Genomic DNA, 143,704 nt, shown 5'->3' on the forward strand with positions numbered 1-143,704 from the left:
CCGCTTTAACCCTCTCTGATTTTCGTATGCACAGTACAATAATCGCAAAATCCCAAGGGTTCAATGTAAATACTCGTTTAAAAACGTAGGTTAATTCAATAGAAAGGCTTAAATCACTGATGAAGCCTCGCATGGACGGTCAACTTAGAAAACAGCTGGCCTAAATCCAAGGCTTAGCCTATAGCCTGCCAACTCTTTTACTATAGTGCACTATGAAGAATGGCCCTTTCCAGTTGTTAAGTCAGGTGGGGAAAATCTTAATCATAATTGTGACCTATAGGCTACTAAAAGCAAATTGATTTACGAAAGACACCATGCAAATTGGACAGGTGCTGGACAATAGGTTACAAATATCTGCTTCTATCCTGATGGTCAGTAGGCTATCTTGTGTGGTGCATGTTTAGTGGCCCGCTATAATAGATGTCGCTGTTGATCAGTCCCTGCATAAATAGGCTCCGGTAAAGCTACTGACAAAGACTTCATGTTAGCCTGGGCGACGGAAAAAAATTAAATGGGAAATGTTTAACCCATTGTTGTAGCAGGCTATCCTTATGAGTATTTAGCCTAATATGAGTAGGTTATGGTAATACTTTGGCCTCAATAAAGTTATTGGTGTTTTTTTTTCTTTCTGAGCTGCGCAACGCTATTGCTCAAGTCTTTCCCAAGTTGTGTGACCATTATGGTCTACCGACAGTAAGAATATTCTTGTGAATGGAAGCTATAGCCTACTCAGTAGCCCAATAAAGCATTCTAAGAAGTTTTATCCTGATGACTCAGTGTGTGTGACATGTCCGTTCTCATAGTCGCTCATGATATTACAAGCAACGCGCATGCGCACACTGTGGTCATACAGTGTCTACCCAACCTTTCCATACTTTACAGTGAATGCCTCCGCAGGTTAAAGACTCTCCGCTACCTAACTAATCGCGTCTTCAAACTTTATGAAAGAGTATACATTTCTCAGTTTTATAGGACTTGATTGAGATTATCGAAATCCGGCAGGCTGCCATTTGGGATTGCTAACGCAGATAACAACTACATAGAAAACTTACACTTCATTGCATTACAATGTCATTTTCAATTTTTAAAATAGACTGAAGGGGACAACCCATATACACCTCGGCACTTATCATGATAAAAATGTACTCTTTTGGCGAGGGTCAGCCCATGGAAGGCAAGGGAAGAGGGCAAGTTTTCTTCTTTATGAAAGTGGACGTGCACCGAATTGTTACAAAGGAAGCATGCACATCCTGATTTTTCCTCTGGATTTATTTACTCATTCCCGGTCTGGAGTCCTACACCATGGAGACTGTTGGAAAGTTCGAGTTTAACAGGAAAGACTTGATCGGACATGGTGCCTTCGCAGTTGTGTTTAGAGGAAGACAAAAAGGTTTACCTCAGCTGGCGCAGATACATTGTCAGAGTTCAAGTACACACCTGATGCAACTACTTCCAAGATTACTTTCAAACACACTCGAGCATGGACAAGAGTGGACTGCCACCTGGCCTGTGCCTCCCTACCTCTCACATCTTTTGAGACATTATACGATGATCACTGGAATTAAAAGGGGTGTTAATGACAAAATAATAATTCCAGGCTCACTCTATTGTGTTACTTTTGTTGTTATCTATGCTTAGGTAGCCTACAAATAGAGTGCAACAAGTGCTGTGCACTTACTTGAACAAAACACATATCTGAGCATTTCTCCCCACCTTTAGTTCTATTCAAACAGCCCACATGAAAGGACATTTTGATGAAATTGTTTCCCCAGGGCCATGAAAGTAAATTTAAGTGCATTATTATATTATTGAGATACACTTTTTCTACTTTGTATAGATGAATTAAATAAAGTAACTGTTAAAAGGAAAAAAAAAAAAAAACCTCACTCATCTGCCTCCAAATGTTGAGTCCTCAAGAAAGGGGAAATCATACACTCATACTGTAAATGGGCCAGTATCGGTTCTTCAGAGCAGAAGAACCTTTTTCAGTGCTTGAAAGAACCATCGAGGCAGCCTTTCACCTGATGTAATGGTTCAACACAGAAGTTTTGACTCTCCGTGGAACCATCCAGAGATTTAAAGAACCATGTTACCAAGCATGTTAATGTCTGTATGCTACTATATGGTATGCGCCGCTGGTTGGGCAGGCAGCTCTGGGTTAGTGTGTGATTCACCTCACTGTGTGTGTGCTGTGTGTGTTCACTAATTCGGTTAAATTGGGTTAAATGCAGAGAAACTAATTTCCCTCACGGGATCAAAAAAGTATATATTCTATATGGTTCATGCCAGCACAATGGATTTTCAGACATGATCCTCAATTTCTTTTTAACCTAAACTAACGCCATGAGTCATGCTACTGTACCCAGCTCCAGCCAGTCACTGTTATCTACCGTGGCCTAATGGGCTCTCAAGTTATACCAGGCGGAAAGGAGGGAAAACAAACCAACCATATGCCTCAGGCTGAGCGTTGTGTCTTTGGAAACAGTTAGGGAACAAATGATGGAAAGATTTATAATGAATTGGCTGAACTGTTCTCTACATGGGTACAGCATGGTTGTAGGCCTACATGACTCGTCTGGTAAGTCAATAACATATAATTAGATTTTTATTTTAATTAAATTACCAATTATGTGATTACTGGTTCAGATTCCTCTACCAGAACAGCCATTGTTTTGGGTCTGTCTGTTCTGCACATGTATGAAACACGAGACCAAGGACACAGGCATTGCTCACACATTTAACATGCAGGTGTCAATTCCAGCAGTCTTTGTTTCTTTCATCATTGTCATCTAGAATACATTTGATAGATTATATTATGCATAAATGCTCTAAAATACTGTTCCAAGATGAATGAATTCTGTGTATTTGTCAGTCAGTCTGCCTGCCTGGATAATATTTGGGCTGGCTGTAGGCCTACACAAAGGCCAATTGTGCTGAAGGCCTTCCATTCATTTGTCCTTTTGAGGAACTTTTTTATAATAATCAGCATAATGCTATGAAGTATATTAACATGTACAAATCAAATGCTATTGATGAAAAGAAAACCAAATGGGTCTGTATTGTCATGGTCTTAGTAGTAATTCCATACCTACCAATATGCCGGTTAGCATCAATAATTCACATGTTTAAATGTGCATGAAAATAGAACCCATGAACCCATATTATGTCATAAGAACTGCTTATGTATAGATTATGTCACTTGATTTTGGGAGGGAAGACTGAGGGTGTGAATGTAACCTTTCATTGTGAAATGGCGCCCCTATGTGGTCATTTTCTATAATGCATCTGTGCTACATTTCATTAAAAAAAAAACAAAAAAAAACATCCAAAGCATATTATGGTTTATTTGTTTCATTAAATGTTAAAATAATAATGATAATAAAGTGAAATGAAATGTAATCAAATAAAATAGAAAATGAAAAATTAGGTTCTGCTGCACACACAGCATTTCCGCACAGACTTGGAGATGGATGAAAAGAATCTGGCAAAAATGTTCCGTTTCTTGGATTTCCCCTCAGAGCCCTTTTCTGTCTGGGATGTGGACGTTTGTGCCTCGCTGCTCTGACCTACAATGGAGCAGGAAGTGTTTCGAAATGAAAGCTTGTCAATGTTTATGGAAAATAATACACAACAGAGTTACAGTGACTATATACTTGAAACGCATTATCGGAATCTCAAGAGGCTGCTATCAGAGGTTTTCCTCTTTTCCTGAAAAGTGTGACACACCTGCAGGTGAAAAGATGTTTTTTTTCTTCATTTAAACTCGTGAGCTATTGGGGCATAGGTGTAAGCAATATTCTTAGTGGAAGACAACCCTATATGTTTATGGAAACCGATTGATATTTCTCTAAACTGGACACAATTAATCAATTCAATGAAATCATTTACAATTAATCACTGTCTCCATATAGACACACAACTTATTGAGCTGTCTCTGACATGAGCAAATATCTAATTTGTTTAATTTCAATATACAATCTATATTCCATATACAGTCTAGAATATTTGCAATGGAAATAGAGTGGCATCATACCAAGTACATACGGTGCCATACTGTATATCTGTCGGTATGGCACTGTGCATTCTCTGCTCCGTGGAACAAGCTATTTAGTTGACTGAGGCCTTACCTGCTGTCCCCTGCCGTATATCATTTCCTTGCAGCTTCCTTGCACTTGCATTGGCCTCAAACTTCACTGGACCCACTACATTTGTCTTAGATATATACTGAAATCACAAACAGATCATTTTGACTGGATTCATTCAAGACAGAACTTCCTTTTACACAATAGCAGCATAATGAAATGGCCAACAAAACAAATACACATTTCTTGTTATTTTTTCAGTAATGTTGAAAACAGTTTTGCAGTAACTTCACTGTACCTTCTTGTTGACCCTCAGAGTCTTTATTTTGGGTTTGATGCAGATCTTCACTTCTGTTTTTACTTTGCTCTTTGGCTCTCCTAGTCTATTTGCTGAATCAGTGTGTAAGCCAATGATCAACCCCAAAGAACTGGTGGAGCAGGCGACATCCTTGACAGAACGATTCGCACCATACTCTGAGGATCCACCAACGGCTTGGATGCTCTCGGCAGTTGAAGACCTTGTGGTCTTTACAACTTGGTTTTCACCATCTGCAACTGATGAAACTGCTTCCATCACCTGGTTCACCACTCGGTTTCTCAACAAGTCCACTGTTTCACTCAGAGTCTGAGACGAACAGGTAGAGTCTCCAGAGCAGCTTTCATATGCAGTCTTCGCCATACAGCCGCTGGAGCTTGGTGTTCCCTGGATGAAGTCCTCTGGTCAAACCGCTTTGCTTGGGCATGATGGAAACAGCAGCTGATGCAAGAAACACTTCACAGACTCCTCAACAAACGTGTAGGGATCCTTAAGAGACACACTTTTGTCTGTCTCATCATTTTCTCCACACAATAATGGAGGACCTAGATCAGTAGGCAGGCTTAGTCCCTGGCAAGTGTTCGTTTTCAGCAGATGGACCAACTTATATGCGAGGTCACATGCGAAGGTCTCTACTTCACCACTAGACATGAGCCTATCCAAACGTGTCACAGCTTGGACTTCATCTATCTGTTCTGTATCTGAGGCAGAGTCTAAGGTTGTGGCCTGACATAACTGACATGCTCTACCATCAGACATTGCATTTTTGCTGGAGGACCTCTGCTTTGATATGGATGTATCATATCCTGCTCCAGGCTCTGCTGTCCCAGTAATGGTAGATCCCCCATCCGCTTCTGATGTACTGGACACGGATATGAATGGTGACTTTTTGTATAGAGCGAAAAACTCCATTATCCTTCCTTGTACTTCCTTCAACAAAGATGGCACACAAGTTTGCTCATTTTCCGCATAATACCCAGAGAGGTCATCACTACCTGAGGTTTCACTCTGGTCCAAACTCACTCCTGACACGGTCCCAGTTCTTCTTAGAAATGGTGGTTTGCAACACAGGAGTGTCTTTAGTGTATCAATGACTGTTATTGTAACACTAGTGGTCTGGTCCATAGACGAGGTCAAAGATGAGGTCAAATGAGATGAGGTAGATGCAATGGAAGAATGTTCCAGTCTTTCATGAAGTACCTCATTCACCAGTTCATTGGCTTTCACTTGAAATTCCTCACTGGAGAGCTTCTTAATGCTCTCTGAGGGCAGACTAAAGGCCTCTGAAGAACTCCAGCTACTTTCACTACTCTGTTTAGAATGACAGTTGCGCCCACAAAGAATGTGTTCACACAGAGTTTTTTCAGGCACATAATATGATGAGGATGAGCTGGAGCTCAGTGTACTTTCCAGTTGGGAGTGGATACTGTTAACAAACTCAGCAATTAGGTCATCATCCACAGGCGGTACATCTTCCTTCTCCTTCTTCGTTGTCTCGTGTATGTACAAAGTCAGCACTTTCTTGAACACATCTTTCATACATGAACCAGCATCCTCATCCTCATCCATCTTGTTACCCTGAACTTCATCAGGAGGATTCTTCTCACTTAGACCTCTTGGTGGGGATGCAGGTCTACTTTCAAATTCATTGGTCAAATCAAGATCATCCGAGCTTTGGTGTGGTACTGGTTTGACAGAAAAGGAAGGCACCTCGGCTCGTTGTTCAACCTGATTTCCAAGCTTTGTGTGGCTTTCCTCTTTGGACACCTGTCCTTGTTTCAAGATGAAAAAATCTTTCACTTTATCTTGCACAGTTGGAAACATACGAGAATAACGTATAATATTCTTGGCATAGCCCCCTTGGTTTAGCTCCATTTTCTGCAGGAGACGGATTGCAGATTTTGCAATACCAGAGACATGGGTTTCAATAGTTGGTGGTAAATTAGAGGTTTGGCCAGATTCTGCAGAGACAGCCCTGTCTCTCTCACTAAGAACATCGCTCACGGCACGGATGGCTTTAAGTTCAAACTCCTCACTTGTAAGTATCTTCATACTCTTTGACAATGAAGCATCGCTCCTAATATAGCCCTGCATTCTGTTTACATCTTGTGGGCCTTCAATGTTGGAGAGAATTGTAGCTAGGGCCCCTTCAATCTCTGAAGGTGTGAAAGTTCGATCCACCCATGTTAATCTTAATCTTTTAATTTCCTCAACGACAAAGAGAGCTACCACCCCTCTTATGACCTCTTCTGTGTAAGAGATGACATCAGCCTCAGTAGCTTCACTGTTACATTCAAATGGGTGTAATTTTCCAACTGAAGCAAGTGATGAACAAGCAACTCCTTGTGGTGTATGTTCTTTGAGATGTAGATCAGGCGCTGTTGTTTTCTGGGCATATGCATCCTTTCCTTGTTTCAGAATGAAATCGCTGATCTTGCTCTCAATGTTCTGGTAGATGTGATGAGCATAGGCAGAATTCACAGTTTCAATAATATGTGAGAGATCTTGAAGACATCCCATCACTGTATCCACAATCTCCGCAGCAAAAGAATCAACATGACCTAAGGATGCCTCCTCTCTGAAGGTATCCAACTCAGACAACACTTCAGTCACCATTCTGTGAGCCATTCTCTGAAAATCTGGGCTCAACTCTTTCTTGGTGCTTTCATTAGAACCAGCAAGGTTAGGCAGAGCTAAACTTTGTGGAGACCACTGGAAGGGCTGTTGTGAAGATGATCTACCAGTGTCAGCAAGCTTATTGAGCTGGATCATCACATGGTCAATAACAGAAACCTCTGACTCCTTTCCTGGTGCAGTTTTGTGCTGTTCCACTTTCGACCAATTTGACCGGTATGCTTGGTAAATCTTGAGGACAACCTTTTTAGTGTACATAGTGGTGACATCATCTTCTGAAGAATGTTGGGATGACTGTGGACTTGCCATATCGGTTTTGCTTTTCCCTACCGAGGGCTTTGATAAAGTCATGAACCGCTTGACCTCATTTAGAATCTTATGGAACATGTCCGTGGCAGAAGACAAAATCATCTCTTCATTGAATCCAGGAATTAAAGCGAGGCTCGCAAGAATGGTAATGACTATGTTGAATACGATAGAATCAACAGTCACAATGTAGGATAAATCAGGTCGATGCTTTGGTGTAGTCGACGGCAAGGAGTTTGAGTGGCAGGTCCTGTCCTCCACTGCTTCTGAGTTGTTTTCACCTCTGAGAAGCATCGCAAGGACGGCCTGGGAAGCTTTAACAGGAAAGTCCGGGGAAAGCTTGAAGTACAGCTCCCTGTTTAAAGGGCAGCTGGCAGGAGAACCGGGTGAACAGTTTCAGTCTTTGGAGAGGCCAATATTTTGATCTTTGCACCAAAGTCATGAAAGACTTTGGATATCTCTCCTGCCTGCTCCTTGTTGAGATTGGAGCTCTCCATGAGATTTAAGACCGATATCACCGTCTGCATAGTCATGACTCTTGCGTCTGAATCTAGCATCACTTCCTCATGGTTTTGGACATTGCCTAAAATGTTCAATGTGTCTAACCTTTCATAGATTGCCTTTACCGTTTCCATTTCTAGCATCGTCCCTTTACTAGACTGAGTTGAATCTTTGCTTGAAGTGATCCTTTCAATAGCCACAAAAAGGGACAATTTCACCTCTTCAATAATTTGAGCAAGGATGAAGTGGTTATAGGGTGTGTCCAAAGGAGACCTGTAAAACCAGGGAAAGTTAATCATTTGAATAAAAAACAAATAGCAGTAAAGCACTTTGTTCTGTATTGTTGTATCGGTTCAAGAATTGTTCAAACTGCATCACTTACTTATTAGATGAGGCCTGAGGTGACACAGGAGCCTCTGGTGACTTCTGATCGAACATCTGAATGATCCCGAAGTACCTCTTGAATGTAGACTCTGACAAGTAACGAATCAGGCCTAAGCATGTTTCTACAAATGTCAGTCTTGTCATCTAATATGGACCAGAAAAATGATTTCAGTTAGAGCCGAGTTTATGCACTGCAGAGGGTAAATAAATGCATGTAAACAGCTACAACTTACATCTTGCATGCCCTCTGTCAAGACATCCCATTGTCTAGAACAACACATTGAATCGTTTAGTTAGAAAACAGACATGAAAGAATAAATGTGTCTTCTACAATTTTTTATGACACAAAAAAATTAAATTGGCTATGTTGTCAGTGGCTCCCAAGGTGTAGGACTATACAGTATACAACAAGGGTGTAGCAGATTCACGGGTGAAAACACAGAACAAGAAACAACCAACTACAGGTCAAATTTGGAAACCACTGGGTGATATGAAATTATTATTCTACCAGTTTAATTATTAATACCAGTTAGTAATTTTGACAAGAAAAGACATAACAAAAGGTGAACTATGCAGACAGACAAACAACGTAGCATAGGCCTACCCATCACTCAGGTTCTCAATGACAGCAATGACATCGCGATGAACCAAGTTGCTCCTCTTGATCTTCACTAGCCCTCTGTGCAGGGGCCGGGCAGCTGGACAATCCGGGGATAAGTTCTTGCCTTTCTGCATTTTCAAAGTAACCTAGTATAAGAAACGATCCGCTTTAACTCTCTCTACAAGTAAATGAATCATTCTAGCCCTGTCGAGCGCTCTGCATTTATGACGTATGCGCATCCTGACCTGACGACGGACGTCATGAATGGCGTCGCCATACCTACACGCGACATCAGCAGCACTGGGAAGCTCTCCCTGCAAGAAACATTTTAGCAAAGATCCTTCATTACTGAAGCTCCGCTTTAACCCTCTCTGATTTTCGTATGCACAGTACAATAATCGCAAAATCCCAAGGGTTCAATGTAAGTACTCGTTTAAAAACGTAGGTTAATTCAATAGAAAGGCTTAAATCACTGATGAAGCCTCGCATGGACGGTCAACTTAGAAAACAGCTGGCCTAAATCCAAGGCTTAGCCTATAGCCTGCCAACTCTTTTACTATAGTGCACTATGAAGAATGGCCCTTTCCAGTTGTTAAGTCAGGTGGGGAAAATCTTAATCATAATGGTGACCTATAGGCTACTAAAAGCAAATTGATTTACGAAAGACACCATGCAAATTGGACAGGTGCTGGACAATAGGTTACAAATATCTGCTTCTATCCTGATGGTCAGTAGGCTATCTTGTGTGGTGCATGTTTAGTGGCCCGCTGTAATAGATGTCGCTGTTGATCAGTCCCTGCATAAATAGGCTCCGGTAAAGCTACTGACAAAGACTTAATGTTAGCCTGGGCGACGGAAAAAAATTAAATGGGAAATGTTTAACCCATTGTTGTAGCAGGCTATCCTTATGAGTATTTAGCCTAATATGAGTAGGTTATGGTAATACTTTGGCCTCAATAAAGTTATTGGTGGTTTTTTTTTTTTTCTGAGCTGCGCAACGCTATTGCTCAAGTCTTTCCCAAGTTGTGTGACCATTATGGTCTACCGACAGTAAGAATATTCTTGTGAATGGAAGCTATAGCCTACTCAGTAGCCCAATAAAGCATTCTAAGAAGTTTTATCCTGATGACTCAGTGTGTGTGACATGTCCGTTCTCATAGTCGCTCATGATATTACAAGCAACGCGCATGCGCACACTGTGGTCATACAGTGTCTACCCAACCTTTCCATACTTTACAGTGAATGCCTCCGCAGGTTAAAGACTCTCCGCTACCTAACTAATCGCGTCTTCAAACTTTATGAAAGAGTATACATTTCTCAGTTTTATAGGACTTGATTGAGATTATCGAAATCCGGCAGGCTGCCATTTGGGATTGCTAACGCAGATAACAACTACATAGAAAACTTAAACTTCATTGCATTACAATGCCATTTTCAATTTTTAAAATAGACTGAAGGGGACAACCCCATATAGGCCTACACCTCGGCACTTATCATGATAAAAATGTACTCTTTTGGCGAGGGTCAGCCCATGGAACGCAAGGGAAGAGGGCAAGTTTTCTTCTTTATGAAAGTGGACGTGCACCGAATTGTTACAAAGGAAGCATGCACATCCTGATTTTTCCTCTGGATTTATTTACTCATTCCCGGTCTGGAGTCCTACACCATGGAGACTGTTGGAAAGTTCGAGTTTAACAGGAAAGACTTGATCGGACATGGTGCCTTCGCAGTTGTGTTTAGAGGAAGACAAAAAGGTTTACCTCAGCTGGCGCAGATACATTGTCAGAGTTCAAGTACACACCTGATGCAACTACTTCCAAGATTACTTTCAAACACACTCGAGCATGGACAAGAGTGGACTGCCACCTGGCCTGTGCCTCCCTACCTCTCACATCTTTTGAGACATTATACGATGATCACTGGAATTAAAAGGGGTGTTAATGACAAAATAATAATTCCAGGCTCACTCTATTGTGTTACTTTTGTTGTTATCTATGCTTAGGTAGCCTACAAATAGAGTGCAACAAGTGCTGTGCACTTACTTGAACAAAACACATATCTGAGCATTTCTCCCCACCTTTAGTTCTATTCAAACAGCCCACATGAAAGGACATTTTGATGAAATTGTTTCCCCAGGGCCATGAAAGTAAATTTAAGTGCATTATTATATTATTGAGATACACTTTTTCTACTTTGTATAGATGAATTAAATAAAGTAACTGTTAAAAGGAAAAAAAAAAACCTCACTCATCTGCCTCCAAATGTTGAGTCCTCAAGAAAGGGGAAATCATACACTCATACTGTAAATGGGCCAGTATCGGTTCTTCAGAGCAGAAGAACCTTTTTCAGTGCTTGAAAGAACCATCGAGGCAGCCTTTCACCTGATGTAATGGTTCAACACAGAAGTTTTGACTCTCCGTGGAACCATCCAGAGATTTAAAGAACCATGTTACCAAGCATGTTAATGTCTGTATGCTACTATATGGTATGCGCCGCTGGTTGGGCAGGCAGCTCTGGGTTAGTGTGTGATTCACCTCACTGTGTGTGTGCTGTGTGTGTTCACTAATTCGGTTAAATTGGGTTAAATGCAGAGAAACTAATTTCCCTCACGGGATCAAAAAAGTATATATTCTATATGGTTCATGCCAGCACAATGGATTTTCAGACATGATCCTCAATTTCTTTTTAACCTAAACTAACGCCATGAGTCATGCTACTGTACCCAGCTCCAGCCAGTCACTGTTATCTACCGTGGCCTAATGGGCTCTCAAGTTATACCAGGCGGAAAGGAGGGAAAACAAACCAACCATATGCCTCAGGCTGAGCGTTGTGTCTTTGGAAACAGTTAGGGAACAAATGATGGAAAGACTTATAATGAATTGGCTGAACTGTTCTCTACATGGGTACAGCATGGTTGTAGGCCTACATGACTCGTCTGGTAAGTCAATAACATATAATTAGATTTTTATTTTAATTAAATTACCAATTATGTGATTACTGGTTCAGATTCCTCTACCAGAACAGCCATTGTTTTGGGTCTGTCTGTTCTGCACATGTATGAAACACGAGACCAAGGACACAGGCATTGCTCACACATTTAACATGCAGGTGTCAATTCCAGCAGTCTTTGTTTCTTTCATCATTGTCATCTAGAATACATTTGATAGATTATATTATGCATAAATGCTCTAAAATACTGTTCCAGGATGAATGAATTCTGTGTATTTGTCAGTCAGTCTGCCTGCCTGGATAACATTTGGGCTGGCTGTAGGCCTACACAAAGGCCAATTGTGCTGAAGGCCTTCCATTCGTTTGTCCTTTTGAGGAACTTTTTTATAATAATCAGCATAATGCTATGAAGTATATTAACATGTACAAATCAAATGCTATTGATGAAAAGAAAACCAAATGGGTCTGTAATTGTCATGGTCTTAGTAGTAATTCCATACCTACCAATATGCCGGTTAGCATCAATAATTCACATGTTTAAATGTGCATGAAAATAGAACCCATGAACCCATATTATGTCATAAGAACTGCTTATGTATAGATTATGTCACTTGATTTTGGGAGGAAAGACTGAGGGTGTGAATGTAACCTTTCATTGTGAAATGGCGCCCCTATGTGGTCATTTTCTATAATGCATCTGTGCTACATTTCATTAAAAAAAAAAAAAAAAAAAACATCCAAAGCATATTATGGTTTATTTGTTTCATTAAATGTTAAAATAATAATGATAATAAAGTGAAATGAAATGTAATCAAATAAAATAGAAAATGAAAAATTAGGTTCTGCTGCACACACAGCATTTCCGCACAGACTTGGAGATGGATGAAAAGAATCTGGCAAAAATGTTCCGTTTCTTGGATTTCCCCTCAGAGCCCTTTTCTGTCTGGGATGTGGACGTTTGTGCCTCGCTGCTCTGACCTACAATGGAGCAGGAAGTGTTTCGAAATGAAAGCTTGTCAATGTTTATGGAAAATAATACACAACAGAGTTACAGTGACTATATACTTGAAACGCATTATCGGAATCTCAAGAGGCTGCTATCAGAGGTTTTCCTCTTTTCCTGAAAAGTGTGACACACCTGCAGGTGAAAAGATGTTTTTTTTCTTCATTTAAACTCGTGAGCTATTGGGGCATAGGTGTAAGCAATATTCTTAGTGGAAGACAACCCTATATGTTTATGGAAACCGATTGATATTTCTCTAAACTGGACACAATTAATCAATTCAATGAAATCATTTACAATTAATCACTGTCTCCATATAGACACACAACTTATTGAGCTGTCTCTGACATGAGCAAATATCTAATTTGTTTAATTTCAATATAATACAATCTATATTCCATATACAGTCTAGAATATTTGCAATGGAAATAGATTGGCATCATACCAAGTACATACGGTGCCATACTGTATATCTGTCGGTATGGCACTGTGCATTCTCTGCTCCGTGGAACAAGCTATTTAGTTGACTGAGGCCTTACCTGCTGTCCCCTGCCGTATATCATTTCCTTGCAGCTTCCTTGCACTTGCATTGGCCTCAAACTTCACTGGACCCACTACATTTGTCTTAGATATATACTGAAATCACAAACAGATCATTTTGACTGGATTCATTCAAGACAGAACTTCCTTTTACACAATAGCAGCATAATGAAATGGCCAACAAAACAAATACACATTTCTTGTTATTTTTTCAGTAATGTTGAAAACAGTTTTGCAGTAACTTCACTGTACCTTCTTGTTGACCCTCAGAGTCTTTATTTTGGGTTTGATGCAGATCTTCACTTCTGTTTTTACTTTGCTCTTTGGCTCTCCTAGTCTATTTGCTGAATCAGTGTGTAAGCCAATGATCAACCCCAAAGAACTGGTGGAGCAGGCGACATCCTTGACAGAACGATTCGCACCATACTCTGAGGATCCACCAACGGCTTGGATGCTCTCGGCAGTTGAAGACCTTGTGGTCTTTACAACTTGGTTTTCACCATCTGCAACTGATGAAACTGCTTCCATCACCTGGTTCACCACTCGGTTTCTCAACAAGTCCACTGTTTCACTCAGAGTCTGAGACGAACAGGTAGAGTCTCCAGAGCAGCTTTCATATGCAGTCTTCGCCATACAGCCGCTGGAGCTTGGTGTTCCCTGGATGAAGTCCTCTGGTCCAACCGCTTTGCTTGGGCATGATGGAAACAGCAGCTGATGCAAGAAACACTTCACAGACTCCTCAACAAACGTGTAGGGATCCTTAAGAGACACACTTTTGTCTGTCTCATCATTTTCTCGACACAATAATGGAGGACCTAGATCAGTAGGCAGGCTTAGTCCCTGGCAAGTGTTCGTTTTCAGCAGATGGACCAACTTATATGCGAGGTCACATGCGAAGGTCTCTACTTCACCACTAGACATGAGCCTATCCAAACGTGTCACAGCTTGGACTTCATCTATCTGTTCTGTATCTGAGGCAGAGTCTAAGGTTGTGGCCTGACATAACTGACATGCTCTACCATCAGACATTGCATTTTTGCTGGAGGACCTCTGCTTTGATATGGATGTATCATATCCTGCTCCAGGCTCTGCTGTCCCAGTAATGGTAGATCCCCCATCCGCTTCTGATGTACTGGACACGGATATGAATGGTGACTTTTTGTATAGAGCGAAAAACTCCATTATCCTTCCTTGTACTTCCTTCAACAAAGATGGCACACAAGTTTGCTCATTTTCCGCATAATACCCAGAGAGGTCATCACTACCTGAGGTTTCACTCTGGTCCAAACTCACTCCTGACACGGTCCCAGTTCTTCTTAGAAATGGTGGTTTGCAACACAGGAGTGTCTTTAGTGTATCAATGACTGTTATTGTAACACTAGTGGTCTGGTCCATAGACGAGGTCAAAGATGAGGTCAAATGAGATGAGGTAGATGCAATGGAAGAATGTTCCAGTCTTTCATGAAGTACCTCATTCACCAGTTCATTGGCTTTCACTTGAAATTCCTCACTGGAGAGCTTCTTAATGCTCTCTGAGGGCAGATTAAAGGCCTCTGAAGAACTCCAGCTACTTTCACTACTCTGTTTAGAATGACAGTTGCGCCCACAAAGAATGTGTTCACACAGAGTTTTTTCAGGCACATAATATGATGAGGATGAGCTGGAGCTCAGTGTACTTTCCAGTTGGGAGTGGATACTGTTAACAAACTCAGCAATTAGGTCATCATCCACAGGCGGTACATCTTCCTTCTCCTTCTTCGTTGTCTCGTGTATGTACAAAGTCAGCACTTTCTTGAACACATCTTTCATACATGAACCAGCATCCTCATCCTCATCCATCTTGTTACCCTGAACTTCATCAGGAGGATTCTTCTCACTTAGACCTCTTGGTGGGGATGCAGGTCTACTTTCAAATTCATTGGTCAAATCAAGATCATCCGAGCTTTGGTGTGGTACTGGTTTGACAGAAAAGGAAGGCACCTCGGCTCGTTGTTCAACCTGATTTCCAAGCTTTGTGTGGCTTTCCTCTTTGGACACCTGTCCTTGTTTCAAGATGAAAAAATCTTTCACTTTATCTTGCACAGTTGGAAACATACGAGAATAACGTATAATATTCTTGGCATAGCCCCCTTGGTTTAGCTCCATTTTCTGCAGGAGACGGATTGCAGATTTTGCAATACCAGAGACATGGGTTTCAATAGTTGGTGGTAAATTAGAGGTTTGGCCAGATTCTGCAGAGACAGCCCTGTCTCTCTCACTAAGAACATCGCTCACGGCACGGATGGCTTTAAGTTCAAACTCCTCACTTGTAAGTATCTTCATACTCTTTGACAATGAAGCATCGCTCCTAATATAGCCCTGCATTCTGTTTACATCTTGTGGGCCTTCAATGTTGGAGAGAATTGTAGCTAGGGCCCCTTCAATCTCTGAAGGTGTGAAAGTTCGATCCACCCATGTTAATCTTAATCTTTTAATTTCCTCAACGACAAAGAGAGCTACCACCCCTCTTATGACCTCTTCTGTGTAAGAGATGACATCAGCCTCAGTAGCTTCACTGTTACATTCAAATGGGTGTAATTTTCCAACTGAAGCAAGTGATGAACAAGCAACTCCTTGTGGTGTATGTTCTTTGAGATGTAGATCAGGCGCTGTTGTTTTCTGGGCATATGCATCCTTTCCTTGTTTCAGAATGAAATCGCTGATCTTGCTCTCAATGTTCTGGTAGATGTGATGAGCATAGGCAGAATTCACAGTTTCAATAATATGTGAGAGATCTTGAAGACATCCCATCACTGTATCCACAATCTCCGCAGCAAAAGAATCAACATGACCTAAGGATGCCTCCTCTCTGAAGGTATCCAACTCAGACAACACTTCAGTCACCATTCTGTGAGCCATTCTCTGAAAATCTGGGCTCAACTCTTTCTTGGTGCTTTCATTAGAACCAGCAAGGTTAGGCAGAGCTAAACTTTGTGGAGACCACTGGAAGGGCTGTTGTGAAGATGATCTACCAGTGTCAGCAAGCTTATTGAGCTGGATCATCACATGGTCAATAACAGAAACCTCTGACTCCTTTCCTGGTGCAGTTTTGTGCTGTTCCACTTTCGACCAATTTGACCGGTATGCTTGGTAAATCTTGAGGACAACCTTTTTAGTGTACATAGTGGTGACATCATCTTCTGAAGAATGTTGGGATGACTGTGGACTTGCCATATCGGTTTTGCTTTTCCCTACCGAGGGCTTTGATAAAGTCATGAACCGCTTGACCTCATTTAGAATCTTATGGAACATGTCCGTGGCAGAAGACAAAATCATCTCTTCATTGAATCCAGGAATTAAAGCGAGGCTCGCAAGAATGGTAATGACTATGTTGAATACGATAGAATCAACAGTCACAATGTAGGATAAATCAGGTCGATGCTTTGGTGTAGTCGACGGCAAGGAGTTTGAGTGGCAGGTCCTGTCCTCCACTGCTTCTGAGTTGTTTTCACCTCTGAGAAGCATCGCAAGGACGGCCTGGGAAGCTTTAACAGGAAAGTCCGGGGAAAGCTTGAAGTACAGCTCCCTGTTTAAAGGGCAGCTGGCAGGAGAACCGGGTGAACAGTTTTGTTTTGAGGTCTTTGGAGAGGCCAATATTTTGATCTTTGCACCAAAGTCATGAAAGACTTTGGATATCTCTCCTGCCTGCTCCTTGTTGAGATTGGAGCTCTCCATGAGATTTAAGACCGATATCACCGTCTGCATAGTCATGACTCTTGCGTCTGAATCTAGCATCACTTCCTCATGGTTTTGGACATTGCCTAAAATGTTCAATGTGTCTAACCTTTCATAGATTGCCTTTACCGTTTCCATTTCTAGCATCGTCCCTTTACTAGACTGAGTTGAATCTTTGCTTGAAGTGATCCTTTCAATAGCCACAAAAAGGGACAATTTCACCTCTTCAATAATTTGAGCAAGGATGAAGTGGTTATAGGGTGTGTCCAAAGGAGACCTGTAAAAGCAGGGAAAGTTAATCATTTGAATAAAAAACAAATAGCAGTAAAGCACTTTGTTCTGTATTGTTGTATCGGTTCAAGAATTGTTCAAACTGCATCACTTACTTATTAGATGAGGCCTGAGGTGACACAGGAGCCTCTGGTGACTTCTGATCGAACATCTGAACGATCCCGAAGTACCTCTTGAATGTAGACTCTGACAAGTAACGAATCAGGCCTAAGCATGTTTCTACAAATGTCAGTCTTGTCATCTAATATGGACCAGAAAAATGATTTCAGTTAGAGCCGAGTTTATGCACTGCAGAGGGTAAATAAATGCATGTAAACAGCTACAACTTACATCTTGCATGCCCTCTGTCAAGACATCCCATTGTCTAGAACAACACATTGAATCGTTTAGTTAGAAAACAGACATGAAAGAATAAATGTGTCTTCTACAATTTTTTATGAAACAAAAAAATTAAATTGGCTATGTTGTCAGTGGCTCCCAAGGTGTAGGACTATGTAAGTACAGTACATACAACAAGGGTGTAGCAGATTCACGGGTGAAAACACAGAACAAGAAACAACCAACTACAGGTCAAATTTGGAAACCACTGGGTGATATGAAATTATTATTCTACCAGTTTAATTATTAATACCAGTTAGTAATTTTGACAAGAAAAGACATAACAAAAGGTGAATTATGCAGACAGACAAACAACGTAGCATAGGCCTACCCATCACTCAGGTTCTCAATGACAGCAATGACATCGCGATGAACCAAGTTGCTCCTCTTGATCTTCACTAGCCCTCTGTGCAGGGGCCGGGCAGCTGGACAATCCGGGGATAAGTTCTTGCCTTTCTGCATTTTCAAAGTAACCTAGTATAAGAAACGATCCGCTTTAACTCTCTCTACAAGTAAATGAATCATTCTAGCCCTGTCGAGCGCTCTGCATTTATGACGTATGCGCATTCTGACCTGACGACGAAAACATACCGAAAACGTCATAAATGGCGTCGCCATAGCTACACGCGACATCAGCAGCACTGCGAAAGCTCTCCCTGCAAGAAACATTTTTAGTAGGCTAGGCCTATGCACAATAATCGCAAAATTCCCAGTAGGCTAATCATAGATGGAGCCTATGGACGGTCAACTAGAAAACAGCTGGCCTAAATCCAACGCTCCACACCAGTCCCTCCGTCTAGACCTCCTCCGCTCACCCTGGTTTGACTTTCACGAGACGTCCGTAGAGTGGAGTACTTTTAAATATTGGTTTGTGTTTGGTAAACAGTGGTGTTCAGGTTGTGGTGTCATCTTTCTGGTGAAATCCTCAAGATGCATAAGACTAATTAAAACACTGGATTATACAGTGCCCTCCAAAAGTATTGGAACACATTCTTAAAGTTAAATATAAAATCATCTTTTGGAAATTAATCTTAATGCCTTAAATGAAAAAACGAGGAAATATTCAGTCTTTAAGGGCATCAATTTTCTTTGTGAATGAATAATGTATTGTAAATAAATAAATGTTTTCCTTAAAATACAAGGGTCATAAGTTTTGGAACGCCCATGTTACATTCCCATATAGGATTTTTATTTATATTTCTAAAGGCCAGTTAGGCTATTTCATGGATCCAGGACACTATGCACCCTGACAAAGTCCCCTTGGCCTTTGGAATTAAAATAACCCCACATCAACACTATACCCTTCACCATACCATTTAATTCTCATTGAGCTCATGCAATTCAAACCAGCTAATAGGCTAACTGAAATAAAACCATGTCAATCTCTTAGTATGGTGAAGGGTATAGTGTTGATGGGGTTATTTTAATTCCAAAGGCCAAGGAATTCACATCATCACACATCATTCATTCATCATCATTGATCACACATCATTCACAAAGAAAATTGATGTCCTTAAAGGTTGAATATTTCCTAATTAAGATCAATTTTCGAAAGATGATTTTATATTTAACTTTAAGCATGTGTTCCAATATTTTTGGAGGGCACTGTATATAAGGGTCTACAGCATTGCACACAACAGTTCACAAATGATTGTCCTGAGACATTGTTTGTGGCCATGTTCTTCATGTCCCTAGAGATAACCACAGACATGGTAAGGCTTTAGCCCAATACAACTTATCTATGTGAGTCACTTCATATTGATTTCCTAACACCGTACTCAGAATAATCACATGGAAGGCACATGTGGCACATTGGCTTTATTGCCTGTGCTTACGTGAACCATCTGGAAAGGGAGCAAATATACACATGCGAAATGGCATTCTTAATACAATACAAACAGCTTGTTCGTGTCTGATTTCTGTCATTCACACATTTTCAATGTTTAGTACTTTGCTGCTCGGGGAACGCCTTGCTGCCCTGGGACGATAATGGCACAGAAATACTTTGGCGAGCAACCTCTCCTCCTCCAAAGCTCTGCCTAGCCAGCAGATGTAATTCGGCCCTTTTTAATCTAGCACCTGCTCCTGGAAATGGCCATCCCTTTTCAACGCCTCCCAGACCACATTGTTCCTTGAGCAGGTCCAGCTTTGCCCTCTCCAGCTGCACCAGGTCCTGGCTGCACTGGCAGATGGCAGCAGGAGTAGCAGTAGCAGAAGATTGATCGTCTGGAGGGGGCTCCTGGGTATCCTGGGATGGGGGCAGTGACTCCTTTGAGGTGCCTGGTTATTCTTCCAGAATGCATTCCATTCCCACGCCATACTCGTTTCCAGCAAGAGGGACCAATTCAGTGCTGAAATTATGGCCAAAAGCAAGCAACAATGATTTTTTATTTTTAAATGAATGCCCATTCTCCGATGGAACTGCTAATAGGTGTCTAATAGGTGGAATACTCTCCAGATTTTGGTGCTGAAATCCTTTCATCTGTAAAAATAGCCCATGGATTTTGAAATGGAAAAAAAACAGCCATTTTATGAAGGGATTGGTGATGGGGGGTGTCGTTTGAAAGAGGGTAGATACTATCCATATGTGGTTGAATATCCTGCATCAAATGAGTTTTGACTGATAGGCACCAATTTTAATGCAGAAAAACTACAATGAGAGAAATAGGCCATGGAATTTCAAATGGGAAAACAACGCCCCTTTTCTGCGATGGGATTGATCATGGGTGGGCGCAATTTGAAAGAGGGGAGATTTTAGTATCCAGATGAGGTGGAATTTTCCACGACAAATGAGTTTTGTCTGATAGCGGCCGATTTTGGTGCAGAAAAACATCAGGATCTGCCATCAACAACATGCCCCCCCCCCCCTCGCCCCCTCACCTCACCCGTCCCCCCCCCCCCACACACACACACACAAATAAATACATTTATTTCTACTGTTTATCTAATAGAAGACATACTTCATAATTTATCAAAAATATTGGCAATGGAATCAACTGGAAAAAAAAAACAAAAAAAACGTCTGCTACAGCTTGGCAGGCTGTGACATAGCAGATTTGTGGTCAACACTGCCCCCTGGTGGTACAAGTTAGGTGTATTTGGTATGCCAGACTTCACATATTAGATGATTAAGGCGAGACACGGCAGTTGAAAACATTGTTTTTGTGACCTCCGGTCAATTTCGAGATTTTGTGCTAGTTTGCTACCTTAGCATGTATTCTACCACCCTACTACAACAACAAAGTCCGATTTGCACATTTAGGTGTTTATTTCACGAACTTTTGTGTGCTCGCGCCTATGTATTTCTCCACATTTTCTCAAAAGTTCCCATTCTAAAATGTCATGTACTCCCGCGAACGTGATCCAAATCATATCGTGTCTCACACCGTTGGAAAGCCCTGCTCCTCCTGCATAACGCCATGCAATCCAAATATGGACATTTCCTTTGTATTGGCAACCAATCGCGAAAGTTCAAAGACGAGTCTAAGCTGAGAACGAATCTCATTGGCTGTGTTTTAAGGCTGTTTTCTCAAAACTAGTTATTTGCGGTTTTGAGTCATTTTCCGGTAGATACTTCTCAGCCTCTGTAGCACCTATCTACACCAAACTTTCCAGTTATACACTTAACAGTATTCTGAAGACATTTACAGAGGGATTTGTTAATACATCATTCCTGGCCTGATTTATGTGACATGTTAATCAAAAAAGCATGGCAAAAATCGTTTTTTTAAGGCTATGGACAGTATATTTGGATTTCCTAGGCAATGAAAGCAGATATCCTGAAATCCTTCTGTAATTTTATTGTAATCTTGTTTGTAAACAACATGAAAGAATAATTTTGCACCTGGCTTTATCATATGCTCAGATCTATCTACCGGAAATATATGCAAAATCATGCATATTTAATGAGATAATGCCTCATTTGCATAATTAAACATACACATTTCAAAAACTTGTAATACATTTTTTTCTCATACTTGTGTAAGTAATCAACTGAGGAAGTTTCATGGTGATACCTATTATTTAAAATTTTTACCCTATTCAACTGTAGTGTCTCGCCTTAAAGCTTCAAAAGTTTCAAACCCAAAATTTCCCAAACTGACCTTTAAAAGTATAAGGTAAAAGTGGGCTATACAGATGTCCGTCAAACTTTTTTTTTCAATTTCCTTCTAAAAAAAACTGAACACTTGACAGAACATGACGGTTCCAAGTCAGTGCAGTGAGGGGGCATTGGTGAAGTGTGTGACAAATCTTTGTTGCTTGCTACTCCCACCCAAGGACTACCATAACTCACAATTGGGAATAAACGTGAAAATGTTTTCTTACCCAGTAGGCCTACGGCGGGTATTGAAATGTATTTGGAACAGTCTGATTGTGTGGATACAAAAGGCTAGCCTACTGTGTAGGTCTACTGCTCCGATATACAGTACCACATTGTAGACAACTGTGCCGAGCTGCCTGACCATGAAGCTTGTTCGCTGTTCCAGAGTTTTAGCGCTCCACCCTTTTATACTTTGGCTCAGTACCTCAATGATATTTGAAAGGATTACCAGGTAGACTGAAAAGCTTTGCTACTGAAATATACAATTTCTATCTGTACAATTCCAGGAGATTGAAACTAAACAGTTGAGATAGTTATAATGAATTGAAAATATAAAATATTAGTAGTAGACAACAGTTAATAATATCGGGCACATTTATTTTCATACTCCAAGTTACTCCCTGATATTTCTCACAGTAATAGAAGGCACTTATAGAAAATGGTCAAACATGATACTAGCCTACTGCACTTTTCCTCGGAATGTCAATTAAGTCTCTTATATATGGCAAATTCAAAGTCATGAGCCTATCTCACAGGTCAGACACATGGAGACAATTTCTAATAATCTGAAACCATGAATTAATGACAATCCATACAGCCACAACTTGATTCAGGGACATCTTAATCAACAATAACAACAGCAACAAAAAAATCTGACCTATAACTGTGTTGAGAGTGCAATATTCTGTCGCTGTTTATGAGTGGCTTTAGTACCTTACTTTTGTTATTTTCCATACATTCAAGACCAACAGCAAATAGTCTATTATATTAAGTACAGAACAGATCAATCGACTCCCCCCTCTCTGGATCATATACTCTGAGGCTGAAACAAACAGCATTTCGCTGAGTTTGTGAAGCAGTGGTCCTTCATGTGTGCACCAGGCCAGCCAATACTTATCCATGAGATGTGCATGGCTGAGTAACTATGAGTAACTCAGGCACGTGTTACAGCTCCTGCCTCTTCTTCAGAATGATCTGGCGCACTTGTGCTGTGACCTCCTGCCGTATCTGATCAAAAGGCTCCTCCGCTTTCCAGAACTTCACCAACTGCCCGTCAGGACCCACCAGAAACTTCCAGAAGTTCCACTTTGGTGCTTTCTGCACAGAATCTGAATATTGATAAAAAATATGTCACAACCAGTTAGATGCCATTCATACATAGAAGTTAAAGGTTTACCCTACTTTGCAGTAAACATATTTTTTTGCAACATACAAACATGCAGGAAGGAAACATACCCATAGGCATCCTGAGACTTTGTTTTAGTTTTCTGCATTATGTTTGTAGACTATATCAGAAAATAGGCAAAAAATTATCTGGTAGGGGCAAAAACTGTACTGTAAGTTGTTGGTGGGGGCATATATGCAACAATGGTCCCTCGCCACAATGTCCCAAGCCACTTAACTATTTCATGGGTTAGCCTTAGAGTTAAGGTTAGAATAGTTGGCAAGTGGCACACATATGGTGCACACAACGACAGTACAGTAGGCTACAGTTTGTTCCTAGTGCCTCTCCAAATGTGGCCCGCTGAACAATGCCATAGTTTCCCTAAGCCCCCATAGTGCTTTTCCCACAGCCCCCCCACCCCTTCACAAAAACCTGTTTATTACAAGCCCACTTTTAAAAAAATATACCCAAAATGAATTTTGTAGCCAGGGTTAGGATAATTGCATGTTAGGCCTAGCAATAGGGCTTGCACAACTGAGTCAAGACGACTCAATTTACAAGTTAGAGCTGGAGGGTAAAGTCCACCTGAGTTTAATCAGAGTCTATATGATTAAATTAGTTTAAGACAACATGTGGGCCTACTGACTATGTCAGCGTTATCTGAAGAGATAACCCTGACAGTGCTGCAATCAGTGTCTTACCTGTGAGGAATTTGAAGGCTGGGTTGGCCTCAGATCCCAATATTTTGATCTTGCTAAAGAATGGGAACGTGACGCCGTATGCTGCTTTGGTCCAAGCTTCGATGTCCCGGCTTGTCCCTTGTTCGGTGTTACCGAACTGTGAGCAGGGAAACCCCAGAACATTGAAGTGCGACGTCCCGAGCTCGCGATGTAGTTCCTGCAGGGCCTGGTAGTTCTTCTCGGTCAGCTCACAGTGGCTCGCCACGTTTACAACTAAAGAGACCTACAGAGATACTTGCATGTTTAAGACGCTACATATTACATTCACACTATACGTCGTTTATAAATAAGGATGCAACAAATGTTTTGAATCACTACTGTTTCGATATTTTGACTTACTTTGCCTCTATACTTCTCCAATGATATTTTCCTGCCTTTGGCATCCAGAACTTCGAAGGAATAGAAATCTTTGGGTTTTGTTGGCCTGGTGAGTTTGTGCTGGACTAGAAAAAGCCCACCCATGCAGACTGCTAAACTAAAAAATATCTTTAAAGTTCGCTCTTTCCGCGCCGAGGACTTGGTTCGGTAACCCCCAAGTGCCTCCATCTTGGAGGGGTTAGCGCATACGGAATTTGGTTGGGACGCACGGAAACGGTAAGTCTACTTGGAGGTGGTCCTCGGCATCGTATTACAAGCATCTGGGGGGAGGACCACAGCCTGCCGTTCAATCGCATTTAAAGCAAATTTCATCAGCCTCTGACCTCACCAAGTGGGGAAATAAATCCTTGTTATAGTGTAGGTCTATCACATACAATGTAGGCCTACCTACAGAGAGTACATCTGATAGATCAATAAACAACAATATAGTTACAAACAAAAACATTTTATTGTATCCCACAATCCACAGAACTAGATCTCTCTTAAAGACTTTTTACAGGAGATGTCTGTGAAATTACTTGATACACAGCTGTGTAATATCTCATCTTACAAAAAAGGTCAACAGAATGGTGGTTGGAAACACCTCTTGGAGGTTTCTTGCCTCCAGAGCAATAGCATGTAGCCTAGTGTCATCACGCCAAACCAATTTAAGTTACTTCCAGGACGAAAGTGTGGTAAGATGATCACCATCCACAGAACAAGATACACAGACATATTCTAACCACCTCTCTTGCTGCCTAGATGTGAGTCAGGACTGTTGCCCCCGACAGCGGGAGTTCTTGGTCCAGCAGACGTAAGAGCATGGCAAATTTGTTGCGCTGGGCGGTGTGGCCCAGGGCGTGGTGCAGACGCGCCTGTAGGTAGTAGATCTCCCGCAGACGCTCGCTGCAGTCCAGACGGGAGAAGTAGGCCGTGGCCTCCTCCAGGGTTTCCACTGCCTGCTCCAAAGCTGACGGACAAGCAAAGATGACAATGAACACAAAGGCTTCAGTGAGATTTTGGAAAAAAATTAAACATTCCAAGCACACATTCCATTGGCTCAATATCAGGGTAATCTAAGTTATGAAGTACATTTTAAAAATATAAACTTGTTCTCTGGATAGAGTACAGGCTGACTGTTCTATTAACATACTTTTAGCGGATCATAAACAGTTTGATGACACTGATGTCAATGATACCATAAACCATAAGTAGGGATCATAACCCATGAAGCTGGTACCTGCTAGCCTGTCCTCCTCTGCTGCAGACCCAGCCAGGGCCAGCTGACAGCGGGCCATGAGCAGCAGGGCGCGGCCCTTGTCCATCAGAGAACCATGGGCCAGGATGGACTCCAGCACGTCCTCCAGCAGAGCCAGGGCCTGCTGCGGAGTCCCCAACATCAGCTGCCAGAACAGAGACACAGTCAGGGGACATGGTGTTGGTCAGTGGTCACCTCAACATGGTGTGTGAAGTGGCCATTTCATCTTATTTTTTTATCTATTTGAATTGTGGTAGAATGTGTTAGCATTAACTGGGCTCTACTTTGTATATATGAACTGGGTGCATGTGGTATGTATGCGAGTATGTATGATCAGTTTGTGTCGGAACGGAGTGCGTGTGTACCTGTGTGAAAGCCAAGTGCAGCACTGTCTCAGAGCCCAGGCTCTGTAAGTTGTGCTGGCGGGAGAGAGTGAGTGCTTGCAGGAGAAGGGGAAGGGCTGTGGCAAAGCCACAAGAGTCCCAGTGCAGCTCTGCTGTAGCCAACAAGACCCTGCAATTACAGTGAATCAATCAAGTATCCTCAGCCAGGTTAACATCATGTCATTCAGTGGTACAGTATAACAGTAGGTGGGTTTACAGGGGCACATTTAATATGATAACAATCATATTCGGATTCTTGCCTCAATCGAAATATATTGGAATTCAATTGATTGGAATAAAACCTTGTGGTAAATAGAATTAAATGTATGCATGTTACATTTGCCATGGTGTACACAGTTAGTCAGATATCTTCAATCAAAATCATTTCAATTTGAATGAGGAAAAACAACATGCGCATGTAAATGAGGCTATTGAGTTTTCACCTGATGATCATCTCAGTACTCTTGTTTTTCTCACAGAGCTGCTGCAGTCGCTGCAGGATCTTCGAGGCTTCAGATGTCCGATGGAGCGCTTTCAGTAGCAGAGCCTTCCTTTAAGGTGCACATATGGAAACATTTCAATACAAAACACACACATACAGTAGGCACATATCTGCAAACTCTTACTGTACGTTCACACCACCGCCGACTTGAGCTTCCAAAGATTCCGGAAGTCATTCATTTTCAATGGAAGCCAGCATCTCTCAGCTGCCAGCAGCGACCAATCCGTCGGCGTCGCGTTTTGGGCGTCTTGAGCGACTAGAGAAAGTTGAAAGTGGCTCAACTTTATGGTATTGAGCTATGAAGCGGTTCAGCGACCAAACGACCAGCAATGAACATAGAATGCTACTACGTCAGAGCGGCCGAAGCATCCAAGCTTCCCACGGCGTCCTTGCCAGGGCGTCCAGAGCGATCTTGGAAGCTCAACTCGCCGGCGTTGTGTAAGTAGTTAGACAGTTAAACAAATGATGTTACAGAGAAAAGCCCTTACCTGTAGAGTCCCTCAGTCCTGTTTAGAGCTGCGGTTGCTGTGACGTGAGGCTCTGCCAGGTGGTATTTCCCATCATTCATTGCTTTCTCAAACTGAATCTTCAGGTCACAGAGCATCCACAGCTGAATGGGTAGAGATGAACAATGTTGCCATTACGTCCCTATAGCTGCTGTTTTCCTTGGCATTTTCATCGCAAAGCGTGCCATCTTCCTGCTGTGACTAAACAGGTCTGGAAACAGCTGCTTTGGGTCAGGCCAAAATCCAGCACACGCCAGCTGTGGAGGTCACTCACCTTAGCGTGCTGGGTGTGAGGGGGAAACTGCTGCTTCAGGTGCGCCATGATGTCGGTGACAGCCCCATAGAGACCCTACAAAAACAACACACCACAACACAACACAGTAAAGCATTCCGAATCGACAGTGCCATGTTGACAGCACAACCACATCTATAGAGCTTTCAATCTGTTCCTGTTTCCGGTTGAAACATTCAAAACCAAGGAAGACACTTTAACAAGGAAAATGCATCGGACTTCTCCAAAATGTTGACTCTAAAACTAAAACTTTTTTTTAAATTGTTGTTTGTCCCCACCCCAAGTTCCCATTAGCTCAATGGTGTTTTCTGTGACACCGGAAATGCCTTAGGAACGCACCTGTTTGTTTATGCAGTTGAAAGGGTCTGTAGCATGTAATCAAACTGCATCATCAGAAGCAAGACCGCGACATGTAGACATCAGATATACTGTATATAAAGTCTAGGACAGGTGAGATACCTGATCGGCGTGTAGCTCGGCCAGGTGGCAGAGGGCCACGGCGAAGGCCTCGGTGTTGTTCTGCTGAACTCCGAAGTTGACCGGCTCCAGGCTGTTCATGTTCAGCAACAGCTGGGCCTGCTGCCAGGCCATCGTGCTGCGGAGAGGACACAGAGACGAGGACTATGTTAGACCACAGGAGGTCACCAGTCCCCCCTCCGACATAAAGTCCACATTCTCATGTGCTCACAGCTGTGCTAAAATGCACCATATTTTTAAAAACGTTGAAGCTGGGTAAGAAACAGGTGCATTTGTTCTGTAAGAACCAAACACTTTAGAGGAATTTATCAGCAGGGACATATGACCTCTTCACTGCAAAAACTGCTTATCTAATTAATCTCTTAAGAGATTGATACATTTCCTTAAAATAAGTCAAAGTCTTCTTAAATTAAGTCAAAATGACTCGAGAGAGCACTAGATAAGTCTCGTCATACCAAAAACAATATCAAATACTGTAGATTTTTTTTTTGTCGTAATGCAATAATGATACTAACACTTAGTTAGTTTTGATTTTTTGCAATGTTCCTCTCAGGCATGTAAGAGAGGATCTTGTACAGATCGTTTCATAACAAACACATAAAATAAAAAATTCACCAACTATTGCTTTGGTGTTCCCTCACCTCTTGCCGTACATCCTCCATATGGAGGTGGTCTGGGCCAGGCTGATCTCGATGAGCTCAGAGAGACTCTGCTTCCAGTGCACCATGTCGGTGCTCCGCAGGGCGTCCAGCAGCTTGTTGGCAGTCATGCCCTGCGTCGCCCCCCGCTGGACCAAAGACTGAATGCCCAGAGAGGCCAAGTACTGAGGAGAAAATGCACAGTATGATGAAAATAACAATACTTATCTTAAGAAATATTTAGATATTTTAATACGTATAATTTATCATTCTTCATATCTTCATCTATTCCTTTAAAAAAAAATATGATCTGCTTCCAAAGTCTGAAACTCATTTGTAACATTGCAGAACACTTCTATTTTCAAATTCCGTTTAAAAAAAATAAAGAAAAATCTGTTACCGGGAGACAAAAGTGGGAGGCCATTTTGACAGAGTCCTCTGTGAGCACCACACAGTCTGATCCTCTCATGTGCTCCACTGTATAAAGCCAACTCTAAAAGAAGCATAAGAACAGTACTGAGGGCACACACAAAGACCACAGTCTTTCATAACATATAATTACAATAGCATTACATTACACATGCTATAAAAGTGTCCATACCAAGCAGTGTTGAAGACACACATGATCGTTGGCTTCCTGAGCAATGCGGATGGCTTCTTGCAGTGCCAGGTCTGCCTGCTGGCTACAGTTTTAAAGCAGATGGTGCTGGTCAATACCCCATAACCCTCAAGACAACAAACAGGTGTTACCATAGATATTAAAGGCCTTTAAAGGTATTTCTGTCTCCTAGCGGTACTGCTAAGCTGAGGACCCTTAAGTCTCATAGTGGATTTTGGCTAAAAAAATAAGTGATAGCATTGCATTAGTGGTAGCTTTTTGTGTGTTTACCACGTTTATGTCTATTATGGTGAATAGGCTAAAACTACTGTAATTAATATCCCTGAAAAAAATCCACAGCTGATTATTTACTTTATGTCAACATGTTTTGTATTGGACGTTTTCTAAAATGTTATGTATATGTAAATGATCCATTATCAAATTAAATATGCAATCATTTGGATACATTTCAAGTACAGAAATGGATGAAATCAGGTTCAAAGTTCTTCTTTTTGTTTTTCGTTTTGGCAACATATTTGAGTGAAATACACTAGACATAAACTGGACATAAACCGACTGATAAAAAGTTACCCCAAATGCAATGCTATATTTTCTAATTCAAGGGTGGTTTACTGTACCTTGTCAGTAATCACTATGAGACTTAGTCCCCTTAAATGGTACCGATTGATCAAAACTAGGGGGTCGGGCTCAAGGACAATTGTGCCCAGACAGACAGTGCTGGCGAGAGAAGCAGGTGAGATTACGTGGTCTGTTTTTGGACTGCAAATTAAGTTATTTACCAATACAGAATATCCCAACAGTGACCGTTTCAAACCAGCCTATGACGGGATAGCACAGTGACTGTAAAAAATACACACGTTCAATAAAACACAAAATCTGGGGCCGCATTTAGAGAAAGACTAATAAATGCATATCCCTTTTAAGCCAGGTCCTAGAACACAACCACACAAATCAAACAGAACAGCTCACTAGTGTCCAAAGCGGCAGTGCAGAGTAGCCAGGTTGAGGATGGCGTAACGCAGGCTGCGCCCGTAGCCCTCATCCCCGTTGCTCTTGCCCTCTCCGCCCGACAGAATGAGCCGGTCGAAGTAGTGCAGCAGGCTGTGGGTGGCGATGTAGATGTCCTGCACACGCATGCTGTTCAGGTAACTCAGGTAGTGCTGTGCAGACACAGACAGGACACCAGTCAGACAGATGATACCGGGGCAGACAGACAGTTTCTGACCAATGCTTACGTTTGAGTCAAGGTACAGTATATGTATATGAAACAGCATGTGTTGTGCTTCTAAACCTAAGCACAAACTATCATCACCTATCTCAAGCTAACATCAGAGAGGTAGATGTTGATGCCATGGGGCCGGGAGTGTGTTAAGATAGACAATTGTACTAAGCATCAAGACATGCATTGACAAAGTAGTACATGTGAATAAAAACAAAGAAGAAAACAGACCGTGTTTGTGGCATGTGGTTTGTTCTTGAAACTACACAGTGAGATTATCAGAAGACCTACCGCCTCAGCAAAGTCTGGGTTGAACTTCAGGATGTTGTTCAGTTCATTCTGCAGGATGGCTGGCGTCATGGCCTTGTTCTCATCATTTTTCAACAAGTACGCCTGTAGAATTATGAGGGAGAAATCGTGTCTTCCATAAAACATATTCTATTCTACTATCTGGTACTCACATCATGGACACAGCACAACTGTATTCACAAATGAACATTCATTCATTAATTTGTGTTCACATAATTACACGGACCTGTCTGGCAAAGAAGTACTCGGCTTGCTTCTGCGATAGTGGACCTGTGGTGTCATGGCCACTGTGAATAAAAATATCCCAAAAATTGCAAAACAGGTGCAAAAGGTTTTGCTGTGAATCATGAAGCTAAAACTGGACATTCAAGAAGGGGCTATATAAGTGCCTTATCATTTACATTGATCGGACCACCTCACATAGGCTTTTTGTCCATTTTAGACAGTCTAAGTCATCACCAAACTCTTTCACACACACACACATGCAATCCTCACCACAGCTCTGACTGGTGCAGTGGACCAGCATCAGGTTCCTCCCTGTCCACGCCGTCCACCCGGTCCACTGATGTGTCCTCAGTGCTGGTCAGCTCCATGTCCTCGTTGGCAGCAGATGGCAGCTCAGCTTGAGGACCAGAGCTGGGAGTTACCCACCGGTCCTTGTTGCAGTACTGCTGCAGGGACTTGTACAGTTTGAATACCTGGCTGAACGACAGCTTGTTATAAGCCAGGAGCATATGCCGCATGAACAAACCTATAGGGGCAGGGAGTGAAAGGGAAAGAAACTTGAAACCAACAGTAAAGTTATCCAGTTGCTATTACATTAACATGGGCAGACCCATATGATTGGCTGTGCAAGCAAACATTCTAATGATCAATGGCACTCACCAACCACACTGGTCTTGTACACCTCTGAGTCACTGAAGGGGTTTGGTAGAGTGGAGAAGAAATGTTCCATATCTTTCAGCTCGCCATCTGCCATTTGATAAAGCCTAGGGGGACGGAAGCCAAACACAGATGACACTTGGATGGGTAAAATATAGACACCGCATTACTGCTACACGCACGCAGCAAATCCTCTGGAGCAGCTAAACTAAACGAAAGGCTAAAATTGCAGTCCTCAAGATGAACCACTTATCTCACATTTTAAAACTTTAAAATAATGACTCATGTTCCTTACCTGCATCTGAGCTCGAAACTTGTTTCAGGGCAGCACAATTCCACAATCATCAAGAACTGTTTAAGAGTTAGGTCCGGGCCCTAAGAGAAAGGTACATTGAATCGAGCTAGGATGTGATGGCTTTGTTTAGTCTTACTCAAATCTGACAAGCACAACAACACCGCACAAATCAGATGACTCAAGATTGCAACGGACAGCTAAAGTTTGAAAGAGGATACCTGCTGCAGGGGAAGGATGAGTTTATTCAAGCGTCGTCTCTCCAAGAGTGCCATTGGTTTTGAAGTGATCATTTCATAAAGTAAAGCCAAAACAGATATTTTATATGGAGTCACCCAATCTTTTATTCCAAAGATGTTGGCGTGGACTACGCCATTGGTCATCATGGGATTAAAATATAAACTTTCGTGTACACTGGCCATGGTGACAGCGAACACTTTGCGATAATATTCCGGGGGAAAGCCTAGGCAAACTTTAACGTTAGCTTTAATATCAGGTGTCAAACTGTTCCTCTAGCTAACATTTTGTAATGCTATCCGTGGCATGCATTCTCTGTAGCCCAATAGCCTGCTAGCTAACGAGCTAACGGTAAACAAAGCAAATCCGCTGTGTTAGACGACTCTCCAGAAAAGCGTTTAGCGTTTTTCTACCCTACATTGCGAAAAACGCGACAATGCAATGTTGCACGAACGCAAAATGTATAATGAAGACATATGCAGGCCAGGATGAAAGCACTTCGCTTCGGCTTCAGCGCGTCAACTCTTCAAACTTGGCTCAACTTCCGGTGTGGCGTGCAAAGCGTCAGTGCAAAGAGTCGAGTACCGATTGGTTGATTTGCTGAAACGATCAGAAGGCAAAATATTAATCTAATGAAATCTATTTTCTGTCTACTGAAATAATATTTTAGTCACACAGATAGCTACAGGAACTCTGTTACATGACAAGGTTGTTATTATCAATCAATGATCAAATGTTTGTGTATCATTTCGCTGCCAGCCCCAGATCCATTGATTTTTCACAGAAAATAAAACTGCCACAAGCATCATCCGCAAAATTGCTTGAAAGGAATATAATTTAGAATTTGCAGCATTTAATAATTCTAAACCTGCAGTATGCTGAAATATGTTGTAGTCAACTTCTCTGTTAGAAGAATGGTTAGAACTTCATGACAGTGAGAGGGGGCAGACTGATGCAGTTTTTCAAGTTTCCAAATAGCCATCGATGATGGGATTTACAGTACCACGCACCGCATAATACATTCTGATGAAGCCAGCAGAACATTCGCAATGCAATCTGATACAAACACTCTTTTCTCTGCAAAACTGAACGTGAAGGCCATTGGCCACTAAACAGTGGCACTCCAGGGGTTGATGTGATTGGGTAAACGCGCATCCATAATGTTTTGCTAACATCACTGCTACAGTGAGAGGCTCCGAGGAAGACGTAACGCTAGCTCGGTTGACGTAGTGGTGGTGGCCCGTGGTGCTCTTGCAATGATCACCACATCTATTTATCTTGGTGATTACAACTAGCCACTGGGAGTTGATATGAAGGTAGATATGCATTTTAAAACATGCTTACTTGTTGTTCAAACACGACTTGCATGCTTCCTTTGATTATGTTCAATACAGGGTTAGCTTGTCCAGCTAGCCTATTAGCCTGTCTTTGACTAACCATACTGTTGTTTTCCTAGTAATTTAGCTATTGTATACAATTATTGTATCACTATCGTGCTTTCTAAACGACATCGCCATATGCATTTATAACATTAGTCTATTGGCATCGTTATGTGGCGTCTTTGGTCTGAATGATTAGGTCAGAATTTTATGATTCACTGCATTGCTTTAACAGTGATGCTCTGCTAGTTTTAAATGGCTAATGTTGGTTGGTGGCTGTGCAAGCATGAGCATCACTGGGAGACCATGCAGTTATGTCAGTGTCAATCGCATTCGCTTTAACGTTTAGTTAATTATTGTCAGAAGGTCCTTTATCAGTGGGTCATCATTCAGATTTTCCTAGTAGGAGCCACTCAAGACCTAAAATTGCATGGGAGATAACAGGTAGATGCTCTAGCCATTTGTGGAGCCAAGAGACATTTTAATTCTTACGTTTGGAGAGCTTTGTATCGATCGCCGTAAGCCCTCCTTAATGTCCCGTAATGTTATTACACACACTCAGCCGTCAAACCAGGCGGCCATCGCTTTGTTTCCTTAGCCCACTCCATGGCTGTCAATTGGACCGCAATGATCGCTCGTAATAGCTCAGCACAATCCCTCTCTGTCGTAGTGACTCTCGCTCTCAGCTCTAATAAGATGAACGCAGTCAACGAGAGAATCTATTTCTGTACTGACAACACAGGCTTTTCCGAGTAGTCCTAAACCAAACACATAATGTAGCTTTGATTTACGAAATGCATGTTTTGGAGTCATGATATCCAGTGTGATGTTGTCTGGGGTAGACTGAAGCCTGTGATGTAATGTGGAAAGAAAATGACCTGGTAATTGTAGACTGCATGAGCGGCCACAGCTTGTGAAGGGGTACTCTTTGGATGCACTTAGCTGTATGTGTGAATGATTCAATAGTTGGATCCTGAATATGCATTATATTGTCATGGATCTTATGTGCTTGGTTTAGAGATTGTAGGCTATTCGTGTGTGTGTTTGTTTGCAAATGCGTTAGGCCCCTATCTGTATGTGTTGCGAATGGTAGTTTAATGTGAACAATCATATATGTTAGGGCTATGAACAATCGTGTATGTTGAGCGTATGTGTATGTGTATGCCTAATGTGGGCTCTTCCTGTGCCAGGCGGGGGCCTCATCCATGTGGGCATCATGCTGTGGTCTGTTGAATGAGGTGATGGGTACAGGTGCGGTCCGCGGGCAGCAGACGGGCTTCGGAACCGGCGCTGGGCCCTTCCGCTTCGCTCCCAGTGCCGGATACTCCACGTATCCCCCCAGCAGCTCAGGGAGCCCCAGCCTGGTGTGCAAGGCCTGCGGGCAGGCTTTCTCCGTCTTCAGAAGGAAGGTGAGAGACCGAGGGGATGACTTTCACACTCACAGGGGGGAGTGGGCAACATGCAACAGGTTCACAGAGCATAGGAGTGCCATAGTAAAAGCTCTCATATTAGAGAGCTTCAGAAATGAGAGGGCTTCTGATTTTTTTATTTTTTTATTTATTTATTTATGCTCCAACAGTGTACTGAGTCAGCTTATTTTGGCACGTGTGCTGACCATGTGACATGTAGTACCATTCTGGCTGAACTGGTTGAGGACAGCAATTAGTAGTGCCTGCCAATAGCGAGTTCAGTTTTCAAGGACCACAAACAACACAGAAAGGTCATTGTGCATTGAGACAGTGTCTAGGAAATTATGTCATGCTAATGTACCACCTGTTTCAACAGTTGTGGCAATTAAAAAAAAGATCTACTAGACTGACCCAGAATACCTGGAGGGACGTCTGATACGTGTAGTTAATGTCAATGAGGACTAATTTTTTAGTGAGATGGAGGAGACCTTTGACCTTCTTAAGGAGGCGAGGGCACAGTCCTTTATGGGTCACGCTTGTGCTTGATTAAATGAAAATGTAAACGTAGGCTATCCCGTAGTGATCACACACACACACACACACACACACACACACACACACACACACACAGCCACTCAGATTCTTTCTGTGTCCCCCGCAGTGTTCCGCCAGTCTTCTCATAAGTATGTTTGGGTCAGTAGAGTTCTGATGAGTAATCCCCTGGTGTTCCTCTGACTTCCAGGGCAAGAAAGACTAAATACAGATGGTTACATCACTCTGGTGTAGGGAGCCACCGAGAGAGAGAGAGAGGAAAAGAGAGGGGGAGAGAGAGAATGAAAACTAAGGAGGGGGTTGAGAGAAACAGAGAGCTGTGAGAGTGATGGAGCAGAACACTTGACAGAGAAGTAGGATGGAGCACAACAGGGAGGCTATGAAAGAAACTCAGGGAAGAAAAAAAGGGGGAGAGGGGGGCTGTTCAGACAAAGTGCTCTTGCTTCCTCTTGACCTTCAAGCCAGGCCAAAGCCACGTCATGTGACCTCGGAGACCCGTACTGATTGGTGGTCATCACAAAGGCCCGGGTGGCAGGGGAGCTGTATTTCTTGTTTTCTGTGTTGTGGGAAAAGGCTGTGAAGAATGTCATTCCTCTCAATAACTCTGCAGGATGCCTGATGAAGTGGGCCTGGGTGGGGAATTTATTTGAGAAAACTTTTGGGGGTTATCACGCTTTTGTTCACCCATTTTATCTTCCGTTGAAAGATAAAATAAAAAGAGATTAGTCTTTTTGTGCAAGCAGCGCTTCACTCATCCTTCCATTGTCAGCCATACGGATGTAAAATTGCAGAAAAATTACGTATTCTGTTGAAAGGCCAAATGTCAGTGTCAAGGTTGATCTGCCTTATGGATGCAAAGTATGAAAGCTGAGTTTGTCTGCTATGTGTCTTATTTGAAATAATCCCTTCCTGTCTTGATCTCTCTCTGCCATGTTTAACCTTCCCTTCCTCTTCTCACCCCTCTCCTAATACTCACTCTGTGCCCATCCTTGCTTTTGCTTTACTTCTCATTGAAATTCTGTTTCACTTTCTCACCTTATTCTCTTTCCCCCACACTCTTTTTCTTTCTCTGTCTCTTTGTCCTCCTTTCTCTGTCCTTTCTCTTATTCTCTCTTTCCCTTGACACTCTTATTTCTCTGTTCCCCTTTTTTCTTCTGTCTCTGTCCCTTTGTCCTCTCGTCTCTGCCCTCGCTCTCTCCCTCTCTCTCGTTCTCTCTTTCTCTCCCCACTCTTAATTCTCTTTCCTTCTCGGCCTCCTTCCTCCTCCTCTCTCTCTCTCTCTCTCTCTCTCTCTCTGTCGTTCCTCTCCTCTCCTCCAGTACATGTGCTGCGACTGCAAGAAGAGCTTCTGCTCGCTGTGCTCGGTGCTGCAGGAGAACCTGCGGCGGTGCGCCACCTGCGACCTGCTCCGGGCCACCGCCTTCCAGCGGCCGCTGCTGATGCGGCTGCGCGTCAAGGACCTGCGCCAGTACCTGCTGCTGCGCAACATCCCCACCGACACCTGCCGCGAGAAGGAGGACCTGGTGGACCTGGTGCTGTGCCACCAGGGCGCCGAGAGCGACGTCGAGGAGGAGGACGAGGAGCCCGACACGCCCACGCTGCAGTCTCGGCCGCTCTACGACCCGCCGCCGCCGCCACCGCCGCCGCCCCCCACGGCCCTGGAGCCCCCCGCCTCCGCCTCCCCTCCTCAGATCTCCCCCGCCGCCACGTCTCAGGGAGAAGCCATCAGCAGGAGCAACAGCTCAGGGTCCACCAATCAGGTACGAGATGCTGGGCGGATCCCTTCTTGTCTTGACATTCAATTGGCCTGTTGTGCTTACGCTGTATATCTATAGACATTATAATGCCTTTAACACCCCATCCTCTCATTTTGGCTCCTTTGGCACTCCCTCCCTCGTTGCTTAACTACTATTTACTACCTTTTTGTAGCACTCTCTCTCTTGCCTTACTTAAAAATCTAGTTTATAGCAATAAATCACACAAATAAAATAGCTTTGATGGCTTAAATATGGTTATTTAGGTACATTGCTGCATACATTTCCCTTTTTATACTACTCACGATGCCTAGTGTCGCTGGAGTGAGTTGCCTGTGGTGAAGGGCCCACCTGTTTGAACCATGAGGAGCTTGACTGTCCCATGTGGCATCATAACTGAGGCAGGGCTCTTGTGCTGAATGGAGGGAGGAGGCCAAGTTTGTCAATGGCCCTCAACAGGGAGCGTGTAATCTGCAGCTAAGCTGCTCTAATAGGCTTGGCCTCAGCTGCTGAGAAACTCATTTCCACCCCTGCTGCAGTCATGAATCATATCTGATTGTGTGTGTGTGTGTGTGTTTGTATGTGCATGTGTGTGTATGCGTGTGTATGTGTGTGTGTGTGTGTGTGTGTGTGTGTGTGTGTGTGTGTGTGTGTGTGTATTCCACCCCACAGGACATAGGTGATGCCACCTCCCTGTCTCTCCTTAACCTGGAGCCGAGTGACCACACCCCTGAGGTGAGTCATCATGGTACCCTTCTAAGAATACCGCTGTGCTAAAAGAGAACCACTGCCATGGTACATTGTGGACTCTTTGGTAATTGGCTTCTCTGTCTCCCACCTGAGTTGACGGAAGGAAATGAGGTGTGGGTTGTTTTCTTCTGTATGAAAACCCATGCGTACAGTATGTACACAGAACACACACACACACACACTCAACAGAGTGATTTAGAGTGATTCAGAGTGATTAATACATTTATGGTATACATATATAACTTGCACATCAATAACAAGGCATGCTCCTGAGATGTAAACCCACATTGCAATATTTCAAGTACTTTACTGTAAGTGGCTACGTTGTAAATAATTACAGTATATGAATCAGTCTACTTTCTCATGATCACTGATTACGTATAGGATGAGTAGAGTCCTGACCTGGCTTTGTACAGTACATTCACACTTGGTTATTCCACTATGAATTATATTTATTACCCAGTTCCATCAGGGTACTTTTAACATAACATGGAATCAATAATCTCAGCATTTCCAAATGAGCCAAGGAACTGGCAGTGATGTATAGTCAACGTTAAAAATATAGATAGTTTTGTTTTAGACATCGGGGCTTGGAAATTCACAAAGGAACCAGGAATAATCACCAGACTAAGCTCAATATTTTAAGATTGAACATTAGTCTAGGGAGTCTGCGCTGTATTTCTACTGCACAAGAGGCATGATCAATGGGCATAGTTCAAATGACTCCGTATGCATTTGGATAGCCCTTCAACCAATCAGACCAACGATCCAGGTGCGCCTGGTGGATAAGCCAGTTTGTGACTGGTTCAAGCAAATCTGGACAAGATGCAGGAGAGATAAGTGTGCAGGTTTCTAGTCTGAGCTGCAGGGCGAAATCCGATCGCCGGCAGATCGGGCTGGCTTTACCCAGTCTAAGGAATAATAGCAATATAGCCAGTACTATAGCCATGAACTTTGAACTCCATGTACCCAATCTATACAGTATGACTATACACTAGATAGGTGTTAACTCCTATAACCAACTATGTGTTCATTTGTTTTAGTAACCAGTAATTCAATATAATAAAAATGTATATATTTGGTCTTAAGTGCTGTGGACACTGGCACCGACATGCTTTCAACATTCTATTACAGGTACTTAGACCCCATTATTCTCAATGCAACCCTGCACACCAGCGTCGTACTCTGCCGCCACCTCCGCTGATGTGCTGGGTTGTATTGAGAACAACGTTGTATTGGTTGAGAACAGTGTTGTTTAAGTAAACAAATGTCGAAAGTGGAGTGCGCCACACTTATGTCGACGGCAGTGTCCGCAGCGCTTCAGGTTGTTCTTCAGTCATACATTCTTCTTGTTTGTTGAATCAGCTCACTTGGGTGTGTCTCTCTCTCTGTGGGGCGGCCAGGTGAGTCCGCAGACACGCCGGCGTGCGCGGGCCTCCCTCTCGGACCTGTCCTCGCTGGAGGACGTGGAGCGACTGACGGTGCGGCAGCTGAAGGAGATCCTGGTGCGCAACTTTGTCAGCTTCTCGGGCTGCTGCGAGAAGTGGGAGCTGGTGGAACGCGTGCGCAGGCTCTACCGCGAGAACGAGGAGAACCGCAAGTCCAGTAAGCGCCACAGATGTAGACACGTGGACATATACACACACACCAACACACACATACACACACAGGAGGCACGTGCATGTCATGTAAGCAGACGAGCATGTCAATGACAGACACACAGACACACAGACACACACTGACCTGGAGTAACCTACACATATGTTTTGTAGACATTCCATCACATACATATTTAATGCCAGCTGATGGGGAACTCGTTTAAGTAACAATGCTTCAAATGAGTAGTCCTTCATTATGAGCTATTACACTTGTCAGATTCAGTGAAGGTCTCCTCACATTCCTCTAACTGTCCACGTAGTGTGTATAATGTGCACTCCAGAAAGCCTACTGTTTATGGGCCGTCCCCCCCCCCCCAGCCAATTTAGAACACTCATTACTCAGTAATTGACAGTTGATATTAAATATCAGAGGCCTTTCAGTCTTTCAGTAGCATGTACGACGGTGCCTATTACACGGACAGGGACTGTGAAAGCTTAGTAAATCAAAAGTAGCTCAGTCAGTGAACACTGCATTGCCAACATACATCACATTCAGAGATGCATGCTTAAATGCTTCCCATCCAGCATAATTGTTTCACTTAATTGTGCCCTCTTTGTCTGTTTGCAGTGGAAAATGTGAACAGTGCCATCACTGCCGGTAAGATGACTCTTTTTTTTTGCTCTTCACACTTAAAAACATCTGAGAATAAAGATAGATTTGTTTTGTCAACCATAAAAGTGTAGCATATTGTTGTTGTTTATGTTTGTAACTAGGCCCAAAGTTCTTTTACCATATACCACCCACTGCAGTGTATTATTCCGTGCTTCCAATACTGTTAGTCTTTCCTTTTGTCATGGACCCCTACTGGACTATTCTAGAACGCCCATAGGTCTTAGGAGAATGTGTTTACCTTGGTACAGTAGATCAGAAAGCATCTCTCTGCCATTGTCAGTCATGTGCTCATGTGTTCTTTATTTTAGAATTTAATTTTAATTTGATTTTAATTATTTTTTACTGTTCCCTGAAGCAACCCTATTCCCAAAGGGTGTCACTTTGAGTGAACTGCAGATGTTTTGTTGTATGTGTGGTCATGGTTACACACTGTGTTGTAAACATGTGCCTTGGCAGTTCACTCAAAGTTTGATACGCTAGTGTCTAATAGCTTGTGTTTTGCTCCTCCCACCGAAGTGGTTGCCTATCCCCCGCCAATCTGCAATGGTGGAATCGGAGGTAAGGCTAGTGACTGTTGGGTGCCCTGACCCTCTCACCACTGCTCTTGTGTCCATACCTACCAATGACGCAATTGCTATTTATGATCTCATCTCACTCCTACTTGCTCACCGTCCTGCTGCATGGACCACAGTCATTTGTGGCATTCGAGGCATGCCCCCCCCCCCCCTCTCACAAGTGATGCATGCTAGGATACATAGTCCTAAGGCTGAGCTCACCTTCTTTGCCATGCATACCTTTATGGAGTCCTAGGTCCCACATTTCCCATGACCCACGTCTGTAGAGTTTTTGAGTGTCACAGTGCTTGGGCCTCATCATTCTCCCTCCTGTCGCCCACCCCCCCTTCCACCCCTTTCCATTATCCTGCATTTTCCCAGTTCAGCCTCATCTAGTGGGGGTTGCCATGGGGATGATGCCTCAACAACCATCCCCTCATGTATAGTGGTGTTAGTGACATGAACTCCTCCATCCGAGAGCTTGTGTGGATGCAACAGATGGTGCATTTTGTCTCGGGCCACATCTAAACTCATAATGTAGGTGTCTCTTGAAAGTGAGTCTTGCCACTAGGCTATTTGGCTGTGGCGCGAACCATACATGACGTCACATGCAAAAGGTGAATAACAAAGCATTCGCAAGGTTGATGCAGAAAACTGATCAAGAGAGCTGAACATTTCAGTCACAAGTCTGTCAGTTTCTTTCTGTGGTGTTGCCATGGAAACTGGCGAAATGAGTAAAGTACCCGTGAGCGTTTTGACATCCGCATCTGGTTGTGTGTTTAGCCTCAGCTGGTCACCTCTGACCAGTCTCCAGGGAGCATCAGGCACTTGGAAAGACTGCTGCTCCTCCAATTATCCAATTATCTCATGGAGCACAACTGGCGCCATGTGATTGCCACTAATTGGGATTACGGAATGCAGTCATTCACAGAAGCAGTTGTTGGCATTCGACTGTGGATTTGTACATTGTTTGGGAGATTAGGGGATGTAATGTAAAATCAATTGCATGTGTTAGACTGGAGGCTATCTTTATTGGCCTTGTGGACACTAACAGACAAAAAGATAGCCATGTTTTGAATAGCTGGGTTTTGTGTCCGTGTTGAAGTGATAAAACAGTCATTGTGTCTACTTGTTTGCTGGAGGTTTCTGCAAGAGCCCTCCACCCACATTTATAATAGACCAGCAAGTGAAATGCCAGTGGCAGTAGCAAGTGTGTTAGTGTGCAATGTATGTAAACTGGAGTCAAAATGCTTTTATTATTATGAAAGAATGGCAATAAAACAAACAAACAATTATCTATGGTATACTGTATAGGAAATTCCATAATTCATTTACAGTTAAATAATTCATAATTTCTATTCGGTTGAACTTCAAGAGCACAGTATTACAAGGGCGAGAAACAGAACATGTGGGAGAAATGGATTTCTCGGGTATGCAGTATCATCATGACCTCTCTTTCTCTCTCTGTCTCTCGCTCTCTCAGATGCCGGGCAGTCTCAGCTGGTCACTGACGAGAACCTGTGCCGGATCTGCATGGACGCCGTGATCGACTGCGTCCTCCTGGAGTGCGGACACATGGTCACCTGCACCAAGTGCGGCAAGCGCATGAGCGAGTGCCCCATCTGCAGGCAGTACGTGGTGCGGGCCGTGCACGTCTTCAAGTCCTAACCCGCCCTGCATCGGACCCAAGCATTCCTAGGGAGGAGAAGCAGCAACAGCAACAACAACAGCAGCAACAACAACAACAACAACAACAACAACAACAACAACAATACACTGAACGCACAAACTAACAAAAACAAACGCACTCAGCAAAACCACTACATGCGCACATGAACTGAACGTCTGCACCATCCAACGTCCACTGGCAGGTTTAAACTCCTGAAGCTTCAGACCCTCCCGTGGCCCTGGTGGTGGGCCTGTAGAAAAGTCCTCATCTGTGTTGGCTGAAGTGTCATTTTTCTTCCAAAAAAATCGAGAGGATCTAGCCAGAGACTGAGAAGCTCCCGTCTCTCAGAAATGGCAGCGAGACTTGTGGTTTGCAGTTTGCAGTGGTGTGGCACGAACAGTCAAAAGACGTCTTTGACATTGTCCTCTGTGGGCTCTGGGTTAACACTCAGGAGAGTGAAGACCTTACCTGCCCCGGGGGGGGGGGACCTGTGTGCGTTTTTATAGGTGGCCTCGCATGTGTAACACTGTGTTAACTCTGCCAACGGTGGGGCTAGTCGTGAAACGTCTCTTACTCTGTTGTGTTTGTCCATGAAACAGCGGGCATGCAACACGTAACGTGATTCAGGTACACCGGTTGGTTTCAAGGATATTCATGCCCCGTGTATGTGAATTTAGGTTCTCTCTTCGGTGTCAGGCTCCTACGTTGTATGTTTGTTTGTTTTTCTGCTTTCAGTTCAACCATCTCACGGCAGTCTCGAGTTAAAATGCGCTGGCAGAAAAGATGTTGACATTGCTATTACCCAGACGTTGTGTAGCGTGTTGAATGTGCGCTGTCTGGTTTGTGGTTGTGTGGAAGTGATGGACCAGGGAACGTTTAGGAACATTTTAGGGAGAGGGATCGTTTTTAGCGACGACAGGGGTAAGGTCTATCTGTGACTTTACTCAAGTGAATTAGTCTTGTGCTCTAGGGCTGCAGAGGAAGGAGCACAGTGGGGATATCGTGCCAAATCTCTGTGTGGTAGTGTCGTTGGTGGTGTGTGTGGATGTGTGTATGTATGCGTGCGTGCACAGGAAACTGTCATCACACACCATTCTAGTCCAGCATGTGTCCCAGCAGCAGTCATTGAGCCATCCTCTCCTCTCCTGTGCTGTACTGTAGTCCTGTCCTTGTCTGAATGCTGGTGCTACAGTAGATCCCTGACATGCTCCCTCAGTGGCCGCAAACACGGATACCGTTTCTCGTCAGAGCTCTTACTGCACTCCGTGTGAAGCCACTCGGGATGTTTTGATGTTTATCTTTGTGCCGGGTCAGATTTGACCTGGCTGGACCTTTTTTTCCTTTATTTCTTTTTTTCTTTTTTTTTTTTGGAAAGCGTCTCCATGTGTTCATGCAGTTACTCACTCCACTCTGGTGTGGGCCCGGTCCAGCTCATGAAGGCTCAACTCTCAACAAGATGTTCCAGATGTCGTATCTGATGAAGTGCTCAGAAACATGATGCTCTTGGAGGAGGGAAGCTTTAATGGACACAAAAGCCGCTCTCAAATGGCTTGTCACCATCTCTACTGTAGAAACCTGTAATGTGAGACGATCTTATGCCAGATCGGTATCCCAGTCCAATGTCATTATTGTCGTGATCCAGTTGATACCGTCTCTCCCTAGGGTGTAACTAGACATCATGTTATTCCAGGGACAGTCATACACTACAGTCCTGATATTGGTGTCTGTTTTTTTTTATTTTTTTTAATTATGTACCTATGCCATATTTCAAGACCTAGAGCCTAGAGCCTAGACCAAGAGATTGCCTGTTTTTTATGCATAGTCTATCTTTCTGATGCCAGCGTATCTGTGGGGGACAGGTGGACGAGCATTTGTTCTCCCAGGACAAAAAGAAAAAAAAAAAAAAGAAAGAAGGCGTAAGAGGGATCGTCCGCAACCATTACATGCCACATGGAATGAAAATGCCGCATTGGCCTAGTATGTAGTCAGGCGAGTGCCATGTGTCGTGATCAGCGTAACACTGACTCGGAGGTGGTGACGCTTGTTTTGGGCGTTTGATGAAGCCCTCCCCTCACATACCCCATCCCATGCCATCCACTCAGAATATGCAGCTGAGCTCCATGTTTGTTTATTTAGGCCCCAGTCAGTTCCCTTCAGGGAGAGGAGGTCATTGCAGTTCTCTTGCTTCTCCATGATGTCTCTGCGCGGAAGAGGGGTATCAATAGGGAGCAGTGGAAGAAAGACGCCATGTGTGAGCGTGTCTCTTGGAAAAACATTTTGGGTGTCATGAATCCACCAAGCAGCCATTGTAATAGTTGATTCTTCTCTGTATGCACGATCATGGCAAGCATGAGACGTTATGTAGCATTTTTTGAGGTTTTTTTTGTGAATGGCTTTTCAAATGTTTGTCTTTTCATTACATTCTCCCCCCCCCCCCCCCCCCCCCCATCAAGCCAGGGCAGCAATATCAGCGTATGTAGCCTCTTGTGCGTCAAGCATTTGGATTCCATGGGGCGCAAGTTGAGGCAGGAGACAAGGTCGTCGGTGACCGAGGGAACACAGGTGCTACACAGATAAGGTCCAGATATCAGCCCCTCGTCCGTTTGTCCCTTTTGCTTTGCTGTGAATCCTTAATCCCGCCATCCGTGTACTTCTCCAGCACTCCTGAGGGGTTTTTTTTTCCCAAAGGGAAAGGAATAATATGTTGTTTTGTTCTCTTTTGTGTCCTTTCATGCATTTATATATCTGTGTTGACACACACAGAACTAACAAATCAAAGATATATGCAGGTGTGACTGCAAATTTCTAACCCACCCCAGTGGTGATTTAAGTGTATAATGAAACTAAAAAAGAATCATAATGTGGTATGATTGCATACAGTATGGTGTTCCATATAACTAATAATGAGATGTATATATCTATATATTTTAATTTTTGCTTTGAATGTTAAAATATATGACTTGTATTAATTAAAGAAAAATATATATATACAGTTTTTTTTTTATTTACCGTATTATTTTTTTGGTTCTCTTAAATGGGGTGGGGTGATTGAGTTTGCATTATACCTTAAGAGTAGGTTTTTGGTTTGCTACAAGTCAATTAGACGTATGCGAGAGAGGAAAAACTCTTTGTTGTCTAACCAGTAGACCGACAGCATGACAACTCACCAGTCACTTTAGTATGTTCAGAAAGGTTTGCATGGTGAACACATCAACATCTCAATGGGCCTTGCTGTTAGGCTGTCCAAACAGTAGCCTACATATTACAAAGGTGAAATTATCATTGAACAAAAATGGCAATGAACAAATTTGACTTGGTCTTATATGTAATGAACTATGTTGAAAATGCTGAAACACGAATGTCTATTGATGGTGTGAAACCCTTAATGTGGGCATGGTTTTTGGGTAAACCAGTGACGTCTGTGTGTGCGTGTGCTTTAGTCCTCTGAGTTGCCATTTTATAGGTGCCTCATGTAAAGTTTATACGGCCTCCCTCACTCCTCGATCCTCACTGATCTACATAAAGAATGATAGGGCGGCAACAACGATAGTCTATCCCTTCGCCTATCTTTCTTTATGTACTGTAGATCAGTGAGGCCCGAGGAGCAAGGGAGGACGTATAAACTTTACATGAGAGGCACCCTATGTAGAGGGGAAAGGGCCTAGTGAACAGGCACAATAATACAAATACAATTTGACCATCACATAACATGCACGAATGCACCACAGTATGCATTAAATACACTTCAAGCAAAAAGTTGGGCAATGTGGTGTGATTTCACATGGACCTGAGCACAGTGTTAACTCCAGGTACGGAAGTGCTTTCTCCAAGGCCTCTATTTGCTCTAATGCTAAGCTTCATGAAGTCAGCAGCTCCTCTAGATGTGCAATACATGACGGTTCTAATGACTTGGATCCGCTGGAACTGAATCCAATGCTCTGGCTTCTGCTCTACGATCTGCGATGGGGTGAAAACCTTTGGATGAAACCTTTTGAACTGTGTGCACTTCAAACCACATTCCTGACTCCGCTGCTATTTCAACGATGTCACATGCAAACTGTTCCAATTGCAGTTACCCTTTGGGAGTTGTGGTTGTGTGTGTGTATGTGTGTGTGTAAGTGCGTGTGTGCTGTGGAGATGGTGTGCAAGGTATGGTGTATGGTCTATGTATTTTGGAATGTTTAATTGATTTTTTTTATTTTAGTAATTATATCCAAATAACTTTATGAAAAATAAATACATTACCTTGTCTTACAAAAACTGTAATCATTTTAGTCATCCTTAATATCTCACAAACACACTATTATGTCTGCATAGTCTGTCTTGGTTATTTTTGAGTTGTATATCGTATGTTTTTTATGTTTAAAACATCTGCTCATAGAGGTAGAAAAGCTGTACGATAGGAATAAAAACACATAATATCAGAGAAATATACATTTAATCACATTCATATCAGTTTCTTTTTTTTTAAGAATTTACAAATATAAATAGCCAAATGTACATGGTGGCGTGTGGAAGTGTGTATAACTTTAATTTAAAGTGGTTTTTAAACACAAAATGAACCAATGGCACAAACTAGCTCCCCTGGTCTGAATATCCTGAGAAAAATGTAGAGCATTATTATAGTAAATTATAATAATAATTATTCTGATCACAACAATAATCATTGTTACTTAATTCTTAATCATTAAAATAATAGCTTAGTATTATCTAAATCTCTGCTGTATAATGTTGCCATCTGAAGTGAGCCCTCCACATTCATCTTGGTTAGCCCAAGGCTACATGACAACAACCTGAACTAGGCGATGGAAAGAATAGGATTTGTGTCTGACCGAGTGCCAAGGACATAACACATTAATTGGGTATTGACATAAGTGCAACTCCCAAAGCCCCAACAACATGACGACACGACAGGTCCAGTCAAACAGCCCATCCTTACCCAGCAATTAATCTCTGTAGTCCCCTTTAGCACGTCCGAATGGCTACATAGTTAAGGAACACCAGACACTTATTTTTCCTATGATGAAACACTGTTTGAATGTATGTAGCGCCTCTTGAGGGGCCATGGCTGCAGTATGTGTGTATGTACACACACACGCGCACGCACACGCACACAGACACGCACACACAGACACACACACACACGCACACACACACACACACGCACACACACACGCACACACAGACACACACACACGCACACACACACACACACACACACACTCCAATTGGGTGTGAGGGCTAAGCATGATGGGTAATGTGATGTATGGCACTGTTTTGAAATAAGACCTCAACACTGGAACACGCTAGAGCACGACACTCAGAATATACTAGAACAACCTTGAAAGCAACAGACAAGGAGAGAAGAAAGAGGAGTGTGGTCTCAAAAGAGAAATGTAGGACCTTAGACGGCCATCCTGGAGTGCATTCAATACTGTATACATACAGAGAAGAACAAAAACAACATACCGAGGCAACAGAAAATAATGAGTTTACGTTATTATCATTATATACTGTATATATTTATATATATATTTATAAAAATGCAACTTTTGAACATAGCAAAAATAACCAAACAAACAAAAAAAACAAAAAAATGATTTCACACAGCCTGAAATCTTACAACATGGTTTTCTTTTTCTCCTTTTTGTACAAAAAAAAGGGTGGTGAGTTGCCTTGCCGGCACGAACAAACACCGTCATGCTGGGTTTGTCTGCACAGAGCCACTACTGCCTGGGTGGGGCACCCTGCCTCCATTATGGGACCTGCCGAGAGATCTTGTGCCTTGCTCAGCTACTGGTCCTGTGGACTTGCACGGGTGTGTGTGTGTGTGTGTGTGTGTGTGTGTGTATGCCATGTTAAGAGTATCTGTGACTGTCCACATCCGTCATCATCTTAATGGGAGATGAACATTTCCCAGTCCGATATCTTCTCTCATCTTGTCCATCCCCACTGAGAGGCCTGGCCCATCCGAGGAAACGAGCACAAACAAAACAAATCCAAACACAACAAAACAATCTGAATTTCCCCCAAAATATGCAAATGTTTCTTTTTTTTCCTTTATAAATTTTAGTGCAAAGTGGGGGTGGAGTTTTGGTGGCCTACGGTTTGCTTGTCATACGTTCGAAGGTTTACAACGATGTCCCCGAACGTGACGGACTAGCTGAGCTTCTGAAGAAGCTTGTCCTCGCGCAGGCCAAACGGCACGCTGACCGACATCTCGGCGATGAAGCGCTCGCACGCCTGTCTCGTCACTTGCTTGCAGAAGCGCAGGTCGATCCGGCAGATGCTGCCGCAGCGCTTGAAGTAGGACAGCGACTGGTCGGTCACTCGGTTGCACACTGCCAGAGGACCACGGCGGGAGTAGAAGAGGGAGAGAAAACAAAAGCAGAAGGTATATTCATGAAATAAAGGAATTGAACATTGATAGTCCATTTTCTATAAGACCCAACTGATCAGTGCATGAATCTATGTGTGTGTGTGTGTGTGTGTGAATGTTTGCATGTACATGTGCATGTATTTATGTTCATGTGTACATGTGTATGAGAGAGAGCGTGAGAGTGAGTGTGTGTACCTGACAGGTTGACCTCTGCGAGGGAGTCTCTGGTGGTGGTGCCTGCGGCGGTGAGCAGGTTGACGGACTGGTCGTTGATGTGGTTGCAGTAGCTGAGGTCCAGACGGGACAGCAGGGGCATGCTCTTGATGATGAGCCGCAGGGAGCTGTCGCTGATGTCCAGGCCCGCCAGGCGCAGGTCCACTATGTTCCTCAGCTTACTGCGTGTGTCCATCTGACCTGCAGGCACACAATGTAGTACAGTGTGTCAGCACCGGTCAAATACCTGACCAAGCGACTCAACAAAAAAAAAGTCAGAAGTAGAACATATTATATTCAAATAGAACATATTCTAAGGCACAGATTGAACCCTCAGATGCTCACGTTTTTTTTTTTATCTTTATTATTCGGACAGAAACTCTAGGTCATGTTGCCCACACTGAAAGGCTTCTAAAAGACACAACCATTCTGATTTTTTTTTCAGATTGCGCTCTCAGTTTCGCTATTGACATAAGAGTTTCAGTTCATCTTTAACTTAGGGTTCAAGATGATGAGTGCTGATTTGAAGACACCGTTGGATTTAAACAGGAACTATTTTTACGTCTTCACAGTTCATTGTCTTTTATGACCAATTGTACTTCACACTGAATTGAGGGAAGTGTCGCCAGGTAAAAAAAAGAAATAAGTGACTGCAATTGAAAGTGATTGAAAATTGTGATTGCAAATGTTGATGCCTGTTCTTGAAGTTTGCAACACATACAGTAGACAGCTCCAATATGGGTTTTGTCCCTTGCATAGCAAATAAAGCTTATATTACTGAGCTTCCGATACGTTAAATGTCATATAAGGAGATGGTGGTCCAATGCTATGCACAAAGTATCCACCAGAGGGCAGTTTAGTGCCAAAGTATTTTCTGCAATATTTGGAAGTGAATTTCAGTCTGAGTCAGTAGAAGATCAGCGTTGGCACGTTGGTTATGTTCCTCTGTGAGTCTCTGGGGTTGGTTTGACAATTTGTATGTAGGTCACTAAACGTTTGCAACCCTCTGCGGCTTTCTATTTGGCCACATATCAACCATTTCAATGCAGGGTTACAGTTTCCACTGATTTTCAAACTCATTACACGTATGCAGCTTGTCTCGCACACAGACCAGACAGACCAGTTGGGGCACTGCTGTATTGCTGCTTCAGCTAGTTTTACTCTGCAGTCTCGGCAGTTTGCAAAATCAATGCAGCTTTAGCATTTTCAACTTCCTTTTACTGTCCAGAGCACTGAACTGATCAGGATGCATCTACATGACTAGTTTGACATTTTCCATGTCTTCCGGCTGCTGAGGAGAAATTTGCGCTTCTAAGCAACTACTTGGGCAGCTGAGAAGGGGCTCCCTTCTTGAGGTTAGACAGATAGTTTGTATGTATGTAGGTCACTTGATTTGTTTGTGTGTTTTTGTTGCTCTCCAGTTGGCCAGCATGTGAGTTGAGTGCACTGGAGGGCGAGGCAGCATTCATAGCAAGGTGTTCCGCTCCTACCTCAATCTGTCTACTGCAGTTTACATAACAGGTCTGACAAGACCACAGCAGCAAAAACACATCTGCATTATTGCATAATGGTTATGGCAGTTCATTATATTTTCATGTAGTTGTAACATAATCTGCAGGCATGGGAGGTACACTGATCGTCTTTAGTATACAGAATATGCATGTAAATGTCTACTTCTAGCGTAGCATTTGCATGTATGTAAAGTTTTAAAACGTTGCAAGTTTAAATGTTTGATAAAAATGTTAAAGAGACTTTTTCATAGTCATAAAATCGCTCAGAAATCGTTGTTTTGCTTCACTGACCAGTTTCATCGAAAACAGTAATATTTCCTCCCGCCCCCAGTGTCCCTATCCGCTACTGCAACCTTGCAGTTTCTGCAGGAGACGTATCGTCTCCTGTTTACATCTGGAAGTCTGAGACGCGTAAAGAACAAGAAGAACCACGCTTGCAATTTATATATTTATATATAGCCTATATATGTATAAATATACGCGCTAAAGCTGTCGGGGAAGCTCTGCAGAGAAATATGCAAGCATAAAACGAGCGAAAATGAAAAACGAAACAGAAACCAGAGATGAAATCGCCAATCCTGCATAGTTCCTCTTTAACATGTTCATTTTCCCTGTTGGGGCAGGTCTGGTCAGTAGTGGTGTGGTGGTTGTGTGGAGGTACCTGGGCGGTTGTCGGTGGGAGGGGAGAGCAGGTCCCTCATCTGGGCGTCCTTGAGGCCCTCCACCCACTGGACATCCAGAGTCCTGAGCAGCGGACAGGACGAGGTGCACAGGGCAGACACGGCCACCCACGAGCAGCCCGACAGCAGCAGCACTCTCAGACCTTATCACGCACACACACACACACACACACACACACACACACACACACACACACACACACACACACACACACACACACACACACACACACACACACACACACACACACACACACACACACACACACGCACACACACACACACACACACACACACACACACACACACACACACAAACACACACACACACACACACACAGGTATAGTTAGATCTACTTACATGCATACAAATCGACAGATACAGAAAGATAAACAGCATAGTGGCCAATTCAGGAAAACACACTCAGGCATTGCACATGTTGTTTATTTTACATCTGATGATTATAGATTGTTTATAGATATAAATAGATGCTAATATTTAAGGGAGCGTATTTGTCTGACTAAACAGTATTAAAAAAAAAGGATTATCACACAAACATGTACGGTTGCAAGCAGGGATGGGGTTGTATTTATGATACATTCATTCAAAATACGAATTTCAAATACAAATGACTGCGTATTTTGTATCAACATACTTTATAGGTGTGTAGTTTTGTAGTTGAGAAATACTGCCTTTGTGACCAGAATATTGAGATTCAGGAAGATGGTCCAGTGCAAGATGAGTAACATGTAAGTTGCTCACACACACCAACGGCGTAGGTTTGGTCTCAGCTTTGGTGGGGACATAAACCGGTTGTCCTGGAGATGTACACTTTACGAGGACACGTTTCGAATGTTCTAAGCCCACCCAAGCATTGTGTCTTACCCAACCAAACAAAGTCAAGCTTTTTTCAGTTGTGCAGTTTGAGGCACCCCTGATGCCTCAAAGGAAAACTCTGGCCATTCTTCACATAGATCTCTGTTTCTCGAAGTCACTGATTAGTGAGTACTGTAGGTACAAGACAAAACCCCCCAAAATACGGCCCGGCCCTGGTCCATATGCAAACCTACGCCCTTGACATACACAATAATGCACTCCCTCTTGCACACAGAATGCACTGCGCTCACTGCTAGGTTACTCTTGGTTGAGGTAATGTTCTAAAGAGTTTTGTTGTGGTTACCGCTGGGATAAGCGCAAAAGACCTAAGATTTACAGCGTACCGCGGTCTAAGCTCAACATGATTCAACTTTGCCGCAACTTTGCTAGTTGCGCAGATGCAGGTGAGCATAGTTGATCTACTGACTGTTTGCAGATTTATGGCAAAAAACGCTTGCACTCAAAAACTGTCCATTTGATCTATTTTTAATGTATTTAAAGTATTTAATGTTGATACATGTCATGGCTACTGTATTTATAAGTTCAGTTTTATAAAAAAAAATAGGGTATTTTAAATGTTATTTTAAAAAACATTTTGATGTGATTTTGCCCATCCCTGGCTGCATGTATAGTGCATGTACAGTGCATTGAGGTCTAGGAGGTGTACAGTACCTGGTAGTCTGTTGATGAGCCAGCTGAGTTGCTTCTTGGAGATGTTGGTCCAGCTGAGGTCCAAAGTGGCGGGCTGTCGGCGCACGATTCCACTCAGCATCAGAGGAGTGATGGACTTGCAGCGGTTCAGATCAATACGCGTCCACAGTCTCTTGTCACAACACCTAACACACACACACACATAAACACACACACGCACACAGTCAGAGTAGTCATTCAAATGAGGCGCTCAAAGATCATAATAACAATTTACACATTGCCAAGCATTTTAGTTCACCTACAAGTAGAGGATTGTAGCTGAAATGTAATAGACATGATGATACATCTGCTAGACAGTAAAATGTTTGAGCTTTACACACACACACACACACACACACACACACACACACACACACACACACACACACACACACACACACACACACACACACACACACACACACACACACACACACACACACACACACACACACACACACACACACACTAAAATCATCCCAACCCAGCCCACATCCTCACCAGCGGTTCCAGGTCTTGCAGACGCGCATGCCGACGCACAGGTCGCGGTGGCTCATGTGACTGAAGATGGCCAGCCAGAGCTCGCGCTGGGCCACGTGGCTGCGTCCGTCGGCCAGCGGCAGGCGCTCGGGCGGCGGGCTGATGGGGGGCGGCCGGACGACGTGCCGCTCCATCTGGACGCACTTGGGCGGCGAGCGCGGCGGCAGCGGGCGGACGGTGGGCGAGCTGCGGTTGAAGCCCAGCGGCGTGATCTGCGGCGGCCCGTAGAAGTGGCGCAGCTCCCACGGCGTGCCGTTCATCTCGCGGGCGCGCAGGTGTGGCCTCTCGCCCCCCCCTCCCCCTCCTCCTCCTCCACCGCCGCCGACCCGATCCAGATCCCCGCCGCCGCCGCCGCCGCGCCCGTCTCTCAGGCCGGCCAGCGGGTTGCCGTGGCCCGTGCCGTTGCGGTAGGGCCGCTTGGGCTCCTCGTTCTCGCTGGCCTCGCGCTCGTCGCGGTCCGAGTCGGCCGGGTCGTGGCGCAGCGGCTGGCGGTTCTCGTTGGCCAGCGTGTCCTCGGTGCGCTGGATCTCCAGGTTCAGCTCCTTGCTCAGCTCGCTGCTCAGCTCGCGGTTGGGCAGCCGACGCCGCCGCCGGGCCTGCTGCTGGTGCTGCTGCTGGTGCTGGTGCTGGCTCTGGTGCTGGTGGCCGGGGGGGTGAGGCTGAGGCTGGGCCTGGGGCTGGTTCTGGGGCTGGGCGTGGGGGTGCGCGGACCCCCGGGAGGTGCGGGTCGGTGGGGTCCTCTCCGGGCCGCCGTCCCCGCTGCCGCCACCCTCGCTGCTGGGCCCGGCGCGCGGGGAGCTGCCCAGCGACTGGTCGCTCTCCAGCGAGGCCGGCGTGGCTCGGAGCGGCCCGGGGCTGCGGCTGCGCTCGCTCCGCCGGCTGCCGCGCTCCTCCTCCTCGTCCTGCTCCTCGTCCTCCTCCTCCCCGTCGTCCTCCTCCTGCTTCAGCCGGCCGCACCGGCTCTCGTCCAGTCTGGACAGGCGCTTGACCGCGTGCTTGTCGTCCTCCTCTTCCTCCTCGTCTTGTTCTCTCTCTGACCGCTCCTCCTCCTCTTCCTCCTCCTCCTCTTCCTCCTCCTCTTTCTTGACGTGAGAGAATTTCGGGATCAGAGGATCATCTCTCCAGGATTTCTTCTGTAAATGAAAGGAAAAAACACATACAATCAGAGCCCATAAAATCCTCAGCTGACTGATTGATTGACTGATTGCTTGACTGAGTTGCAATTTTAATTAAAATACTGAACTGTATGAATTCCCTTCCCTACCATCCCTTTCAGTGTTTGTGTATGTGTGTGTGTGTGTGTGTGTGTGTGTGTGTCTGTGTGTGTCTGTGTGTGTCTGTGTGTGTGTGTGTGTGTGTGTGTGTGTGTCTGTGTGTGTCTGTGTGTGTGTGTGCTTGGCACTTCATGAGTATCAGCAGGTGTCGTGCCACTTCATCATCTTCATGCATGGGAACATCTCCATCTCCTCACCTTCCTCCTGGCGTTGGCCTCCTCCTGCTGCTCCTCCTCATCGTCGTCCTCGAACAGCTTCCTCTTCTTGCGCAGGAACGCCGGGATCTCGGGCCGCGGGCGCGGCAGGCCGCTGGGCGTGAGCAGCGGGGGCAGGCGACTGGTGGGCGGGCCCGAGGACTCGTCCGGCCGCAGTCGGGGCGGCTCGTCTCGCTCGATCTTCCGCTTCAGGCCCAGCGAGGAGGAGAGGGCGCCGAGGGACCCCGGCGCCGACACGCCCAGAGACCCGGCCGGACTGACCCCGCTGGCCCCGAGGGCGACTCCGAGTCCGAGTCCGAGTCCGGCGCCGGCGGAGGAGGCCGAGGGCGTCTGGTCCCCGTCGTCGCGCGCCTCGCGGCCCAGCCTCTGCTCCCGCAGCAACGAGCCCGGCAGGTTGGACGCGTATTTGAACCCTGGTCCCCGTTTTTGCTTGACGACCAAAAGGCGGAAACGGGGGAAGAGGGGGGAGACAACTTTATACCTTATGCTTATTAGACGTGGTCGCTCAGGATAACCAATGGGCCAGACGCATGCAAAAATGGTAGTACACACACTTCTTTTAGAACATGACATCCAAACACATGCACAAACATCCAAGTGCAGCTTCAAATCAGCACTGATCACACATTTTTGTATCTACTCTTATGTATGGCAAAACATGTGATGCTGTCTGAATGTCACACTGCCCCATCTGAAATTCTACAGCTGAACCACATCTGACATAAACAACTCAGATCAAGATTCAAGAATCATTCTAATAACATTGCAGAGAGCACACACTGCTAGACTGAAAACTACATTGTGATGCATGTTAGTGTGTGACCAGATTGTGTTTGTATGAGGGCTAGAGAAAGAAAGAGAGCTAGAGAGACAAAGAGAGAGAGAGATGAGAGTCATGTGATCAACACTTGAACAGGAACTAACCAGGGCTAAATTCAGTTTTCAGCTTGAGATCATGAGAAAAGAAAACAGGAAACACATCTACAAAGAGATTCACTCCAGACATGAAACGTTTTGTCTTCACTACCTACTGAACTGCATTAATTAACCAATACCGCAGACCTACACATTCTGAAATGCAAGTTTCACTCCTCTTCATGTGACACTATTGAACTTTATGTCAAGTCACTGCAACAGCTACAACAACTGCAAAGACATACAGCGTGCACATGTCTGCTCTCGCTCTCTCACATACACACACACACACACACCTCAATATTCCTCAGATACTTACTTTTCCTGTTTTCCCTGCGTAATTGCATTTAGGGCATTCCCAACAGTTCGGTAGCTCGTCATTCACCACTCCGGCCACGTCCTTCACCTATGATGGACAGACAGAAAGAGGAGGAGGAGAAAAAGAATGATTGAAAAAGAGTGACAAAAGTGCAAAGGAGAGCCACAGAAGAACCAGTCAGAGAAGACTGAATTTGGTAAGCTAAGCGAGCTCACCACAAAGCTGCTTAAAAAGGGAACTGGGTGTGCTTGTGTTATACACGCCCACACACTCACTCACACACATGCACACACACACTCACGCTCACACACACACACACACACACACACACACACACACACACACACACACACACACACATTCACTCTCTCTAACAATGCTGTAAAAACTATGCAAAAACCCATATATCATGTGCAGCACACACACAAACACAATGTAACAGAATACAGTATACAGAACGCAACTAACCTTCAATGAGCAAAATTATGACAAATATCCTGTCTTATCTCTTATCTTATAAAGTCCTATCTTTCAAAGTCTCCAGGATTCCAGCATGCATAACTCTGTCCACACGCTCAGCAGCCAACTGGGCCAATTTGCATGTGTGTGTTTGCACCTAGCACATGACACGCAGTAAAGACACAAACATCCCTTTGATGGAATCAATGCTAGCTCAAGGCTGCCTGGAATGTGATGGCAGGCGGAGGGACAATTTTTCTTCCTTGTTTTATCTAAAATCAACAGGAAACTCAAAACATCTCTCTCACACATTCATCTCTCACTTAGTGTGTGCGTCCGTTTGTACGTCCGAGATCCAACAACCAACATCTTCAATGACGTTTTGAATGAGACTGAGATACTATTATTACTTTATATCTCTATCTGTGTTGAGTGCTTAGATAAAATCCAAGAATATCTATTTAAATGTCAGACTGTTTTAACCTTCTTCTGACAGAATCTGATGTGAAAGCGTTGGCTCTGTGATCAACATGACAGTTTATCGTCAGTGTTCGTGGTTAGTGGTTAGTGTTCTGTGCAGCAGAACAGCCTGGGGCTCCGTGTGAAAAGGGGTTTGGAGGTGTCAGGCCCTTCAAAATGGCCGTCTAAAGCTGCGTCTATGCGTCTGCAGGGTGTTTGGGCCGTCTGACCTTCAGGCAGTTGGGGTGAACGATCTCGTTGCAGATGGAGCACTCCATGAGCATGGCGTTGAACTTCTCCTCCTCCTCGTCCAGCGTGTCCTCCTTCCCCGCCTCGCCGCACACCACACACACGGCTGTGTGCGGCAGGACCGGCTGCAAAGCAAACAGGCAAAACGTGTGAGCCAACATGCCAGCGACGGCAGCGCACACACACACACACACACACACACACAGCACTGCATGACACTAGACACCACAAACCATCAAGTGACAAGTGACAAGTAAGCGTCTTATAGGAACTTCAGTGAGAAGTTACGCTAACACCTCTCTTACTGTACTATTAGAATTAAGACACGCTTACTTTTAGCCCACATCTTTGAAGCATTCTTTATGTATATTTTCAGGCTGATCAACATAACTGTAATTTATATACAAATAAACACACATAACTATCAATAGAGGCTATGTATTGTCCCATTAAGCATGAGTAATCCTGATGTCGTCACTATTGGTACTCTACACGGCATCTTCCAGAATCTTCCATGGCTTGCAGGAGATCCAGAGGGATGCACTCACCGCGATGCACTGCCTCATGATACACGACTGCTTCATGCGCCCGGGCCCGCCGAACTTCTTCATGTCCTTGCAAAAGTGGCACTCGCCGCACTCCGTCCGCACGCACGCTTCGCACTTCCTGCAGCGCGTGCGTCGCCGCCGGGCGCCCGAGGCGCTGCGGTTGGACGGCAGTTTGACCCCCGCCGACCCCGGCGTGGAGAGCGACGCGGATGCCGCCGTGGCCATCTTGGGTTTAGGCCGATTAGGAGGGCGCTGCTGTGGACACAGAAAAGAGAGGCGAGAGGAAAGAAAAACAAGAGGGGATTTAGAAAAGACATCATCTCTGTGCGTGTCTTCAGAAAGTTGATGTTCGGCTGCGACCTCCAACATCAACCCTCCAGCTTTAAAGGTAAAAGCGGTAAAGAGGTAAAAGGAGGAGAAAGCTGCTAACATCACCTGTCAGAGAGCACGCAGAGAGAACGCACACAGAGCAACATGCAGCTGGGCTGAAAAGGACGGAGAGATGTGGATATTCACTGAGGAGACACTGATGGTAACGTGATATGCTGCAGTGCCTGAGGACTGTTACATGGCCAAGAATGCAAGCGCGAACGCCCAATTAAAGATTTGCCAACCCTCTCTACCCTCGAGGTTAGTTCTAGCTTCATTGACAGTTGCCTGCGGGCAAAGTGTCACTGAGACACAGGAGTAGAGCTTTCTTCCGAATCATGAGCCTCCATCTGGACCTGAATGCACTGTAAACTCATGGAAAACGCTGACGGAATCTCAGGTTACAAAAACAAGCATGCCTTCAGTGAGAAAGACTGAAACAGAAAGGGAGAGAGGAGGGGATGAGCATACAAATGGGGGGAGAGAGAGAGAGAGAGAGAGAAAGAGAAAGAGAGAGAAAAATTGAAGAAAATATCTGAGGTGGAGAACAGGCGAGCAGTACTTGCTGCCAGAGAAATCTGTTTCCATAGCAACAGATCATTTTGCAGAGCAATAGATGGTTGGAATAAAATCATGAAAAGATTGGCGTAATTGGTGAGGGCAATTTAATGGAGAAGGTGTGCTTGCGTGTGCGTGTATATATGTATGTATGTACAGTATGTATGTTTGTGTGTGTGTGTGTGTGTGTGTGTGTCACAGATGTTCAGAATAAATCCTTCTGAAGCAGGTTTGCTTCTTGATGATTTTGTGCTTGGTCCTGAAGGCTGCTGTACTCTGTTGTGTGCCCTGGAGCACCACAAGGACAGCCATCTTTGTACACTACACACACACACACACACACACACAAATTCAGTCCAATCTCACCGCACTGCAGTACCACACATAAGGGAGAATCAGCATTTCCAGAGAGAAGAAGAAGAAGAAGAAAAAAAAAAACACATCTTTTTGAAAGAGCTCCAGGATCGGTCTTATATTTCCTCGTCAGCACAAAATATGTAGGTTCTATCCTCCACTGCAACACAAGGTCAGCTCAGGGAAGAATGGAGAGCATTCGCCCATTGGCATCCTGTACTTCCTACCGCACAAACTACAGTCGACTACTGTAAAGCTACAGTATAAAAAAGAGCGTGAAGAAGTACAGACGTTCCACTGGCACCAGGCTTTACTATGTGTTGCCTTCCAGGCCTGGTGGCTAAACCGAGACCTAAAGAGCTTCAGCGGAATCCAGCGTGCAGAGCCATGGTATGGACGCTTAGCTTAGCTTGCCAGGGATGTCAGACCATCAGAATTACAATGTTCCAGTGACAGCCGTTCCCCTAAACTATGTTTAGTGCAAACCAGCCGCTCCTTTCTTGAACATCTAAAAGCTATGAACACTCTAGTGTCAAACACACGTACCGATTTAGCATTTGTTTTAAAACTTCATCTGCCTTTGGGTCAGAAGTGTACCAAGTGTACCATTTCCCTGCTGGTCATGTGTCACATGTTTTTGATGAAGAGAGATGGGATCAAACCTCCCAGAACAAACCCTGGGGTAACGAGCTATAGGCCAGAGAAGCATTCCAGTGCTTGCCCCCGAACAGACAAACCACAATAACCAAGAGACAAACAACACAGAGCCAAGCACACAGTGGCATTCCTGCCCAAATGAAATCGGCCTCCTCTAAATCACAGGATTTTATTAAGGGAGATACTCAGAGAGCTGGGACTCACAAAGGCGTCTCTCTCTCTCTCTCTCTCTCTCTCATTCCCACTCGTTCCCACATTCTCTTTCTCCCTCTCCTTCCCTCTCCCTTCTTCCCCCCCCCCCCTCTCTTTCCCTCTTCGTTACTTTCATTCATTTAAGCCTCCGCAGGGAGATTACATGTAGGGCCATGGGGAGCAGAAGTACAGATGACTTCCAGCATGTCTGCCAAGGGCAGGACAAACAAATGCACCACAGAGACCTACATTAGACCTAAAGGACCCTGCAACACATCTAGATTAGACTGATTAGAATTCCTAAGAGGCCTTATAATGGAGGTCTAGCTGGAGCATACATTAGTGTTCCTGGAGAAGACCCTTTAGAGGGAAAGAATGTCGAGTGTGGTGGAAAACCATATCAAACTGGTTTTGATAATGCAACTTTGGGAGTTCTTGTGTGTGTGTGTGTGTGTGTGTGTGTGTTGCTGAGAGCCCATTTCTGCAAACTGCCCAAGTCAGCAGAGCTTTACCCTGGGAACTCTCATACTTGGCAAAATTACCTTGCTGCTGTTCACACCTTGACAGCATGTACCAGCACACACACACACACACACACACACACACACACACACACACACACACACACACACACACACACACACACACACACACACACACACACACACACACACACACACACACACACACACACACACACACACACACACACACACACAATAATACTGAGCGCAACCGAATGAATGGGTACAACTTCACACGTTACAGCCCCATGGTGGACGAGCTCAGCAATGCCTCTAATCAAATGGCGATGCCATTCCAGTCACCCGTGGGTGTTCTGCTACTCCAGACCAGTAACCTAACACTGGGGCTAAGGGAGCCAAGAAGTTGCATCATCACCACATAAGCACTGTGCATGCAGTGGGTCCTCTCTGGACACCACTTTTAGCAGTCCAGAGAGAGTGCCAGTTTATAATTGTGCATAATTCTCTGAACAGAAATCCTAGTGCACAGCCAACACTCATGTGCATGGGCATGCCCGAGCATGACTACACAGACAACTTGAATTATAAATAAATATTGATAAATTCTTTGTTTGACTTAAAAGGGAATGTGAGTGCTGCAAATGAATCAGGAAAAGTGCTATCTACCACACAACACACAATCAGTAAACGAAGGACAACACCGGAAACCTTCATTAGTGCATGTGTTTCTGCTATAAGTGCACATTTAGAAAAGGCCAAGGACTGATTAGAGAATCAACACAAGGAATTTTCTCTCTCAAGGCCAGACCAGATCGAAACACGCAGGCTTTATTTCCCCCCTCCTTTCACACCTCCTCTTGAGGCTTGAGATTTTTCTGAAGGACGAGCTGCAAACGAGTAAGAAAGAGAAGGAGCGGCTAAAAAGCATCTACTCTCGTCCTCGAGGGACCCAGAACGGCACTGGCGAGATGAAGGAGCGAGCGCGATTATAAATACACCCAGCTTCTTATTATCGCACATTCCCCATATGCCATCTCTGAGCATCTCCGCTCTTCCCCCCACTCTGTAGCGTTGCCTCCACACAGCAGTCATTTACTGCAACTGGCTTCTACCGCTGTGGCGGTGGCCAAGGGTGCACCCTCCGGCTCGCCTTAAAATATCCGCCGTTGCAAATATCTGACAGGTCATGTTGTGTTGTGGGTTCAGTCTGTCATTGCTGGAAGCACTCTATTGCCTCGGAAAAGGGAACAACAGGGCAGTTGGAGGTTTAGTGTTTGCCGGAGAGACTGATCATTATGTTTTACCTCAGAGGGTGCGCGGAGAGTCCGCTGGGTTCTCCAGATGAACTTAATTGCCGAGTTCAGTGAAAAGCTGACATTAATTACTGTGTTACTGTTTTAAGTAACTTCCATGTCGGATGTGCCTCACGCTACGATCAAAACGGAAAACCAATTAACTGACGTGCCACATCATGCACTCTGAATTAAACTCTCGATATTAGTCCAACTGAGGACAAATCCTGTTCGACTGTTAACAAGCAAAAGCTGCCAAGGCTGACGGCAAGCCAAACAGCTGTAAAAAGACACTGTGTTTTTGGACGTTTTTGCAGAGCAACAACATCCTACTGGCACTGTAATGGCAGAAATGTTACAGTCAAACTGCTGAATGAAATATGACCTTGTTTTTAAAATTGGGTTAACAGCCTTATAAGTACAATTTAGTCCTCGTTTCACAGCTATTCTTGAAGTGTGTTCCGAAATCAATGTAGAATCTCACCACAAAATGTAATTCAGTCTTGAGCCACCATGAACCACCATGATTCAGAGGTCAAAACAGCTATAACGATATATTGTGTAATTAGAGTACAGTAGCATACATACAATACCAGAATTGTACTGTATCTTTCAAAGGGTAAGCTATTGTTATTGTATTGCATTTACAAATCATCCATCATATTGGTTGACAAAGGCCGTCTTCAGTCCCTGTCTGCATCAGAGCTCATTAGTCACTGGAGTATCATCTTAAATGAGCAGTTGTCATATATTCTAAACAATGCCACTTCAGTATAAACCATAATTCTGGCACAACTCAGTAACCTTGCTACACCTTCATCTTTATATTCCAGATTTTATGAATTTTAGATTAGATTAGATTAGATTAGATAAGATTAGATAGAAACGTTAATAATCCCAAAGGGAAATTCAAACTTCGAGTCGCTCAGCACCACTATGGTCCATATAACAGCAGTCAAGCACATCAGAAGATGCTAAAAGATGTCTAAAATCCATAAAAAGATAGATAGTTATTGAATCCATGAGTGATTCATGCAGACTGTTCCTTTGAGGGGTGCACTGCACTCGCCACTCACTCATACAGGGTTTAAATTGATGTGTCCTCTAGCATCCAGAGGCCGGCCATCTTTCTAAGTTCCTCTGCTGATAGAACGAGAAACCTGAGAGCTCTGCTCTCTGAGAACACTGGAGCAGGAATAAATAGCCCACTGGAAAGCTGCATGATGTAACAGAAGCCTCATCACCAGAAAGGTAAACATTGCATTGCTTGAAATTAAACCTTTATCAGGGTAGTTATTATCTGTGTGGATATATTTATGCGCTAGATCAACTCAGAACACCTGTGCAAAGTCAAACACTGTTTGACTGTATAACTATGATATGCTGTATATTGCTATACATTTCCATTTTAAGCACACAGAGCTCATGTTTAACACTATATCCTGATGTTATAAACTATGTACAATTGATGTAATCTCGCATTAGGGGACCGATAGTGAACCATCTGCTTCTGACTAATCAAAGCGCAGAGCAGCAAACCTTAAATAGCTCACAGAGATGTGCCCTATAATAGATCAGAAGAAAGTAATTAAATGTTTGTTTTCCATTGTCCAGTAAGGACGGCAGTCAGAGGCAGAGAATTAGGGGGGGGGACGCCATTCTTAACCCTAACAAACTCAGCGATGGCAAATTCCTAACAAACTCACTAATGGCGTTGACCTTTGACTTTCATGTCCACCAGGGTCCACCATCCACTGCTGTGACTGCACATTTGATGTAGACCTGAGCAAGATCTTAGCTCACACTTCTCACATCCCTCCACACAGTCAAAATATCTCCCCAAACCACAAAAGCAAACCTCAGCCCTGTTCTCGTCTCCTCTAACCCTCAACACGCCAAAGCAATTTACATCATAAACACGTGAATCACCATCTGAGGTTTTCCTCTGTGGGTCTTAACCACGCTGTCCCGGCTGGCTATCCCACACACGCCACCGCTCTCAGGGCCCCGCTGTCAGAAATGTGTGGCCGAGAACAATACGCGGCGGATCCGATGCCAGAGTAAACCTTTGTGTTTGCACAATGAGATACTAGCTAAGGACGCATCGGTGTCAACGCCCCCTCGGGCCACTGGGGGACCTGCGTGACTCACTGGGGCAGCGTGATGCTACCTGTGTGAGTGTGAGGACTGGCATGCGACAGGAAGGTGACTCACGTCCACGTTCAAAGACTTTGGGACATGTCTTGGGGTATACCTCTCAGCTGGCATACCTGTGAGGCATACAATTACGTCGCCATATTCCAAAACATACAGTAGAAAATAACTCACACATGCTTACACTGGCTTCAGTGGTGCTCGAAAAAATCGAAGGCACTTGAGAGGGTAGTAGATTTCAAAAGACTTAATCATCACATGGCTATTAAATCAAAACATGCCTACACATTTAAGCCATTATGGGCTTCATCAGGGCCAGACTTATCCACGATATTCGTGAGCCAACAATGGGCGTTGTCATGACACTTCAGTATACAGATATTCGGTTTTCTATCTCCAAACAAAGCTGTGTTGTATTGATTTTAACGTGATGGTAGACAGTGTCTGACGCATCCTAAGTAATGTAAAAGTAAACTTATATTTTTTTCTGTTAGTCATATATCATACTATATCATATTATATCATATTATATATGGTAGAATTGTCAACACTTTGAAATAAAAATAAATTATTATAAGAATATTCTAGTTGGTCTGCTGAGAAGTTGTTATGCAAACCGAATAAACGGAAGATGCAAACTGGACAGAAGTAAGGCGGATATAGAATTAGGATCCCTAAACTGAAGAGCACTGGAGAGGCACTTGGTTTTACATCCTCACATTACTCCCTGCAAAGTGTTTCTTGAACAATGGCTTTAGCTGCTATGTTCTTAGCCAGGCTGTGTTGACTGTGTGAACAGAGTCACATGCAGAGGAGCCCGAGTTGCCATACAATAACCCATTTGTGAATGCTGCGTCACGGAGCTGTTGCTTCCCATTGATGCATGTTGCATGTTGTTAATGGGTTTTTATTAATGCTTAGCAGCCAGTCACGTGGAGTGTCAATTTATACACAAGAGTGTGTGTGTGTGTGTGTGTGTGTGTGTGTATTTGATAGTGAGTGTGGAACAATGCAGTTCGCCTCCCATGTTCTAAACTACAGGAACACACACACACACACCCTCAGCTGACCAACATTTCCCAAAACTCCGCACTCTAATGCTTCAGGAATTCACACATGGTCAGGTTGTGGGTTGATGTAAGCGAGTCATCCAGTGTGCGGCATGACTCAACACTCAGTCAAGTGAATGTGTTTCTTTCTCTTGTTTTTGAAGTGCTGTTTTTTTTTTTGTCTCGTGCTCCTCGTTTTCCCAATGCAGAGCTACTGTGTATCTATCAGCCATGTTTTTGTCAATCTCAAGTCACTGCAGTGGAAATGTAAATGTAGCCTATACAGACAATATCCAAGAGGCTGAGATTTAACAGGGAACTATGTTTGACTTCCTATATTCTGCAAGGGTACTGTAGATTGCTATAAATGAATGCCAGGAATCAATCAAATTCTCGTTTCGAAGTTTGTGCAGTTGTGATATTGATACCTCTCGGGTTTTTTCCCCCCAAGACAACACTTCCAGACATCCAGTGCAGGCAGACGCCATATCTTGTTCTCATGGACACATGCTAACATGCTAAGATGCTAACAGCATGCAAGGCCAGAGTTGGAAGCACTGGTTTAACCTGCCTGGAGTTTATCTTTGCTGAACCGGAGGAGCCCCACTCTCAGAAGCGCCCTCATTGTTCCTCATTCCCTCTCTCCTCTCTTCTCCCCTCCCCCCATCCCAAAGAGCAAACACAGACCCGTCTTAAAGACACAGCGCACCACAAATATGCTCTCCTGACACACAGAAGCGGCAGGCACACAGGGGTTAAAATACACATTCATACATTAGGAGGGGCAGCAAGAACACAATCCTTGAATATATGTGTGTTTGTGAGAGTGTGTGCGTCTTTGGCTATGTGTATGTATGTGTGTGTTCAAGAAACACCATCTGTTCCTGTGAGTATATATTTGTAACATATGTGCCTCAAAAGCATATGTATCTACTTGTATGTGTATGTGTGAGTGAGTGTACTGTATGTGTGTATGTGTGTGAGAGAGAGATAGAGAGAGAGAAAGAGAGAGAGAGAGAGGAAGAGAAACCAAGAAAGGAGGACAGGAGGAAGGGGAGAGAGTGATGAGTGAGTGCAGATTTCCTTGCTTGTGGTGTGTGTGTGTGTGTATTGTGGGTAACACTTGTATGATTGTGCAAGTGCATAGTGCTTATAAACCACTATGAAAAGGTGTGTTGTTCTGAAAGGGCATAAACAGCGGACCACTGGCATAAAGACTGTCTTTCTGTCTGTCATAAGTTATGCCCTTTAACCAAGGAGAATGCCTAAATTTGGGATTGAACAAATCTAGCCCAAATACCAAACAGGAACAAAGCAGGCTAATGCGTCAATAGCCTACCAGAATATGCTCTTAGCTCTTCGTAGCCTTCGTCCCTACAAAACAACATGAGTGTTCTTGTCTAAATAAAACATGCCACGACAACCTTCTTTCTGACTTTGTAGAACCGCGTGATTTAGCGCTCCTTTTTCAGCAGTAACGATTGTACAGAATCCGGCAATCAGATCTTTAAATAACCTGTTTGTTTACATGCGATATATACAGTATAGGATCAGCACAGTTACTGAGGACCCCCCCCCCCCGCCTACACATGCATTCCATAGGTAATATACAGGTGTATACCAATAACATTCATTACCTATGAGAAATGATGATGAAGAGCCAATCACACAAACCTCCTCCTCATCACGATTAAGCAATACAGCAACAGTGTGACTCAAGTGCATATGGGAGACGGAGACGAGGAGAGATGAACAGAGAGAACACACATGTTGGGTCACGTTGTCTCCCCATTTACTGTACTGTACCTCCCTCCCCTCTCCTCCAGGGAAATGGAAATGAAAGAAATCCTCGTGTACCCTTGTGATAAACACACACACAACACACACTCATACACACACACACACACACACAGTCGGAACAGGACACATGTACCATGAAACGAGAGCTTTAGTGACCAAAACACAGTTCCACGAAGCAAAGCAGTGTAAATCACTGTGTTACATGACCTTCGGTGAATGCCAGTTCACGTGTGTGTGTGTGTGTGTGTGTATGCTTCTGTGCCTCTGTGAGTGTGTACTGTATGTGTCTGCATTAAAAGCTCTGTGTGATTGGAAATGGAGAAACGGTAGACCTGGACTACAGTACCAGCCAAATCACACAGGACGGTCAAAATCCTGCCTCAAGCAACAGAGGCAGGGACGAGCAATGCAAAGCATTCTGGCTGCCTGGCTCTCTGCTAAGTGACACACATAGCTAGCAAACAACAGCCGTAGCCCAGATTCTTCCTCGCTTTGCCTCCTTAGGAGCTCTGCTCTCCCTGTCATCCACCTTCTTTCTCTCTCTGGATCTCTCTCTATGTCTCTTTTGAGATGTCTTTCCTGAACACAGAAGAGAAAGCCACACTCACAATGCCTCCATGACTTCCTTTCCATAGGATAGGAAGACCAAGGAATGGAGGGAGAGAAAAAAAATAGCTGGGAAGAGAACCATGAAGGGGAAAGAGGAAGTGGGAAAGCCAGTGCAGGCAAGCATTCCCACTAACATGGGCATTAGTTGCCTGTTATGAAGGCATGTGGCTACGAAACCCGAGAGGGTAGCTATGTGTGAGAGAGAGTGTGTATGTGTGTGTGTGTGTGTGTGTGTGCGGACGCTGACCTGCTCTGTGCTGTCGGAGTCGTAATCCTCATCGTCCGCGCTCAGTGACATAGCCATGGCTGCCTCCTCTCATCGCCTCCCCAACACACACAACACTGCCATGGCTGGAGCCTTCGACTGCTCCCGTTCAGAGTGCTCTCTCTCACTACCCGTCCCCTTCTATCTTGTGCTCACTCGCTTTCTTTCGCTTTCTCTCTCTCTCTCTCTCTCAAGCTCTCATCTGTTGTTTCTCCCTCCCTCCCGCTCTGTTTCTCTCTCTCTCTCTTCCTCTCTTTCTCTCGTTCTCTTCCACTCTCTTTCTCTTGTTCTCTCTCGCTCTCTGGAACAGGCAGCTGCAGAGACACAAGCAGGCGCTAACCTCATGCATATGCGCTGGGAAAAGGCAGAGGGGGCTCCGGCTCAGCCAATGAGGAAGCAGCTGGCGTTCGGTTACAGGGTTGCCCACAAAGGGTGCTCATTGTGAGCTATACGGGTCGGTGGGAGAGGGGGAGGGAGCTAGGAGGAAAACATAGATATATATATTGACTAGATGTCGCCTTGAGCTTCTATGAACTGCAGCAGTCAAGGCGACATCTAGTCAATATATATATCTATGGGAGGAAAAGCCTCTACAAAGGAGCTGGGGCCATGGAGCAGAGGCAAGATTACTGCACGTGGAACCAAGGAGGCAGATGAAGCAAAAATCTACCTTTTAAAAATAACTGTTTGGGGTTCTTTCATTTAGTGAGGCAGTTAGACCCACTGCTTGGATTTTACATTCAGATTTAATGAATGACTGACATGGGGAGTAGCTGATCTCACCCCCTTCCTCCATTTTCTGTCTTACACAGGAACTCACTGTAGGACGTCAGAGTTTGATTGCTCTGGCCTGCTCTGTGAGCAGCTGTGGCTTCTGCCTTTGTGTTCTCTCTCTCTCTCTCTCTCTCTCTCTCTCTCTCGGAGCCACAGGTTACAGGCAGGAGACCGTGGCAGTCTGGCACATGGAAGATTCCTTCAAGGAGCTCCATTAAAATAACAAAGGCAATATGTCAGTCCCATTGCCCATCTGTCAGAGGAGAGCCTAGACAGGGTGGCACAAAAATGCTGAATCATCCAACCCAGAAGGGCTTCATGTAATACCTCAGCAAACAGATTAAGCTCTCTCTACCTCCAGAAACTACTTGCTCTCCTTAAAAACAAATATAAGTTGGGGTAACTTCAATGTCATAATAATATAAAAATATATATCCATATGAATGCCCCCCCCCACCCCCACCCCCACCCCTCCAACCCCACTGTACATATTCTAGACTCATCCTCCAAAAAATAAGACAGTCATGCATTTTTATGCACCACTACTGCAGCACAAACGACAGTTATTTTCACCAAACCCAAATCTGAAACAAATGTTCTTTGGGTTTAAAGTCCTTTGTGTGCAGTTCAACATATGCAGGCCAGAGTCTAAACTGAACAATAACAAAAAAAAATCTTTGTGGGTTTCTGGTCCTGACTTTCAGAGTCTTCTTTAATATAGTGAGAAAATATTTGACTTCTGGCCCAAATTTGATCACAGTCAGCATCTGCTGTCTCTCTCCAATCAGAGTGAATGCATAATTGTCTCAGAAGACTTTGAAGCCCCATGAGACACACTGTGGCACACACACACACACACACACACACACACACACACACACACACACACACACACACACACACACACACACACACACACACACACACACACACACACACACACACACACACACACACACACACACACACACACACACACACACACACACACACACAGTGCACTGAGGCAGATAGCCTGCAACATTTAATTGATAACTTTTTAAAAAGCTATTCCATAGTCCCTCATCATCGTTAACTCCAAGGTCTGCCAAGGTTGTAATGTCTTGCATCAATTTTTTATTAAACTGGTGGTCACTCTGGATATCTGGCATGCACTGAAGAAGCTGTGTCCACATAAAACACACTCAATTCAGTTCTTCTTTCTTAATGTTGCAAATTAACTATCTGATGACCTTATGCTGTGTAACTGCAGGCTGGCTGTCTCCTTTCTGTTCCTTGATTTTCATGAATTAACAACCTCCTCTAAAAAAAACACAGCACTAAATCCAACGAAGGAAAGCAATAGTTTTGTTGACATTTTATGTTTATGGGCCCAAATAAATGTAAATTAAACAGATTAGATAATGTCTCCTCTTCTGTAACCACAACGACCGTTACAAAAGAGGAACACTCTCTTCACACTGAACATCAGTAGGCTATGCAATCTTTCTTCATTGTCACTTTCTGTCACAATGTGACTTTCATATAGGCTAACTGAACAAGGAATAGTTTGCAGTAGGCTGCAGAGGTTACCGCTGAGAAGAGTGAATGCTGATCTCTGACATTATATCAGAAGTTCCATCTCTGAACAACTGTGGTATTAGCACCTTCTGGTAGATTAACTGTTCTTGGTGCCTAAATGTCACCATGGTGACTGATGACAGCTTTAGCCTACTGAGAGTGTAAAATCTGACTGCAGATCAAGAGTCTGATTTCCATGCTGGACACTAATGGTGATCCTAAATAGATTTAGAAATAGATCAGAAGTTCTTGGTGGTCTGCAGGTTTAACTTTATGTCAGCATAATCTGTATTCTGATAGGCATATGCATGGTGTAAAAGAGACTAGACTTAATCCCAACACCACACAAGATGCCTATTCAACTAAACTAGACATAGGCCTAGATGACAAACACAATTTACACCTAGGCTACTAAGTCAGTCAAAAACATCTTACCTCCAGTTGGTGAATAGCCTATACTTGCTACTGCATTGAAAGGCCTCCAAATGATCTGTGGCTCAAGGATATTTGTAGGGGCTGCATCAATTCATGAGTGTTGATAAGGTCACGCCATGTGGATGCTGCAAAAAGATGCAAATATCTTTAATACATGCAGGAACCGCATGTGAGGTCAATGAACACACAACATTGCTGTGTTCAAATCTTTGTGTTCGTCCAAAGAAGAACAAAAATACAAACTATATATTAAAAAAAAAAAAAAAAACGTCACCTCTGCGAACGACAGATCTATAGAAAACGTTGGCTACGATGTATTTTCATTAATCGAAGAATATCCTTCCTACTACTACTACGCTACTCTTTACACTCAACTGACCACAATGCACCGGGAAATCATCGCTTCCTGCCCCTGGACATATCAGAATGTAGTTTCCTGAGTGAGTAGGAATATGTTGGTACTGTACTTAGAAGTTCTTTGCTGTCAGATCTCAACTCTTCAGAGTTTCCGTTGATCAAAATTGTCATGTCGATCCTATCGTGTAGCACTTAACACTGATTCCTCCTTACTAGAGTAGCCGTCGAGTCTACTTTGTTGTAGTTCGAGACAACTTTACGTTAGCTTCTTGAAGTTTGCCCTAGCCGTGGCAGAATGAGTTTGAACGAGCACTCCCTCCAGGCTCTGTCATGGAGAAAACTTTACTTGAGTCGGGCGAAGTTGAAGGCAAGTAGCAGAACTTCAGCCCTGCTTTCAGGTTTCGCTATGGTAAGTAGGCCTTCAGCATATAACTTTACATTTACATACTAACCCCCACATAGAGATTCAGTCTGCATTGGAATTTGGAATGTTGTCGGTAAAACATAGCCGTGCTTGCTTTCACAGTATGACGCATGCGATTACCTCCTTGATGGGTAGCATGCACCTGTCACCTGATCAGTAGATTCAGCTGCATTTGTGAACTTATGTTTTTACGTTGTCATTCCTAAATATAAACACCGATATGCTTAATATGTTAAGCCACGGTTAACCAAACACGCCTAGGCTACATACCAGCGGATGTAATGCTGCATGCGGAAAGTTATCACTACGTGTTAAGTTTCCGTTGGCAACAGTTTGCGGTTGAGGGTCCATACGCACGCTGATATTTCTGCAAAAATTCAAGGATGGCAATGAGATACGCCACACATCGCCAAACTGATGCTGGTGGATTTACATGCTATTTTCTCCAATTCTGATTGAGCATGAAAAAGGAGAACAATGGCTCTTTCCCGAAAATGTCCTGAGAATAAGATAAGTAGATAGTGCTTCAGTGTATCAAACTACAACAGTGCTTAAAATATGAATTTACAAAATGCCGACGTTCATGCATTTGAATGAATTAAAAAGAACCGCTCAGTTCATTCAAATGCATGAAGGTCTGCATTGTGCAAATTAATATTTAAAGAACTGAAGACAGTTATTCATGCAGTAGAGCTTAACTGTTGCTATACTATACTTTGCCTATGACATGTCCATATGTGTTTATGTAAAGTAAGGAGTTCATAAACAAATATTTCCATAACCTGTTAGACATCTCTAGATATCATCCTGCAGCTCAGTGCAAGTACATTTGATCATTTCATCTTTTACGTGATCACCCCAAATGTGTTATAACATACCTGAACAGAATATAAAAATATCCTGGCCTGGTGTTGTAAATAACATATTTTCCAGCATAATCTCCAAGCATACATTTGTGGACATTTGTTTACATTCAACACTTTCTTAAACTACTCGTTTCTGACAGATTTGAGGAGCTTGATGATGTAAATATATGTAGCCTACATTTTGAGTTCTACCCACAAAAAAATGTTAGGATCTTACCCATATGCTGGTTAAACTGAATAGTGTGTATATTTCTGCTATGTTTATGCCATGTTTAAGCAATATAGCACGAGTGAGAGTGGAGCTGTAAAGGACAAGGAGCTGATATGCCAACAGCTGTGGTTCAGCCATAGACTCAATGCTAGAGGCCTGCTTGCTTGTCTATATGTCATTGAATATTCACCTTGCTCCATTTACTGAATAACGCAATAACTTAAATGTTGAATCAATGTAACGTTCACATCGGAATGATTACTAGAAGTAAAGAGTCCAAGTGAGGATGCCTGGGATTGCCCAGGGGGCACTGGAATGCCTCTCCTCCAATGTAGAAATAGGCTATATGCACAGAAGGCTGTTCTGATTTGTTTCCGGTGCAGCCAGGTGTGTAAACTTGCTGCTATTGTGAATGAAAGTTGTGTCTTCACTGACCCACTTGGTTGTTGCACCTAGTGAATCATCATGTTATGATGTAAAATGATTTTGCGTGTGTTTAAATTGTTATTGTTGGACAATTTAAACTATTTCAGTTTTGGAGTGACCATGTGGGCAGCAAAACATTACAGAGGATGCAGTTACAACACAGCTACAGTAACACTCCACCGGAAACAAATGAGCTACTGAGCAGCATTCCGTGCATATAGCCTCTTGATGAATAGTCGGAACAAACTGTTGTATAACAGTAGTCTTTACAGTGACTGATTGACGGTATGCCTATGCCCTTGCAGGTGGCCATGGTAGAGGTGCAGCTGGAACCGGACCACACGTATCCCCCGGGGCTGCTGATCGCCTTCAGCGCCTGCACCACCGTGCTGGTGGCGGTGCATCTGTTCGCCCTGATGGTCAGCACCTGCATCCTGCCCAACCTGGAGGCCGTCAGCAACGTGCACAACCTCAACTCGGTCAAGGAGTCGCCGCACGAACGCATGCACCGCCACATCGAGCTGGCCTGGGCCTTCTCCACCGTCATCGGCACGCTGCTCTTCCTGGCCGAGGTGGTGCTGCTCTGCTGGGTCAAGTTCCTGCCGCTGCGCAGCCCCGTCCAGAAGACGGAGGACCGCGGCGAGTCGGCCACGGAGGCGCCGGGCATCAGTCCGGGCCAGGCGGCCGCCATCACCTCCACCACCATCATGGTGCCGTTCGGCCTGGTGTTCATCGTGTTCGCCGTGCATTTCTACCGCTCGCTGGTCAGCCACAAGACAGACCGGCAGTTCCAGGAGCTGGAGGAGCTGTCAAACATCACACGCCTCCAGAACCAGTTGGACCACAGGGGAGAGACGGTCAGCCTGCAGCCCTCAGCAGCCGGCGCTGCCCACTTCCCTTAGAGGACCAGCCCCCCACTGCACCCCTTATTCTACACACATACACACACTCTCTCTCTCACACACGTACACTCTCTCTCTCACACACACGTACACTGACGTATAGGCACATGTGTACACACACACACACACACACACACACATGCATGCATGCACACACACGCACACACACACACACACACAGAGTAAAATCCTCGCAACTACACCCCGCCTGTAACCCTTATCCTCTTGAACAACAACTTTTTTTTTAACAACCACTACATGGAATTGCACACAACTGCCAAAAATAATCATAGGTTAATTTGATTTGAACAGTGTGTTGTTTGGTCTGAATTATTTAAGTAGTCACTGAATCTACCTAGAAGTCTAATTAGTCTAATCCCAGCCCATCACTTTGATATTTCAAGAGCAGCTATTTTCCAAATATTTTTTTTTTGTTAAAGTGCCTCTTTAACAAACCGTTTATGTTTATATAAGTTTTGGATTTTCTGAATGCTGTAATCTGCAGCACTGTACAGTGTATGATAATGACAATGCATTGTTTCAGCCTTGTTCAGAGACAGGCACACATTTTTGCACAGACACACACATACACACACACACACATTTATGCACAGGCCTTTGAGGACTGCAGTGATTTTTACAGCTGTATTAGAATTTTAGATTCCCCCTTTTAGAGTCTCTCCGCAGAAGAACTCCCTGGCCCAACATGCCCAGCTGTAGCTACACATTAACACATGTAGCCATTTGCCTCCATCTTCGTGGATATTTCTTCATAATTTGCCCAGTTGCGATAGGCGTCCTGTAGTTTCCACTGTACAGACTCTTCAGCCCAGATGGAGATGAGACTCTTGGTACCTCATCCACGTGAGTCCATTTCCCCAGATTTTTTTATCTTGTACTCTAGCTTTCAAGTTTACTATTAAGCAGACCGTGTACTTCTGTTGTTGTCTTGTTGCTGCCATTTATATCGACACTTTGCTTCACCAAAGAGTACAAATTCAAACTTCTGCTTACGCAGACAATGTTAGATGAGTTAGATGAGGCGGTCCTTCAATGTGGCCCAGGATGCATTCCTATACACATTACAATTGCTATTCAGCCAAATGCGCTTCGAACCACCGGCAAATGTGTTTGCTTTTGCGATCAGATCGCTGCTCAGATGCGAGTGCATAATGTACCTGGCATTAGAGATCTGAAAAGGATAAGATCCGATCACGATACTAGGTGTGAATGGGATTGTATGGTCATGCTACCCACTTGCCTAATGCAGGCTTCTGCCTGTGGTCTGTGAAAGGTATGAGTAATATTGTATCTTCAAGGACCATAGCCTTGAGTGTACAATGATGGCAGTTGTCTCTCCACCTCGGCTTAGTAAAGGTTACAATGGGTACTGCCTGGTTCTTTGTTCTCTTCATAAAGTACCTCCCACACTGGTTTAAAAAGAAAGAAAAAAAGACTTTTCGAGGAATGTAAAGAAAACCAATGAAGACATATATTATACATATATATTTATTATTATTATCCTTTTGTGATGCTTTTGTTTGTTTGCATGTTCATTATGTGAATCATTTTATTTGTATGACGATGTTACCTGTATCTTAAATGTATGTGCTGCCCTTCTGCATTCATGTGAAGAAAAGATCACGGGAATAATGTGAAGTGTTTACAGGGAAATGAAGCACTTGACGAAAGCTGCCTGGTTGTGCATGATGGTTTAAGGCCTCTTTGTGTTCCCCCTCGTACCTTTAACAGCCTCGCTGTTTATCCAAACCACTGTTCTAGGAACCAGAAATTCAGTTCCTTGGTCGTTCATCAACATTTCCACTTGCAAGTGGAAGTGATGGCCAAGACCAGTTCTGTACAGTATCAAAGTGCCACAGTTTTGGTGTGTTTACACTATCGAGCTATGTTTATCTTGTAAATCTAACATTTAAGCCCATGAGCAGGAAATTTAAGTTTTGTAACTTTTAACTCTTTATGAAGCATACACTTTGTACCAACATAATCTGAATATTTGCCTTACATGAGGATAACAGATACATGCAGCATCTCTAATGTAAACCCATAACCAGAGTGCCCACAGTGTCCTACAACACTGGTTTACTTACAGTACAACTCACAGAGATTAGACAACAGCCACACTGTATTCCTTTTTTGCTGTCCACCACTGGCTGACATGAATAGGTCATATCTTTCTTTTGAAATTATATAATGATGTCTTGATCCACATGACTACACATTTCTGGGTGTGGTAAACAGAGGCACATGCACATTTTGTCGCGTGCAGCAAATAGATTCAGTTGTTACAGATGCCATGCTTGATATTAGTGGTCTATGTTGGGCAAATACAATTGCATGTGATAACATTTTGTAATCTGCGGTCATGATCAGAAATAATCAGAAACAGGTGGTCAGGTTTTTTTTTGTCCCATTGTTTTACATGTTTAAATTGTGCCTTCTGGTGACCCATTATGAACTGAGACCTTACAATGGCAGCATGCTACACTGTGACACACACACACACACACACACTCTATCTATCTATCTATCTATCTATCTATCTCTCACACACTCTTTCTTTCGCTCTCTGTATGAAAAAGGCTGTATTGTGTAACTGTTACTTTTTGTTGAATTTATGGTAATGGGTCAATCAATGACAACATTGAACTGTCTTTTACTTTTGCAATTGAAGCCACTCAGTTCTCGTTTGTGAAATGTTTTTGAGCCAATTGAGAATAGGTCAGAGCATCATTCTAAACAGTTGATTTTTTAAAGCCTGTATGGTTGCCTCATTTACACCAATATGGTACTCAGCCACACTGTTAAATTTCAATTGCAATAGAATTGCATTTTATTTTGAGGTGTGTCACAGAAAAACATACACACACTCATAAAAAACGAGTTACATTTATGTTGGATATCGGATGGAAATATAATGTTACAATGTTTAATTGTATCGTTTAAAATATATCTGGCGGCTGCACATGTCTGTTTGCACTATGATGTGAAACAGTCTCTGTCAGGATTTCCTTAGCTTTTTGCATTTTATTCATATGCTGCTTTGCATCTGTTCTCCAGTTACAGCATGATGACTGAGACATTTGAAGTTTTCTTATTGACATTTTCCTACTGTGAATTGATGGATCACAGAATAAAGATTTATATTTAAGTTGACGAGAGGACAGTGCTGTTGTTTCTTTGTGATTGTCTTGTTGGACCTGAACTACGATTGCATAATCGTCAGTATTTGCTGATGGGGAGTCAACATTTGTACAGTGGTTTTCTGATTGGTCATTCAGACTGAATAAGAGTACAGTACAACTACACCACAATATTGGAACATGATGCTGAAGTGCAGGTGAATAACTAAATTAAATGTGCTACACTAATTTGTTGTTACTATTAAAAGTTACATGGTCATTATTCAAAACCACATATCAAAACATAACCTGTTCCTGTTTCCTATTTTAGATTATATTACTTAAATTACATATCATTTGGATAGTCAGGTTAGAAGTGTCAAGAATTAGCAAGTAGATTAGCAGTACAACTGCATAGCAAATGCGGTAAAAAGCTGCCCCCTGTTGGTTTAATTTGGAACTACCTGAGATAGATCAACAGATCAGCTCACCCAGTGATTTACTGTAACACAATGTCAGTGGTTGAGAATACTATTTTGGCAATGTAATGAATATATTGAAATTATCCTCTGTGCCACTACGTAGAAACAAAAATAGAATATACATAGAAAGAAAATAATATTGTCAGGATTCCCACTCTGAAGTGAAATGTAAAATACCATCACTTTCCCCTGACGTAAAACCTGAATTTCCATGCCATGACTGGTATAATACCGACCAACAATTTCAGAGTAGCATTCAAAAATCTTGTATCAAATAAATGGGCATTGAATAAACAACGTTAGGGCAACCACAACTACTTAAGCAAGCACTAAAGCTAATAATGAGATGTACATTAATTCTGCATGCATTAATGTATTTTGCCAAGTACATTTTGAACTGCTAGAGCAAAATGCCCTCATATTCCATGACTTTGCCCCCAAAATGATAAAATTCCCTGACTTTCCATATCTTGAATAGACTTTATCAAATTTCCACCATATTCCAGAAATCCCATGACCCGTTGGAACCCTGTAGAATATGAAGAAGAATGGTTTATATGTCTTGCAGTTACACATACAAAGTCATGCTTTGCAAACAAAGTTAAACAAAAAGTATCAGTCTCAATGATTTAGAATAGAATACCTGTCTCCATAAATTACAGGTGCATACAAACAAAATCAAACAGAACAGCAAGCATGTAATATTGTAATGCTCATAGCAGCATTAGATCACAATCAAAATATCTATTTCTAATGAATCAAGTTTTGTCGTTGTCTTGTTTCTGCTTGAGGGCCCAATGAGACTGAATGGGAAAATGGTTCATATATGCCATCTAATGTTTCAGTTAGGGTGGCTGGGTAAACCCTGCCTGATCTGATCCGCTGGCGATTTGGATTTCGCTCTGCAGCTCAGGAACCTGCACATACAATATGTCTCTCCTGCTTCCTTTCCACATCTTCTGGGTCCAATCACAGACTATCCAAAAGGTTCACCCGGACCGTTGGTCTGATTAGGTTGAAGGACTATCCAAAAGTGTACAGAGTCATTTGAACTATGCCCATTGGTCTCTCACTCCAAAAAATGTTGGGTTAGATATAACCCAATCTTAACCCAGCTGCTGGTTAACTATTGGACCAGCACCGCATTGAGCTATACTAACCCAACACACTGGGTACAAGATTAAACCCAGCAGTAATAAAGAGCAGACTCCCCAGACTAATGTTCAATCTTGATAGATTGATCTTAGCATGGTGATAGCCAGACTTTTCAGGCGATTTCCTGTATAGAATGATTATCGTTGTTGTTTCTTGACATAATGTCTTCACTGGTGTGACATACCATCTCTTTTTAAAATGTAGACTATTTACAGACACACCCTTTACTGGTACCGTCTGTTCCTCATTATCTACATACTTTGAGTACATGTTCACTGTGCTGCCTAAAACTTCTAAATCTCTCCTGATTTTTTTTTTTATTTGACTCTAATTGCAAATCAATGAAACACTCAGCCCATGACCTCAAATGTTAAGAACAGTATACTTTAATACATTGAAAAAAACAACAACTGAGTGTTACTCAGTGAAGTTCAAAATGTTCTCACATTCAGAGCAAAAATTTTCTAAAAAGATAATATAGTTCAAGCCTAACTGAGGGACAGTCAAACTGAATGTGTGGCGTGCCACACGGACACAAGCCAGGGGCTAATCACCTCTGGCCAGGTCGCCCACCTGCCCTGGGTAATCACTGATGATGCGTCCAAATGGCACCCTCTAGTGTTCTCAAATAAAATAGCTGAAAAATGGTTATGACAACTAGTCAATTTGCATGTAATGACACAAGCGATGAAATAAGGGCAATTTGTTTTATGGGGTATTCGGCAGGAAACCAGCATAGTGCATTATCACCAGCATGATTTTAGCCATTGAAAATAATAATAAAGACATTTGTACAAAATCAGTTGCATGGATGTACTGTACGAAAGCAAAATGGGGAGAAACTGCTTCAATGATGTACACAAGTGATAAGATAATGGAGTTATCAGAGCAAACAGTTTTGAGAATTAGGCCTACCACTCTGATCTGAGAAATGTGCCAAAGCATGCAACTGACAAAAACTGTAACAATGTTTGACAAAATAAAGGAAAACTATCAAACTAAGATTTATTAGAATTTATGTTCAACTACAGTAATTTCCCGCATATAAGCCGCAGGACAGTGTTTTATGCAAGTTAAAAGAAACAAAACCATATTAACACCATATTAACTGCCCCCCAGTATTACATGTAACCTCATAGCTGAAGACATTTTGCAAAAGCAATGTATAAGCCGCGGCTAATAGTCGGGAAATTACGGTACATACTATAGCCTATATCTCCCTCCCCATCACATACCCTTTGCATGCTTTTTTTGTGGATGGAACCTGTTGAACGTCATCCTCAACATTATTTGACTGACCTACAGCTGAGCAGAGTGACGGTGTCTAGCAATGCTAACAAACCATATAAATTGAATAACAACTTTGACAAGAGGGAAGCCAGAAAGGCTCACATAAAGGTAAGACATATTTTATTCAGAATTAATCATGGCTATCAATAATAACCACAGTCACACTCTAAATGTTCAGTTAATAATTAGTTATACACAGAATTGTTCATTATCAAGAGTTTGAACAGTTTTATGTATAGTTACAAGTCATGTAGTGCTATAAGGAAAACATCTTAACAAAAACGCTTCATATATTGATACTCACAATACTATACAGAGATTATATCAGCCAACAACAATGGTAGATCATTGAAATACATCACAGGTGTAAAAGTAAAACAAAACAATAAGAAAACATCCTAGATTTGAATATAGCAGTTCAACACAAACATTTGTTTTGAGGATGTTTCCCACCTGCAGGTAACTCTCTTGAAATGATTATTGTAAAATGGCTTAAATTAAAGCCCACAATTCTGCCATTCTTGCCACATGCAGTGTGATTTTCTGATGGACATGACATCAGGGCAGAACAGGGGTAGAGATGTGTAGGTGAAGGTGTTCACACTGAATAAACTTCAAGGTCTTAAATGCATAATGCAAACAACAGAACAGACATTTCAGTAGAATACTATTTTCAGTGCTTGTGGTTTGGCTACGACAGACAGCATTGAAATATCTGGGCAGAGCATACAAAGAATAGAGTGAGCAAATGTGAAACCATGTCTATTCAATATAGTACAACAAATATCTTCATTTGACTGAGCTCTGATATCAGGGCAGTGTTTTCTCACTGTCACCTATAAAAACCATACCCTGACAACCACATGGAGTATGGCATTGAATTTGAAATTGTCAGCTGATAAATATTTGAATTTTCAAGCTCACTGGCTAATTCAGAGAACTCACTGACACACTCTCTCTCTCTCTTTCTGCAGCCATGGCAGAAGCACTTACACTCTTATCAGTTATCACAAAAGCACTAGCAGTGGTCAGCCATTTAAGAAAAGTAAAGAGCAATGGAACACATTTTCAGCGGCTAGCAGACCGGATTAAGACGACGACTGCCATCCTGGAGATGATTAAGGACCAGGGTGTACCAGTCCAAGGGGTGGTGCAGATAGGTTTAAATGAATTCATGACAGTTCTGTGTTCTGCAAATGATCTTCTCCATCAATATGAATACAGCAGTAAAGTGATGCGTGTTGTAAAGGCACATATACTGCAAGACAAATTCAAACATATGAATGAGAGACTCAGCAATGCACAACAACAGCTCAACTTTGCCCTATGTGTGGAGCAAAGATCTTCAGTGTGTAATGGGAACACACCATGGCAGGGAGGTAAGGTATACCTCCAGAGATGATATGTCACATGTGTTAGAAAAGCTATTTTATTTGGAAGAGAGACATACATTTTACTCGGTGAGAGAGATGTATGGCAACTTCAACAGCATTTCATAAGCTAAAAAAAAAAGTTTACCTGAAGTTATGTTCAAAATGTCCTCAGAGACAAATTAATTTAATTGTTAATTGAGGGGGGTCATTCAGTGAATTATATGAGGGGGGTCATTCAGTGAGTCATATAATTCCTTCTTTTGTTAAGGAGCCGAAGGAGGAGGAGCTGCGGTCATATTTCCAAGTGGTTACACATCAACTACAGTGGCTCCATATCAGACAGTTGTACCAGGAGGAGGAGCTACAGTCATATATCCAAGTGTTTATACACCAACTGTGACCCCATATCAGAGTGCCTATGTAGCAGGAGCTTGGGGAAACCCGTATTCAAGTGCCTGTGCAGTACAGCCAGTAGTCTTCACACCATACAGTACTGTTGCTGTTACGCAGGTTGTTTCTCCTCAATATGGTTGGTGGTTATGATAATGATGACTTTGATCGTTGAATTATTTTTGATTTAAACTTTTTTGGGACAAAGCTTTTTCTATATGTTTTTTTGAAGAAGGGAATATGTAGGCTAGTAAATATCTTACAAAGTTATTTGATATTTTGTGCATTTTGTTGTAAAATGTAGATGCAAGAGTTTTTGATTTGGCCACTATGGCCACCAGCTGCATGTACACAAAATTAGGAACAGTCCATGCATGTGATATGTAAATATCAAATATCAAATGTGCAGCATTCTTTTTTTTATTAACATTATTTCTGAACAGGTTCTGACTTGTTCTACTTGTTCTAACTCAAGTTCAAATGGATATTGATCGCACTTTCCTCACAATAACCGATCGATTTTAGTATAGGCTACCTTTTTCTTGTGAAGCTTTCATTCTTTCATAATCAGAACCACATATTGGCAGGTAAGAAAAGATATCATAATCATATCAGAAATCATAATACATGGATAAGGCAATTTTGTGGCAAGGTCCTGATTAGTGTCCTTCAGTGAAATGTGTGACACTATGTTAGTGTTAACTAATGTGTTTAAACTAATGTGAAGACTAGACAAACAACCCCTCGTGGTGAAACCAAAAGCAGGCTGTATGAATGTCACTATCTGATGGTTTGGGTAGATACCATGACATGATGCAGTCACGTGAACTACTGTCATGCAACATCTCACTTCTGGATTTAGGTTGGTTCATTGTTGTTCCAAGGCAACATAACATCTTTTCTGAGAAAGCGTTGAATGTTAACAGGTAGTGGTGTGGCTTCATTCCTCATCCAAGCAATAGAGCCATTTCTGGTAAAGGAACAATAAGATAGGAACCTATGATGACGACAACAGTCAAGTATGAAAACAAATATCCTGAGGGATAGGGATTGTTTTTTATACAATTTCTGTCACCCGGGTTTTCACCATATACTAATGACACTGAGACTACTGTTTTAAGGGAAAACAACATTCTCTGTATCTCGCTAGGTGTGGTGATTAGTTAGTATCACCTCCCAGTTAATTAAAATAAATTCTATAGGCCTACGTAAATAGCCAGCAGCCAACGTAAAGATCTGTTAATGTTCTCTGGCACACATGTTTGGCTCAAGGCTTGTGAAACACAAGGGAGGTCAACACGTAGATAATGATTAAACAATACTTAATAGATAAGTCATAGATAAATGAAAGAAAAGCTAAGTGTTGCGCACGTGTATGTCTAGGGTATGTATCAAAGAAAACCCAACGCCGATGAAGGAGTGGAGAGGGAGCCCGTCTGCCTGGCAGAATCAAGACCTTCTTATGATCCTCCCCAGAGCATTAAAACACTGGCGACTCTCCCATAAGAGATCTAGAAAATGGCAGCGCTTCCCATGCAAGTTTACAGGTTATGGGAGTTTTGAAACTTCAAACGGGCAATCTCTTGGTCAGTAGTCAATGAGTTAATTGATTACACCCTCCAGCCTCCAGAAATGCATCCCACCCTCCTGTGATTCAGCCATTCAGTAAAGGTTTTCTTGGAACTCTTGATGGCGATGACATCAAAGAGTGTCGCAACTCTCTTTATACGGCTCTGGTCCTCCCCATTGGTGAGGCCAATCAACATGACCTGCCACACATCACCCTCTATCCGCTGGAAAGAAAGAGACAGACTGGCACAAAAGCACAGAGTGGATGGGGTAGGGCAAACCCGGCAGGGTCCTGACATTCTCAGTATTGTTGATGAGACGTTCACAGATTTTTCCAATTGCTTAGGCACAGAAAACAGGGCCTGTTTTTTCAAAACACTACACAATTAATACATCACCACATCCAGCAGCATCCCGCTCTTTTGTAAAATGAAACACTTCAGTTAAAACTGTACAATTATTTATCAGATGCACTCAATGCAAAGCACAGTTGACAACATAGCGTACAGTATATGCTTGATTTCTCAATTTATATGCGCAAAATTAGTGACTACCCATTGGCCTGAAGATGGTGGTGTTGAGCAAAGAGTTTCCGGCAAGGATGTTGAGAAAATTGAGATATAAACATTTGTCTTAACTAATCCACACACCCATGGGTTTTCTCTGAAAAGAACAACAACACAAAATCTTATAATTGAACTCTTGTTGCTCTGAATGCTTTCCTTTTGGATAAGCTAATGGTGCTATTCAGGGTCTTAAGGGAATAACATAGTTTAATATGAAAAAAAGGTGAGGTGTTCCTTTAACAGAGTTGAGAGACATAGTGCTGCATATGAAACCCACATCTTCCCATCATGAGGATGTTCCCTCTTAAGGATCCCATTAAGGATAGCTTTGATACTGTTGGCCCCAGCTTTCAAAAAATCATTAACTCAAATACTCAGATGACTCTGCAATACTTAGCCTACTTCATAGATCTGATACCTTAAGCAGTTATCACACAGAGGTGAGGCAGTTTGATGAGTGGTGTGACTCCAACCGTTTGATTTTAAATGTAAAAAAGACAGAGGAAATTATCTTTGATCAGAAAAATGTTGGGAATCATATGCCAGTCGTCGTACATAATCAGGCAATCACAGGTAGGCCTACAGTCCTACAAATACCTTGGGGTTCACTAGACAGCACTTTAACATGGAACACTCACATTGACTGTATATGCTCCCGACTGCAACAGAGAATGTACAGTATTTTCTGCGCAGATTGAGTCTGTTTGGTGTGGAGCAGAGAATTATGCTCATGTTTTACCAGGCTACCTTGGAGAGCATAATCAGATATGGCATGACAGCCTGGTTTGGAAATCTCCCTGTGACTTTAAAAACTAAATTAAATCATTTAGCCCATACAGCGATGAAATTTGGTGGAGTGGCCCCCGGGGACCAAGCAACATTTTTCTGTATAAGTCTAATGGGGCTCCATGCCCACCAAGTTTCATGTGCCCCGGTCTTACGGTGTCCCGGGAATCGTTGAACAACAATTCAGGAAGAAGATGACGGGAGAAAAAAAAAACTATTGGTAGTATCGCTATAGCCTTGGTGGTCATAATGATAACCATCCTGTGACCAACAGTGACCGAGGCCCCACCCCTACCTAGCTGTCTCAGTCCCGCTCGTCTGCTTCACTCAGAGATACACCTCGGCATGTGTCTTCAGCTGTCTGCTTTTTCCAATTACATAATAATACAAAGTTGGGTACATACATATCCCAGAAGTTGGGTTGATGAGGAGAGGACAAATTCTTTGAGGCTGTCAGACAATGGGAGCTGGGAGAGTCGAACAGCCTCAGATCCTGGGGGATGGGAATTGTCTTCCTGAGGTGAGCACACACTTGAAGAACTTTGGAAGTCATAAATGTAAATCATTCAACCATGGTAACTTTTAACTACTATTACACTCTGATATGGTAAAAGAACACATAGAAAGGGGATAATCTAATTTTGATCCATGAATGTAGGATACATATGGTTGAATACGGATGAATACTGCAAGTTTGCACAGCCCAAAGGGACTGGGTCAGATTGTCCCATTTAGCCATATTATTATGACCGCCGCTAGCGTAGCGGTCATATAGTGATTGTCAAAGTGGGTATGTAGCCCCAACAGACTTTTACGGAAGATTTTCGTTTGGTCCCCGGGGGCCACTCCATCCACGCACAGATACACACACATCCACAGATTTCACACACGCACACACAGACACATACATACATATATGCACACGCACATACAGTACACATACACATACACAGACACATACACTGTAGGCCTACAAATAGGAGATACAGGACAGTTGACAAGCATAATTCATTTTTGTGGAGAGAACGTTTTAGACCAAAAAGAAATGGACAAATAGACTCTGTTGTTCTCAATGGGAGGGGGCGGAAAAAAATTCTGTTTACTTCCCATCATTCGCGTGCAGACTTTGTGACGTTAGCCATCCTGTAAGTTACTGTAACTGGTCTGATAGATGGGTCACATGGAAATTTGACATTCGTGATAGAGGTTTTTTTTTCAATCAGGTTAACTTGCCTTTAGGTAATGCCTATAATACAGTAGGCTACCAGGCTACATAGCGTTTTCACTCTGCTAACTTTCCGTCATGGTTTTCGTGCAGGCTGGACTGAGCTTCTTATCCAAACATTACGGTTAATCTCCCTACTGTGCGACGTCGAACGTTAGCTTCCCTCCAACCGACATGCTAACTATACTTCTTTACGGGAAACCAACGTTATATACGACGAAGACATGAATTAGTTGTGCCTTCGATACCCTATACAGAATATACAGAAGCTATAAGGGCGTCAGAGGGCACATGTTACATTAAGTTATGGGATCGCAAAAAAATCTGCAATCTATGGCCGACCTATGGGGGTTAGCAGAGCGTTGATCACCAGCTCAATCAGTGTTTATACTTCCGGGAATATTCCTGCCCCCTTGGGCAGGAGAGGTTATAAGAGGAGGCAGGGCCTCGTGTTGCACCGACCAAATAAGCCTAAAGACGTGATTGAACAGGGTTTCAGTGAATAAACACGCTAAGGTTAAGCGTGGTTATTCACACGTTAAGATGTTTGTGAGATTTGTTCTACTTTAGGATCATTCTAATTGATGTCTATTTTTAGCATCAGTTGGTAAAGCACTACTTCGCTCGCTTTCCGTGACGGAATGTCACTAGCATTCACATCCCCTGAACATCAGCAAAAACCACTAGCAAGAATTAACACAAGGTCTGAGTGTACCACTACATATCTACACACAATACAATTTCTGGTGCTTGCGAGGCTAATTTCATGGTTGTTAACTATTTAGCTTTTAATAGTACAAAATGTCTTTTTGCTAAAATGTTTGTTAGTAATTTTGTGTGCCACCATCATCCTTGTTAGTGCAGATTGTAGAAGCTGAATCCCAGCAAACTGAACAGGCATGATGCAGAGGAAGCTTGTGCTGCTGGTTGGCGTCACCACGTTTACCTTCCTCATGATGCTGAAGTGGGAGCATGTGATAAACCTGGTGAACCTGATGAGAAGCGAAAGACCCTCAGCTGAGCCTGAACTGTGGCCAGAACCCACACTGCAGTCACGACAATGTGCGCCCCCGGACCCCATCACCCCCATCCCAGGCTCAAAACACCTCATGGTGTCTGCCTTTAAGGACCACAGACTGGGTGGGACCATCCGGGTCATCAGCATCATCTGCAGGCAGGAGCTGCAGCCGCTCTATTGTGTCCTGTGTGCCAATGATGATGCTAACATCAATGCTAAATGTAGTACTAGAACTAGCACAGATTTTAAGGATCTGAGTCGGTGCACAACTTCACAGGCAAACATTGACGTGCACTCAGACCACTTTGGCTTTCCTTTTCAGACTTCAGATGTGTTTTGCAAAAGTCCATCATCACAGCAAGCCACACATGTTAGCATAACAACTGACCAATCCGCCATCCACAATTTGACATTTTTACTAATCCAGAACCAGGAAGTCAAAGAATCATTTAGGTACAACTTCACCATATGCATATCCAACCTATTTGGGGAGTACAATAATGCTCTCCAGTTTGTGCAGACCATGGAGGTGTACAAGTTGATTGGGGTTCAGAAGGTTGTCATCTACAACACCAGCTGTGGCCCAGATGTTGAGAAAGTTCTTACGTATTACAGGAGAGAGGGTATGCTAGAAGTTATGCCTTGGCCTATAGACAAGTTTCTAATGCCCTCTGCTGGGTGGAATCATGACTTGCACCCTGGGGACATCCACTATTATGGACAACTGACCACTCTGAATGAATGCATATACAGGTACATGTACCAATCGAAGTACCTCCTGCTGCATGATCTTGACGAGATCATTATGCCTTACAAACATGCCAACCTGGAGAAGCTAATGGATTCACTACAGTTAAACCATCCCAATGCAGGAGTCTTCATAATAAAAAACTCTGTCTTCCCTACCACGGAGTTCGATAATAGCAGCCGATTTCGTCTGCCTCAGTGGAACAGCGTGCCTGGTGTGAACATCCTGGAGCACATCTACCAAGAGCCGTACAGGACGAACGTGTTCAATCCCGCCAAGCTGATTATCAACCCACGGAGAGTGGAGCAGACATCAGTCCACTCCACGCTAAAGCAGTTCGGAGATGTTATCAGAATCCCATTTGACATATGCTTGACTATCCACATCAGGCACCCACTGCAAGAGGGCCTTTCCAAAAAACAGCTGATTGTGGACAAGAAACTCTGGGAGTTTGCAGAAATATTAATTCCCAGGATTGATCAAGCTCTGGAGGAATCAGGCCTGACAACTGGGAAGCCTGCCCCCCGGGACATGAACGTAATCACAGACAATGCATAAAACAAGTGTATTTAGTTTGTGCTGCTATTGTGCTGGTTTGTATCATAATAGTGTGTGTGTGTGTTCACATGGGTTTAAAGTAATTAGACGGCATTTTATGCTCTAGTAATTTTGTGATGCTACTGTATGTAGGGTGATATTGGTATTTGGAAAGAGGCCTTGCCTTTGTATATCTTTTCCTCCTTGTTCTTGCCTATAGCCACACTGGGGGTAATCGATGGGGGGGATCGATGTAAAACTGGTAAAAAGAACAAGCAGGAATGGTAAACCATGAGCACTGTGTAGCCAAGGTTTCCTTAAATAGAAATGAACATTAATGCACTAATAGGTAAATATAAACAATGATGTAATATGCACAAAAGATACACAATGTTGCTTTGCTGTGTTAGCAATGTTACTTTGCCTAGTTACTACTATCAAAAAGAGCGAACTGTGGAGCCTACATCGGGGATACTCTTTATGCAGACTCGGTCACCGTAACCTAAATCTGTTTGCTGATTTAATTATCATGTAGCCAACCTACTGTGCACTCACATTTCTGCCAAAGGCTGTATATGATTCTGTGCTGTTTTTATTATTATTATTATTATTATTATTGTTATTATTATTATTATTATTATTATTATTATTCTCTTCACAAGCTTGGAGCCTGTGGTATAAATGAACCTTTCCAGATCATTTTTAATGCGGCTGACCTTTGTCCTAACTCACCATCTGTAATATACTTTGAATGACTATAAGCTCAGTGTCGAAGGACAAGATGGAAAATACATTGTACAACCACCCATGACGTCCACAGTGTAATCTGGGAAAGACCCATAAAAGTAATAAAAGACACCATTAAAAACAGTGTGTGTCCTTTCCTCTGACCTTGGTCCTACCAAACTCTCTCGTACATTCATAATCAAATAATCCACTTTCCATTGCCAAGCGTGAACTTGCTTGAATGCGGGTACTCTGTTGATGTTTAAAACTATTGGATCTGCCCAGAGCACTCAGATCTGCCATAACCAATCACTAACATCCAGTATTTGTACCAAAGAGGGGAAACAACTGAGACACAGATTTAAGAGGCTGTGCACGTGAGCAGCAGAGTAGCAGCGTGTGCACAAGCTGTGACTGACAGGTAGCGATTCCTCCCCCCTTACGTGATCGCTTAAACAAAATAGGGAGCGCTCAATTTTTGTAAGCACGATTACAGGCTTTAGAGGGAGCTAGAGAATTCGGGATTTTCCCTAAATAGCCTATAATATTCTACCTCCAGAATCCCATGACAGTTCAAGCTAATATCACAAAAAAAAAAAATGCTGCCGATGGCAGCTTCCCTTTAAGCCAAAACCAAAGATCTTGGAACTGAAAGTAGGAAAGAAAAGATGGGGAGAAAGAGATTAAAGCACTGCAAGATTTGACGTGGCACATCATTGGTGGCTTTTGATAAGAAAGGCCTGCAATAGGAATACATCAGTGACAGCAAAGGATGTGGGGTGTTTGTTACAAACCCTTTTGAAAAAGGAGAGTTTATTTTGGAGTAGAGGAGAGCTGATTAGTAAAGAAGAATCTGAAAGGAGACTTGCCTACTATGATGACCGGGACAAGATATTTCTCTTACAGTTCAAATTCAATAGAAAGCTGTGGTGTATGGATGGACATGAGGGGTGCAAAGGAGCAGTAGCCTATGTGTTAAGAATTGTTTTAACTTGTGTATTTAGCATTCTCACTGGTTAACTTGTATTGTTAAGTTTACACTTAAGTTTGTTGTTTGGTTAAAATTACCAACCTGAATTTTACTTACATTCAACTTAAGTGATGTTGGTCTCATTTACCTTTATGGTTTACTGGTTAATAAATTGTTGATTCACCCATTATATTTCTTTTCTCGTATGCTATGCTAATAGTTGCTTAATTTGCTAGCTCAATTTCTTGACCTCTGTTCTCGGACGAGCCCCCATTTTCCAATTGCTTATAGGCACAGTTTTGCAAACAGGGCCTGATTTTTCAAAACACTACACATAATTAACGCTACACCCAAGTAGCAGCATCCCTTAGACATTTTGCAGAATGAAACACAAGTCAGAGCAATGCAATTATTTAACAAAACTTAACTCAACTTTTGTTGTCATATCACAAACACATCCATCATATGATCTGATTATGTTTGAATCAGTTACAGCTAGTGTACTTAACACGTGAGGTCCGGGGCCTTTTCAGGCACTTTGAGGCAGTCAGCTATACCTTGAGATTTTCATCTAACTAAAAACATCTAGGCAAAAGTGGCACATATGGTTATATTCTAGAGGTCCTCCACAATAATTATATGAGAGTAAAGTGGATGTAATGAAATTACTTTTTATTACAATTCAGTGTAAACACAACTATTTAAAAAAAATAACTATTTTAAAGGTCAAAGGTAAAAAAAGACACTATAAATATATTGAGCTAAGACTTTTGAAGTTTGAACCTTGAAAACAACGGTGTTGGCTCCATATAAGTAAAAAGAACATGTAAAAATGTTATTTAGTTTTACAAATTGGAGAAACAAGACTAAATTGGTCACTTAGTGAGTGTCTCTTTCAAATGCAAATTGCAAAAGAAGTTGACAAAACAAGTTTTTCTAACATACAGTAGTGTATGCTTAATTCTTAAAGCAACACTAAAGCACTTTTCCTCTGATTGATGCACACTATTTGTTTATCCAGCAAATTATCTTGTCTGTGGACATCGTTAAGTATGTTGCATGATTATATGAAAGTATGGTGTATTGCGATATCAAAGCAAGTCAAATGTGCAGTTTCTTATGTCTCTTTCCATCAAACTACAGATTCGCGGCCCCAGCCTTGGCGCAACTGGCTGGGGCACCTGCACCGCACGCCGGCGACCCGGGTTTGATTCCTGCCCCGAGGTCCTTTCCAGATCCCACCCCGACTCTCTCACCCATTCGCTTCCTGTCTCTCTCTACTGTCCTGTCAAAATTAAAGGCAAAAAAGCCCAAAAAATATACTTAAAAAAAAAAAAAAAAAAATACAGATTCGCTACCCGATCTGGTAAACTTACATAGTGTGGTTATAGCCGATAGAGGGGGGCCGCGAAGCGCATGCAGAAGTGCCGTTCACCCTATTGGAAAAATGACTTTATGGTCCAAAAAACTTTGTGTTGCTTTAATAATTTAATTTGTATGCACATATTCAGTGACTTTACACCCATCGGCCTGTAGATGGTGGTGTTGAGCAAAAGGGTTGTCGGCAGGGGACGTTGAGAAAAATTAGATACTCATTTATAATGTGTGTGGATGACATACTCCACATCCATACATTTACAGTTTGCCATGGCATTTCTGGAAAGAACAACAACATAAATTCTGATAATTTAACTCTTGCTGCTCCTTTTGGATAATGTCCTATCTTATGCTGACATTCAGGGTCTTAAAAAATCATTTTTCGCACCTGGCATCAACACAGTCACTCATCCGCCAATCATGGTGGTCACTGCAAGCATGTTTGTGCAAGAATTAGACGCCAACCATAGCAACAGAGCCTTTCTTCTTATCTTATGAGCTGTCAACAGATTTTGAATAGATTTTAAAAGACAACCTGTAATCCTTCAGTACCAAGTAACATTAAAAAAAAGCTTTGTTAGGCCCACTCAATTTTGTGAAATTGAGGTAAAACAGATGTTACTCTTTCTCGAAACTCTATGGTTTGAAAATCGGATGAGGTTGTTTCTGTCATAATAAACACACACACACACACACACACCTGGATGCCTGGATGTTGCCATTTCTGAGAAAAAGCAACATGGATACACATATGGATGTCTGTAAAATGCAAATGTTTAAATGGCCTCTCAAAACGGCATTTTGGACTTTCGTAAGCAGAGGGGCAGGTGCTCAGGCACCCATAACCCCCATTCACGTGTGCTAGAGTCCAACGCAGTATCTACCGATAGACCTATATATATGGGTGTGATAAATCATCATTATCGTCATTGTCAACACAGACCTGTTCCCCTGCCAACAGCTACTTTACCTACACGCCCTCCCCTTGTCCCTTCCTGTATCGGTCCCGCTGGTCTGTTTCACTCAAGAGATACACCTCTGAAACTCTCCTGCTGTCTGCGTTTTCCAACTACATGATAAATACAAAATAAAATCATGAGGTAGGGTTGATAACGAGTTGAGGACAAATTATTTGTGGCTGTCAGGCATCGGGAGCTGAAAGAGTTGAACCGCCTCAGATCCTGGAGGATGGGGATTTTCTACCTGAGGTGAGCACACATTTGAAGAACTTTGGAAGTCATAAACGTAAATCATTCAACCATGGTGATTTCTAAACAGAACACTACTACTGCACTCTGATTAAGTAAAAAATTACACACCATAAAGGGGATTGTCTCATTTTGATCCATGAATGTAGGATGAATATCGCAACTTTGCTTAGCCTAAAGGGCCCGGGTCCCTGTTAACACTCAAATCATGGACAGACAATTGGAAAACAAATGGAAAACACAGGTTTTCCCATTTAGGCTATATTATGATTTTCTGACCTTCCAAGTTAAACATGTGAAAAACTGTTCATGATGGAAAAGAGCATTTTGTATTTTTCTTGTCAAACGCTGAAAAAAAAAAAAAAGAAACTTTGGGCCGTCTTACATTGAGCTCCACCCTCGTTGGCCATGAGCCTGTCTCAGATGGCGTAGGACCTACTTAAATCAGTATAGGCTACACTTTATTGCAGGGCTGTGTGTGCACTGTGGAGTGCATACTGTAAATGTCAATTTGTTGTCGAAAATCAAACACCAATTCCGTACACTTAACAGAAATGACACTCAGAAATGTCCTCTATTTAACAGTGACATGGTTGTACTGTGTCAAAACATGAACAGTTTAGGCCAGGGTTTAACTAGCGGCTCGCAGCCGGATGTGATCCGTGTGATCCGGCTTCATATTTGGCTTTCATTACCATAACGGAGTGATTATTTGCACCCGGGTGTAAATAGTGGAATGGAGGCATTTTCTTATTTGCACCCAAACCGGAAATGCGTGCTATCCAACATAGCGGGACCATCTTGGCAGGAGATGGCCTACCTAAATCTAACAAGTTAGGATTATTAAAACTATATTTGAGATGGGAAAGTGGTGCTAAATTTCCACAAACTTTATTCAGTGAACGGGTAAAGCCGTCCGTTTGCAAGCACAATCAAGAAACACGATCTTTTTGTTTTGTTTACCGTTACCTAGCAACCCCAACAATTGAGTCAATAATTAGTATTCTCCCCTTCATTTTCAACGGGGCGCGGTACAGCGGTAAAGTGACAGATTTACCATGCTCGAGGTGCTGGGTTCGATCCTCTGATTAATTTTTTTTTTTTTTGCCTGCCAAAGTACGCACCATGACTTCTTTTTTCTTAGATGACGTTACCTCGCGGCAAATAAGAGTTTGTGCTTTTTGAACCTGTCAAAGATTTCCTGGTTTTATTTCAGTTATGAGTAGAGTTAAGTAGAAGTAGGCTTCAGTAGTTGTTAGAAAGGTTGTGTTTTGACTTTGAGCCCCCAACGCTGCCTGGAAGGCGCTTAGGCGTGGGTTAAGGTTAAGGTTAGGGTTAAGGTTAGGTTAAGGTTAGGGTTAAGGTTAGGTTAAGGTTAGGGTTAAGGTTAGGAGTAGGATTAAGTGTTTTTAAGTCAAGTGGCAGCGCTGCCTGGAAGACAACTCAGAAAACAACTCTTTAAAGTAGCTTGTCTTTGATGAAGCTACCACATGACCACTCATTACCCTAATATTTGTATAATCACTTCCAAGTAACCCAGACATGGCAAAACAGCTAAAAACTGTTCAAAACTATTAGGCCTGGCCTACTGTAGAGCTGGTAAATACACAGGCCTATTGACAGAGAACATGGATGTTAGACATCGGGTGCAAATAGTATTGTTGATTATTACACTATTTACACCCGGGTGTAAATAGTAATGTTGATTATTACACTATTTACACCCGGGTGTAAATAGTAATGTTGATTATTTGCACCCGGGTGTAAATAGTAATGTTCATTATTTACACCCGGGTGCAAATAGTCTCTGCCTTACTATAATCAATAGGCCTACAATAAAACGACAGTAGTGATTGACTGCATAAGTAGCTGACACCAGTCACACTGGGTTGTTAAATGGGTGCGTTCCTAAATTCAATCTGACACTCTGAAAATAGATTGGTTAAAAAGTTTCAGACCGTGCTCAGAGCGCTTAGTGGGAATTTGTGAATGAACCTATAACCTACACAGGTTTGTAGAATTGATGGTAAAAACGAGCAGTTCCAGTTGGAATAATTATTATGACCGCCGCTAGCACAGCGGTCGTATCATGATTGTCAACATTTATTTATTGATTATTTTTTCTCCCGTCATCTACTTCCTGAATTTTTGGTCAACGATTCCCAGGACACCGTAGCACCGGGGCACATGAAACTTTGTGGGCATGTAGCCCCAGTAGACTTTTACGAAAGAATTTAGTTTGGTCCCTGGGGGCCACTTCACCCCCGTCCTGTATTGTTCCTTTTGCTAGTCGTTGGCTTATTAGCTTTCACTTGCTCCACAGGTCACCCGTTTTCACTGTCCACACCAAAAAACTTCTCCAACACATTATCCGTGCCTCATTATCTGTCGTGAGTGTTAGGAAAATCTTCCAAGTAGTTAAGATTTTAAGAAACAAGAACCACAACAAGTAGTATGTTTTTTGACTCTTGCCCAGGGGAGAAAGTGTACAGACAAGAGGATTCCCCTCCCTGCTAAACAATCTCTGTCCTCTGAAACTCAGGGTAACTTTTTATTGCAAGAAGTGTGGCCTTGTCCTTATTCGTCCTGACTCCCATATCCTGTTTCCCTTGACGCACATAAGGACAATGTTGGCAAAAATAATCTTTGCATCAGAAGTGCACGTATACATGAATATTGGCAAGATAACTGTGAGGCAGTGCACGTATACATGAATAGTTGGCAAGATAACTGTGAGACACACCTAAATGTCCTTAACAATGATAATAACATAATGCACGCTATTGGCCGGTGACGCGCCGAAAACTAAACTTAAGCGCCGGGAAGTGCAATAGAAACAAAGCGCAGCCTCGCCAGACTAATGTTCAATCTTAAAAGATTAAGCTTAGTATGGTGAAAACCAGACTATACAATAGACATAAAGCAATTAAAACCAGAAAAGAACAGAGAGCGCAGACCTCCGCCCGTATTGTTCTTCCTAGGATGTTATACATTTGAACCTAAACTATTCAGATCGCCACCACGTGGCCATACCATGCCATTACACCACTAAGTGAAAAGCATAAATGGACTTACGCCCTTCTGACTCTAACTGCCTCTGCATGTTCACAGGGAAGACCTTTGTTTTTAGTTTAGTAACCTTAAAGGGACACTTCACCAATTAGCATTAAGCTTTGTACCTTTAGAAAACCAGTCATGTTTTTGAATGGTCGTGCATCATTTCCTCAGTTTGCCTTGAGATGGAAGAAATACGGATTTCAATGTTGGACTTCCTGCTTTCAATGATGTAAAAATCATAATTTTACATCATTGAAAGCAGGAAGTCCTATTCATGGGTTTCATTGAAATCCGTATTTCTCCTATCCCAAGGTAAACTGAGGGAATGATGCACGACCATTCAAAAACATGACTGGTTTTCTAAAGATACAAAGCTTAATGCTAATCGGTGAAGTGTCCCTTTAAATGTTATACATATTTTACTTCTAGAATTTTGTCAGTTAGAATGAGCTCATCAATATCATTCAGGTGATATGTAACTCAATTTTGACCAAAATGTCACTTACGCACTCTTGCTTCTCAGCTTCTTTTTTAGTCCTTTGCCAGTCACACCGCTGAATTTAAGATGGCTGTCAAATACCCACCCACTCATTAGCTGACACGCTGGTGTTCAATTAAGTTGACCATGCCAAAGCCCTATAAATACTACGATCACTACCAGGCGAGGTGGAACCATGGACTCAAAAGGACATAATTTCACAGTTGCAGAACCCATGCATTGCTGGAGGGTGTAAAGTGGCATAATGCCTCAGTTGTCAGAGAGTTCTGTTGGTGGCGGAATGGTGACAAACAGAAAGATGTTTGGGTTGAAATCACCCAGAATGTTAATGCAATGGGGTCTGGGCAGAAGAGGACCTTGGAGCAGGTGAAATGTAGGTGGAAAAATCTGAGGGCTGGAGCCACAAAGGACCTTGCTGAAAAAAAGAACACCCACACAGGCAACAAACCATTTAAGAAAGGTGACTACTGTACACAGATGTGGTTCTGGACATTACTTGAGGTGAGAATGGTAAATCTCTGCACGGTATTCAAGGTGTTGTAGGGGATGGTGAGTTTATGATTGAGGAATAAAGTGACCCAGTTCCTCCTAATACAGAGGAGACATATTCTGGATCATCGCCCTATTATTGTATTGAGCAACCTGGATCCTCACTGGTGGAGCCAGCAGTCACAGGAGCTCAGAAAAGAGGCTTGAAGCGTCCTTTGCAAAATAGTAATGATGATGCCTAAGAAACTCTTCTTAAACAAGAAACTCAAAGAGCAGAAGCACAGATACTACTGGCCGAGGACAAAATCAAGCTGACCAAACTGCAGCAAACCAGGGCGAAACTTGGAATCCACCTCCTAAACGCAGGGCTTGAAAATGCGGGTCGCTCCCTCTCAGATGAAGAACCCTGAACATTATTTTGGACATTTTTTTAAAAATTATTATTATTATTTAAGACGTTTCAATATATCCACATTGTATTTGTTAATGTATATTTGTTTTTATTTGTTGGGGCTCAGATGAGGCGTCATAAAATAAATTATAAATGGAAGCAGATGTTTATGTTTTGTCTCAAAATAAATATTCAAAGCGACCCCATCATGTTGACTCTTGTTCTTTACATACACTATATTGGCAAAAGTATTGGGTCACCTGCCTTGACCCCACATGAACTTTAGTCACATCCTATTCTAAATCCATAGGGTTTATTATGACATTGGTCCACTCATTTGAACTCCTGCATGGCGTGAAGTGAAAGCTGTTGTCTTACAAGACCACTCTCTTACTCGCTTTGGCCACCACATAAGGAGCCGGCGAATTGCATGCCCTCTCTGTTCATCAAGTTTAGTCGTCGGTCTGTTGCCTCATATTTTGCAAAGCAGAAAAACAAAAAAATATCTATTATGCGTTAATATTAAGATGTTCTACTTCAGTATCATTCTTATTGATGTCTATTTTTCAGTTGGTAAAGCACTACTTTGCTTGCTTGCCGTGACTGAACACCACTGGCATACACATCCCTGAACATCAGCAAAACCCACTGGAAAGAATTAACGCAAAGAAGAGTGTGAGTGTACCATTACACATCTACACACACTACATTTTTTGGTGTTTGCAAGGCTAATTAGATGGTTTTACTCATTTAATTCGTAATTTTGTGTGCCACTGTCATTCAACAGGCATGATGCAGAGGAAGCTTGCGCTGCTGGTTGGCGTCACCACGTTTACCTTCCTCCTGATGCTGAAGTGGGAGCATGTGATACACCTGGTGAACCTGATGAGAAGTGAAAGACCCTCAGCTGAGCCTGAACTGTGGCCAGAACCCACACTGCAGTCAAGGCAATGTGCGCCCCCGGACCCCATCACCCCCATCCCAGGCTCAAAACACCTCATGGTGTCTGCCTTTAAAGACCACAGACTGGGTGGGGCCATCCGGGTCATCAGCATCATCCGCAGGCAGGAACTGCAGCCGCTCTACTGCGTCCTTTGTGCCAATGACGACGCTTACGTTAATGCTAATTGTAGTACTAGCACTGATGCTAAGGATCTGAGTCGGTGCACAACTTCACAGGCAAATGTTGACGTGCACTCAGACCACTTTGGCTTTCCTTTTCAGACTTCAGATGTGTTTTGCAAAAGTCCATCATCACAGCAAGCCACACATGTTAGCATAACAACTGACCGAACCGCCATCCACAATTTGCCATTTTTACTAATTAAAAACCAGGAGGTCAAAGAATCATTTAGGTACAACTTCACCATATGCATATCCAACCTATTTGGGAAGTACAATAATGCCCTCCAGTTTGCACAGACCATGGAGGTGTACAAGTTGATTGGGGTTCAGAAGGTTGTCATCTACAACACCAGCTGTGGCCCAGATGTTGAGAAAGTTCTTACGTATTATAGGAGAGAGGGTATGCTGGAAGTTGTGCCTTGGCCTATAGACAAGTTTCTAATGCCCTCTGCTGGGTGGAATCATGACTTGCATCCTGGGGACATCCACTATTACGGACAGCTGACCACTCTGAATGAATGCATGTACAGATACATGTACCTATCGAAGTACCTCCTGCTGCATGATCTTGACGAGATCATTATGCCTTACAAACATGCCAACCTGGAGAAGCTAATGGATTCACTACAGTTAAACCATCCCAATGCAGGAGTCTTCATAATAAAAAACTCTGTCTTCCCTACCACGGAGTTCGATAATAGCAGCCGATTTCGTCTGCCTCAGTGGAACAGCGTGCCTGGTGTGAACATCCTGGAGCACATCTACCAAGAGCCGTACAGGACGAACGTGTTCAATCCCGCCAAGCTGATTATCAACCCACGGAGAGTGGAGCAGACATCAGTCCACTCCACGCTGAAGCAGTTCGGACATGTTATCAGAATCCCATTCGAAATATGTCTGACAATCCACATCAGGCACCCACTGCAAGAGAACATTTCCAAAAAACAGCTTATTGTGGACAAGAAACTCTGGGAGTTTGCAGAAATATTAATTCCCAGGATTGATCAAGCTCTGGAGGAATCAGGCCTGACAACTGGGAAGCCTACCCCCCATGACATGAATATAATCACAGACAATGCATATATAATAAAACAATTGTATGTTGTTTGTGCTGCTATTGTGCTGGTTTCTGTCGTAATAGGTACTGTGTGTGTGCTCAAAAGGGTTTAAAGTAAATAAACATTATTTTATGGACAGTTGCTCTAGTAAGTTATTGATGTAGTAGGGCATGGATCACCAAACTAAGGCCCGTTGGCAGACTCAGGCCCGCCACCCCCCTTTCACCGCCCCCCAGCCCCTCTGCCCTACAACTTGAACCGGCCCTATGAGGCAATCCTCAAAAGTCGACACAATTAGGTCATCGAAGACAATAGGGCTCGGGATCATGACGTGAAAACTTCGCGGGCACAGCCATATTGGCAGCCTCACTCCTTAGTTTACTATGGATTACTATGGATTTACTCCCGCCTATTAGTGTGTTCCTGTTACTTCGTTTTTGCCTTCTTGGTCGTATGTTGCTGTGTAGTGGGGTGTAACAGCACCAACCATGATCGCAAGAGGAAAAGAATCGCTAATACTACATTTCTGCTTCTCGTCTTCTGCATCTGAATGAATGGATATTACGCTCGGTGCGCTACCAATATGGCGGCCGGCTATATTCCTAGAATGCAAGGCTTGTTCCCGAGCCCTATTAAATGTTTCATGTCTTTTTAGTTTGCATTAAAGGGATAATCCGGAGTGAAATGCACTTTGGATCAATTTTTCGGACTATTGGGAGTACATACGTTGAGTTGACACCAAAATCATGTCATTCGGATGTATTTTGAGAAAGTTCTAGTTCACCGTTTTTAGCCAAAACTCGTTAGCCTGGAAGTGACCGGGGCAGGTCCTTTCGCCACTACAAAACGCTATTTTTATACCTCTTCTACTGTTCCAAACAACGCTACACTTACGTGGTAGTGAGTAGAGAGTCCCTAAAGCCAAACCGAAGTATCCCCACGTCTTTATGTGGTCGGATAGAGAGTCCAGAATGAATTTAATCGAGTCAGTACCTTCCGGAAATGTCGCTGCGGCAGCTGCGCAACGCTTCAACAACACTTTACTAACATTTCCGGAAAGGTATGACTCGATTAAATTCATTCTGGACTCTCTATCCGACCACATAAAGACGTGAGGATACTTCGGTTTGGCTTTAGGGACCCTCTACTCACTACCACGTAAGTGTAGCGTTGTTTGGAACAGTAGAAGAGGTATAAAAATAGCGTTTTGTAGCGGCGAAAGGACCTGCCCCGGTCACTTACAGGCTAACGAGTTTTGGCTAAAAACGGTGAACTCGAACTTTCTCAAAATACATCCGAATGACATGATTTTGGTGTCAACTCAACGTATGTTCTCCCAATAGTCCGAAAAATTGATCTAAAGTGCATTTCACTCCGGATTATCCCTTTAAGGATTAAAGTTCAACTGTTCGAAATGTTGTAGGGCCTACCGTTAACAAAAATAATTAGGCCTGTTGATTGTTGGCTTTTGCATTATTATTATTATAAAATAAATAAAAAACCCTCTGTTTTGTTGACAAATCGCACCCTGATGATGCGCTACCACAAAACTAGCAAAAAAGTTAGAGTGGCTGCGTCTCTTTCCCGGGTTCTATTAAAAATTCTCCATCTCTCCTCTGTGGATAGCTGTCAAACATTTTCAATTGAATACTTGCTGTCTAATTTCTCCTCAATCTCTCTATATGCAAAAATTATAATAAAGTTCCACATAGACACAAATAGAAATACTATTTTAATGTCACGGATCATTACAAATTTACTGCAAATTTACTGCATGGCAACCATTCATATGGAGGGAATATATTTCTTGCCGGAAGAATGATTATCGTTACATTTTCGTTGCTGTGCCTTCGTTTCATGAAATCTTGCTAGATCGACGTATTAACCGCTTTAGAAAAGCAATAAGCCGGCCCCAGCCGTGGCGCAACTGGCTGGGGCACCTGCACCGCACGCCGGCGACCCGGGTTCGATTCCCACCCCGTGGTCCTTTCCGGATCCCACCCCGACTCTCTCACCCATTCGCTTCCTGTCTCTCTCTACTGTCCTGTAAAAATTAAAGGCACAAAAGCCCAAAAAATATACTTAAAAAAAGAAAAAAAAGAAAAGCAATAAGCCACTCGAGTCCGTGGGGTATGCTGTATAATCAAACAGCTATAGGCACAACAACGCCCCTTAGCTGTTAGATTATACAGTATAACCCACGGCCTATCGGGGCTTATTGATATACAACATTCCAAAGCGTAGACTCTTAGGAATCAATTATGACAACCTTTTCCATGTAAAATATGTGTACTGATTTACAGGATCAAATTTAGTCTGAAAATGTATGTCTGAATGCAAAATGGACAGCTCTGGTCAGTTCAGAGATTTTTGTAATCCAGCAGAAACAGCAACAGTAAGAAAAACGGAGTGATTATTTGCACCCGGGTCCCGGGTGTAAATAGTAGAATGGAGGCATTTTCTTATTGCACCCAAACCTGATATGTGCGTGCTATCCAACATAGCGGGGACCATCTTGGCAGGAGATGGCCTACCGAAGTCCTAAATCTAACAAATTAGGATTATTATTCTCCTAGAGCGTTTGAGCTTTTCAAACACTAAAAAATCAGGCCCGATCCGGTGTAGGTTGCTTGTTAATGTCGGATGGCTACTGGTTGTCGTTTTTCCGGTAATCCCGTTTTTAGACCCTTGTAGTTCCGCCATGCTCCACCAGAGGCGTTTCCCCATTGAAATGAATGGGGGACTGTTCAGGCGTTTACATCACTGCCCCCTCGTGAGCAAGCCCACTCTTGCAGCTCCTCCTCGGAGATGCACATTTCTAGTTAAAACAATATTTTAGATGGGAAAGTGGTGCTAAATTGCCATAAACTTTGTAATGATAAAACTGTCTGTTTGTAAGCAAAATCAAGAAATACGATCTTTTAGTTTGTTTACCATTACCTAGCATCCACAACGTAGGCTAGTTCAAATATTAGTAGTATGCTGTTTTGATACCACAGAACACAGTGTAGATTCTAGCAGGTAAGTGATCGGGTTACTACTTAGGGATCTAAGGTTCGAATCTCACTGGAAACGCTGTCTCTTTTTTTGCATGCCAAAGTACGAACGACTTCCTCTCTTTTCTTAGATGAAAACATCCATGCAAAAGTGACACGTTTTTTTTTTTTTTTTTATCTAAATAAAGTGTAAACACAACCGTACAAAATCCTATTTTCAAAGGTCTTCAAACTGTATAAAAAACACACACTATGAATATATCTGTCGAAAACGTTTGAAGTCTGCATCTTGTAAACATAAGAACTGGTTACATAAAAGTGAAAAAAAAACATTCAGAAATATTTGGTGGTTTCACTACTAATTGGAAAAGTTTAAATGGCATGGAATAAGTTTGATTTCTTCACAGCCAAGTGATCTTTCAGGTGAATACAAATTAGATGGGTCACAGCTATAACTGTCCCCTCCCCACTGTCACTGGTAACTGTCAATGGGCCATCTGTCTTGAAAAGAAGCCAAAACACAGGAAATCCAGATCAGATAAAAAATACTTTTTTTGGATGAATCTTCTAAAAGGAATGTGTCCAACATGTCCTTAGCCTACCTGGTCAGGGTCACTACATAAACAAAAGGTAGCCTATGCATGGGCTATGAATTATTCACATTATTCAGATGCAGTTATCAATGCTAAACTATGGTATGTTTGCTAATATAAGGCCAATTTAAACCCGAGATTCACAATGAGCTACAACCTTTCCTTTACTGTCTACGGCTACAACCTTCTGAAACATCAACTAAACCCCGTCAACTCGTTGCAACATTCTTTCTAAAAGATGATGATTTCCAGCCAGATCAACTAGCAGTAGCAGACTGCTGGCGTGTAGTTCTAAGCTAGCAAAAAAAATCATTATGTTTAGCTAACGTCAAACAATCGAAAATATTACGTTCGTGTTTGTGCTGCACTGATTGAACAAATACCATAGATCTCTGCGTTTACCCTCTTTGGATTGAATGAGTTACGTCGCGCCATAAAAGCTGAGGTAGGCTAATTACCTTTTTTACCTCATAAACTCAAAACGGAATGTAACAGATGAGACTATGGCAATGCAATAGCCTACCTATGTTTACTTATGGTAGCTGATCAATATATGGTCTGTTATTTAGCAGACGCTATAAAGCTAGTCTCTATAATGTGTGGCGGAATAGCACTTGGTAGCACTTCGACTCGGCGCAGTAATATCACCAGTCTTGCACTTTCAGCTTCACTTTGGAGTGAGGATATTACTGCGCCAAGTCACGAATGGCAAATTTCTGTGTGACCCATCTGCCAGACCAGTTACAGCAAAATACAGGATGGCTATTGTCACAAAGTCGGCACAGTCCCCTCCCATTGAGAACAACTGAGTCTGTTTGTCCATTTCTTTTACTGTCTATGAACTAAACACGTTTATTTGTAAATGTCAAAAATATATTTACAAAAAATACAAATACACGTATATTTGTACAAATCCCTTTATATATTTGTATGTTACATTTGTATAAATGCGTTTGCATTTGTGTATTTACAAATACATATCTATTTGTGCAGACCTCTTCACAAATATTTGAGACAATTCTCCTCCCATATATAAGTAGGCTAGCAGAATCAAGCTTGGAAATGGATATAGCCAGACAGATAACATTGTGCAAGGTGCGTGCTAGGCTAGCACGTCTTTGGTTGAACTTGAACTTGAGGTGCAAAAGGATTGTGATATCATTACTTTAAACGCACAAACGTTCGACCCATTGATTTACATTGAATTTTAACACGTTTATGGCAAATATCGTAAAAAAGTTTAAAGGAACCGTATGTAAGAAATGTATTTCAATTAATCATAAAATAGTCAGGGGATCTATGTGGATTCCATGGGACTGAAATATTCATTTTTGGAGAGTGGTTGGACTTCAGTGTTCAATGAACATGAAGAAATATATGATATTGTTTATTTCACTGTAAGGCGATACACTATAGGTGAATACAGTAGGGCAACATTTTTAACCAACAGGTATCACTATGAAACTTCCCCAGTTGATTACTTACATTAACAAAAGAAAAAAATGTATTACAAGTTTTCTGTAATTTAATGTTTTATGCAAATTATGCATTATCTAATTAGATACGCACTAATTTGCATACATTTTAAAACACAAAATCTGAGCTTTGGATAAAGCAGGTTCATTTTTTTTTCATTGTGTTAACATATGAGATGGGAGAAAATTACAGAGGGATTGATGAATATCTACTTCTGTTCTCCTGTAAATAGAAACATACTGTCAATAGCCTTGAAAAATCGTTTTTAAGAACAAAATGTCATGTCAGGAATAATATGTCAACCATTGTGTTTTTAACACAGTACAAACCCCTCTCCATTCCTTAAGTATGAACAGTGGATAGTGAACATGTTTTAAACACACTTAATCAAACTCAAACATAGAGCAAATTATTAGTCCATTAGGGTTATGTGATGATAAAGCTATTTTAGGACATGTTCATGAAAAAGGCAATCCTTCCATTTTTGTTTTGTGCAATTTACCTAGATCAGTGGTCCCAAATCCATATTTGTAACCTTATTTTAGAGATTTAGGATGGGATATGTTCTGACATTCACAACCTCTGACATTTGCCTCTCTTCCTGCTAACATCAGCAGAACATGAATCTTTCATTAACCCTTTCATGCGCAACGTCCACATGCGTGGACAGTAACTTTAACTCTGTTTTCTACTTATTTATCATGTTGATATACACCAATCCACTTCAGGGCAGTTTTAGTAGGTCCTTGGCAATATGTATCATCTTATATTTGGAATATTGACTGCTTGATGACATCATCAATTCAGCATGAGTGACAGTAATGGCCATATGCTGAATGCTCCAGGCATATCTGTAAAAAGCTAGTACTCAAGAAGGCAAAATCATGTAAAAAAAAATATTATGCTGTACAGGAGAGTGTGTTGAGTCTGTAGACCCTAAAAAGCAACTGTCCACGTATGTGGATGTTGCGCAACAGAGGAGTTAAATGGCCAAAAAATAGATTTTGTAACTAGGACTTTTTTTTTTTTTTTTTTTCAAATATGATTTTAATTGCTTTAAATTACAAAGAAACAAACATTTGGTAAACATATTTATAAATAATGACCTAATTACATGTGGTAATGCCAAGGTGGTATGGTAATATGGGGGTAGTAGAGGGTTGGGTTGGTAGTAGAGGGGTGGGTATGAGAGTACTAGAGCTGTGGATGGATTAGTAGTAGAGGGGTGGGTAGTATGGATGTAGTAGAGGGGTGGTTGGGTAGTGGTGGTAGTAGAGGTGGGTAATATGGGGGTAGTAGAGGGGTGGGTGAGGGTCGTGAGCAATAATGGGGGTAGTAGAGGGGTTGGGCGGGTAGTATGGAGGTAGTAGAGAGGTGGGTGGGTAGTATGGGGGTAGTGGAGGGCTGGGTGGGTAGTATGGAGGAAGTAGAGGGCCATAGTTTCCACATTTTCTGTCATTACATTTTATCCTTTTTTACCCCTTTGTTGCGCACTGTCCACATACGTGGACAATAACATAACTTCTATATAAAAGCATATTTTTAAAAAATTGCAACTGATTTTCAATATTGGGCTCATATAGAGTACTAAAATCAATACTAAAAAAATCTAGACACTTTTTTTCATAATGCGTGCATGAAAGGGTTAAAGACGGATGAATGAGAGACATTTCATGAAGTGAGTAGGCTACAGCAACTGGAAATGCAGAGAATGTATCTCAACAGTTTGCCAATAGCATTGACTGCACAGACCTCACAAAGGAAAATGAGAGTACTGAGCCTAGGCACAGGCAAGGTGCCAGGCCAAAAAGCAAAAAAATAATACAAGAACTGTATGTACCTCAAGACCAGTAAACTCAGATGTTAATTCCAGGCCTTGTATCAGAAATACAGATCAGCAAACTACTATATAGGGCTTGTAGTCCTAGGGAGACCCAGGGCCTCTAAAACTATGGAACAGATTTGAATGCCTCCAAGACGTGAGAGAGGATTTTCCCAGGGAAAAAACCCAAAACTGGCAGCGAGCAAACCACAACAATAGAAAGACAGGCACAGACAAGAAGCAACACTCGGCACCTGTTCATCCCACAACTAGGTGACTCTGCTGTGAGACTTTTAAATGGGGAAAGGATGATTGTATGTTGTTTCCCAAATGTTTCAGTGTCTGACTAAAAAAACAAACTTGCAGAACTGGTGTCAAAATATACAACTATTAAGCGCATCATTGTGCATGTTGGAGCAAATTACACTCTCCTGCACCCAACATTTTTTCTGCGAACCTTGAGCCAAGGCTCTGATAAGCACTCAGTAGCCACACAGACGGAACAAGCTGAGGACATCAACATGCAGACCTTGGAGAAACGTAAACAACCAGAGCAACAATGCCCAGCCACGTCCACTGGACATGATAAGATGGGCACTACTGAAATGATTCATAGTAAATCACTGGCGTCAAACTCTGCGAAATCTCAACAAACAAATGGATGTCATTAGTAGGAGGAGATAGCACCTATCAAAGCTGCTGGGAGGCTATCAGAAAGGAAGGGTCATGTACCAGTGCCCCTCCCCACCTCTGTTGACTCCTTGCCACCACAAAGCCACAACAACATGGAATACACTGGAATACTTGCTAAAATGAAGCAACAAACCCACCTCAGATGGACAACAAAATGGAATACACTGGAATACTTGCTGAAAGCAAAGCAACAAACCCCCAAGGACCTTAATCAGGCAGATGGAGACTTCTGACTTTTATTCAACCCCGACTTCCTTGATCTCCAATCACCACTCACACCCAATAACCACCCCACACAATCAAACTCCCCCAGACCACCCAAACCCACCATCTCCCATCCCCATCTCATCAACCTGGCCACCACCCAAACAAACTCCCCAGGATCCCCCACATACCCAGCACATGATGTTCCCGACAACAATGGAGAGACTGCTACCAGTAGCCAGGCAGATTTTTAACAGCCCAAGACCTTCAACACTGAAGCGCAGTGCACCTCCACACCCTCCTCATGCAAAAGGATCACCTAAGCAGTGATATTCTGTGGGTCCCTGCAATAGAAATGGTAGTGACAGTAGTTTTGAGAACATGCCGGGACCCAGTAAGCCTATGTCATGTTCTATTCCTGTTACCTGTACCACTACAGCCTCAGATTTCCCAAGTGGATCATAGGTTCCCAACTCTTACAGCAAAACTAGCGCTCCTAAATATAAGATCTCTTTCAAACAAATCATTCTTAATTAATGATCTTATTTGCACACACAACCTTGATTTCTTACTCTTAACTGAGACATGGTTAGACCAAGCAAACAGTGCTACCCTCATCGAATCAGCTCCCCAAAATGTTTTGAGTGCTACTACTTGAGTTTTTTGAGTGCTACTAGAGCAAATAAAAGAGGAGGGGGGGTAGCTACAATTTTCAAGGCATCCTTTCAGAACACTCAGGGGAGCGTACCTATGTTCCCCAGGTCCTATGTTCCCCGGGTCCTATGTTCCCCACTTTGTATGGGACGGGGAACATAAGACCCTTTTTTTTCTTAATTTTAAAAAGGGTCCGATGTTCCCCGGTTTTCCCAAAAAGGGTCCTATGTTCCCCCGTATGTATTGCAACCGGGGAACATAGGACCCTTTTGGGGAAAACCGGGGAACATACCCGGGGAACATAGGGATGACCCCGCACTCAGTCGTTATTTGGTGACTTTACTTCATTTGAATATCTGTGTGCAAGCATTAAGTCTTCTCAGATTTTATTACGGACTATTTACAGGCCTACTAGTTAGGCCTACCTTACATTGACAGACTTTGCAAAGATTTGGAAAAGATTTTTTAAAGACCCTCTCACATCTAAAGACAATTCATCCAGTTTCTAGTCACAGTCTAGTCACAGGCCAGTCTCAGATTAGGATTTTGCAAAGACTGTGGGTCACTGTTTACAAGACTGCTACAAGATTCCTTCAAATTATTTCCATCGTGCACTACATATCAACAGGAACTCATATACGATAAACTACTCATATCAAAGCAATTTTTTCGCGTTTCTGCAGCATTGTTTGATGTGTGACATCACAATCAGATATACTGTAGAGTTGCTCTGTCATGTAGAATAGCCGACTAATAAATTATAAGAAATCAAATTAATCATATAGGCTACAGCTGTCGCCTATTTTGCCCCTTCCTGTTTCGTGTTGGAGCGAGGTCACTATTGGTTTTAAATGTTCACGTCACTATTTGCATGAGCCACGACTAAAAAGTGGAAACGGAAACGCAAAAGTGGTTGACATTTCATATTTATCGATTATAAATATGAAATCAGTATACACGGCAGATGGCTAGGTGGCAACACTATAAAGATCAAGTGCCTGCATATAATCTTACTTCTCTACCTGTTCACTCCTACCGCCCAAAATACAGTAAACAAAACAACTAATTCATGAAAGGACTTTTGAATGTGAATTACAGCGCCTATGCAAGTTGAAGCTCCACAGGGATTGGCATGTTGATGTTTTCCGGTGTTGTCGCATGCTTGTCACGTCATTTCTATGTCACAAGAAACGCAGTTTTCCGTTTTTCATCCTTTGCACGGTGACGCAAGAGTGGAGTGTTTTTAAGATTTCCACTCTGGAGGGTGGTTTCGCTTTCTTGCGTTTTCAATCCCCCAAAACGCCGATACCATGTAAATGATATAGGGCATCCGCAAAAACGTTTTGCGTTTTTAACCCGTTTTTGTTTCCGTGTAAAGTGCCCCTAAGTCTATAGGGAAATTTTAATAGTTTTTGTTTAATAGTTCAAAAAGCATAGTATAAAAGTTATAAAGTTGAAAAGTCATAGCACACATGTCCTAAGTAAGACCTACGTAACACAGTTTGAATGAAGTTTCTACGGTTAAAGCTGAATTGCGCGCGTTAGAAGAAAAAGTTGAAGCCTTGGAATAACAGTACAGTGCATTTTCATGGACTCTAATAAGAAGAATAAATCGGATAACAGTAGCACTCTAAGAAGAAGAAGCCTAGGAAGAACAGTACAGTGCATTTTCATGCATTCATGCAACAGTACAGTGCATTTTCATGCACTGTAATAATAATAATAATAAGCTTTCGGATAACAGCCTTAACAATCTTTGCTCCGACCAATGGTGGCCATGGCTCCACCCCTGCCTACCTGTCTCAGTCCCTGCTTGTCTGCTTCACTCAGAGATACACCTCTGCAACTCTCTCCTGCCGTCTGCTTTTTCCTATTACATAATAAATACAAAATAGAATCACGAAGTTGGGTTAATGAGGAGACAAATTCTTTGTGGCTGTAAGGCTGGGAGAGTCGAACAGCCTCAGATCCTGGGGATGGGAATTTTCTTCCTGAGGTGAGCATGCATGTGAAGAACTTTGGAAATCATTCAACCACAGTGTTTCCCACAGATTTGAAGGCATTGTGTGGTGGTCGCCCCGTGTCGGATTGAGGGGGGGTTAGTTGTTGGTTGGGAAAAAACATTTTATTAAATAACATTTACATAGCCTACCTTGGAACACCAGAGTATTATATTATATCCTGAAAATCCTTCATTAAAAAAAAAATAATAATTAAAAAGCACACTTTATGCAGATTATAGAATAGGCTACTATTCATATACAACTCCACCTCTTTAATTCAGCTGTCTGGTTGAAGCCTCAAAATATTGTAAACAAAATATAGTTGGCTAGCTTAGTCTACTGGTTGGACTGTTCAGTTTACCCATGTGTTTAAGTTTCAAGGTAGGCTAATACTTTTCCTCCTTGGGACAGGCCCTTTTGAGTTGGAAAACATTGGTATTGAGATGCAAGAGTTTTAATCAAATCTGTTCAGCATGCTAATTATTTATGTTAACCGGATTTAATAATAATTAAGTCTTCTATGCGTCATTGCTTTCACGATTGTGAATGTTTTATTTGCATTAAATGTGCATGTCGAGGGGCGGGTGTCCATTGAGTGCACACGAGAGGGAGAGGGAGAGCGAGAGAAAGTGGGCCAAGGCTAAGTGATGTCTATTTTTATTATCAGTTGGTAAAACACTACTTTACTTGCTTGCCCTCACGGAACTCCACTGGCATACACATCCCCCGAACATCAACAAAACCCACTGGAAGAATTAACGTAAGGACGCATGTGAGTGTACCATTACATGTCTCCAATACAATTTATGGCGCTTGCAAGACTAATTTGATGGTTTGATGGTTGTTAAACATTTTTGCACTGTGAAAAGCTAAATAATGTTAGTAATTTTATGTGCCACTATCTTCCTTGTTAGTGCAGATTGTAGAAGCTGAATCCCAGTAAACTGAACAGGCATGATGCAGAGGAAGCTTGTGCTGCTGGTTGGCATCACCACGTTTACCTTCCTCATGACGCTGTGGTGGGAGCATGTGATACACCTGGTGAACCTGATGAGAAGCGAAAGACCCTCAGCTGAGCCTGAACAGTGGCCAGAACCCACACTGCAGTCACGACAATGTGCGCCCCCGGACCCCATCACCCCCATCCCAGGCTCAAAACACCTCATGGTGTCTGCCTTTAAGGACCACAGACTGGGTGGGGCCATCCGGGTCATCAGCATCATCTGCAGGCAGGAGCTGCAGCCGCTCTACTGTGTCCTGTGTGCCAATGATGACACTAATGCCAATGCTAAATGTAGTACTAGCACTGATGCTAAGGATCTGAGTCGGTGCACCACTTCACAGGCAAAAGTTGATGTGCACGTAGACCACTTTGGCTTTCCTTTTCAGACTTCAGATGTGTTTTGCACGAGTCCATCATCACAGCAAGCCACACATGTTAGTATAACAAGTGACGAAACCGCCATGCACAATTTGACATTTTTACGAATCCAGAACCTGGAGGTTAAAGAGTCATTTAGGTACAACTTCACCATATGCATATCCAGCCTATTTGGGGAGTACAATAATGCTCTCCAGTTTGTGCAGACCATGGAGGTGTACAAGTTGATTGGGGTTCAGAGGGTTGTCATCTACAACACCAGCTGTGGCCCAGATGTTGAGAAAGTTATTACGTATTACAGGAGAGAGGGTATGCTGGAAGTTGTGCCTTGGCCTATAGACAAGTTTCTAATGCCCTCTGCTGGGTGGAAGCATGTCAGACACCCTGGGGACATCCACTATTATGGACAACTGACCACTCTGAATGAATGCATGTACAGATACATGTACCAGTCAAAGTACCTCCTGCTGCATGATCTTGACGAGATCATTATGCCTTACAAACATGCCAACCTGAACAAGCTAATGGACTCACTACAGTTAAACCATCCCAAGACAGGAGTCTTCATAATCAATAACTATGTCTTCCCTACCACAGAGTTCGATAAGAGCAGCCGATTTCATCTGCCTCAGTGGAACAGCGTGCCTGGTGTGAACATCCTGGAGCACATCTACCAACAGCCGGCCAGGAAGAATGTGGATAATCCCGCCAAGCTGATTATCAACCCACAGAGAGTGGAGCAGACATCTGTCCACTCTACACTGAAGCAGGTCGGAAGTTATGTCATCATCCCATTTAATACATGCCGGACCATCCACATCAAGCACTCACATCTAAACATTTCCAGAAGCCGACTGATTGTGGACAAGAAACTCTGGGAGTTTGCAGAAATATTAATTCCCAGAATTGATCAAGCTCTGGAGGAATCAGGTCTGACATGATCGCAATCACAGGCAATGCATATATAATAATAAAAAAAATTGTATTTTGTTTGTGCTACTATTGTACTGGTTTGTGTCGTAATAGGTGTGTGTGTGTGTTCACAAGGGTTAAAAGTAAATAAACATTATTTAATGGACAGTTGCTCCAGTAAGTTATTGATGAAGGGTGATATTAGTATTTGGAAAGAGTATTCACCTCTGTTGCCTTTGTATCTTTTCTTTTGACTCCTGTTCTGAGATACAGCATTTGGTATAGGGGGAGGTCAGTAGGTGGGCTTAACATAATGACGACTGACTTGTGACCAGAAGTTGCGACTGCATCCTGCTCCTTGAAAACAAGATCATTTGTTTAGCGCTATGTTATTGTGTGGAGAGTGAATTTGAAAGACAGAAAATAAACTTACATTTACATAAAACTTAAATGTGTCACGCATTACACAAATGTGACTGATGCCATTTAACCTGCAATTATTACATAAGCTACATCTTAGAACTTATATCAGCTAGGCCTAACATTAACACTTGACCATTTAATTTGAATAACACACACTTCTTCAAGAAATTTACTTTTGAATTCTCTTGTCACTCAAACAGTTATTCATATGGTAAGCCCTTTTAAAAATTAGCTTTAGGCAAAGTAATGTTTGTGCAGTTGATGTTGCATAGTTAAAAATTATTTTCTGCTATTAAATGGAAGACTACAAAATCATGCAAGCGTATTTGAAATTGTGGTCTTCCAATCATTGGTCCATTCTTACACTGTTGTCAGATGATCTGTGATGCAGATTGCCTAACCAATATTGAGGCAAAATGGCCAGGCTCCGCCCATGATTTTCAGAGCATCCACCTTGTCTCACAGGTTGGCACAAGGTAAGAGAATATTGTTAAGATGAAGTTTCACCTTATCTTAGTCAAACTTATTCATCCAATGCTTTTTTCCTTCTGTAGGGGAGTTCAATGGCATTTTGTTGGGAGACAGAGGCTATCCCTGTCTGCCACATTTGGTGACCCCATATCCAGACCTGGCTACAGCTGCAGAGAGGGCCTTTAATTATGGACACGGCAAAACTAGGGCCCGAATAGAGATGACCTTTGGCCAACTCAAATCCAGATTTCAGTGCCTCAAAAGTCTGCGCGTGGCCCCAAACAGGGCCTGCCACATTTGTGTTGCCTGTGCAGTCTTGCACAATATCGCTTCTCTGCGCAAGGAATAGATGCCCCTATAGTGCAATTGGACCCCTGGGAACAAGTTGACCCTGAAGCCCTTGAGGCTGCAGATGGAGGGCACGCGCGAGATGTGTATCGTGACACTTATTTTAGTTATTAAGCCTTTTACACATTTTCTGTCACCATGGTTTTGAACCCTGAAAAAAAAGGGAGAGTTGGTTTCATTTGTATTGGCCCGGTAAGAGGCCACAGTTTTCTCCCAGACAGGAAGTAAAGAAAGTTGAAACAGTTCTACTACCAGAGGCCTACTTTGCCATCCTAAAGCAATACGGCCATGTCCATGTCTATGGCACAGATTGGGAGGCGTTGGATTTGAAATCAGCCACAAAAGACTGTGTCAAATTCCAGAAGAGCTTCAAAATCAGTGACGCACGGATGCTGGACCTAAGCACCAACAAGGTTGGTATCAAGACAACATCCAATGGAGAGTACAATTACTACAGTGTGCTGAAGCGGGGAAAGCGATGGGCTGACCTAAAACCTGAGGTCATTGCAAAGCAGACCTCTGTGAAGGCTGCAAAGAAACGTGATGTGCTGGGCCTAGGTGTGTTGGATGAGGTCAGGGCTTTTTATGGAGAAGTTCTGTATGAGGTGGCTGACAATAACGGCCAGAGTGATGAGGATGCAGAGTGATCTCGCCCTGTCTCTCTCTCTCTCTCTCTCTCTCACACACACACTCTCATGCATGCTCTCTCTCTCTCTTACTGACTCACACTCTCTCTTCTCTCTCACACACACACTCAGTCTGACACATACTCTCTCTCTCTCACTCGCTCACTCTCTCTCTCACTGTCTTACTCACACACTCAGTGTCTCTCACTCACTCACAAAGACACAGTCACTCTCTCTATGTCCTCTCACACTTCAAAGCACATCTCTAACGCGCGCGCACACTCACACACACACACACACACACACACTTATTTGACTTGTTGTATGCAGTCTATTGTGTGGACAGTGATCCTAATTTATACATGTTTGACACTTTTCTGAATGCCAAATGTATTACTGAATGACATTTATTTTTTGTATTACTTAATAACTTTGAATATTGAATATTGTTATCATTACTAGACCTGCTATTGCAGCCTAAATGTGTTACTGAATTATATTAATATTACATTGTTGTATTTCTATTTAATTAGATTAGCTATTTGTATGTTATTTTTGTTTAATTATTTGTTTAATGTGGTGGACAATGTTGAAATGTGAAATTGCAAACAGTTATTTTATTTTAATATTTACTGTATTTGGCTGTTATTTATTTATTTCTTTAATGCATTCACACTTATTTTTAATCACATGCATTCATTATATGAGTCCCTTATATCATATGTTTAAAAAAGTTATGGAGTTATTGCGTTTTGGAAAAAAAATGGATGGATTTATAGCGTTTTGAAAAAAAAAAAAAAACAGGATCAATTTAATATGAACTAATTGTGTGGGTCTAAGTAAAAAATGTAATTTTCCTGGAAACTGTCCAATTGGATTTATTGCGTTTTGGAAAAGAGCTCTTCATACACACACACACACACACACACACACACACACACACACACACACAAACTGCACAGATAACATATTTTTAAGTACCTTATTTTAGAGATTTGGGATGGGATATGTTCTGACATTCACACCCTCAGCAGAACATGAATCAAAGACTGGTGCCCTTTCATCAAAGACAGATGAATGAGAGACATCTCATGAAGTGAGTCTACAGCAACGACTGGAAATGCAGGAAATGTATGTTTGCCAATAGCATTGACTGCACCGACCTCAGAAAGGAAAATGAGAGCACAGGCAAGGTGCCAGACCAAAAAGCAAAAAACATAATAAGAACTGTATGTACCTCAAGACCAGTAAACTCAGATGTTAATTCCAGGCCTCATATCAGAAAAACAGATAGATCAGCAAACTGCTATAGGGCTTGTGGTCCTAGGGGAGACCCAGAGCCTCTAAAAACTATGGAACAGACTCGAATGCCTCCAGGATGGGAGAGGGGATTTTCCCAGGGGAAAAAAAAAACAAAACTGGCAGCCAGCAAACCACAACAATAGAAAGACGGGCACAGACAAGAAGCCACACTCGGCACCTGTTCATCCCACAACCCTCATTCTAGGCGACTGGGGAAAGGATGATTGTACTGTATGTTGTTTCCCAAATGTTTCAGTGTCTGACACAAAAAAACGAACTTGCAGAACCGATGTCAAAATATACAACTATCAAGCGCATCATTGTGCATGTTGGAGCAAATTACATTTACAAAGAACAATTGTATGTCCAAGAAGATTTCAAGGAACTTTTTTCTGCTCTATCTGAGCTTGAATTACATGGTTTACAGATTTCATCAGTGGCCCACTCCCAGCAGAGGGAAGCTTTGTTTTTACCAGACTATTTAGTTTAAACACCTGGTTTGCAAAAACTGGCTTTTCAGTAGGAATGAATTTTATTGACAATTTTAACCTTTTCTGGAATCGCAGGGAATATTTCAGACCAAAAAGGACAGAGCTGAGATGGACTGGAGCCAAAATCTTAACTCAATATGATCACCTCTCTCTCCTGCACCCAACATTTTTTCTGCGAACCTTGAGCCAAGGCTCTGATAAGCACTCAGTAGCCACACAGACGGAACAAGCTGAGGACATCAACATGCAGACCTTGGAGAAACATAAACAACCAGAGCAACAATGCCCAGCCACGTCCACTGGACATGATAAGATGGGTACTACTGAAATGATTCATAGTAAATGGCGTCAAACTCTGCAAAATCTCAACAAACAAATGGATGTCATTAGCAGGAGGAGATAGCATCTATCAAAGCTTCTGGGAGGCTATCAGAAAGGAAGGGTCATGTACCAGTGCCCCTCCCCACCTCCGTTGACTCCTTGCCACCACAAAGCCACAACATGGAATACACTGGAATACTTGCTAAAAGTGAAGCAACAACCCCCCCTGGACCTCAGATGGACAACAAAATGGAATACACTGGAATACTTGCTGAAGCAACAAACCCCCAAGGACCTCATCACGCAGATGGAGACTCCGGACTTTTATTCAACCCCGACTTCCTTGATCTCCCATCACCACTCACACCCAATCAAACTCCCCAGGCCACCCAAACCCACCCAATCTCCCATCCCCATCTCATCATCCCACCACCCAAACAAACTCCCCAGGATCCCCCACATACCCAGCACATGATGTTCCCGGCAACAATGGAGAGACTGCTACCAGTAGCCAGGCAGATTTTTATCAGCCCAAGAGCTTCAACACTGAAGTGCAGTGCACCTCCACACCCTCCCCCTCCGCATGCAAAAGGATCACCTAAGCAGCGATATTCTGTGGGTCCCTGCAATAGAAATGGTGACAGTAGTTTTAAGAACATGCCGGGACCCAGTAAGCCTATGTCATGTTCTACTCCTGTTCTGACAAGTAATACAGTAGAAGACAAGCATATCGAGCCTAAAGGTTAAACCAGTCAAATCAGATTTCCCAAGTGGATCAAAGCTCCCCAACTCTTACAGCAAAACTAGCACTCCTAAACATCAGATCTCTTTCAAACAAATCATTCTTAATTAATGATGACATGGTTAGACCAAGCAAACAGTGCTACAACCCTCATCGAATCAGCTCCCCCAAATTTCAGTTTTTTGAGTGCTAATAGAGCAAGTAAAAGAGGGGGGATAGCTAAAATTTTCAACGCATCCTTTCAGTGCACTCAGTCATCATTTGGTGACTTTACTTCATTTGAATATCTGTGTGCAAGCATTGAGTCTTCTTAAATTTTGTTACTGACTATTTACAGGCCTCCAAAACATTCTGTTTTTTTAGGTGAACTGCCATCAGTCATTTGCATAGAGTTTGACTGTCTTATTATACACTAATACAGCGAGAACTTTATGGGCGCTGCCATCTTGAATATCGCCATTACTGCGTGCCTGCAAGTATGACGAGTGACACTTGCCTGTGCTTGTCAATGAAAGCATCCTGTCAGAGAATGTCTAACAAGAGATCCTGCTGATGAAAGAAAATGTCAGGTGAAAGGGAACATTGGATCAATGATGTCAGACTGTGCCAAAACTTACCGATGAAGGTAATTTATTAACAACATAAGGTATTAAGACGTGTATTAATGACAGCTAACCTCTGCAACAGCCGCCTATGGAACCAAGGTGCTAATTTCTTAGTAGCCAGCCACGCAGTAATGGCGGCGCTGTGTTACTTCCGTGTTTCGCTGGATTAGTGTATATCAGGGGATCTAAACCTACTGTACATGTGGATAATCCTGAAAACAATTATGCCAAGGAATTAATTGCACTAATTGACACTTTCTCTCTAATACAGCATATACAGGGGCCAACACACTCTCAAGGCCATACCCTTGACCTTGTTATTACAAAGGGTCTCAGTGTCTCTACAGCTGTTAAAGACCTGCCGTTATCTGATAATTTCTGCGTGTTCTTTGCTGTGTCTGTCCCCACCCAGTCAGAACAGATCTATGTTGGTAAGAAGGAGAATCATAAATGATCAGACAAGTGTTATTTTTGAGCAAGCACTCCCACAGACGTCAAGTAATTTGTCAGACTCAGTAAAAAACGTATTGGATCATTTTAATGCAATAATGGCAAACATTATGGAGGACATTGCTCCCTTAAAATTCAAGAAAGTTAAGGACAAACAGAAAGCACTATGGAAGCAAAATCCAGCAGATAAACTCCTAAAAAGAGAGTGTAGGAAGACTGAAAGAAAATGGCATAAACACAAACTTCAGATCCACTATGACATCCATAATAAAGACACGCTCCGCACATATAACTCTGAAATATGCAAAGCAAGACAATCTTTCTTTTCTAACATCATCAGTAGAAGTTCAAATAACACTCATGTTTTATTTTCCACTGTCCATAAGCAAACAAATCCTCCCTCACAATTAGCGCCTGAACTTCTCTCAACTAATAAATGCAATGAGTTTTCATCTTTTTTAAAGGTAAAATTGACTAAATCAGGCTCAACATATCTGCTACAATACAAATTCAACACCCGGAACTTCCAGCTATAAAAAGAGGGAAGCTTAACTTGATGTCAGAGTTCAACTTGATAGACCACGAAACACTTGAAAAAACGGTACAGAATCTCCTCCACATGTGACTTAGACACTCTGCCTACAATTTTGTTTTTCACCTTAGCCTCAGATGTCCTTCACATTGTAGATGCATCACTGCTGTCTGGCACTTTTCCTAAGTCACTAAAAACAGCTGTTGTAAAGCCACTGCTCAAGAAGAATAACCTGGATGTTAAACAATTACAGGTCCATATCCAATCTACCTTTTATTAGCAAAATTATTGAAAAAGTAGTCTAATCAGTCTGGTTTTCGGGCAAATCACAGCACTGAAACAGCTCTCATTAAAGTTGACATGAGTCTCAACACAGATTCTGGTAAAACATCAGTCCTAGTGCTACTGGCCCTTAGCGCAGCATTTGACACTGTTGATCACAATATTTTACTACACAGACTAGAACACTGGGTTGGATTTACAGGCATAGTTATCAACTGGCTCAAATCATGTCTACAAGAGAGGAGATCCTTTGTTGCCCTGGGGTCGATCCTGGGGCCACTATTATTCAACCTCTATGCTCCCACTTGGACAAATAATCCAAAATAATTTCATTTCATATCATAGCTATGCAGATGACAGACAAATCTACTTAGCTCTGTCGCCGAACGACTATGGTCCCCTTGATTCTCTATGTCAGTGTATAGAACAAATGAACACTTGGATGGTTAACCTATCAGACATGTTTCAGCAGTTCACACCCTCTCGTCCTCTCAGGTCTCAGGAGAAAAACCTGTTAGTAAAACTACACCTTGGTGTGTGTGTGTTAGTGTTTGTGGTTTTGCATGTGTATGTGCCACCTCCAACACTCACCTCAACCACCTGGACAAACTGTTCAAACGACTTACTCCTAGCCATGATACTTTTTAATAGTATTCAAACGTTAGTTTTCTGTCACTTCAACAATTTAAAGTCTTGTTTTACCATTTTGAATGGATCCAGCTCACTCACGATTCAGAACGATGGGAGCATTTAATTCCACTCTCTCAACAGTCAGTTTTATTTTAACTTCTTACCAGGGAAAGGCCTACTATTCTGTTTCATTACTCCTAACGCAATACATGCAGGCTTAAATGTAGCATATTAAGTTAGCCATAGTAACCTTCGTCTTTGAGACAGACATAACGTTACACTCAGACATGACCTCAGATGGTGCACTCCGCTCCTGAATCACATGAAAGTACCAAAATGTAGCACCATTCCATTAAAGTAAGCATATATTAGTGACATCCAGGTCTCTCTCTCTCTCTCTCTCTCTCTCTCTCTCTCTCTCTCTCACACACACACACACACACACACACACACACACACACACACACACCTGTCTGTTTGTCTATCTGGTCCTTTTACACTTTCTTTTCTTCACACTTCATATAGGCTACAGAAGGCCTTACAGGCCTCATGGCGAGCCGGAGGACCGAGGAAGGAAGGGAGGATAGATAAAAAGACGAATGAAAAGGGCCCATGAAATACGATGAAGTAATCTTGCTCCGCCTTAACAATCTTTGCTCCGACCAATGGTGGCCATGGCTCCACCCCTGCCTACCTGTCTCAGTCCCCGCTTGTCTGCTTCACTCAGAGATACACCTCTGCAACTCTCTGCTGCCGTCTGCATTTTCCTATTACATAATAAATACAAAATAGAATCACGAAGTTGGGTTGATGAGAAGTCAAGGACAAATTCTTTGTGGCTGTCAGGCATTGGGAGCTGGGAGAGTCGAACAGCCTCAGATCCTGGGGATGGGAATTCTCTTCCTGAGGTGAGCGTGCATGTGAAGAACTTTGGAAGTCATTCAATCACAGTGTTTCCCACAGATTCAAAGGCATTGTGTGGTGATCGCCCCGTGTCGGATTGAGGGGGGGTTCGTTTTTGGTTGGGAAAAAACGTTGTATTAAATAACATTAAAATAGCCTACCTTGGAACACCAGAGTATTATATTATATCCTTATATAAAAAGAGGAAATCCTTAATTTCTGATATTCATAACAGCACACTTCGTGCATATTATAGCTTAGGCTACTGTTCATATACAACTCCACCTCTTTAATAAGCTGTCTGAAAAATATTATGAGCAAAGTATACAGTTGTTGGCTAGCTTAGTCTACTGGTTGGACTGTTCAGTTTCAAGGTAGGCTAATACTTTTTCTCCTTGGGACAGGCCCTTTTCAGTTGGAAAACATTGGTATTGGAGATGGAGTTTTAATCAAATCTGTTCAGCATGCTAATTATTTATGTTAACCGGATTTAATAATAATTTAGTCTTCTATGCGTCATTGCTTTCACGATTGTGAATGTTTTATTTGGATTAAATGTGCATGTCGAGGGGCGGGTGTCCATTGAATGCGCACGAGAGGGAGAGGGAGAGCGAGAGAAAGTGGGCCAAGGCTAATTGATGTCTATTTTTATTATCAGTTGGTAAAACACTACTTTACTTGCTTGCCCTCACGGAACGCCACTGGCATACACATCCCCCGAACATCAACAAAACCCACTGGAAGAATCAACGTAAGGACGCATGTGAGTGCACCATTACAGTACATGTCTACACAGTACAATTTATGGCGCTTGCAAGGCTAATTTGATGGTTGTTAAACATTTTTGCACTGTGAAAAGCTAAATAATGTTAGTAATTTTGTGTGCCACTATCATCCTTGTTAGTGCAGATTGTAGAAGCTGAATCCCAGTAAACTGAACAGGCATGATGCAGAGGAAGCTTGCGCTGCTGGTTGGCGTCACCACGTTTACCTTCCTCCTGATGCTGAGGTTGGAGCATGTGATACACCTGGTGAACCTGATGAGAAGCGAAAGACCCTCAGCTGAGCCTGAACTGTGGACAGAACCCACACTGCAGTCACGGCAATGTGCGCCCCCCGACACCATCACCCCCATCCCAGGCTCAAAAAACCTCATGATGTCTGCCTTTAAGGACCACAGACTGGGTGGGGCCATCCGGGTCATCAGCATCATCCGCAGGAAAAAGCGGCTGCCGCTCTACTGTGTCCTGTGTGCCAATGATGACGCTTACGTTAATGCTAATTGTAGTACTAGCACTGATGCTAAGGATCTGAGTCGGTGCACCACTTCACAGGCAAAAGTTGATGGGCACGTAGACCACTTTGGCTATCCTTTTCAGACTTCAGATGTGTTTTGCACGAGTCCATCATCACAGCAAGCCACACATGTTAGTATAACAAGTGACGAAACCGCCATTCACAATTTGACATTTTTACGAATCCAAAACCAGGAGGTCAAAGACTCATTTAGGTACAACTTCACCATATGCATATCCAACCTATTTGGGAAGTACAATAATGCTCTCCAGATTGTGCAGAACATGGAGATGTACAAGTTACTCGGGGTTCAGAGGGTTGTCATCTACAACACCAGCTGTGGCCCAGATGTTGAGAAAGTTCTTACGTATTACAGGAGAGAGGGTATGCTGGAAGTTGTGCCTTGGCCTATAGACAGGTTTCTAAGGCCCTCTGCTGGGTTTAAGCCTGGCAGGCACCCTGGGGACATCCACTATTACGGACAGCTGACCACTCTGAATGAATGCATATACAGATACATGTACCAATCAAAGTATCTCCTGCTGCATGATCTTGACGAGATCATTATGCCTTACAAACATGGCAACCTAAACAAGCTAATGGACTCACTGCAGTTAAACCATCCCAAGACAGGAGTTTTCACAATCACTAACTCTGTCTTCCCTACCACGAAGTTCGATAAGAGCAGCCGATTTCATCTGCCTCAGTGGAACAGCGTGCCTGGTGTGAACATCCTGGAGCACATCTACCAACAGCCGGCCAGGGTGGATAATCCTCTCAAGATGATTATCAACCCACGGAGAGTGGAGCAGACATCTGTCCACACTACACTGAAGCAGGTCGGACGTGTTGTCAAGATCCCATTTAACATATGCCGGATTATCCACATCAGGCACCCACATCGAACATCCAAAATCCGACCGCATGTGAACAAGAAACTCTGGGAGTTTGCAGAAATATTAATTCCCAGAATTGATCAAGTTCTGGAGGAATCAGGCCTGACAACTGGGAATCCTGCCCCCACCCCTCCCATGACATGAACGCAATCACAGGCAATGCATATATAATAAAACAATTGTATTTTGTCTGTACAGCTATTATGCTGGTTTGTGTCGTAATAGGTGTGTGTGTTCACAAGGGTTAAAAGTAAATAAACATTATTTAATGGACAGTTGCTCCAGTAAGTTATTGATGTAGGGTGATATTAGTATTTGGAAAGAGAAATCACCTTTGTTGCCTTTGTATATCTTTTCTTTTGACTCGTGTTCTGAGATACAGCATTTGGTATAGGGGGAGGTATAGCCTAAACCAAAGAGAGTAGCCACTTCCTGGAACCCGAATCACAAGGGGGGGGGGGGGGGGGAGCAGAGCAGAGGAGCAGAGCAGAGGCAGCAACTGTTCTATTGAAGCCTATGGACATAGATCAGAATTTCATGTATGCTATTTTGGTTCTGTAAAGTTAGGAATGTGAATTCCTAACAACCCCTTCTGACCACTTTTTAGCATTTTTGAGCATTCCAGTCTTGAGAAATTGACTTTATATCAGGTGTGTCCCTCTTGTTTATTCTGCTGATGTTGGCTGGTTGCTACGTACGCTCTACCTTGACAACACATTAGCCAGCCAGCTGAACCAAATCCTGATTTGTGCTAACGACGATCAGATGGCGATGGTGTAACTTAATGAGAGCAGAAACATATTTCCATTATTCCTTTGATGTTTTTATTCAATTCCTTGAAAGTGTACATGGTTGTGTGTTTCCATATTAGAATTAATAAATGTAGAAGGCTTGAAAGAACAGCAAGATTATAACATCATTAAGCAACTGATAGCAATTGCATTGGTAATCGGGTGCTTGATTTTATACACCTGTGGAAAGGGGCCATGATGAACGAAACCAAAGATCCTTAAGGCGGAGCAAGGTACGTCGTCGTAGTCAGAGAATGTCTAATAAGGGGAGAAGGACCACTCGCTGAATACTTCCGCATGGTACTGCAACTAGAGGGTGATCGCGAGCAAGTGGAGAATGAATGGAGGTGAATGGAGTTTCTCCTAAAATCCACTTTTCTCTGGATATAATTTTTTTTTGTGTAGAAATCGGAATATTGCATGTGAAAGGGGGGTCAAGGAAAATACACACGGCTGAGTATTAGATTTTTTAAGTCCCTTAATTGCTCTAAAAAGCCTTTCAAATGTGTCAATGACGTCATTCATTAGCAGGGTGCTAGTGTGTTATGGGCAACAACGACCAAGCCTGTGAGAAACCAAAGGGCCATAAGTAATTGTTCATTGAACTTTCGACCTATAACCCATATTGAGCTTGCAGAAACTAAAATCCAATCTTCGATTTTTTAATGACAATCAGGTGAAACAGACCAATTTAGCCGTCTAGCCCCATAGGCTGCGTTCAGACTGCCAGCCAAAATCCGATTTTTAGCCCATTCCGATGTCACTTTTGTAGTCTGAACAGTGACAGGTCACATGAAATCCGATTTTCCAAAATCACATCCGGGAGGTAGTTTCATATCGCATTCGTATCGGATATGGGCAGATGCGTCTCAGTCTGAACAGCTCCCAACACTCAGATCGGATTTGACTGTCCAGTGACGTGACTTTACGTGCGTGACCGCCCACCTATTTCGAGTTGTAGAGCAACGTTACGGCTACGTTATGTCTTTTGACCATGTTATATTAAACGTGACTTAACAATACTCAATGCTAAATAGATCATTATACAGTCTCTGCTCTGTTTCTATGGAAGTTGCAAGAATCCACATTGTTCTATTAAATGGCGTTAAATAATTAAATAGCCTTCCAAGAGTTTGAAGCGGAGCTTGCCACTGATTAGTTTCGGTTTCTGTCGCGCAAATGCGCACACGTATGCATGCATTCAATGAACACTCACCTAGTTGTATTGTTCTATGTTTAATCACACCAAATTAGCAAGTATTTCCTCCTGGTGGCAGAAATGTTTGTTTTCGTTGCTACAGCAACCTGTCAGATCTGTTACTAATGTGACCCAGTCTGAACAGAGCCATATCCGATTTGGACACTTGCTAAAGGCAGTGTGAACAGTCAGCCCTAAAAATCGGATATGAGAAGGAATCAGATTTGAATCAGATTCGTCTGCAGTCTGAACGCGGCCATAGACCCCCATTGTTTGATCACTTGCTCGTGACCGCCCCTAGTGGAACTGCAACCGGAACTGCAGGTACAATGCAGGTACAATCGAGTTAATAGCGAGTGGACCGGCTCTCCATAAATGGGCTTTGTAATAGTTCATGTCTATGGGCGCAAAACGGGGATCACTTCCTCTGCATAAAGGGGGTGTGTCATGCGTGTCATTGACGTATTCTTGGGTTTCATAAGGTCCCTTTTCACAGGTGGTTGATGAAGGTGCACAGATTTTACGATGAGCATTCATTCCACCGGCTCCAAGACTCTTCGGAGAACGAAATGATCCACTGGCCTTCTCTGATGAGGGAGACAGGTTTGGCAGGCCCAGTATTGTCTATCTATGTACTCTTCTGGAGCCACACATTAGCAAATCAACTCGACGCAGCAAAGCCCTAACAACTGTTCAGTCAGTGTGCATAGCTCTGCGTTTTTTGCTTCTGGCACATTTCTTTACCATATTGGCGATGCAGGTCTATCAAAAGCAACTGTATGCAGGGAAATACAAAAGGTGCCTTGCGATTAAGGGGTACCTTAACATATACATCACTTTCCCTGGTCACCTGAGAGAACAGATGATAAGAGGCATTTTATTCAATTGCAGGTATGTAATTATGTGAAATGCATGTAATTTAACATAGCCATCAGGTTCACAAATCTCTGTGTAGCATGCCTGTCTAGGAGGCGCAGTTTGATTAAACCCACCTGTGGCATGACGTGCCTTAACGAGCGCTGCACACCCGGAAATATAAGGAGAGGCTGGAAAAGCACGTTGCCTTCGCTGGACGGGTGTAGGATTAGCGCCGTTCAGTGCCTCTTATTGTGATGGTGCTCGTGTTGAGCACTGGGCCTTGCGTCCTACTCCTGTCTCCTGGGCATGGATGTCGCCCTGACGTGGAGATCTCATCTCATCCATTCTGGGTTTATGGGTAATGTGTGGTTGGCTAGTCATTTAAAATATGTGTATATGTACACGTGTCATAGGTGTGCCATACTGTGCAAAAGGTTTATTTCTCTTCTTTTTAGATCTCAGCAGCAGTTGACCACATGTTAGCTTGACCACTGTTTTCTTCTACTTATTTTTTGTGTCTTTAGTCAGTTAGCTAGTTGTGTTTGCAGCCACCTTTGTTGTGTTTACTGTGTTTGTATTTTGGTTTATTTATCAATTTACTAGTTTGTTTGCCCTTTCCTACTCGTCACTGGTCTAGCTGACCAGTGCTCTTGAAGCAGCCCGTTCAGCACATCTCCTGTCTCTTTATTTCAACTCTCCCCCCGGTTTAAATTTAGTTTTCTTTTGTAGTTTGTGGTGTTTATTTCTCCGGCCCCTTGGCTGTGACTTGCTCTTCCAGCTAATGCCTAGAATAGATAGCAGAGCTCCCTCTTAGTGTGCACATAATGCCCTTGTGGCCAGTGTGGGTTTTGAACGTGTGTCCTCCTGTGTGACTGATATGCACTCCTGATGTTTGCTGTGTGACAGCATAACTGTTACCTCCTAGTGGAGCGACTGTGGAGGGTGTTTTCTGACTAGTGCTACGGAGGCAGTCACAGCTACCCCCTGTCTTTGCCCCTCCCTCCTGGAACACTTGAAAAAGAAATAAAGCATTATTTATTGAGTAGTTCAGCCTCCTCTTAATCTTATCCATTTATTTGGGTCACCTGCTCTGTATAAGTCCCACCTTGCTACATTTGTATTAATTAGTTTACCTTTTTCAGCCTTCCTAGGTGCAATAGATTGCACCCATGTGCGAATCCTTGACCTGTGGAAGCAAGTTAATCGGAAATCCTTCCACAGTCTCAATATACAGATTTGCATCAAGGCCACTTATGCATACAGTGCAGCCACAAGAAGTTGACTTCTGAATTATCTCGTCACTCAAGCAGTTATTCATATGGTAAGCCCTTTTAAAAATTAGCTTTAGGCAAAGTAATGTTTGTGCAGTGCATCATAGTTAAAAAAAAATATTTCTGGGAGGCTGCAAAATGGAAGACTACAAAATCATGCAAGTGCATTTGAAATTGTGGTCTTCCAGTCATTGGTCCATTTTTATACTTGTCAGATGTGATGCAGATTGCCTAATAACCAATATTGAGGCAAAATGGCCAGGCTCCGCCCATGATTTTCAGAGCATCCACCTTGAATCACAGGTTGGGACAAGGTAAGAGAATATTGTTAAGATGAAGTTTCACCTTATTTTAGTCAAACTTATTCATCCAATGCTTTTTTCCTTCTGTAGGGGAGTTCAATGGCATTTTGTTGGGAGACAGAGGCTATCCCTGTCTGCCACATTTGGTGACCCCATATCCAGACCTGGCTACAGCTGCAGAGAGGGCCTTTAATTATGGACACGGCAAAACTAGGGCCCGAATAGAGATGACCTTTGGCCAACTCAAATCCAGATTTCAGTGCCTCAAAAGTCTGCGCGTGGCCCCAAACAGGGCCTGCCACATTTGTGTTGCCTGTGCAGTCTTGCACAATATCGCTTCTCTGTGCAAGGAATAGATGCCCCTAGTGCAAATGGAGGACCCCTGGGAACAAGTTGACCCTGAAGCCCTTGAGGCTGCAGATGGAAGGCACGTGCGAGATGTGTATCATGACACTTATTTTTTAAGCCTTTTACACATTTTCTTAAATTAACTTAAAGGGATATTCTGCCATTTTTGGAAATTTCCCACCTCCCCTTGAGCAAAACAATTGATATTTACCTTCCCGTTCATCCAGCCATTCTGTGAGTCTGGCGATACAACTTTTAGCTTCAGCCTTGCATAGATCATTGGAACAGATTAGACCAGTAGCATATTGCCTGCTAGCATCATGTTTAAAAGTGACTGAGATTTCCGGTAATTTTCTCATTTAAAACATGTCTCTTCTCAAGTTAAAAAGTGCAATAAGACCAACTGAAAATGAAACCTGGCGTTTTTCTAGGCTGATGACAACTACACTCTCATCTGGTGCAACTGTTTTGCTCGAGGGGAGGTGGAAAATGAGCTTATTTCCAAAAATGGCGGAATATCCCTTTAATGCAGAGCTATACATGCGCACACATTTTGTTTGAGCAGGAGAGATTACATACGCAGGCGTGCAACTGGGCTACCTGTTGCTTTCTTTTACACGGTTATGGTTATCAGCACACAAAGAGAAACTAAATCGCTAACTCAATACTCACCATGGATATTGAAAGTTCTTTTAAACAATGAAAACAGAAAGGATGGAGGCAGCTAAGCTAGAGGAGTTATTTCAGATGAGCAATAACAAGGTAGACAACTTTTTGTGCTTTACCGCTGTTTGAAGCCAGACGTTAACGGTACGCTAGAACAAAACTAAAGTTAACTTTATAGGCCTTTACAGGGCTGTGTAACGCTGATCAAATGAGTAGGTCACTGTTAGATGTTGTTGTGGTATTACTGCATGCGGATGTTATTAGTTGGTGCAAGTACTTTTACACATTAAAATAAATTACAGCTGCTCTGCATAGAAGAAATATTGCTCACATGTTTTGAGCATCAAACGCGGGGCTCCCGCTTGACATGCTGTGCCAATTCCTCTCCACTACTGAGATATCAATATAGCTTTTTTTTTCAAACGTATTTCCTTTAGCTGTAATGGTGGTTTTGTACTCCTCGTACAACTCCAAAAGCATTTTTTGTTCAGCAGCGCTGAAGAAATCCGCCTGCGTCTTTGACAATCGTATGTTCTGGGCTTCTTATGTACCCCATGCACACGCCTAATGCAAGATTTGATAAACCTGGTTGCAGTTAACTTTGATGAGGCGCAGTTGAAATGTGTTACCCCGCATTCACACTGTCTCCGTCCGTCAACGGATCTCATTCACTTTGCATGGGGCAGACTCGAAATGCATTGTGGGTCCGTCCGTCGCTTCAGCTCCGTTGCCTCCGTCAAGAAAGTTGAGAAATGTTCAACTTTTCAGGCAGCGACGGATCCGTCATCCAATCAGATCACGTGTATGCAAATACACATACGGCAGATCCAACCTCCGTGATCCGTTGACGGACGGAGACAGTGTGTACGCGGGGTTAGTGGAATGGCTTTAGCCAAAGTCCTTTTAAGGCATATAGTGGCCCAATCCCAATTCATGGGTTTCATCTGGTCCCTTTCCACAGGTTTATAAAAACAAGCACCTTGATTATGAATGCAGTCTGCAAGGTGCTTGATTAATACACCTGTGGAAAGGGACCTGATGAAACCCATGAATAGACCTCTGAAGTTCGCCTACAAAAAAGCCACCATCTTTGCCCAAATAAGGAGATCCGGTATCTTGAGATTTTTTCTATGGGAAAATAACATGGGGATTTTCAATAATCGCACCTGTTAAACACTCGCGGGGATGATGACATTTGAAATGCAGACGTTTTTCACGACACAGTTTTGTCCACTGCCTTCTAGTGGATACTGTGATCTTCGGGAGGTGAAGACGGCACACTTTGGCTGCGTTTAGACTGCAGATCGGATATGCTCAATTCCGATTTTGTGCTCATATCCGATTTTTTTGATTGCATGTTTACATCTACTTTCGCCAGTGACCCAAATCCGATCATGTGTGTTTACATTTGCCAGACACTTGAAATGGCCCGCATGTGCATGAGCTAAAAGTTTCTCACTTGAAACTAGCTTTACACAACGATAGACTTGAAAGTGGTGAAACTTGACCAGAACATAGTTATACATCTCTACTCCATGAAAGTTGAAACAGAATGTAAAAAATATGTTGTAGTTTGTTAATAATTTAACTTAACAGTGACATGTACCTTAATTGTTACAACCTAGACGCAGCCATAAAAAAGTGCGGTAGCCTACAGTTGTAACAGTACAGCGTCATGGTTGTAACAGTGCTAAAATCGTGAATCCTAACATATTTTAACACAAAACACTGCTAGATTAAACAAAGAACATCTGTTTTCATATATAATCAACAACAAAAGTCCAAATGTATGACTGTTAAAGCTAATTATTGTATGAGTGATTAGCCATTGCTGACTATACGGTATTATGCTAGCTCACAATAACCTTTAAATAGGCTTATTTTGGTCATATCGACTTGATAAAACCTGTTAATATAGTTGATGAACTGCTTATTTCTTACATGTCTGAAGCATTTGGTCCAACACTGATATTTGAAGTTGCTGTGTTAACTCTAATTGGGTGTGATCGCGGCACATAAACATAATCCATAACTCGCAATCATAATTGCTCGCGCATGCGCTATAAAATCAGTTTATTTTGACAGAGACGGGTGTTAGCTTAAGTAGCTCTTTTACTGTCTATGCAACTAACCCGCACGTCATGTTTTTTATTTTAATTTAATTGCATTTGCTGTGACTATATAAATCAAATGGCACACATGTTAACTTGAGACATGAGATTGAAGTCTACTCATTCAAATTTCACGAGGCAAAGAGAACGTAGCCTAATATCAATAGGGCAACTTTTTACATGCTCCGCCAGCGCGCCCACTCGGAATTGTAACCTAACGTCATTACCAGGTGCAAAATTGTCACAGATTAATGACGTGTGGGGCGCATTGCACTGGAATATCCGATTTGTCTGTTTAGACTGTAGACACATGAACACATATCTGATCCGTATCTGATTTAAAACCACATACGAAAGGGGCCTGTATCCGATCTGAGGAGATCGGAATTCATGTGTTTTTTTTCTGTTTACACTGTTGTGGCACAGATCGGATACGTACCACATGATAGCAAAAAATCGGATTTGGGTCACTTCAGACTGGCAGTCTAAACGCAGCCTTTGATCTTTGCTACCCCAAAGCTAACTTACAATGCAACTTGCCATAGGCAGTGAGCTTCAATTAACTCCCGGATCTCCTTATATGGACAAAAATGGCAGCTTTGGATCCTTTTTGTAGGCGAACTTCAGAGGTCTATGGCTTAGTTCACACTGGCAGTCGAAATCCGATTTTTTGCATATCTGGATTGTATCTATCTTGAATTTTGGGTAGTATGAACGGCACAAAACCGCATGAAATGCGATTTTTCCAATGCTGATTCGCACCACATTGATTGATTCAGCGCGTGCGCCAGGGCTACCAGCAAAACAAAAACCAACGTCAGACTCATGTTATCATTTTATGGTGAAACATGGAAAACTGTAACGTTAAGGGTGACGGGGTATTTGCGCCGCGGCTACGCATAATAAGTTGGAAAGTATCAAAAATAAATCCACTTTCATCCATGACGACTTGGTTGTGTACAACTCTACCTAATGAATCCAGGTGTGTGTAATTTATATCGGATCTGAGCATTGCACGCCAAGATCGGATGTGATCACTTGCAATATGCAATGAGAACAGTCAGTCAGAAAGATCAGGTTCTGATCGGATATGCAAGACATCCGATTTTGACTGCCAGTGTGAACTAAGCCTATGTGAGCCCTGAGGAGTAAGAACTAAAGACTCACAGACTTAATTGATCGCAGGTGCTAAGTGAGTGAGTGTGTGAGGCCACATGGGCTCAGATAGGTATTTGAGTTTGGGACAGCACTTCACGAGATCACATGTACCTTGGCGATGTTTACTAACAAAGACGTTGCTAACATTTGCAACATGGGGGGTATTCCATCAACCTCGCTAAAGGCTAAACCTGGCTCATTTTGATAAGCCTCGCTAATTTTAGTGAGGGTTCCGTTCCATTAGTGTGGTTTATCTGAATCCCAGCTAAGTAACCATGGGAATTTATGCCACAGAACCTGGGGGGTATTCCATCAACCTCGCTAAGCAAGGCGGCGCTCAACAGAAATAGCCTGGCTTGAACTAGTGTACTTCCACTTGAAGCTAAAGCCGTTCCATTAACTCATGTTAAGGCTGGCTTACATTGTACGATTTTGGTCTGTTTTAACAGTCGGCAACTAAATTTCCAAAATTGGGAGGAAATCATGGGAGTTGTAGTGGAATCGCGGCGTGCCCCCGTCAACTAAATCGTTTAGTGTAAGGTGCCAATCTTAGTGTTAAGTCCGTCGGAGGCAGTCTTTTTCTAGTTTTGCCGTTACGACAATATCAAACATGTTTGATATTATCGGAAGTCTTTTCAGTCGTGGCTTATGCAAATAGTGACGCGTTACTGGCTCACTGCTCCTGACCACATACTGTATCATGCTCAGAGTCACAAATGAAGGGTGCACACTGTGCACAGTTGTTTGTACTGTAGCAGAGCTGATCGTGCTACACGGCACAGTGGGGGATGAAGGTCTGCAGTTGCCAGACTACCCTTGTGTTTAGTTTTGCAGTCATGTGCTTTGGTCTCATTGTATATCCAAGAAGGAATTTATAGAAACTAGGAATTTATAGAAACTATAGGAACTTAACTTTATGCCTTCAGGAGCAGAAATAATGTGCCATGTTAACATCAACAGCTAAGGTTATTTTCAGTTCCTTTTACTGACAATGAGTGAGGAAAAGAAAGCCATGGCATTTGCAGAAAAAGTGCTGACTTGTGTCTGTGTAGAAAATATTCAGAATCTAAATGCCATGCCACAACCAAGGGAACAACAACCAACTTCTCTCTGCATCCGCTTTATGGTTTTGTTCTGAAACTGTGAGATGTAAGCTAATGAAAAGATACCACATCTGGTCTTGTACACATATTCTAACACAGGGAGAATATGCAGATGCAGATGGGTCAACCTGGAAATTATACCATTTTGAAGTATTTTTCGATCGGAGGCAGAGCAGTTGAGATACCACACTGTGACATGATTGGTGAGGATGCTCTTGATGGTGCAGTGTAATAGTTCACCAGGATCTGGGGAGGCAGGTGGACCTTCTTTAGTCTCCTCAGGAAGAAGAGACACTGGTGAGCCTTTTTGCAGGGTAGAGGTGTCCAAGAGAGGTCCTCAGAGATGTGGACACTCAGAAACTTTAAGCTGGTGACACATTCCATCTCAGCTCCGTTGATACAAATGGGTTTGTGTGTGTGTGTGCTAGCTTTAGACTTCCTGAATTCCACAATGAGTGTGAAAGCCAGATTGTTGTCAGTGCACCACAATGTTAGGTTCCCTGTAGGTCGTCTCATCGTTGTTGCTGATGAGATCAATCACCGAAGTGTCATCTGCAAACTTGACAGTGGTGGTAGAGCCAGTTATAGGTGAAGAATGAACAGCCTTCTTAGGTGTTGCTATGGTAGGGGGACAGTGAAGTGCCATAGAGATGGCAACCTCTGTTCTCCTGTTCTGTAGTAGAATTGAAAGGGTTCCAGTGAGGGTGGTAAGCAGGTCTTGAAATGGGCCAGGATCAGCTTCTTGAAGCACTACATGATGAAGGGAGTGAGTGCCACCGGATGGAAGTCATTAAGGCATGTTGCAGTGGAGTTTTTTGGCACTGGCACGGAGGTGGAGGCAGTGTTGCCAGATTGGGTTGACTGATTTCCGCCCAATCACCCCGCCGTCTTCAGCAAAAAAACGCCCAATGACGTTTTTCTCATAGAGAACCATTGAACTAAAAATGTTATTTACCCGCCTACAGCTTATTTTTCACCGCCGAATGATATAAAAGAAGCCCAATTGGGCGGACACCCGCCCAATCTGGCAACACTGGGTGGAGATGGTTAGCATGCAGGGACAGCACAGGCCTTGAGGAAGTGATCCTAAATTCTTAGCTTGTGGTTGACATTTGTGATGCCCCTTTTCATGTTAGCCCTGGATGAGCTGTAGGCTTGATCATCACCTGATCTGAAAGTGATGTCTCATTCAGTGGAAGAGGGGGAAATGTTTTTTTATAAGAAGTGGTCAGGATGAAACAAAAAGTAGCCTTGATCCCACATTACAATAGTTTAGAAAGGACTGGAAAACTCTGGAGTACTGGAAAGCATAGATACACAATAACACACATTTTTAATCAGAAATCCAAAAGCGTTTTTCAACAATATAATTGTCTCAGCTCAATTCTGATTGGCTGAGCGGTGTTTCGGTGACGTCCCGAGAAGAAGGTGCTTCTGGAACAGCTAAACGTATACAAGACAGAACACAGCCATCAGAAGATCAGAACATGACACGCATGACACACCCCCTTTATGCAGAGGAAGTGATCCCCGTTTTGCGCCCATAGACATGAACTACGACGACGTATCTTGCGCCGCCTTAAGGATCTTTGGTTCAGTCTACTCTAGCATTGTTTGGGCTGTATTCTCACAGCAATACAGTGAATGAAGATCAACAGTCGGCGGCATCCTCTGTTTGCGTTGTCTCCTTCGGATCTTTGGTTCCACAGGGTTAATAGGTCTAACAGGATTCAGAGGTGGACACCATCTCCTATTTAATGAGAAATGTTTAAAAGGAAATTACAAATTCGATAAAGACTGGGAGGCTATAGGTGGAGAAGTTATCAAGTTCCCACTGCCTCTCCATTTACAAGCTCAGGTCGGTGAGAGGGCTCTTTAAATATTGGGCGAGCACGGAATGCTACACAAACCACACAAACCAGGTACTGTAGCCCTAATCTAAGAACAGTCAGGAAGCCTGCTTACAGCAGCCTCCCACAACCTACCCTGCTAGCTAAGGGAAACAGAAAAGAAAAAAAGAGAACACCTCTAATCCTGTGGTTCACAATACATTTGCTAGCACACATACCATAGCTCACAGGCAAGAGGGGGGCAATACATAAATCAGGTAATCACCAATACATGTAAAAACAATATGTAGAGAACAGCAGCTTAACACAGCGTAGGTGCCTGGGTTTGTTTCTGGTGAAGGAAGCGGGGTATAGTGGATGTAAAAGCATAAGATCCTTTGCATGCCTACCTTTGACTAACCAACTCTCTCTCTCTCCCTCCATAGTGATGGCAGTTGCAATCCTGAGAGATGTTACCATGGGAGTTAATCTAATAACTACTGTTATCTCAAAAGCCGTGAGAATGATCAGTAAATTAGTGCAGATGCAGAAAAACGACACACATTTTGAAATGCTAGCAAATAGAGTAGATGATTGTACTACCACCCTGAAAACATGGAAGGAAAGGGGTGTGCCAGTCCAGCATGAGGTGGAGAGAGCCATCAATGGATTTAGCTCAGCTCTCGATTCTGCAGAGGACCTTCTCATAGGGTATGGAACCAGCAATGCATTTAAGCGTTTCTCTCAGTCCTCCAAACTGAAAGAAAAGTTCAAAAGTGTGAATCAGAAGCTGAAGGATGCTGAGCAGCAGCTCAACTCTGCCTTGGTGATGATGCCAAGATCTGCAGGGACTGAGAGCATGGGCATGGATCTAATGCCATTCCAAGGAGGTAAGATATCTCCAGAGATGAGATGACATTTGTGTTATCATATCAAAGATGACAATCTGTTAATCTGAGCCATCTAACGTAGAAAGAAATCTGGCAATTAAAACATGATTGGAACTACGTTTCTCTGAAGCTTTCTGCTTTGGTTAAAGAATAATTGGCTGATGAAATGTGCATCTTCCTGTATGTGGCCTGAGAAGGAGTTAAAGTGTAGTGTAGTGTAGTGTATATTATAGTGTTACTATACTAGACAACAGGCATTGGTTATGAGCAGCACTGGCAAACGTATTTCCCTGTCTATCACCGTAGAAGTGTAATTGGAAATAGCCTTGAATCTGATGGGCAAACAGGATACAGTGATGGAAGAAGTCGATTGCTTGAAGCCGAACAAGGCAACACAGGTTCATCGACGAGTCTCAAAATACATACTGATTTATGAGCAAAGTGAAAAGTCAAGGTTTTTTTTGTCTAAGCCACTAGATGGTTGGGACAATGGAAATGAATTAAGCTACTGAGGGTTTGGCACTTAGTTTAACTTGCATAGCAAAATATGTTACATTTTTTAACATATTCAAAAGTGTCACATTGTCACAACACAGCGCACACTCCAATAATATTGGTACCCATTTAGTAAAAAGAGGTGTAAAAACTAATCCTTTGGCAATTTGTCTCAGTCTTGCAATGCAAATTATGTGGAAATGTTCAACTATGAAGAGAAGAGAGGTGAATTTCTTTGAGTATTTCTTAGAATATTTAAGAGAGTTTCAGACCAATGGATTTTTAATGAAATTGTCAGGTAAGGTCGGAAATGGCCCAAGGAAGAAACGATTACATTTTGGGAGAGATTCGTAACACAGTCCGGATTCCGGAGCCGTTTATGTTTTTCGCTTAGTAGTGTAATGGCATGGTATGGCCAAGTGGTGGCGATCTGAATAGTTTAGGTTCAAATGTATGACAACCTAGGAAGAACAATACAGGTGGAGGTCTGCTTTTCTAGTTAATTGTCAAATTACAACATGTAAAAAAAGATTCGCAATTTAGAATCAACAGCATCTTGCCATCATATTAACCAACTTTGACATGAATCGAATCAATCGTCTAGAATGTCTCATTGAGCCAATTTCACAGTGTCCAGGTGTCTGGCCTAGTTGATGTTAATGATGCCTTAATTTGCAGGGTAAAACATCTTCCTGTTTCTGTCTTTCCTATAGACTGAGCTGTTCCACAGGAAGTTAGTTTACACAGTGGCGACATCTTGTGAAATAGGCTAATTACGTCACTATCTGTGGGCATGGCAAATGTCAAGTTACAGTAACATGCACTATGAAGTTCAAACGGCAGCTGTGATGTGACGTCACCTGATATCACCCATTTTTTCAACCATTTTTTTCTACATTTCTGAACAAATGAGCCTTTCAGTGCATAGAGGAAGTGTTTGATATTTTACTTGAACTTGTGAAAAATGTGAATAAAAGATAATGTTGTATTTCTGTTCAGTAGACATGTACAAAGAAAGACTGGGTAATTCATTTGCAAATATAATTTCTTCTTTTGCTTTTAAGGAGATGAAATAAGAGTCATTCAGCAGAGAAGCAGTCAACAGGACCTGATTCAGAGACTGACAGAAAATGCCAAAAGGGTAACATTGACAGACACCACTGAACCGAATGGACGTCGTATTCAAAAGGCTGAAATTGAGTACCAATAATTGAACAAGATATTTTGGTTGAAGTTAAAGAGGTTTAAAAGTTGATTCACAGTGTTTGCCCATTGCTGCTTACACACTAAAAATTAATGCTTAGACCAAAGTCTCAAAACCTGAAGTCGTTGTAATCATACCTTAAACAAGTAACCTTACAGATGTTTTCTGTTTTGTACTTTGTTTGTAATTCTGCAGCACACTTTGCGAAACAGTACACAGTTTCTTATATTAGACAATTCAAAAATGAAAATACTTATGTTCAAAATGCAAAGTACATCTGGAAATGGGCAATACCAGGGTAATGGCAGTACAAAGGGTAATGTTATCCCCATATTGCCCTGGGACATTGACAAATAACCCTGTGGCCATTCTTTCCTCTTCCTCCGATTTTTGAGGTTGAACCCAGCCTCATCTATGTATTTCATCAATATACAGTAAATGTCATATACAGTATACTGTATTCCCCTTGAATTTCCCCTTGGGGATCAATAAAGTATCTATCTATCTATCTATCTATTCATTTTGTGAATGATCGTTTTGTTACACTTTTGCAGAGGTTGTCAGAGGTTTTGTTCATGTAGTTTGAGATTTGGGGTTTGTGTTTACAGTTTTGAAAAAAAGGGTGGAATGTTTTAAAAAAAATGTCAATACCACAGGAGGGCAAACATTTGGAAAGTTTCAAAAACTGAAATTCCACAAGAGGGCAGTATTGTTTACCAAATGATCTATGAACTTACAGCAAGCAGGAAGAAGAATGCATGTGTAGCAGCGCATGCTCAAGCCCATGTACAAAACAATAGTTTAATTAAAAAGATGTAACTTCCCTAATCTTGTAAAACTATATACTTGTATATAAAAAGCTTGTTTGCACTGTACTATACTGAAAGACAGGAGCTTAGTTGTAGGCTAAGGTAACACGAACTAAGTGGTATGTTCCCTCTTTTATACCTCAGCCTATCAGACAGCACAGCAAGCACTTTAAATGTTAATGTACATTTCTATCTTTTCTGTACTGTATGGTCTATGCCTATTTTATTTGTATTGTATTTTTTTTGAGTATATTTTTGGGCCTTTTTTGCCTTTATTTGTATAGGATAGTGAAGGGTGAGACAGGACGTAAGTGGGAGAGAGAGATGGGGTGGGATCGGGACTCGAACCTGGGTCCCCGTGGGCACTCGGACCCGTATGTGGTATGAGCGCTGTAGCCTTTTGTGCCACTGTGCCCCCCTCAATGCACTGACTCACACTACACAGCACCCATAGACAGACAGACACACACACACACACACACACACACACACACACACACACACACACACACACACACACACACACAGAGAGAGAGAGACACATACATACTGCACACACACACACTCCTACTGATGTTACAGTAACCACTTTAAGAACAGTTTCACATTACAGTTTTTCTTGATTGCTTTGATGCAGCAGTCAACTCAAACTCCACTCAGGCCGAAACAGTGGCACTGATGGTCAAAATGGAAAATTTTGTTTGCAAAAGGCTAGTCTGGTTTTCACCATACTAAACTCAATCATTTAAGATTGAACATTAGTCTGGCGAGGCTGCGCTTTGTTTCTACTGCACTTCGCGTCGCTTAAGTTTCGTTTTCGGCGCGTCACCGGCCAATAACGTGCCAGGACTAGAGTATGGCCGTTTCTGATTGGAGCCAAAGATTCTGGCAGTAAACAGCGAAAATAGATCTGCTGGTATCCAGCCTGAGCTGCCGGGCGAAATTCAAATTCCCCGGAAGTTCAGGCAGGGTTCACCCAGCCTAGCAAAAGGCTCTAATCGTGCCAAAATATTTTAAATATGCAGCAAAAGCAAATTTTGCCTTCGAACAACACAACTTCCAAACAATTAAATGAGCTCTTCCAATCAACCATTACACAGTGGACAACAAAATACAAAATACAGGATTCAGAAAATCAGTACACCATTGCTTGTCATTGCATAGCGTTCGTACCAGTGCCATTTATTGTCAAATTTGCCTGCTTGCGAAGAATTGGATCCAGAATCAGAAAAGCTTTCGTACAAATTTTCTTGATTCTTTTTTTGATTTTTCAAACTAGCTGAAAACTAAAATATACATATTACACAAAATACATGTAAACCAAACTAAAGTGTATTAGAGTACAAATAAAATAAAATCTATCACAATAAAGTATAACTACAGTACACAGATGCTGCACCATTTAAGGCCTGAATTCATACCAATGTAGGTAGTCTCTAATAGTTAGGAACAGATGGTTTCTGTTTGGTTCCCATAGCTAAAACAATGGAGTTTGGACTGCTCAAATGACATCCGAGTTAACTGGTCTGCGAAAGGGTGGGGAAAATGTGTTAATCCAATGAAAGGGTTAACACTTTTGCAAAAGGTGTCCTCTGCTGAGACAGTGATGATGAAAACCGAGTGGTTCCTATTTTCTTTAAACAGGTCAAAGCAATCAAGAAAAACTGTAATCAGTATTGAACAAATGTTTGGTAGTCTGGAGATTAGAGTAGAGTGGAGTGCGTTTACCATAAAAAGTGTCTCATCTGTTGGAAGTTGGAATATGGGACTGTGCATATTATCACTCCCATGCAGTTCGGAAGTAGCTTTTTTATTCTCTCAGAAACATTACTAGGATTTGTAAGAGGCTGGAGTGAAGAGAGAGAGAAGGGAAACAGAAGTAGTATGTTATTCAGAGGTATGTGCAAGTTAAAAGGAAGGATCAGGAGGCCTAAAGGAGCAGGCCTTACCAAGAATAAAGTTTTTTTTTTAATAGCAACCAGGTCCTGTCACCATCAGCCCCTATCACTTAGACACCAGTGGAGCATTTTGAAATGCACTTTGTCATCTGGACACATTGGTTCACCATAACTTGTGGAGCCATTCTCCTGAAAAATGACAAGTTACAACAAGCAAGACCCTCATACACTCATGGATAATAGAATGCAAACATGAACGTATCAAATATTTTGTCTTTGTGTGTGTGTGTGTGTGTGTGTGTGTGTGTGTGTGTGTGTGTGTGTGTGGTTAGTGTGTGCATGCTCAAACGAGTGTGCATGCTTGTGTGTGTTTATGTGTGCGCATGTGCTTGTGGGTGTGTGTGAGAGAGGGCGGGGGGGGGGGGGGGGTGTGCATTAAAGAATCACAGTTCCATATAGCTGTAAATCACTGCTACATTTATTAGACTTCCAGCTTGTTATAGGAAATTACAGCCACTCAGCGATTTAGTGGGCATAGTGTTAGGGAGAGACGGATATGGCTGTGATAGAAGAGAGAGAACACAGTATATGCCAAAGACATTGAGTTGGAGTCTTATCACCATAAAAGAGGAAAATGTGTGAAAACTTAAACAGAAAAAAAGACATGGTTATTATTTGTATGCATTCATTCATCATTAATTCGAGCCATTCACTAGTTAAGGATATTATGCAGTACCCACACAGTCTATGCTTCTGTACAAAACCTATTTCTATACTCCTGATCAGTTTGGGATTGGACTGAGACGGGCTGTAAAAAGTGTTGAAATCCAATAGCACGGATCCGGCAGACAGTATAGCCAATGAGGCGGTGGTTTACTGCATTTTCTCTGACAACCTGCCAATACCAACACTTTTCAGGTTGTAATAGTTTTACAGTTATTATATAGAGGTTGGCAAGAACCAGTATGTCTCCCCCTTAAAAAAACTCAAAAAGCCTAATTTAATTTTCCAGGAGACTTCAGTTTTTTTCTTACTTTCTTTTTCTTAGGAGGAGGCAAGGGGGTTGTCATAATCACTCCACTATTGAATCGAAAGTGTCGTTTATTTGATTACTTCAAAGTGAATGACTCTGGTCATTAATTCGCAGCCACTGAATAAAATGATTGATTTAAATTTGCTCCCTGTTCACAGAGTACTGTTTCTTTCTGGGCCCAGCTCATTACTGCAGGGAACCGTGCACTAATAACTCTGCTGCTGCGAATGGTCTGTTAAACAAATATATAAATAAAGTAATGCTTCATATTGTAAAGTTGCCAATAGCCTAAATACTTACAGTAGTGTATACTGTATATGTTCCTACTCACACCTTGTGTTCATTAGAACACCTATATGTGTGAGCACACACACAAAACACACGCACACACACACATTCTCACACACACACACAGTGACACACTCTCTCCTCTCTCTCACTCTCTTTCTCTCTGTCTCTCTCTCTTCTCTAACATACACACACAACATGCATTCAAATAAGTTTATTGTCATTTCAACAACAGAGTTGATAGGGAAGTGCCTTAAGCATCTACATAAACTATACACTCCTTAAAATACATAATGATCACTACACTAACACATTACTGTAAGCATACAGATGAGACCAGTTCAACATATAAAACCAGTTGTTTTGGTAACACTTTATATGGAAGACACCATTGCACACTGTGTATTCATGATGCCAGAGTTTAAAAATATACAAATTAGCTCAGAAAAGAATGGGACACAAGTCTCGCTTCGAAGGGACACGTTGTCTAGTCCATGTTTATTGAGCGGTCAGGGACAGGAGATCAACTTCTCAGTGTTCTTCACAAACTTAGCCATGTACTGTAAACACCTTTCACATTCTGGCCAGTATCACATCACTTTGATCATCTTTGACCGTCGCCGTGAGTTCAAAGGAAGATCAGAGGCTTGTGGTGGTCATTGTAGGTATTTAAACAAAGACTGAAATAAATGTTTTCACTGAAAATATAACATTATGCCCAATAAACAACCAATTAATCACCAGTTTTAAACAGTCACAAAACACATGCGCATACACACACACACACACACACACACACACACAGACACACGCACGCACGCACACACAAACACACACACACACACACACACACACACACTCCCCTAATGAGTGATGACTGGGAGAAGAAAGCTTGTTTTCAGACTGACTGCTTTATATGGTCCGAGGAGAGAAAGCGAAACGGTTGCCCATGGCATGAAAGCCCGCGGCATGAAAGACCCACACATCAATTACCACAGCTTCATGGGCTACAAACGCCCGTCTCGGAGGTGGCAATAACTCACACACCCACCATGTGCCCATATACAGCCCCAGCCCAGAGTCTTTCTAGGGCTGGGAAAGGAAGCGTGGCCGAGCCAGTCTAGTGCGGCTCGTTGTGAATCGCTCAACGAGACTGAAGGGGCATGGCGATCACGGGAGACGAGAGGGAATGTGGCGGCAGTGGTGATTTTTAGATGCGCTTGGCAAGAGTTCCAAGAACGGTTTGACACTGATGTCATGATAGATCTCCAACACCACCATGTAACCTTAGACAAATACAACACACACACACACACACACACACACACATACACACAGACAAAATGTGGCCTCTTCCATTTTAGGTCTTGTTTCAGTCTATAGTCATACCTTACCCACACAGGAAGATTTTCTATCTCAAAAATCTGTCCTGACCACCTCGGAGATGAAGTATTTCCACTCTCCTTTCACCTGTCATGTGAGTTTACGGTGAGGCAAACCACTGCTTATGGCATAACAACCTTGACTACAATTTATCCCCTTCACAAAGCCCTCTGCCATACTGCCAAAGTATCAGGGCTCTCCGACCCAGTTGCCTGCAGCTTGCGCTAAAGCTCACACAACACAGTTTCAGTTGGCCAGTCAGGAAGTAAACATGACACCCCGAGTAAACCGAATGTAAAGATATACGTCCAGACAAATGGAAGGTCCTGGACTGGGGTTCTTTATATTTCAGTTCATTTGGGCTGCTTTATTGCGCAGAGGTTTGACTTTTGGACAGCAACCTTACCTTTTAATCTCACCCATAAAGACATATTAGAAGCTGGCGCGGCCAAGCCAAGAATCATACAGCTTTTCCAGGGCCATAATGTATGGGCACTGTAACGTTCCTGGCACAAAGACAGTCAGCAATAATATTTTCTCTCCTTACCAGACTCATAGGGCCAAACACAGAGCTCCATCATCGCCATGGATACCTCAGAGGCCCAACGAACGGTGGCAATGTGGGCCATGCTCTGCAGACAGTCAGGGCTAAGTATCTGTGTGAGTATTTAAGTATCTGTGAGTATGTATTATGTATGTTATTTCCATGAGGAAGTTCACTTCTTTACTACTTGGCAATATTTGGACCTCTTCCTGTGAAAGTTTATGATTCTGTGAGAATTTTACTTTTACAGTAAAGTTATGATGTATCATGAAGTAGTGTTGGTTAAAAAAAAAGCTCTCTTACTTTACTACAAGCTAATGGGGATGATTCTAGATTTAAAATGCCTTTCTAGACCAGTTTAATTTGAGGAAGTCTCTCGAGATGTGATAGTCGACCTGAAACTTTAACTGTCAGCAATCAGAGGTTAGAAAACTCTCCCTCTTTCACAGTGGTGTGATTGACACGGCCCTCCTCACACAAGCCAGCATGCTGGGCCTGAATCAGTGTGGGGAACAGAAGCAGGAGCTTGTTCTTAAGGGCCTGTGGATTCCCAAATCCTGCTCTCTCAAGTTTCAACCACAACCTCAGTGCTTCTCAGCCGCCCTAATCACGGCGAGGAGATAGACGTAGCTCGCTTTTGTTTTTCCATCATGGGAGAGAAATCGTGTGTGTGTGTGTGTGTGTGTGTGTTCTCACTGTGTGTGGGAAAGAAACAAAGACTAAAAGAAAGAGAGAGAGAGAGAGAGAGAGAGAGAGAGAAAGGAGAGGAGGCATGCTGGCTTCACTTTTATCGCAAAAAAACGTCTTCCTTCCCAGCTCACCCAACTCCCATCATGGTGGCTAGTCATAATAAAGAGGATTGTGCTGACTGGTGTTATTCTTCCAGATCTTTCTCTCTTTCATCCATTCATGCTCGACTGCTGTGAGAACGTCGGGAGGGTGAAAGGTCAAAACTGAAGGAGGAGAACCTGGCCGCTCCTCTAGCCAAATCCTGACTAGTGAAATAATGCGAAGGGTAGGTGCTGAAGGACAGTAGCCTTGGAGTCCTAGTGTTTGTACAGCCTACTTTTAGATTTCCCACAGAAGAACACAATGCACTCAGTGTACTAGAGAGTGGCTTACTGTAAGGGCCGTTCACACTAGGAACAATAACTATAACGATAATGGCGAAAACAACCGCTTTAAGGACATGCTCTCCTGACAACGTCCACACTGCATGCTACAGTATAACAACGCAATTGGCTACTATAAAGACAACGACATGAAGAACAATATACTGTAGTCGAAGACCGCTTTCAAAGTCATTTCAAGAATGATAAAAAAACGAATGGCTAATCAGGATACATCAAATTTTACACATCATATTCTCCTATATGAGGAAGGACTTTCTTCATCATTGGTCAGTGTAGACGCTCACTCAGCTTCTCTCATTCTTTAAGGTGCTCTTTATTGTTCTTGGTGTGAATGGCCCCCATAAATTGTATTCTACTTTAGATATTCTTTTATTTCTGTACTTTCTGGTTCAGAATTCCAATAAAGTGCTGTGGACTCGATGCTATCAACGAAGAGTTCTTGATATGCGCGTCTCTGTATTAGACTTTTAGCTCTTTAAAAGAGTAATGCAGATTATTTTTGTGAGGGAAACTAAATTGTCAATTATATACACAGTAGAATGAGCTTTTTGAAAATGACTTCTGGTAAACGATCTGCTGTTTATAAAAGGCAGTTTAGACCTTCTCAAAACAGCATATCTTGTGTCAAACAGAATCTGTCATACCTCCCAAATGACAACAAATGAAAACAGAGCGGCCATTCCTCTCCGCTGCTATTTTCATCTTCCTCTGGATGGCATTTCAGTGCTTCAGCAGGCACTCAGACAGCGGCTGTGGCCTGGGACAGCAGAGGCCTTGTAAGACTTTCTTTTCATGGTCGTCCCTGCAGGAGACACAGAGGAATCTGACCTGCCCGCCCCCCCTCTCCTCCTCCAGTACCC

The 143,704-nt window shown here is 42.7% G+C and overlaps 10 protein-coding genes and 3 long non-coding RNA genes across 19 annotated transcripts; 8 read left to right on the top strand and 5 right to left on the bottom strand.

The window, feature by feature from the left end:
- Positions 1-3,407: 3,407 nt before the first annotated feature.
- On the bottom strand, positions 3,408-4,461 carry LOC134089342 (uncharacterized). Its single transcript, XR_009940047.1, has 3 exons — positions 4,381-4,461; positions 4,128-4,224; positions 3,408-3,566 (listed from the first exon to the last, which is right to left on the bottom strand). It is a non-coding gene; the product is annotated as an uncharacterized LOC134089342 (long non-coding RNA).
- An 8,131-nt stretch (positions 4,462-12,592) lies between these two features.
- On the bottom strand, positions 12,593-13,649 carry LOC134089343 (uncharacterized). The gene is made up of 3 exons (XR_009940048.1): positions 13,569-13,649; positions 13,316-13,412; positions 12,593-12,751 (listed from the first exon to the last, which is right to left on the bottom strand). It is a non-coding gene; the product is annotated as an uncharacterized LOC134089343 (long non-coding RNA).
- An 8,728-nt stretch (positions 13,650-22,377) lies between these two features.
- Positions 22,378-24,518, bottom strand: LOC134089615 (probable glutathione peroxidase 8). The gene is made up of 3 exons (XM_062544075.1): positions 24,265-24,518; positions 23,887-24,148; positions 22,378-23,129 (listed from the first exon to the last, which is right to left on the bottom strand). Exons 1-3 carry the CDS (start codon positions 24,469-24,471, stop codon positions 22,966-22,968), a joined length of 633 nt encoding a protein of 210 aa, XP_062400059.1. The 5' UTR covers positions 24,472-24,518; the 3' UTR covers positions 22,378-22,965.
- Positions 24,519-24,732: 214 nt separating this feature from the next.
- anapc5 (anaphase promoting complex subunit 5) lies at positions 24,733-32,438 on the bottom strand. The gene is made up of 17 exons (XM_062543401.1): positions 31,881-32,438; positions 31,663-31,742; positions 31,371-31,474; positions 30,981-31,236; positions 30,712-30,772; positions 30,468-30,569; positions 29,927-30,117; positions 28,940-29,021; positions 28,739-28,831; positions 28,342-28,523; positions 27,683-27,818; positions 27,206-27,280; positions 26,914-27,035; positions 26,367-26,474; positions 25,906-26,053; positions 25,523-25,685; positions 24,733-25,252 (listed from the first exon to the last, which is right to left on the bottom strand). The coding sequence occupies exons 1-17, from the start codon at positions 32,079-32,081 to the stop codon at positions 25,041-25,043; spliced, it is 2,316 nt and encodes a 771-aa protein (XP_062399385.1). The 5' UTR covers positions 32,082-32,438; the 3' UTR covers positions 24,733-25,040.
- Positions 32,439-33,092: 654 nt separating this feature from the next.
- Positions 33,093-44,144, top strand: rnf34a (ring finger protein 34a). 2 transcript variants are annotated; one of them, XM_062543402.1, is made up of 8 exons: positions 33,093-33,212; positions 34,466-34,684; positions 36,556-36,996; positions 37,663-37,725; positions 39,144-39,345; positions 39,967-39,996; positions 40,528-40,569; positions 42,049-44,144. In XM_062543402.1, exons 1-8 carry the CDS (start codon positions 33,207-33,209, stop codon positions 42,231-42,233), a joined length of 1,188 nt encoding a protein of 395 aa, XP_062399386.1. In that variant the 5' UTR covers positions 33,093-33,206; the 3' UTR covers positions 42,234-44,144. The 2 variants fall into 2 exon arrangements, with proteins under 2 accessions (XP_062399386.1, XP_062399387.1); XM_062543403.1 differs by lacking the exon at positions 40,528-40,569.
- Positions 44,145-46,655: 2,511 nt separating this feature from the next.
- kdm2ba (lysine (K)-specific demethylase 2Ba) lies at positions 46,656-70,220 on the bottom strand. Of its 4 annotated transcripts, none has more exons than XM_062543408.1 (10): positions 70,116-70,220; positions 57,563-57,817; positions 56,996-57,139; positions 55,846-55,934; positions 54,596-55,049; positions 53,086-54,257; positions 52,567-52,730; positions 50,999-51,160; positions 48,809-49,027; positions 46,656-48,575 (listed from the first exon to the last, which is right to left on the bottom strand). In XM_062543408.1, exons 2-10 carry the CDS (start codon positions 57,785-57,787, stop codon positions 48,394-48,396), a joined length of 2,811 nt encoding a protein of 936 aa, XP_062399392.1. In that variant the 5' UTR covers positions 57,788-57,817; positions 70,116-70,220; the 3' UTR covers positions 46,656-48,393. The 4 variants fall into 4 exon arrangements, with proteins under 4 accessions (XP_062399392.1, XP_062399390.1, XP_062399391.1 ...); XM_062543406.1 differs by lacking the exon at positions 70,116-70,220 and adding an exon at positions 67,329-67,652 and having other exon boundaries at positions 57,563-57,814; XM_062543407.1 differs by lacking the exon at positions 70,116-70,220 and adding an exon at positions 67,329-67,652 and having other exon boundaries at positions 54,596-55,042; positions 55,848-55,934.
- A 343-nt stretch (positions 70,221-70,563) lies between these two features.
- On the top strand, positions 70,564-76,475 carry orai1a (ORAI calcium release-activated calcium modulator 1a). Its single transcript, XM_062543409.1, has 2 exons — positions 70,564-70,881; positions 72,705-76,475. The coding sequence occupies exons 1-2, from the start codon at positions 70,768-70,770 to the stop codon at positions 73,299-73,301; spliced, it is 711 nt and encodes a 236-aa protein (XP_062399393.1). The 5' UTR covers positions 70,564-70,767; the 3' UTR covers positions 73,302-76,475.
- A 9,701-nt stretch (positions 76,476-86,176) lies between these two features.
- LOC134089718 (uncharacterized) lies at positions 86,177-87,601 on the top strand. The gene is made up of 2 exons (XM_062544162.1): positions 86,177-86,497; positions 86,546-87,601. Exons 1-2 carry the CDS (start codon positions 86,177-86,179, stop codon positions 87,599-87,601), a joined length of 1,377 nt encoding a protein of 458 aa, XP_062400146.1.
- A 4,176-nt stretch (positions 87,602-91,777) lies between these two features.
- Positions 91,778-97,204, top strand: LOC134088332 (uncharacterized). The gene is made up of 3 exons (XR_009939959.1): positions 91,778-91,861; positions 96,868-96,972; positions 97,085-97,204. It is a non-coding gene; the product is annotated as an uncharacterized LOC134088332 (long non-coding RNA).
- A 47-nt stretch (positions 97,205-97,251) lies between these two features.
- On the top strand, positions 97,252-106,518 carry LOC134089719 (uncharacterized; the record flags this gene model as incomplete). Its single annotated transcript, XM_062544163.1, has 2 exons — positions 97,252-98,519; positions 106,374-106,518. Coding segments are annotated over 2 exons (1,413 nt in total), but the record flags the coding sequence as incomplete, so codon positions are not given.
- A 2,294-nt stretch (positions 106,519-108,812) lies between these two features.
- On the top strand, positions 108,813-113,103 carry LOC134089720 (uncharacterized). The gene is made up of 4 exons (XM_062544164.1): positions 108,813-108,914; positions 109,589-109,693; positions 109,836-111,232; positions 112,766-113,103. Exons 3-4 carry the CDS (start codon positions 109,876-109,878, stop codon positions 113,101-113,103), a joined length of 1,695 nt encoding a protein of 564 aa, XP_062400148.1. The 5' UTR covers positions 108,813-108,914; positions 109,589-109,693; positions 109,836-109,875.
- Positions 113,104-120,284: 7,181 nt separating this feature from the next.
- LOC134089721 (uncharacterized) lies at positions 120,285-121,676 on the top strand. Its single transcript, XM_062544165.1, has one exon. The coding sequence runs from the start codon at positions 120,285-120,287 to the stop codon at positions 121,674-121,676; it is 1,392 nt and encodes a 463-aa protein (XP_062400149.1).
- A 9,775-nt stretch (positions 121,677-131,451) lies between these two features.
- LOC134089616 (uncharacterized) lies at positions 131,452-136,232 on the top strand. 3 transcript variants are annotated; one of them, XM_062544076.1, is made up of 3 exons: positions 131,452-131,541; positions 133,614-134,057; positions 135,617-136,232. In XM_062544076.1, the coding sequence occupies exons 1-3, from the start codon at positions 131,457-131,459 to the stop codon at positions 135,760-135,762; spliced, it is 675 nt and encodes a 224-aa protein (XP_062400060.1). In that variant the 5' UTR covers positions 131,452-131,456; the 3' UTR covers positions 135,763-136,232. The 3 variants fall into 3 exon arrangements, 2 of the variants coding, with proteins under 2 accessions (XP_062400060.1, XP_062400061.1); XR_009940088.1 differs by lacking the exon at positions 131,452-131,541 and adding an exon at positions 132,984-133,074; XM_062544077.1 differs by lacking the exon at positions 131,452-131,541 and adding an exon at positions 133,085-133,260.
- The last annotated feature ends 7,472 nt before the right edge of the window (positions 136,233-143,704 follow it).

Source organism: Sardina pilchardus, chromosome 8 (assembly GCF_963854185.1).
Source record: "Sardina pilchardus chromosome 8, fSarPil1.1, whole genome shotgun sequence".
NCBI classification, from domain to species: Eukaryota; Metazoa; Chordata; class Actinopteri; order Clupeiformes; family Clupeidae; genus Sardina; species Sardina pilchardus.

Excerpts from the sequence above, each read along its gene's own strand:
- orai1a (XM_062543409.1), top strand. The coding sequence starts at position 70,768 with ATGAGTTTGAACGAGCACTCCCTCCAGGCTCTGTCATGGAGAAAACTT. Across the intron at positions 70,882-72,704 it reads TGCTTTCAGGTTTCGCTATG|GTGGCCATGGTAGAGGTGCA; the intron begins GTAAGTAGGCCT and ends ATGCCCTTGCAG.
- kdm2ba (XM_062543404.1), bottom strand. The coding sequence starts at position 67,385 with ATGGCTATGTCACTGAGCGCGGACGATGAGGATTACGACTCCGACAGC. Across the intron at positions 52,731-53,085 it reads TGCAAGACCTGGAACCGCTG|GTGTTGTGACAAGAGACTGT; the intron begins GTGAGGATGTGG and ends TGTGTGTGTTAG. Across the intron at positions 49,028-50,998 it reads TCCCACCGACAACCGCCCAG|GTCAGATGGACACACGCAGT; the intron begins GTACCTCCACAC and ends GTGTGCCTGCAG.
- LOC134089721 (XM_062544165.1), top strand. The coding sequence starts at position 120,285 with ATGATGCAGAGGAAGCTTGCGCTGCTGGTTGGCGTCACCACGTTTACC.
- LOC134089720 (XM_062544164.1), top strand. The coding sequence starts at position 109,876 with ATGATGCAGAGGAAGCTTGTGCTGCTGGTTGGCATCACCACGTTTACC. Across the intron at positions 111,233-112,765 it reads TCAAGCTCTGGAGGAATCAG|ATTGGGAGGCGTTGGATTTG; the intron begins GTCTGACATGAT and ends TCTATGGCACAG.
- LOC134089718 (XM_062544162.1), top strand. The coding sequence starts at position 86,177 with ATGATGCAGAGGAAGCTTGTGCTGCTGGTTGGCGTCACCACGTTTACC. Across the intron at positions 86,498-86,545 it reads TCCTGTGTGCCAATGATGAT|GATCTGAGTCGGTGCACAAC; the intron begins GCTAACATCAAT and ends ACAGATTTTAAG.
- anapc5 (XM_062543401.1), bottom strand. The coding sequence starts at position 32,081 with ATGGCCAGTGTACACGAAAGTTTATATTTTAATCCCATGATGACCAAT. Across the intron at positions 28,524-28,738 it reads CCTCCCACTTTTGTCTCCCG|TACTTGGCCTCTCTGGGCAT; the intron begins GTAACAGATTTT and ends TTTTCTCCTCAG. Across the intron at positions 26,475-26,913 it reads AGGACTGAGGGACTCTACAG|GAAGGCTCTGCTACTGAAAG; the intron begins GTAAGGGCTTTT and ends TGCACCTTAAAG.
- rnf34a (XM_062543402.1), top strand. Across the intron at positions 34,685-36,555 it reads TCTCCGTCTTCAGAAGGAAG|TACATGTGCTGCGACTGCAA; the intron begins GTGAGAGACCGA and ends CCTCTCCTCCAG. Across the intron at positions 37,726-39,143 it reads CGAGTGACCACACCCCTGAG|GTGAGTCCGCAGACACGCCG; the intron begins GTGAGTCATCAT and ends TGGGGCGGCCAG.
- LOC134089615 (XM_062544075.1), bottom strand. The coding sequence starts at position 24,471 with ATGGAGGCACTTGGGGGTTACCGAACCAAGTCCTCGGCGCGGAAAGAG. Across the intron at positions 24,149-24,264 it reads TGGAGAAGTATAGAGGCAAA|GTCTCTTTAGTTGTAAACGT; the intron begins GTAAGTCAAAAT and ends GTATCTCTGTAG. Across the intron at positions 23,130-23,886 it reads AGCCTTCAAATTCCTCACAG|ATTCTGTGCAGAAAGCACCA; the intron begins GTAAGACACTGA and ends ATCAATATTCAG.
- LOC134089616 (XM_062544076.1), top strand. The coding sequence starts at position 131,457 with ATGGGTCAACCTGGAAATTATACCATTTTGAAGTATTTTTCGATCGGA. Across the intron at positions 131,542-133,613 it reads ACCACACTGTGACATGATTG|TGATGGCAGTTGCAATCCTG; the intron begins GTGAGGATGCTC and ends CTCCCTCCATAG. Across the intron at positions 134,058-135,616 it reads TCTAATGCCATTCCAAGGAG|GAGATGAAATAAGAGTCATT; the intron begins GTAAGATATCTC and ends TTTGCTTTTAAG.